Raw genomic sequence first — 143,595 nt, 5'->3', positions numbered from 1 at the left:
AGGTGGTAGAGGTCGCAGGTTTGGGAGGTGCTGCCGAAGAAGCCTTGGCGAGTTGCTGCAGTGCATCTTGTAGATGGTACACACTGCAGCCACGGTACGCCGGTGGTGGAGGGAGTGAATGTTTAAGGTGGTGGATGGGGTGCCAATCAAGCGGGCTGCTTTGTCCTGGATGGTGTCGAGCTTCTTGAGTGTTGTTGGAGCTGCACTCATCCAGACAAGTGGAGAGTATTCCATCACACTCCTGGCTTGTGCCATGGAGTTGGTCAGCTATTCCAGCGTAAGGCGTCACAGCCGACCCCTAGCTGTGGCTGATGTTTTGTTACTTGCCCCTCCCTCGCTCAGGTAACTTGTGCCCCTGACACCACCCAGTTGAAATGAACTAACTCGGCACAGACCAGGAATTAAACCTGGGACCGCCATCTTTTACTAATGTTCTCTCTGGACATTTAATAACTATGACCGTCTGTTGCAGGCTGCCTTTACTTTGTACTACTTCCTGCATTTGATTTGCAGAAGTTTACAGCACAGGAGACCATTCGGCCCATCGTGTCCGAGTTGCCTCTTTGCGAGAATGATCCAAAACTAACCCCACTTCTCTCTCTTTCTCCATAGCCCTATATCGTTCTCTGCTTCAAATATTCATCCAATACTTCCCTTAAAATATGCAATGGCCTCTGCCACAGCCACTCCTTGTGGCAAAACATTCCATTCTCCAACCAGTGTAACGAAACTCACTAAACTGCTTGCTAAAACATCAGCTGGTATGAGTTTGATTTCCAACCCGTTGTTCTCCCGCCTCTCATAAAGGAGACTCTGAACCTGACCTAGCAGATAGGGTGGTCCTGGCTGGGCGGGCAGTGGGCAGCTTACCAATTCTGCGCTGGTAAGTGGTGTGTTTTTACTTGGTTAAACTGGGGCAGAGATCGCATCATATAGAAGGTAACAATAACAAAACTGTATTTATATAGCGTCTTTAACATAGTAAACCATCCCACGGCGCTTCACAGGAGAGCCACATAAAGAGATTAGGGCAGGTGACCAAAAGCTTAGTCAGAGGCAGGTTTTAAGGAGCGTCTTAAAGGAGGGAGAGGTTTAGGGAGGTAATTCTACAGCTTGGGGCCTAGGCAGCTGAACACACGGCCGCCAATGGTGGAGTGATTAAAATCGGGGATGCGCAAGAAGCCAGAATTGGAGGAGCGCAGAGATCTGACTGTTGATTAGCCTGCAGTTACTTCTATCACAATTCAGTCCCGTTTTTATATTCCTGCAGACGCAGCTCCGGTCATAGCAGCACCATCCATGTGGACCCGGCCACAAATCAAAGACTTCAAGGAGAAGATCCGGCAGGACTCGGACTCGGTCATCACGGTGGGCCGGGGGGAGGTAGTGACTGTGCGGGTGCCCACTCACGAGGAGGGCTCTTACCTCTTCTGGGAATTTGCTACAGACAATTATGACATAGGCTTTGGCGTGTGCTTTGAATGGACGGATTCTCCGAACACCACCGTGAGCGTACACGTCAGCGAGTCCAGTGAGGATGAGGACGAAGATGAAGGTACTGTGACTGCTACCTCTGCTCGGGGGTGGGAAAGCAAGGGAATGTTTAACTAGATCTTTCTGTGCTCTCATCAAGCGGGGAGGGAAGTGTTGGTGTTGAGAAGTGGAATACGTTCCCCATTTCAGGCACTCCACGTCAGCATCTTCTCCTAAAGGCAGTGCCTCGGGCTGGAGCACAGATTCCATAGACACCGGTGGCCCTCTGCTGTCTCACCACCCCCCCCCCCCCCCCCCCCCCCCAAAGAGAGCCTACGCAGTGAGGCTTGTCGAGATGCTCGACTGGGACACGACTGGACAACCGGGGTCATTGAATAGCAGTCAGGAGCGGGAAGCCTCGCTGTTTTCTGTTGCCTTTCTGCCCGCCTACGCTCCTTCCCAGCCCAGCAACACCGAGGCTGATTGTAGCGCCCCGCGTGCCAAACCAACGGAGACAAGCTAACTCCATTCTGGGAGCTTTCTGCGTCACACGGGATGTGTATGGTTTAATATCACATCAGGTGGTGCATTTACCTACTAGGGTTTTGAGAGGTGGGGAGGGAGGTTGGGAGAGAGTGGGTAATCTATTTAGCATCACTAGCTCGTCTGGTCCAGCCTGACGACTGGTGCGATGGGCCATAGCGCAAAGTGCCTGCGCACGTGGGTCAAGCTGCACTTGGGCAAAGAGCAGGTTGCCCTCAGCTGGTTTGCAGGGTCCAGAGCGATGGCCAGGTGGCATCGCGGTATGCTCTATATGGCCACACAGGCCAACCAAATGACTGAACCAAGCTGTTAGTGACACCGAGTGCAGTGAGACAGCATTCTGTAGTGGCCACCATCCTCCAGCTCACCAATAACTAATGAGAACCTACATTAGGAAACTTGTGTCTTAGGGACGGAGAGGCTGATTTGCATTTATAGGTAGCACCATAATCATGCCTTGCTGGAAATGTCCCAAAGTAGACAGTGAATTCACTGGAAATTCGGTGATTATTACATGGCCAAATGGCTCACGGCAAGGTCCCACAAAGGCGTTGGTCGTTTTTTTGTTGGATGAAGGAAGAACGTTAGCCAGGACAACTCCCTGCTCCTGTTCCAATAGTGCCGTGGGATCTTTTATGTTTGCCTGTACAGGCAGCCAGGGCCTCAGTTTAACGTCTCATCTGCGAGATGGTACCTCCGACAGTACAGCACTCCCCCAGTACTGCGCTGGAGTGTCGGCGGCGATTATGTGGCCCCCAAACCAACAACTGTCTGACCCAGAGGCAAAAGTGGTTACCACCATTGTTTTAATCGCAGTTCAGACTTTGCGCTCAATGCCTGAGCCTACGTCTGAGGGGGGTGGAACATCATCATTTGAAATGAGTTTAGGCCACACGGGCAAATGGCAGGCGAGGGCCGGTTCAGACAAGACCTGTCCCTGATTGCAGCCCCCACCCCCCCAACACCATGTTTCGCACTCACTTTAGGAGTAATACTGGAGGGGATCTTGTCCCAGCACCAGTCAGTATGTTTAGGTGGGAACGCTGAAGCGAAATGCTGTGTTATGTTGAAGCTGGGGTGCGCCCTCACTGACTAAGTGCAGCGTTTGAGGGAGATTTCCTCGATGGCTGCATTCATGCGCATTCTTCCTAGTGGCTGGAAGTTTTTTGGTTCCTAGTTGGATGTCAGCCGTGGCTCAGTGGCTAACACTTGCGCCTGAGTCCGAAGGTTGTGGGTTCACGTCCCACTCCAGAAACATGAGCACATGATCTAGCCTGGCACTCCAGTGCAGTACTGAGGGAATGCTGCACTGTCAGAGGTGCTGCCTTTCAGGCGCGACCCCGTCTGCCCCCTCGGGTGGATGTAAAAGATCCCATGGCATGATTTCAAAGAAGAGAAGGGGAGTTCTCCCCAGTGTCCTGGGCCAATATTTATCCCTTTACCAACACCTAAAAACAGGTTACCTGGTCATTGCCACATTGCTGTTTGTGGGAGCTTGCTGTGTGCAAACTGGCTGCCCAGTTTCCTGCATTACAACAGTGACTACACTTCAAAAGTACTTCATTGGCTGTGAAGCACTTTGGGACGTCCTGAGGTCGTGGAAGGTGCTGTAGGAATGCAAGTTCTTTAATTTCTTTGGAGACAGAGCTTTTGATAAATGACGAGACTGTCATCTCAGCTCTTGGCAGCGATGGCAGTTGGGAGTGGGTGGGGCAGGGGAAGAGACAATAAAATGGATTGCATATCTCCTCTTCCACCCACGCCCCGCTCCCCGATGATTTGGGGGGTCAAATGCACCATTTAGTGTGGACAAAGGAGCTGGCTGGAGAAATGTTTTCTCACTGTAAGCCACATGTGGAAATATGGGTCTACATTGGATTAACAAACCAATCCCCCTGCCCCCAGTCAGGAGCCAGTCCTACCGGCTTGCACTATGTGTCTCCATATTGCACAGTAAAGCTCAGCACGTCTGTGAAGCCTGACACCCCACAGAAAGGTAAAAAGGGGGAGGGGGGATGCTTAGCCTCTCTTCTCCCGCTGCCCCCCCCCCCCCCCCCCCAAAAAAAGCAAGATTAAAGCTGCTGGTAGAGATCAGGCAGCTCCCAGCTTCGAATGCCGGTCTGAGTGAGGAGTTGGCCGAGCTCTGCTAGCGCAGGGAATTGTCGACGGAGCAGCAAGATCCCGCCGGGCCCCCATTTAGCGGAAGGTTCTCGGTGGCACAAAGCATTAAAAAGCGGTCTGTTTGTACAAAACGTTTGTAAGCCTTGACGGTTCCTTGTGTGTTTTCTGCAGACAACCCCAGCGAAGGAGAAAAAGTCAAGAAGGGGGCCAGCAAAATCCAGGTAGACGAGGTGGTACCGGTCTACAGACGAGATTGCCACGAGGAAGTCTATGCCGGATCTCATCAGTACCCAGGCAGAGGGGTCTACCTCCTGAAATTCGACAATTCCTACTCACTGTGGAGGTCAAAAGCCGTTTATTACAGAGTATATTATACCAGATAAAACCAAGCATGCCCACGCTTGGCACCTGCTTTTTTTTTGGTTTTCTTTTGTAAACTTTAATTTGAACATTGTGCATTGAAATAATTATCTAAATCATTCTATATAATAAATTGGGTGAAGGATCTGCTACTGCAGTAATGAGAATCACTGCCAGGAATTGGTTTCATTAGACTTCTTCAGTGTCATTATTATACTGAGTTATTGCTGTTACTGATGACTGTTTGTGTTGCGTTGCCAGGGGTTGTAGGCTGTAGAGTCTGGGGGTGTTGACTTAAAACTGGGGGGGGGTGGTGGTGGTATTGGGGGCTGTTGGTTAAGAAAGAAATACTTGGAGATATACATAGAATCACTTTATTGACCTGTCGCCGCACCTGAATGAATATTTTTTGCGGCGCAGTTAGCTCCGAATGTCGGATCCTCCAGGCTTAAAAGCTTTGTCCGTTTTGCCGAGCTCGCCAGTGTTCAAAAATCTCAGTTGGTTTCGCTTCTTAAAACGAATTGCTGACGTTTCCACAAGATGTGGTTAAACTGCAAATCGCAAGGGCTGGAAATCTGAGATTAAAGGTGGGAGCGGGGGCACCTGGAAGAGAAAAGATGGGTTAGCGTTTTGGGCGTGACCGTCCTTGCGCCCAAAGCATCTCGCCGGTGGCCTTGTGTCTCGGATGCTGTTGGGCCCACTGTTCACTCTGTTTGAAGTGGAGGCGGGACTATCAATGGGAAGGCCACGGTTCCAGTCATTCAGTGAGCGGCACCCCTTTTCCTGGTTTTAAATTAAAAAGAAAAACTGGGATGTATTCGGAATTTGAAATCCCCTTGGTTTTAAGGAATTGTCCCGCCTGCCCCCTTGGTCTATCCATCTGCCTGCTTCAGTCCACGCAACGCATGCAACCCCTGGCAAGAGGGATGCCTGGGGCCTGCACAGTCTGGTTTCCACAGCAACCTTTCCTCAGTGTTAACGAGCTGGTGTCCTTGTTGAAGTAAGACGGCCCTCGGAAGACTCGTCCTGCATTGAAAGTGCCTCTTGAAAGACTGGCGCCACTTGCCTGAGCTCTTCGTCTAACGCCTCGTTCTAGAGGACAGGAGATGCCAATGAAGGCACTGGATGCAGGGGCAAGCAAAGTGGTGGAATACTGTAGCAGTACGTTACCCGGTTTTGCTGATTTTTGAAGATTGACTTTAAGGTTGCAGATAGATCCTGTTATCATCCACCCTGCCTCCACCCCTGGTCCCTAAAAACCATTCCCCATCGCATAGCTTGATGTGCAAGTGTACCAACCAGTGATACTGAGCTGCATTGACCGGGAGGATCCCAGCTTCGACCTCTTCTGCTGAGTTGTTTGATCTTGGCTGCAGCAGTGATTGGGAGACTAAGATTCCCCTCAGCATCCCTGGGCTAAACTCAGACAGCATTTGTGCTCCGGATCACTCTCCAGCGATCCCGGCTGCTGATCATCTGGTGAAGGCAGGGTCGGGCTTACCTGCGATGCCCTCCACAGTCGAGCATCCTGCTGCCACTCTGTCTGAGTTCACAGGTAAAGAATTTCTTCAAAAAATTCTCGAAAACCTAGAGGTAAAGCTGTGGGTTAAGACTCTGGGTCACATCAGTCCGTCCTCATTGACTTTAGTGAGAACTTGGAGCCTAAGCCCAGCTCTGGAAAATGGGTCATTTCACCGCTGGCTGGCAATTGAATGGGAATTTGAGCATTTTGAACTGGCTTCCACAGATCCTTTAATTTCCCATCCTATGTCAGCTGTTGCCAAAACCCTTCCTGGCGCAGTATATACCGTCCAAAGTTCCACCACTTTCACCAGTTACCATTGTGTTTGTTCTAAGTGATAGAACTGTGCTGAAGTTAGGTCTTCCTTCCTGGCTAATGCAGGGATCTTTTGAAGTTCTAACTCTGCATCATCCCAATCCTGGCTCGCCTTTCAGTAAGATGACAGCGTTGGCAAACCAGAGAACATCTGGGATGGTGGGGGGGACTATATTTAGGAAAATGCCAGGGAAGAGATTGGAGGAACTGGCGGGACCAGTGATCTCGATATAATCATGGGAATATGGTGGACTGGACGTCGCCCTAGAACTGCACCCTCCCTGCGAACAGCATTAAAGATGCACTCTGGTAGATCCAGCAGTCATGCCCGGTCCTTAGTTCAAGGCTCGCCTTTAGTCATCTTTCCGATGGATTGCCATTTTGATAGTGCATTGGTCTGATTTGCGCAAGCAGAATGTGGAGGCAGGAACTGACCTGTCTCTACGCCCCCCCCCCCCAAAAATGCTGAACCACACAGGGATGGTCCCCATTTGATCCCTTGGACTGTGCTGAGTTAGCTGACCTTCGCCAGGGCAAGCAGTAGCAGGGCTGCTATAATTGGCTCGCTATTCCTGTCACAGTGCAGTGATCCACTGCAAGTCGAGCACGTGCGTCAGTCAGTGAAGGACAGGGCAGAATTCTGCTGTGGTGCCCTCCTGTTGAGGCTTGCGTGTGCAGAGTGGGCACATGGACAGGGTACTGGAAAGTGGGAAGCGCCCATGCAACCGCAGGCCAGCAATGAGTCAGCGCCTTCAGGAGAAGAGGGGCGAACTCCAGGAGGACTGAGCAGCCTGCTTACCCTCCCTCTGTGCTGATGGACTACTCCCCTGGCAGTAACCGAGTAGCATGGAGTCGCCGTCCATTCCTTGTGATACAGGAAAGCTCCTTTTCTGTACGCATCTTAAAAGTGCACGCTAGAGCCTTTCTTTACCCATCACCGTTTTTTATTTTTAACAGCTATATATTTTTTTTGATTGCACAGGCCTAATAGCGGTAGCTCGCTATAAAAAAAAAAATGTGCTTCTAAACTGTAGGGATCTCCTGTGCCGTTGCTCACTTGCTGGTCCGGAGCGCAGTTGTGACGTTTAGCAGCTACCCGAGCCCGTCCCTTTAAAGATTGCTCGATTTCTCCCTGTGGGGACCCAGGGGGAATGGTAGCTGCTTCTAAAATCCCACGGTCAGCAAATTGCTTGTATGTTTTGGCCTCCAGGTCAGGAGAACCCAGCCTGGTGCAATTTTTTTTTTAATCGTTTTGCATTGGTAACGAAAGTGTGACGAGACTCATGCTAGATTGCAGCCTTTATATATAATTTAACGCTTGCATCCCGTACTGGCATCCCTGGTTCTTGAAGCCTACCAGGTGTGGTGGCTTGTTCTGGAGGTTTTTGTGTTACATCTTCACGTTAAGAGTAATTTAGGATCATTTGAAAAGGAAATCTTTTCATTTCCTGGAGCGAGATTCTGGTGTGTCCCCATCAGTGTAGCTGTGACCTGTCCAGTTCCGAGATGGCAGATGTTTCTATGGGCAGTGCTTTTGTGTTTTTCTCTCTGTCCTTTATAAATAATTGTTTCTTTAACACTTGTTTTGTACATAATGCTTTTCCCCGCCCCTTTTTCTTTTTGTGCTTTGTATTTACAGCTGTATTCCTAATAACAGACGCCACCAGCTGTTTTATATGGTTTGCGTTATTCTAATTTTCAGAGAAACGGAAATTTAATGGGCTCTTACTTGGCAGAGATGTGGTGCTGGAAATGTGGCCTGATGTTCTGACCTGTTACTCTTGCAGAGAATTTTCCCAGAATATTAAACTTGGAAAGATTTTATTGCCATGCGCATTTTTTTTATGACCAGTGCAATTTCAGAAACCGTTTCTTTCAATAATATATTTAATCTCAATTAAAATACGTTTATCTGCACTCTTATTTTCCCTCCCTTTTCTTTTGTGGGGTTTGTAGGTGGCTTGAGATGTGAAGTAGTGATTCAGTGGGCGTGTTAATAAAGCTGCCTTTCTACTCCGTTCTGGGGGAGCGGCAGGCTCAGTGCTACGAAGCGTGATGGTGAGCGGGTGAAATTTCGCACACAAGCTGGATCCAATTATAGATTATTCTGCACCTGGCACATTCATTTTCATTCTCGCTTTCCTGTATCGCAAGGAATGGCCAGCATTTATTGCCCATTCCACCTTGCCCTCGGATGGTGGTTGGGCGCTGCCTTGAACTGCCGCAGTCCGTGTGGTGAGTGTGATTCCGCAATGCTGTAGCAGTTTAATGCGACCTAGTGGTTTGCTTAGGTCCCTTTTAGAGGACAGACAGGAGTCAACCACGTTGGTGAGGGACTGGAGTCACATATAGGCCAAATCAGGTAAGGACAGCAGGTTTCCTTCCCTAAAGGACATTACATAAAATATACAGCGCAGACACAGACCATTTGGCCCAACTACATTAATTGGTTGCTGTATGAGTATAGCATAGCTTGATCAGTTCTTTGCATCTCTTTTTAATGGTCGTTTTCGGGATGTTGGCGTCACTGGCAAGGCCAGCATTTATTCCCCAGCCCTAGTTGCCCTCCAGAAGGTGGTGGTGGGCTACTTTCTTGAACCGATTCTTCTTATTCCTTGTAGCAGTTTGATAAAATGGAATAAGGATGGTTAAGAGTCATCCCCGCTGGCTTCTTGTCGCTAAAAGTTTGGGACAAAGCCTCCAGCCTATTTGCAGAAGTGAGTTTGATTGGTCGGATATTAGAGTATCGGGCAGTATCTAGCCTTGCTGGCTTCTCTGATTTTTTTCAGGCTTCATGGGAGACTTACGGTGTCTGTAGCAGCCAGCGAACCAGCAGAAGATATAGTGCGGGCTGTCCTTTGCAGGAAAAGCTTACAGAAAGAAAGCGGATGCGTTGGATCTTAAAGTAACCTCAGTGACTCTTAACCTGCTGTCCAGTGGTTTCCCTGCAGAGCCTCTTCCCTATCAGTAAGGTTGGACCAGGCTTCAGTTCTGGTCCAACCTTTCTCCAGTGGTGATCACTGAAAAAAACTACTGCAGCCACCCCACAGTTGATGGTGGTAACAAACGTGTCCCTGACGGGGTGAAATGTCCACCTGCAGAGGATTTGAGCTCGGAGCAAGGGGGCAATAGCGGGAGACATCAAGGGCAGGGAGGCTGACTCTTAAACACCTTCTGACCGTAGCATAGTTTGTGTGGTCGAGCATAGTTTGTGTGGTCGAGCAACGCTCCAGTGGACCTCTACTTCAGCAATTATAGGAGGAAAGGATAAATTGTTCCCGCTCCGTTGTCACGATCCCCGTAGCATGGGATTACTCGCGCTCATCATTTACCCAAGGTAGGCAACGCAGCGGCAGACACTGACTCCTTGTCCAAATGCAACCAGTGCATCTCCCAACAGCGAATTCTCTTCCTACACTGCACATGCCCTTCTGGATTCCCCCAAGTGTCCATCCCAATTGGTACCCTCCTTTTCCTCACAGCTCACCAGTTCATGTAGTTTGCCATTAGCTCCTGTGTTTTTGCAGGAGGTACAAACACACATCATACTGGCAACATCTTATCTACCACTCAACAAGGATCTCGCACATCATTAGCAATGAGCAGAGGCAGGAGGCAACTTGGCTCCACACCCCCACCTTTCTCAATCTCCCTCTCTTTGAAACGACTTGAACTCCTCTCCCAGCTCCTTGCCTGAAATTCCCTGTTTGAATCTCGCGGTCTGGCTTCCCCCTCCTTCACACAGCATTGAACGGCCATAGCCAAAATAATGAATGACCTCATCTCTGACAGTGGCCATGATGTATTATTGCTCCTTCTCGGCCTCTACAGTGTTGGGTACAGTTGACCATGCCGTTCTCCTCTGCTGTATTGTCTGCCTCTGTGGGACAGCCCTTGCAAAGTTCAACTCTTGTCCAAATGTAGCTAATGCATCTCCAACAATGGCTTCTCTTCACCTTTAAACCAGGCTATTGGTCGCGCTTCCTAATCTCTTCCTCCATGGCTCTGTGTCCATTCCCTACTTTTTTTTCCCTCCCCCCCCCCCCCCCCCCCCAAAAAAACTCTAAAGCAACTTGTTGAATGTACTGTAGAAATGTAAGGTGTTTTAGGGAGTGTTCAAGTGTGGGGCCCAGCCTACCATTCATGCACCCCCAGAAGAGACCAATGGAGTGCCAGAAGGGCACCTCTGTTGCTGGCACTCTCATTAACCTCCAGCGAGAACTGTGTCTCCCTACAGATCACCTCTGGGTCTATCCACCCTCTCCAGTATATCCCAGTGAGGAGTCCCCAGGAGGACTCGCCTCAGCTGGATACAGAGCCTGGCACGAGAAAGGGATCGCCAGATGGCTAGCTCAGGAGGTACAAGTTGTCAGTTAGGCCCATCTTAATTCATCCATCAAGAAAACCCCTCCATTTCATCCCATTCCAGGGTTTCTTCCTCCACTACTCTGGGAGTTTATTCCAAGTATTGGACAGTCGCTGCATGAAGAGGAACTGCCTGATGCTAACGCTAAAGTAACTGTTTACTAGTTTGAACCTCTGTCCCTTCTCCTGCTCCTACAGTCAGTGTCTTTAAAGAGTTATGACAGATTATGGTAATTGGCAAAAGAACCAGGGGGGCGTTGAGAATTTATTTTTTCATGCAGCGAGTTATAATCTGGAATACACTGCCTGAAAGGGTGCTGGAAGCGGATTCAATAACTTGCAAAAAGGGAATTGGATAAACACTTGCAGGAGAAATGTTTGCAGGGCTATGGGGAAGGGTGGGGGAGTGGGTCTAGTTGGTTAGCTCTTTCAAAGAGCCGGCACAGGCCGAATAGCCTCCTTCAGTGCTGTATCATTCAATGATTCTAGGTTAATGTCTCCGATCCATGCTCTTCCTTGGAACAGCAGTAGGCCATTCAGCCCCTCAAGCCTGTTCCGCCATTCAGCCCCTCAAGCCTGTTCTGCCATTCAATGAGATCATGGCAGATCTGCGAGCTAACTCTATATACACGCCTTTGGCCCATATCCCTTAATACCTTTGGTTAACAAAAAGCTATCAATCTCAGCTTTAAATTTAACAATTAATCGAACAGCAATTGCTGATTGCGGAAGAGTTTTCCAAACTTCTACCACCCTGTCACAGAAATCACAGAAACCCCACAGTGCAGATAGAGGCCATTTCGGCCCATCGAGCCTGCACCGACACATATCCCACCCGATCCCCGTAACCCCACGTATTTAATCCCCCTAACACTAAGGGTCAATTTATCATAGCCAATCAACCTAACCCGCACATCTTTGGACTGTGGGAGGAAACCGGAGCACCCGGAGGAAACCCACGCAAACACGGGGAGAATGTGCAAACTCCACACAGACAGTCGCCCGAGGCCGGATTCGAACCCGGGTCTCTGGTGCTGTGAGGCAACAGTGCTAACCACTATGCCACCGTGTAGAAGTATTTCCTAATTTCACTCCTGCAAGGTCTGGCTCTTAATTTTTAGGCTATGCCCCCCTAGTCCTAGAATCCCCAACCAGCGGAAATAGTTTCTCTCTATCTACCCTATCTGTTCCCCTTAATATCCTGAAAACTTCAATCAGATCACCCCTTCACCTTCACCAGACTGAAGCGTGCACACTTGAAATGTCATATCCTGCCTTTTCAGATGCTGACTGACCTGCCCTCTATTCCCAGCATTTTCTGGTTTTAGTCCAGAACAGATGAACCCTTTATTTGATCTTCACTAAATGTAAATTGGTGCATTTACCTTAACAGCGAGAGCGCTTCAGTGTCATTTGCTGCATAGGAAGCACTTTTTGAGCTGTTTGAGAGATACATAAACTCAAGTTCTTTCATATTTGCCTCCGGCTTCACAGCAAACCAGGCGGCTCCCAGACAAATCTTGTGGCTTTATTTAATGCAAAAGAGGCACTCCTTGTTTTATTTACATTGCAGCATCTGAGGTAGTGTGAGGATACTGGGACCCCTTCCAATTTCACTCAAATATCCCCCAACCTCCTCCCTTACTATTCCCCAGAGGGTGCTGATTCATGTTGAGGGTACATCAGGTCTCCTTTGCATCACCCTACTGGCTCTCCTCCAATCCCACACCCCCACATGGGCACTTTCTAGCAGGATAGTATCCTGGATGATAGTTTCATAATAAAAAGAAAGAACTTGCATTTTTATAGCACCTTTCACGGCCTTGGGATGTTCCAAAGCGCCTTACAGCCAGATTAAGCACTTTTTGAAGTGTAGGCACTGTAGGAAACATGGCAGACAATTTGCACACAGCAATGAGATAATAACCAGAGAATCTGTTTAAGTGATGTTGGTTAAGGGATAAATATTGGCCGGACACCAGGGAGAACTCCTCTGTTCCTTCAAATAATACCATAGGATCTTTTACATTTAATGTCTCACCCAGAAGATGTGACCTGCCGATACGGTTTAGTGCTCACTCAGCACTGCACAGGAGTGTTGGCCTATATTCTGTGCTCAAGTCTCGAGTGGGACTTGAGCCCACAAACTTCTGACTCAGAGGCAAGAGTGCTGCCCACTGAGCCACAGCTGACACATGATTCAGTGCATCTGTCATAATGTATTTGGGGCTTTAGAGACACAATGCTGGTTTAAAAATAGCATTTTTATTCTCTTCCCTGCTGTTCATATTAAAAGTTTTTTTTTGCTGTTTCAGTAAATGAAACACTAAATGGTAACAGTTTTAAAGGCGGTGCAAGAACAGAGAAACCTGGGGATGCTTGTGCACAAATCTTTGAAGGTGGCAGGACAGGTTAACAAAACAGTTAATAAAGCATAGGCTTTAGAAATCGAGGCATCGAGTACAAAACATAACCTAACAGGAAGCTATGCTAAACCTAAATAAAACACTGGTTCGGCCCGTGCTGGAGTACTGAGTCCAATTCTGGCATCACACTTTAGGAAGGACGTAGAGATTTACTAGAATGGTTCTAGGGATGAGGGACTTCAGTTACGTAGACAGACTGGAGAAGCTTGAATTGTTCTCCTTGGGGCAGAGAAGGCTAAGAGGAGATTTGATATATGTTTAAAATAATGAAGAGTTTAGATAAATAAAGATGAAACTTTCCAATGGCTGCAGGGTCAATAACCAGAGGGTACAGATTTAAGGTGATTGCAAAAAGAGCCAGAGGTGACATGAGGAAAACATTTTAGGACTACGATCAATCGATTTTTGTTAGAGAAGGGTATCATGGGATATGGTGCAAAGGCAGGTAAATGGATTTACTATACAGATCAGCCATGGGCTAATTGAATGGCCTACTCCTGTTCCTATTTCTTGGAGGCCAATAGTGTGTGATAGCAGTCTTGGTGCTCCCTCTAATGGCAGCAGCCTGATAGAGCTGCTTTTCCTTAAGGATATTGGCTGCAGTAAGAGTGCACTAAGGTGTAGCCCAACACCAACACGGTTTTATTTTTATGTTGTCATAATACTGTTGTTACATTTACTAGTTTCCAACACCTGTGACTCATCCAGGCACTGCAGTGTATTATGTAAATCTACATTTTACAATGTATACAAGCTGTCGGCTGTGGCTCAGTGGGTAGCACTCTAACCTCGGAGTCAGAAGGTCGTGGGTTTAAGTCTCATTCCAGAGACTTCCACACATAATCCAGTGCAGTGCTGAGGGGGTGCTGCACTGTCAGAGGTGCCGTCTTTAAACCGAGGCCCCGTCTGCCCCCTCGGCTGGATGTAAAAGATCCCATGGCACAGTTTGAAGAGGTTTTGAAGAGCAGGGGAGTTATCCCCGGTGTCCTGGCCAATATTTATGCCTCAACCACCATTATTAAATCAGATTATCTGGTCATTAGCACGTTGCTGTTTGTGGGATCTCACTGTGCGCTAATTGGCTGCCGCGTTTCCTACAACAGTGACTACACTTCAAAAAGCGCTTTGGGAGGTCGTGAAAGGTGCGATAGGAATGCAAGTGCTTTCTCCTTTACATTTGAACCTTGGGATCGAGCCCCTTCGATGATACCCCCGGAGACGCCCCGTGCTGTGTGACAGAAACAAGAAACAGTGGAAGCATCGCAGAAGGTTTTAACAAAGAGCGCCCGACAGCATCGGGCAGCCACTCAGTGGGGGAGTCCAGAATCAGGGGTCACAGTCTAAAGAGGTAAGCCATTTAGGACAGAAATGAGGAGGAATTTCTTCACCCAGCAAATAGTGAACCTGTGGAATTCTCTACCACAGAAGGCAGTTGAGGCCAATTCATTAAATATATTCAAGAAGGAGTTGGATATATTTCTTAAGGCTAAAGGGATCAAGGGGTATGGGGAGAAAGCAGGGACCGGGTACTGCATTTGGATTATCAGCCATGATCTCATTGAATGGCGGAGCAGGCTCGAGGGGCCGAATGGCCTACTCCTGCTCCTATCTTCTGAGAGTCTTGGCTTCTGTAATTATACCCTCTAGCCAATTGGTGGCGCTGTAGGCATTAAAAGATTTTTAAATTGCAGTCCCCACCCCTCGAAATGGCCAGTCGCCTGTATCGGCCAAAAATAGCGATAACCATTTGCATTAACGTCAATTTCAGGTGCCCTGTTTAGAACAGGCAGAAACAGCTACGCTTACTCGCTCCTTCACGCCTCACAGTCGTGATCTACAACATTCTTGTGAATTACACAAATTTTCAGGGTCACGGATTGTTGTCTTGGCCCCCTGCAGCCAAAGGAATCGACAATGGGCTCGTGAAACAAGTGAGCAGCTTCCAATGATGTTATCTCATCACTTTCGCGAGGTGGGCGCTGCGGGGCTCGGGGTCTGACGGTCCAGGGAGCTGCGGTTGCTGATGAGTGATAATGTTCTTGTTATGTCGTGTTACCTACTGGCCATCGCGTATCGTGGGCAAACTGTGCTGGCACGAACACGCCCGTTATAAGTAGTGGGGACTGTATATAATAAATTTATTTTTAAAAAAACACACCCAACACCAGTATGTTTCAAATACTTTAATAGGAAAACCTTACTGGAAACAGCACAAGAGGACACGCAAATATTTAAAAACAGTTACTAAATACACCAAAAACATCTCTTATAAAAAGTAAAGCAAACAATGGGATCTACTTTATGAAAAATATTAAATTTTATATTTCAGATCCGATAAGAAATTTAAGTTCGTACTATATAAAAAAAACTCTCCCAAATGCTGGCGTTGTTCAGAAATCAAAAATTGTTTTAAAATATTTTCAAAGCTGCATTGTTGGAAAACGAAAAAGAAAAAAAATCAAATACATAAATCTGCCTGCTCTTTAATTTCACACTCCCTCCTGCATTGAAGATTCACACACGCGTAACCGAGAATAGCCAGCGCATGCTCAGAGATCATTCCGCCACCCGCTCCCCAGCACCCCGCCACGTTCAAGAGTTAGAATCTCAGCACCCCATCGATTAACATATCCCACACTCTTCTCCCCTTCCCTGCACGTCCCCGTTTCCTCCCCTTCCCTGCACGTCCCCCCAACATATCCCACTCCTCCCTCCCCCCCACTCCTCCCTCCCCCCCCTCCACCCGCCTCCCTCCCCCCCACTCTCCTCCCTCCCCCCCCACTCTCCTCCCAACCCCCCTCCACCTGCCTCCCACCCCCCTCCACTCCTCCCTCCCCCCCACCTCCTCCCTCCCCCCTCCACTCCTCCCTTTCCCCCCTCCTCTCCTCCCTCCCTCCACTCTCCTCCCTCCCTCCACTCTCCTCCCTCCCCCCTCCACTCTCCCCCCCCCCCTCCACTCTCCCCCCCTCCACCCTCCCCCCCCTCCACCCTCCACTCTCCCCCCCCCCCCTCCACACTCCTCCCTCCCCCTCCCCCCCACTCTCCTCCCTCCCCCCCTCCACTCTCCTCCCTCCCCCCCTCCACTCTCCTCCCGCCCCCCCTCCACTCTCCTCCCTCCCCCCCTCCACTCTCCTCCCTCCCCCTCCCCCCCCACTCTCCTCCCTCCCCCTCCCCCCCACTCTCCTCCCTCCCCCTCCCCCCCTCCACTCTCCTCCCTCCCCCTCCCCCCCACTCTCCTCCCTCCCCCTCCCCCCTCCCCCCTCCACCCGCCTCCCTCCCCCCCACTCTCCTCCCTCCCCCCTCCACTCCTCCCTTTCCCCCCTCCTCTCCTCCCTCCCTCCACTCTCCTCCTCCCTCCACTCTCCTCCCTCCCCCCTCCACTCTCCCCCCCCCTCCACTCTCCCCCCCTCCACCCTCCCACCCCTCCACCCCACTCTCCCCCCCCCCCTCCACTCTCCTCCCTCCACTCTCCTCCCTCCCCCCTCCACTCCTCCCCTCCCACTCTCCTCCCTCCCCCTCCACTCCTCCCCTCCCCTCCACTCTCCTCCCTCCCCCTCCACTCTCCTCCCTCCCCCTCCCCCCCACTCTCCTCCCTCCCCCTCCCCCCCCACTCTCCTCCCTCCCCCTCCCCCCCCCCTCCTCCCTCCCCCTCCCCCCCACTCTCCTCCCTCCCCCCCTCCACTCTCCTCCCTCCCCCCCTCCACTCTCCTCCCTCCCCCCCTCCACTCTCCTCCCTCCCCCTCCCCCCCCACTCTCCTCCCTCCCCCTCCCCCCCACTCTCCTCCCTCCCCCTCCCCCCCACTCTCCTCCCTCCCCCTCCCCCCTCCCCCTCCCCCCACTCCTCCCTCCCCCTCCCCCCCACTCTCCTCCCTCCCCCCCTCCACTCTCCTCCCTCCCCCCCTCCACTCTCCTCCCTCCCCCCCTCCACTCTCCTCCCTCCCCTCCTCCCGCCCCGCCCTCCACTCTCCCCCCTCCACTCTCCTCCCTCCCCCCCTCCACTCTCCTCCCTCCCCCCCTCCACTCTCCTCCCTCCCCCCCTCCACTCTCCTCCCTCCCCCCCTCCACTCTCCTCCCTCGCCCCCCTCCACTCTCCTCCCTCCCCCCCTCCACTCTCCTCCCTCCCCCCCTCCACTCTCCTCCCTCCCCCCCTCCACTCTCCCTCCCTCCCCCCCTCTCCTCCCTCCCCCCTCCACTCTCCTCCCTCCCCCCCTCCACTCTCCTCCCTCCCCCCTCCACTCTCCTCCCTCCCCCCTCCACTCTCCTCCCTCCCCCCCTCCACTCTCCTCCCTCCCCCCCTCCACTCTCCTCCCTCCCCCCCCTCCACTCTCCTCCCTCCCCCCCCTCCACTCTCCTCCCTCCCCCCCCTCCACTCTCCTCCCTCCCCCCCCTCCACTCTCCTCCCTCCCCCCCTCCACTCTCCTCCCTCCCCCCCCCTCCACTCTCCTCCCTAACCCCCCTCCACTCTCCTCCCTAACCCCCCTCCACTCCTCCCTCCCTCCACTCTCCTCCCTTCCCCCCCAAGGAAATAAAATGATAAACAGCCACTGACTACTACCAGATAGGAAGAATAGACTGATTTTAAATTATTCTTACACTTTGGTTGGGGGAGGGGGGGTGGAAAGGAGGCTAGGAGTTGAAAGTTGGGCTTGTGGGGGAAGACTTCAATGCTAACTCCCCCGCCCCCGCCCCAAGGTGATGCAATGTTTAAGCGCGCTCCCCGCGGATGCGACGAGCTAGCTGTATGTCTTTTGGCATGATGGTCACACGCTTGGCGTGGATAGCACACAGGTTGGTGTCTTCAAACAGTCCCACCAGGTAGGCCTCACTTGCTTCCTAAAGGGGGAGGGGGGGAAAAAAAGTTAAATAGTATTGATGTATAATACAAAGATCCTCCGTCCAAACCAACTTACTCTCCTGAAATACATGGAATCTACAACACGGAAGCAGGCCATTCGGCCCACCCAACCCGTGTTTACCCTCCACACCACCAAATAGTCCTAATCACATTTACCTGCCCTGTTCCCATAGCCCTTCAACCCCTTTTCCATCATCCCTCTATCCAATCTAATCTTGAACGTTGACAATAATTTCTGCCTCAGCCACTAACCCTGGAAGTAAATTCCACAGCCTCACAACTCTCAGTGTAAAGACATTTCTCCCGCTCTTTGTTCCAAATCTCTTGCATTTAAGCTCGTACCTCTGGCCCCCTCGTCCACTGCAAACAGTCTGCTTCTCCCTACCCTGCCCCAGCCTATCATGATTTTCAACCCCTCTATCAGATCACCCTGCAATCTACTTTGTTCTAAAGGAAAAAAGTCTCAATTTTCCCCCCAAGTCCTTCTTCATATTTGTATTCCTTCATTACTGGGCAGCATCCTAGTGAATCTACATTAAACTGTCTCTTAAAGCCTCAATATTCTTCCCATAGTACGAAGCCCAATACTCAATGTGTTCAAGTTACACACATGCCAGGTGCATTCCAGGCCAGATAGGTGAGTGTTGACGGGCTTTTACCCACGTCCCTTTGTTTTGCAGTCTCGTGTCAATTGAAACAAACCTTATCAAATGCCTTCTGAAAATCCAAATATACTACATCCACTGGTTCCCCTGTATCTACCCTGCTAGCTACACCCTCAAAACTCTTAATAGTTTTACCAAACACGATTTCCCTTTCATAAAACCATGTTGACTCTGATGAATCATAGTGTGATTTTCCAAGTGCCTTGTTACGTCCCTAATAACAGATTGCTGCATTTTCCCTACTACTGCTTTCAGGCTAACTGGCCTATAGTTCCCCATTTTCTCTCCCCCTCCTTTCTTGAACAGCAGATTACATGTGCTACCTTCCAATCCACGGGGACTGTTCTAGAATCTGGGGAATTTTGGAAGATGACAACCAATGCATCCACTATCTCTGTAGCCACATCTTTTAAAACCCTAGGGTGTAGGCCATCAGGTCCAGGAGATTTGTCGGTTTTTAGTCCCATTCATTTCTCCAGTACTTTTACTTTAATATTAATTACTTTAAATTCCTCACTCTCATTAGACCCTTGGTTCCCCACAATTTCCAGTATGTTCTTTGTGTCCTCTACTGTGAAGACAGGCTAATCATCTCTGCCATTTCCTATTCCCCATTATAATTTCTCCTGTCTCTGCCTCTAAGGGACCCACATTTACTTTTGTTAATTTCTTCCTTTTTACATACTTGTAAAAGCTCTTACAATCAGTTTTTATATTTCTTGCTAGTTTACTCTCCTATTTTCTCCCTCTTTATCAGAAGGGTAAGTGGAGAGGGGAAGCAGAAATAAACAAGGCGTTTCCCAAGAACTCAAATTAAGCCCGACGAGAGAGGGGTGAAGTCACTATCTCGGCACCATAAAAACCAAGAGGTTTGACCTCTGACAAGTTAGCTGACCTCTTAGTCCCAACTATAAAAGTGGTCCCACCCCTGCTGGAGAGTGCGAATGTGTAGGCATTGAAGCAGGAGGAGGCCATTCAGCCCCTCGAGCCTGTTCCGCCATTTAATTAGATCATGGCTGATCTGTACCTTAACTCCATCTACCCGCTTTGGTTCCGTAACACTTAATACCCTTGCCTAACAAAAATCTATCAATTACAGTTGTGAAATTTTCAGTTGACTCCCAGCCTCAACAGCTCTTTGGGGGAAGAGTTTTCCAAATTTCCACTACCCTTTGTGTGAAGAAGTGCTTCCTGATACCACCCCTGAACGGCCTGGCTCTAATTTTAAGGTTATGCTCCCTTGTTCTGGACGCCATGAATAAATATTGACCGGGACACCAGGGAAAACTCTTCTGATCATCTTTGAAATAGTGCCGTGGGATCTTTTACATCCACAAGGGGGCAGATGGGGCCTCGGTTTAACGTCTCATCCAAAAGACGGCACCTCCGACAGTGCAGCACTCCCTGCACTGGAGTGCCAGCCTAGGTATCGTACTAAAGTCTCTGGAGTGGGACGTGAATCCACCACCTTCCGATTCAGTGGCGGGAGTGCGACCCACTGAGCCACGACTGTTTCTCACAATGAACAGCGGATGAGGACAGTATTAGGCCCGGATACAACGCCCTCTGATTAAATACTGATCGTCAAGGCTCACATGCGATGAACAGCATTGGGGGGGGGGGGGGGGGTGGAGGATACAGATTGCTACCATTCTCCACCCGCCCACCCCATCCATCCAACCAACCTCTCGGGCAAGGAGTTACTGCCATCAAGAAGGGAAAAATAAATCACCTGCAAAGCGCCAATGGCGGCACTCTGGAAGCGCAGGTCCGTCTTGAAGTCCTGAGCAATTTCACGAACAAGGCGCTGGAATGGAAGCTTGCGGATCAGGAGCTCAGTGGACTTCTGGTAGCGTCTGATTTCTCGAAGGGCCACGGTACCCGGGCTGGGAAAGAAGGTAAGGCACAGTCATCGGTGGGTTCCAGCTGCGACCATATTTCAGAATAACTCGGGCACATTTTTATGATTTAAACAAACAAAAAAAAATTTTGATTTAGTTTTGACAAAAATAAATTGAGGGGGTTGGATTCGGAGCTGTTTGAGACACCTTGTTCACACACATAAAAATGGCCCTTCACTAACAGATGCCCATTTCCAAAGTCTGATCTTCATTCATCGTGACGGACATTCTTTTACACAGTGAGTTGTGATGGGGAATGCACTGTCTCAAGAGGGAATTGGATAAATACTTGAAGGGGAAACATTTGCAGAGCTCTGGGGGGAGAGAGAATGGGGCGGGGGGAGTGGAACTAATTGGAGAGCTCTTCCAATGGCTTGCTTCTGTGCTGTAAGGTTCTATGATCCTTGGTATATAATCCCGTAAAAAGAGGGGGAGAGAAAAAACCCAGATACTTACAAAAATACAGTGAAAGAAAACAAATATATTTACTCTTGAAACTCAACCATCCTCTCCCTCCCCCCCCCTGCCCACCCACCCAAAATAGCAGCACCTAGTCATAAATGTGGGGATTGTTATGAATCTTATGATCCATGAAGACTCATGAAATAACACTGGACGGCCAGCTGGTGGCGCCGTCCAAGGAGTATAAATACTCGGGCGTGGGCCCAGCTTGCCCAGGGACATTTTGTAAGACAAGGAACTAGTGAAGTACAACTAGACCTCCATGTTCTGAAACAAGTTGATTAAAGCCTTGCTTTATACTCAAACTAAGTGCGTAGTGAGTTTTATTACGTCAGGAATCATTTCTGGTCATAGAAACTTTCCCTTTAAAGACTGTGGTCATCAGAATTTTTCACAACACTTTGGGGGCAGTTCATTTCCATAGACTATAATCCATTTAGGAAAATTGCAACAGGATCTCCCCCTCTCCCCCACCCGAGGGCTCCGAGATGATTCAGTGAGTCAGTCTGGATGGCATCAAGGAGCAATGGAATTAACGTCAATGTCCCTTGGGTCAGGCAAGAGAACACTGGCTAGGGTTTCCCCGTGCTGGCCAGATTCAGCGGGCACTGCTGGTTAAGTGCCTGTGTGTGGGCCATGGGAGAGATTGGGATTGACTGCGAGGTCAGGTGATGCCTCTGTTGAATACCTCGCCGACGCTGTACCCCAGCCGGGCGGGGGTGGGTGAGTGAGTGGGGGAATGAATTGGCAAGAACCAACTCGGTAATAAAGCCGAGATCGGCTCAAGCCCAGGTCTAAACTTCAAACCCCCAATTAACACGTCAACCGCTGACCGGTAACGATGTGGCTTCTTCACGCCGCCGGTGGAGGGCGCACTTTTACGGGCGGCTTTAGTCGCCAACTGCTTCCGTGGTGCTTTGCCACCAGTAGATTTGCGGGCAGTTTGCTTGGTACGAGCCATCTTCCTTCCTTCCGAGTTGTGCTAGGACCTGAAATATAAACAGGACAAGAGGTAATTGCAGCACATCACGTGCCATACACTGTAATCCGCTGTATCTTCTGCAGGGCAGCGCCAAGGGACCCAATAGGATTGCCTCAAATGCAATGGGAATTTAACTTTCAAAGTTGTCATTATGCTTCAGTGTACCGAGATTTTTTTTTAATTAATTCCCGAGATGTGGACGTCACTGGCAAGGCTGACATTTATTACCCATCCCTAGTTGCCCCGAGGTGGTGGTGGATCCGAGTGGCTCGCTAGGCCACTCTACAGTCAACCATGTTGGAGTCACACGTAGGCCAGACTGAGTAATGACACAGATTTCCTTCCCTAAAGGACATGGGTTTTCAACAACAATCTGACCTTTTTTCCTTTTGTAAAACAAAAGAAATCAAATTCTCAAACTGCCCATGGTGGGATTTGAACCCACATTCTGCATTATTAGGCCAGACCTCTGGATTACTAATCCAGTAACATAACCACTACACTACAGTACCCTCATGATGGCCTGTCCTCACATTTCCACCAATGGCTCGCATGACCCACAGCTAGAACGGCCAAGTTGCCAGCCAGCTTGGAATGCACATCGCCCTCCAATACCCCACCCAGGGCCTATTCGTTAACGTGTGAACCCCAACAGTGAGCATCAGCCCGTGCACACTACGCAGCGTTGGTCGCTGGACAGCACTGGTCGATGGAGTCTCTCCTCCGTAACTCGGGGGGGCGCCCAGGCCCCAACCCAGATCAGCCAGTTCGGCAGAGACCAGGAAACAAACCCTGGACCCGCCTCGTCTCCGTGGTGCAGGAGCTCCCTGGATCAACTCGCTGAGCCAAGCGGGGAGCGCCAAAAGGTATCCAAGCAGCCAACTTGCTTTTTGGTGCTCAACCTTACTGGCACCTCCGAAAAGGAAAACTTCTACAGCACATGTTGCAGCTTCTTACAAGAGATAATTCACATGGTCGGCAAGTTATCGCTAAGTAAGTTAAAAGGTATTAAGCCCCATCTTGGAGTTTGAATGACAAACATAAGCTAAATGAACCTTAACCTCAACAGTTTTATGATCAGTCATCTCAATCCCACTCAACAACATCGCTGCCCTGTAATTCATCGCAGCGATGACACCAGATTATCCCCAGGCAACACAGCAGGTGGTCAAATCGTCCTTCAGCAACACCCTTTACATCCATCACGGGCTCATTCAGCTCAACATGTTGCAGACGATAGATACTTTGGGATAAATACTTGGAAGGGGAATAAATTGCAGGGTTATGGGGACAGAGAAGGGGGCTAGCTCTACCAAAGAGCCGGCACAGTCACAATGGGCCGAAGGGCCTCCCCTCCTGTGCCGGAGACCCGGTAAAGGCACCACATTGGCTCCGCACTCCTGCTGCAGGGTGGAAGGCACTCATTCCATTTCAATAGAGGTGGTTTACCCCGACTAGCTTTTAGGTAATCGGTCGGGTGAAGCTACTCTTATTTGTATATGTTAACAGGTAGTTTCTGACTCTCACTGGGAAATATGGACAACCTCTACCTCCATTATGAGATGGATTATCTCAACTGGAAAGGGGCAACCAGCTTAAAAAAAGAGAACAGTGAAAAGTAACGGAAACATAAATCATCTGCAGTTTGTAACTCTCTGGCGGGGGGTGGGGGGGGGGGGCGGGCAGAAGAAGCATTATTGAAATCTGGAGTCACACAGCTTGGGACAGTCATCAACATGGACACACTCCCATTCCAGTCAGGCAACATAATCACCGGCAGCTTCAGAACCGCACCACGGCCAATTCTACGGCCAGTGCAGACTGCCAATGGATCCAAACAACAATCATGGCTAAAATCCGAGCACCAATTTAAAAAAAAACTGCTCTGCACACAGAAAGCAAGAGTATTCGCAAAGAAGGAAAAGACTGACTTACATTCCATCCTGACCTGGAGGCTGAAATTTACAAGAATCTTCTAATCAACAACAACTTGTATTTATATAGCACCTTTAACATAGTAAAACAGCCCAGGAGCGATTATCAAACAAAATTTGACACCGAGCCACATAAGGAGGTATTAGGACAGGCGACCAAAATCTTAATCAAAGAGGTAGGTTTTAAGGAGCATCTTAAAAGGAGGAGAGGCGGAGAGCTTTATTGAGGGAATTCCAGAGCTTAGGGCCTAGGCAGCTGAAGGCACGGCCACCAATGGTGGACCGATGAAAATTGAGGATGTGCAAGAGGCCAGGGCTAGACAGACTGGATGCAGAGAGGATGTTTCCCCTGGCTGGGGGGTCTAGAACGAGGGGTCACGGTCTCAGGATACGGGGTAGGACATTTAGGACGGAGAGGAGGAGAAATGTCTTCACTCAGAGGGTGGTGAACCTGTGGAATTCTCTACCACAGAAGGCTGCGGAGGCCAAGTCACTGAATATATTTGAGATAGATAGATAGATTTCCAGACACAAAAGGCATCAAGGGGTTTGGGGAGAGAGCGGGAATATGGTATTGAGATAGAGGATCAGCCATTTTCATATTGAATGGCGGAGCAGGCTCGAAGGGCCGAATGGCCTACTCCTGCTCCTATTTTTCTATGTTTCTAGAACTGGAAGAGCGCAGAGATCTCGAAGGGCTGGAGGGGGTTACAGAGATAGGGAGGAGCGAGTCCATGGAGGGATTTGATAAGGATGAGAATTTTAAAATTGAGGCGTTGCTGGACCAGGAGCTAATGTGGGCCAGCGAGCACAATTATACTCCAACCTCACCCTGTGGATACTGAACTATTTGACTTTGTGGCCTGAGCGGCAGAATAATTGAGCATTACTTGGTCTAAATTCCTCTCCTTATAAAAAGGATAAGAGGAGCTCACTGATGTCTTTGTCACTTTTGGACCCATCTCTCAACTCCAAAAAGGTCCAAAGTCAACTGATCCTCCCCAGAATGCTCCGATTACCACATGTCTGTCCTCTCCTTAGTCACCATCCCAAAATGCATCAACTCACAGTTCTCTGTATTAAATTTAATTTGACCCCTCTACCGGTCTGCTAACCTGGCTATGTTCTTCTAAGTCGCTAACAGTGTAACAGGATCTTATAACATTCACCTGAACCACTGGAGCAGGTAGGCGTGGCCTTGGTTTAACATCTCACCTAAAGGACAGGCAGCTCTGACAGTTCAGTACTCTTAACAATGCTACACTGGAGCATCAGACCGATCCCTGGATCGTAGCAAAGACAAAGTCCTAAACTGATCCTTAAACAACTTAAGACCTATGGAGCAATCATTATGTGGAACGTTTCACTTTACTAGAGGTTGGCACTGAGCAGGAAGGGCCTTTTTTTTGAGAGAGAGAGAGGTAGAGCAAGTGTAGTGGGGAACATTAGCAATTCAGACATTCAAAGGAACAGAGGGTGTGGGTTGGATACGTGTCGGGAGAAGATTTCCTAGATAAGTTGCAGTGAGGCCAGGAAGACGACAAATGGTATGTTGGCCTTCATAGCGAGAGGATTCGAGTACAGGAGCAAGGATGTCTTGCTGCAGCTGTACAGGGCCTTGGTGAGACCACACCTTGAGTATTGTGTGCAGTTTTGGTCGCCTTATCTGAGGAAGGATGTTCTTGCCATAGAAGGAGTGCAGCGAAGATTCACCAGGCTGATACCTGGGATGGCAGGAATGACGTATGAGGAGAGATTGGGTCGATTGGGCTTATACTCGCTGGAGTTTAGAAGAATGAGAGGGGATCTCATTGAAACTTATAAAATTCTAACAGGACTGGACAGACTAGATACAGGAAGGACGTTCCCGATGGTCGGGGAGTCCAGAACCAGGGGTCACAGTCTAAGGATAAGGGGTAAGCCATTTAGGACAGAGATGAGGAGGAATTTCTTCACCCAGAGAGTGGTGAACCTGTGGAATTCTCTACCACAGAAGGCAGTAGAGGCCAATTCATTAAATATATTCAAGAAGGAGTTAGATATATTTCTTGAGGCTAAAGGGATCAAGGGATATGGGGAGAAAGCAGGGACAGGGTACTGAATTTGGATGATCAGCCATGATCTCATTAAATGACGGAGCAGGCTCGAGGGGCCGACTGGCCTACTCCTGCTCCTATCTTCTATGTTTCTAAGAGATTTAAAGACTAGGACAGAGATCTTGAAATTAATTTACTGCAATCACATCAAGAGAGCAGTGGTACAATAACCTGCCCCAAGTGTTGAGGTAAAGAGTTTGTGCTCACGATCCCCAATCCACATTCAAGTTCCTGATCTCAGGTCTGTCACAGCTGGGCAGGTCACCTGCTGGCAGCTGGCCCAGAGGAGTGGAAACCGGCAGAAATATGGAGCCAATTAGAAGTGCCAACTCAGACATGCGTTGTGGACGAAGGGGCAGGGAAGAGAAGCGGAGAGAAAATAATTTGATGGGGAAAATGTGCTCCCTTCATGGCTCGATGGATAAATGTATGATGTGGTGTAGCACAAACCAAAGCAGGCAAGGGAGGTCCCAGGTCAGATCCATAACATGTGCAGAGTTAGCTGCAGAATGGTGCTAGAGTTGGCCAGTCCAGGATCCCTCTTGACATGGTTGTCCAGTGCCTCCTACTGGGTGCGTGGACTTCAGGTTGCGCCCAAATAAAAATACAATCAGGCCCCAAGTGTGATGCTTTCCGTAGTCAAATGGCCTACCACCAGTGCCCATGCTAGCATATGAATAATTACCACCCAGTCAGCGATCGAAAGAGTCATCGATAGTGCCATCAAGTGACACTGACCCACCAATAACCCGCTCGCCGATGCTCAGTTCGGGCTCCGCCAGAACCACTCGGCTCCAGTCCTCGTCACAACCTTAATCCAGACATGGACGCAAGAGCTGAATGCCAGAGTAGAGGCGAGAGTGTAGCTACCTTCGACATCGAGGTAGCATTCAGCTGAGGGTGGCATCAAGGAGTCCTAAACTGAGGTCAATGGCGATCAAAGGGAAAACACCCAGTGGCTGGAGTCGTAACTTGTCACAAAAGGCCAATCATCATAGCCCTAGGAGTTCCTCAGGGCAACATCCTCAGCCCAACCATCTTTAGCTACTTCAATGACCTTTTCTCTGTCATGAAGGTCAGAAGTGGGGCTGTTTGCTGTCCAGTGTTCAGCTCCATTCACAACTCCTCCAATGAAGCAGCTCATGCGAGCCCACATTAACATCTTAATTTGGATGGACATTCAAATCCCCAATCCCCCTCCCCATCGCACTGAATAGTTAAAACAAAATAAGGAAATTTAAAGCATATTGTAAAAAATTGGGCAGTGGGGAAAGAAACCATCAACATTACCAGGAATGGAAGACAGACAGACAACAACAACTTGTATTTATATAGCGCCTTTAACGTAGTAAAATGTCCCAAGGTGCTTCACAGGAGCGTAAATCAGACAAAATCTGACACCGAGCCAAAGAAGGAGACATCAAGTCAGTTGACGAAAAGCTTGGTCGGTTTTAAGGAACATCTTAAAAAGGAGGAAAGGTTTGGGGTGGAAATTCCAACGCTTAGGGCCCAGGCAGCTGAAGCGTGTCATTAAAAAAAAAACTGATTATATCTTATTGAAACAAGGGCAAAAGCAATTTTTTTTTTTGGTCAGGCGGTTGTTCACTTCCTATTGTTTGTAAAATAGGAGGTGCCACTTATGCCGATGACTAATAGGAAGCCCAGATTACCTGTACACACACCGTAAAATGGACTCCATTTGAAGTGTAAACATCACTTAGGAATTGAAAAGAAAATCTGGACTAAACCCACTCAAAAAAGATATATAAATACAAACTTCTCACCCTGGTGTAGATTAAGCGCCTGAGGAACCAAACCAGGAAGCGAGCATCCTGCTCAAGCCTGCCTAACCAGCCCAGTCTCAATAAAACAGCAACTCAGGCTGGTGAGTCAGATAGAATTGGCATTATCTACACCTCTGGGATTTCCTGCCAGGATTTTTTTTTTTTAAATCAAAAACAAATCCAATTTTAACCCTTTCCCCCTTTCTAAAAGATAACTCAAAAAGTCAAGCTGGCTGAGTGAGGGGAGCTCCAGATTCAAAGCGAATCTATTTTTAAAATGGGCGATACGACAAGGGAGAAAGAGACAGAGCAAAGATGGTGAAGCTTTGCAACAGCTGCAGGCGAAGAAACTAAAGGGGGAAAAAATAAATGAGTAGCACGTCCGGGTCCCCCTCTCTCTTTTAAAAAAAAGAAAACTTTTGGGAAGAAATAATTTGCAACAAACGCTAATGCAAAAAAAAACCCAAACAAGAAACACTTTTAAACCCATTTTCGGAAGTAAAAAAAGTCCCAATTCTTGTACAGAGCTCATTCGACGGAATAAAACAGTTTGCACGGTCAGAATTGTTATGCATTGCAACACAATAATAAAAGGGGCAGAGAAAGCAAAGTACAAAAACACACGGGAGTGAGAGAGGCGAGCGAGGCAGAAATGGAACACTGACCCGGGAACTCGCGCGAATTTACTACAGTGTTTCGGGCACAAAATGGACACCTTAAAGTTTGTTGCAGCAGCTCTGTACACCCCCTTCACAAAGAGCTGGCTACAAAGTCAATGCAAACAGGGGAGAGAGGGGGACACTTTGTAGAAGAAGTTGCCACCTAATGCTTTAATGCAACATGCTGCCACTTACCTTCTCTTTTTCTCCCTGCCTTGTTTCCCCCCGCGCGAGCCTCTTTTGAAAATATTTTTTTTTAAATATAATTCCCCCCTTTCGCTGCAAAACACAATTGAAGAAGATGGCTGACTGGGGCCTTCCCAGAAGCTCCTGCGGCCAGGCCTCTCTCTCTCTCTCTCTCTCTCTACACATACACACCCACTAGAATGGAAGCAATGCACAGCTTACAAGCTGATTGTAAGAGGATGATGAAGTGGTGTAGAATGGGGGAGGAATATTAACCCTTTTCCCCCCATCCCCCGGACAACACACCCAATCTCAAAGTGATAGGGTTTCCCCCTTCCTCCATTGTGTGGCACATGAGGACAAATAAGCAGACAAGAATTAAAAGATTTATCTTGTCATTTGTTTGACAGTCACACTTTTAAAGAAAGAAGGAAATGCTTGCATTTCTACAGCACCTTTCACGACCACTGGACGTCCCAAAGCACTTTACAGCCAATGAAGTGTTTTTTGAAGTGTAGTCACTGTTGTAATGTATGACGCATTTAAGTAGTGTATAAAACTTGATTTCACCCCCCCCCCACCCCCACCCTCACCCTCACCCCCAGTTTTCTCTCCTCCTCAGAAGGTGGTGACTCATGCTGGCCTATGTTTTATTGGGCACCAGCACTTCTTTGGGTGTCCCACCCCGTACCATCCCGCCCCGTCCCGCCCTGCCCCCCCAACCCACCGTTACCCCCCCCCCCCCAGCCCCATCCCATCCCGTCCAGTAAATTAGAGTTGTTAACCATCCAGGATGGCCCTGGAATCTCCAGGAATTCGAGATTGATCATCAGGGCACTGCTGCCAGCAAACCCGGGAGAAAAATCATAGGCGCGTCAAAAAATTGTGTTTTTATTTTAAATTTTCAACGAACGCTTTTGTTTATTAGTTATAAAAAAATATCGGACGTGGAGAATAAAGGCTGACCGACAGTCAACAATCACCCAGTCGGGTAATGAAGAGTCTAGTCGCTGTGCGATTGGCGTGGGAAGGCAGGCGTGTCGGCCGACCAATGGCGGTTGGAGGCGGGAGGTCATGCGATGACATCTCCAGGAATATGGACAACCAGAGTTGGCAACCCTAGTCTAGTTGCTCCAAGCAGCCGCTCTTCCTGTGGATAATTTTAATGCTCTCTACGCGCCACAAGAGAGCGGAGCTGGTCTTATATTCCTACCGGCACCCACCTGCACCCCTCGCTGCCTGAGCCAGAAACTATGTCAACATCCATTTTAGATTGGACAGGCAGGTGAACGAAAAGGAGTGCCATAGGAACAGGGAGGAGTCCATTCAATTAGATCATGGCAGATCTGTACCGCAACACTTACACACCTTTGACCCATATCCCTTGATACCCTTACCGGACAAAATTCTAACTATTTCAGTCTTGAAAACATCAATTGACCCCCAGCATCCACAGCTTTTTGGGGGAGAGAGTTCCAGATTTCAAGTGATGCGAGTTGAAGGAATGTTGGAAAAGGGCGGGGAGATGTGATTTGGACTATTTGCTCGAGTGGAGGGTGAACGCCGACACAAGCTGATTGGGCCGAATGGCCTGTATCCGTGTTGTACCTTCGATGTATTTCTGTGTATAACTAACGTTTATGTAATGCCTTATCACATCTCAGAACTATCTTGAAGTGCACACCATGTGGTGAATTTACTAAGTGAGCCAGGAAAATACCTCTGCAAAAATATCACATAATTTTAAACAGTGTTGGGGTTGGGCTTGCTCTGTGCGATATTGGTAACAGATGTGTTTAAGATAAATGTGATAACAACTTAGTTAAAGTAGGAATTTCACGCATCTGTCACTCGTATCGCACAGCGCGAATTTTCAGCCATATCCTGTCTTGAAATATAGGGGAATACGTCTCAAAGATTCGCCAGATGCAATATTTCACTAATGGGGTGGGCTTGACCACAAAGCAAAGGAGCGACAAAGTCACAAAGTTGTTTCTCATCTTCTGGCTCCCCGTTGGATAATTGGAACCCGTGGATCTCTGGGAACTGTTCACATAAACAGGAACAAAACCAAATGATAAGTTTAAACGAGTTAAAAAATATAGTGAAAAATTAGTAGACGTACATACAACTGGTTGCATTTATACTGTATCTTCATAGAATCCTAGAATGTTACAGCACGGAAGAAGGCCATTTGGCCCATGGTGCCTGTGCCAACACTTTGAAAGAGCTGCTCAATTAGGCCCACTCCCCCGCCCTTTCCCCATAGTCCTGCAAATTTTTCCCCTTCAAGTATTTATCCAATTCCCTTTTGAAAGTTACTATTGAATCTGCTTCCACCACCCTTTCCGGCAGTGCATTCCAGATCATAACAACTCGCTGCGTAATTTTTTTTCCTGATGTCGCCTCTGGTTCATTTGTCAATGTAGTAAATGCCCCAAGGTGCATCACAGAGGAGATACGGGCTTTGAGTGGTGGGGGAAGAGTTAGGAGAGATGCCCAAATGTATGGTCACAGAGGTTTTGAGGAGGCTATTGAAGGCAGGGAGAGAGGTAGCAAGGGGGAAAGAGTTCAAGAGAGTAGGACCACGACAACAGAATGATGGAGTGAGAGAGGTTGAATGCACAGGAGGTCACCAGTGGACAGAGGGCACTGGTTGGGATGCAAAGATGGCAAGGTTGGAATAGATAAGGTGGGATGATACCATGGAGGGACTTGTAAAAAGGGGCAAAGATTTTGAACTCAATGTGCTGGGAAACAAGAAACCAGATACTTTCTAGGTGGTGGTTAGGGAGATCTTTTATTTACATAATAATGCCTTCTTATGTCTCAAACATATCTCAAAGCTCTTCACATATAAAGAATTGGTTTGCAAAACATGATTATTGTTTTGTAGGTGAATATAGCAACCATTTTGCACACAGCAAGATCCCACCAACAGCAATGAGACAAATGATGAGTTAATCTCTGTTTGGTTATGTTGCTTGAGGGAGGAATGTGGGCCAGATTGTTAGGAGAACTTCCTGTTCTTCTTCAAATAGCACAGGAGGTCCTGTAGCTTCCAGTGGTCCATTAGATCGTCCTTCAAACCAGGAACATTTCAGCTTTCTTCCACAGTCTCTGCTGATTTAGTTTGACTTTGGCCAGGCTGACATTGGGGCTACAATTGGACTCAACACCAGTGGGCTGCAGAGGGTAGAAAAGCCATGGTTCATGCTCGCTGTCATTGTCCACCTCCACTGAATAGCTCATGTGGGTTGACATCAGGTGAGGAAATGGAGCAGCCTTGGCTGTGATAGCCCTATGGTCAAATAGCCTGACTGGACTGAACACGATAAGAGGCGCCAGAGGACTGTCAGCTAGAACGAGGAAAAAAAGAGACTTGCATTTCTATAGTGCCTTCCACGACCTCAGGACGTCACAAAGCCAGATCTGGCTGGACCACATAAAGCATTATCGGGTCCTACTCTTGTCTGCCAAAACTGCTCACTATTCCAGGATCATTCTGGAATGCAAAGATAACCCCCAGCTACTATTCTCTACTGCTAACCATCTTCTTAAACCCCTCTCCCCTGTCTCCTCCACTCTCACCTTCAACAAGTGTGAGGAGCTCATGGACTTCTTTGTCTCTAAGATTGAGACCATCTGTTCAGCTGCCTCTTCCACTTCCCTTCCTTCCTCTAGCCCACCGGGCCAAACTTCCTCTAAGGTTCCCCCTGCCCTAGCCCCAAACTCACATCTTCCTCCAGTTTTTCTCTGATCTCCCCTCTTGACCTCTCCATGCTCACCTTGTCCATGAGATCCACTTCCTGCTCCCTCGACCCTATTCCCACTAAAATGCTGACCACCCAACTTCATTTTCTGGCTCCCATGTTAGCTGACATTGTTAACAGTTCTCTCTCATCAGGTACTGTTCCCCTCTCCCTCAAATCTGCCGTCATCACCTCTCCTCAAAAAAACAACACTTGACCCGTCTGTCCTTGCAAACTGCCGCCCCATCTCCAACCTTCCTTTTCTCTCCAAAGTCCTTGATCATGTTGTCACCTCCAAAATCCGTGCCCATCTTTCACAGAACTCCATGTTTGAATCCCTCCGATCCTGTTTCCGCCCTTGCCACAGTACCGAAACGGCTCTCATCAAAGTCACAAATGACATCCTATGTGACTGTGACAAAGGTAAACTATCCCTCCTTGTCCTTCTTGACCTGTCTGCAGCCTTTGACACGGTTGACCACTCCATCCTCCTCCAACGCCTCTCCACCATTGTCCAGCTGGGTGAGACTGCACTCGCCTGGTTCCATTCTTATCTATCTAATCGTAGCCAGAAAATCACCTGCAACGGCTTCTCTTGCCACTCCCGCATTGTTACCTCTGGTGTCCCCCAAGGATCTATCCTTGGCCCTCTCCTATTTCTCATCTATATGCTGCCCCTTGGCGACATCATCCGAAAACACAGCGTCAGTTTCCACATGTCTGCTGATGACACCCAGCTCTACCTCACCACCACTTCTCTCAATCCCTCCACGGTCTCTAAATTGTCAGACTGCTTGTCCGACATCCAGTTCTGGATGAGCAGAAATTTTCTCCAATTAAATATTGGGAAGACTGAAGCCATTGTCTTTGGTCCCTGCCACAAACTCTGTTCCCTAGCCACCGACTCCATCCCTCTCCCTAACATCTGTCTGAGGCTGAACCAAACTGTTCGCAACCTTGGTGTCATATTTGACCCTGAAATGAGCTTCCGACCACATATCCGCGGCATAACTAAGACCGCCTATTTCCACCTCCGTAACTTCGCCCATCTCCGCCCTTGCCTCAGCTCATCCTCTGCTGAACCCCTCATCCATGCCTTTGTTACCTCTAGACTTGACTATTCCAATGCACTCCTGGCTGGCCTCCCACATTCTACCCTACGTAAACTTGAGATCATCCAAAACTCGGCTGCCCGTGTCCTAACTCGCACCAAGTCCTGTTCACCCATCACCCCTGTGCTCACCGACCTACATTGGCTCCCGGTTAAGCAACGCCTCGATTTCAAAATTCTCATCCTTGTTTACAGATCTCTCCATGGCCTCACCCCTCCCTATCTCTGTAATCTCCTTCAGCCCCACAACCCCCCCCGAGACATCTGCGCTCCTCAAATTCTGCCCTCTTCAGCATCCCTGCTTATAATCGTTCCACCATTGGTGGCCGTGCCTTCTGTTGCCGAGGTCCTAAGCTCTGGAACTCCCTCCCTAAACCTCTCAGCCTCTCTCCCTCTCGTTCCTTCTTTAAGACGCTCCTTAAAACCTACCTCTTTGACCAAGCTTTTGGTCCTCAGCCCTAATTTCTTATTTTGTGGCTCGGTGTCAAATTTTTGTCTTATAATACTCCTGTGAAGCACCTTGGGATGTTTTACTACGTTAAATGCGCTATATAAATACAAGTTGTTGTTTACAGCTAATTAAGTACTTTGGAAGTGTAGTCACTGTTGTAATTTGGAAATCGCATCCCAGTGTGTTTAAGTGAGCAGTGGAGAATATTGGGAATAAAAAAATAAAGGCAGATGTAATTGACATGGATCTAAATGTGGATTAAATTGCCATGAGCAGAATTGCGGATGTGAATCCCGGTACCAACACTGGGCCATTAATATACCCTCCCGGCCCACACTGTTGCTTTCGGACGATGGTACATTTACATGCGGCTAATTTCAAGATCACAGAACAGAGATAGGAGGAAGGCCAACCTGCTGCTCTTGGCCCATCTATCCACAAAGGCCGACAGTCCTCCCAACACGGTATCCACTGCCTATTAAATGACTCTACTCTCCAGCCTGGAAATCCATTCCACGTGTTATTCTGGCTTTACCTATTGCACTCCTTTAATAGGCTATATCGCTCTATAAGCTCTCCCGTCAGCTTTCACATCCTTATTACCTGCCACCATTCTTTCTCAAAAGAAAGACTTGCATTTATACAGCGTCTTTCACAACCTCAGGGTGCCCCAATGTGCTTTACAGTCAATTAAGTACATTTGAGGTGTAGTCACCAATGCTCTTTTTAAGCTCTGCGGCTGTGCAGCGCGCCGGGGGTCCCGCGCAATCGGTGAGAAAAAAACACGCACGCACGGACTTTTGAATGAGCCCCGTAGCCTGTTAGAGAGGCCGCATGGCCCAAAAAATAAATTATGGGGAACATTGGTAGTCACTGGGAAACGCGGCAGCCAATTTTGCGCACAGCAAGGTCCCACAAACAGCGATGTGATAATAACCAGATACTGTAATCTGTTTTAGTGATGTGATAATAACCAGATACTGTAATCTGTTTCAGTGATGTGATAATAACCAGATACTGCAATCTGTTTCAGTGATGTGATAATAACCAGATATTGTAATCTGTTTTAGTGATGTGAGAATAACCAAATACTGTAATCTGTTTCAGTGATGTGATAATAACCAGATACTGTAATCTGTTTCAGTGATGTGATAATAACCAGATACTGTAATCTGTTTCAGTGATGTGATAATAACCAGATACTGTAATCTGTTTTAGTGATGTGATAATAACCAGATACTGTAATCTGTTTCAGTGATGTGATAATAACCAGATACTGTAATCTGTTTCAGTGATGTGATAATAACCAGATATTGTAATCTGTTTTAGTGATGTGAGAATAACCAAATACTGTAATCTGTTTCAGTGATGTGATAATAACCAGATACTGTAATCTGTTTCAGTGATGTGATAATAACCAGATACTGTAATCTGTTTCAGTGATGTGATAATAACCAGATACTGTAATCTGTTTTAGTGATGTGATAATAACCAGATACTGTAATCTGTTTCAGTGATGTGATAATAACCAGATACTGTAATCTGTTTCAGTGATGTGATAATAACCAGATACTGTAATCTGTTTTAGTGATGTGATAATAACCAGATACTGTAATCTGTTTTAGTGATGTGATAATAACCAGATACTGTAATCTGTTTTAGTGATGTGATAATAACCAGATACTGTAATCTGTTTTAGTGATGTGATAATAACCAGATACTGTAATCTGTTTCAGTGATGTGATAATAACCAGATACTGTAATCTGTTTCAGTGATGTGATAATAACCAGATACTGTAATCTGTTTCAGTGATGTGATAATAACCAGATACTGTAATCTGTTTTAGTGATGTGATAATAACCAGATACTGTAATCTGTTTTAGTGATGTGATAATAACCAGATACTGTAATCTGTTTCAGTGATGTGATAATAACCAGATACTGTAATCTGTTTCAGTGATGTGATAATAACCAGATACTGTAATCTGTTTCAGTGATGTGATAATAACCAGATACTGTAATCTGTTTCAGTGATGTGATAATAACCAGATACTGTAATCTGTTTCAGTGATGTGATAATAACCAGATACTGTAATCTGTTTTAGTGATGTGATAATAACCAGATACTGTAATCTGTTTCAGTGATGTGATAATAACCAGATACTGTAATCTGTTTCAGTGATGTGATAATAACCAGATACTGTAATCTGTTTCAGTGATGTGAGAATAACCAGATACTGTAATCTGTTTCAGTGATGTGAGAATAACCAGATACTGTAATCTGTTTCAGTGATGTGATAATAACCAGATACTGTAATCTGTTTAGTGATGTGATAATAACCAGATACTGTAATCTGTTTCAGTGATGTGATAATAACCAGATACTGTAATCTGTTTTAGTGATGTGATAATAACCAGATACTGTAATCTGTTTTAGTGATGTGATAATAACCAGATACTGTAATCTGTTTTAGTGATGTGATAATAACCAGATACTGTAATCTGTTTCAGTGATGTGATAATAACCAGATACTGTAATCTGTTTTAGTGATGTGATAATAACCAGATACTGTAATCTGTTTCAGTGATGTGATAATAACCAGATACTGTAATCTGTTTTAGTGATGTGATAATAACCAGATACTGTAATCTGTTTAGTGATGTGATAATAACCAGATACTGTAATCTGTTTTAGTGATGTGATAATAACCAGATACTGTAATCTGTTTTAGTGATGTGATAATAACCAGATACTGTAATCTGTTTCAGTGATGTGATAATAACCAGATACTGTAATCTGTTTCAGTGATGTGATAATAACCAGATACTGTAATCTGTTTCAGTGATGTGATAACCAGATACTGTAATCTGTTCAGTGATGTGATAATAACCAGATACTGTAATCTGTTTAGTGATGTGATAATAACCAGATACTGTAATCTGTTTCAGTGATGTGATAATAACCAGATACTGTAATCTGTTTCAGTGATGGATAATAACCAGATACTGTAATCTGTTTCAGTGATGTGTGATAATAACCAGATACTGTAATCTGTTTCAGTGATGTGATAATAACCAGATACTGTAATCTGTTTCAGTGATGTGATAATAACCAGATACTGTAATCTGTTTCAGTGATGTGATAATAACCAGATACTGTAATCTGTTTCAGTGATGTGATAATAACCAGATACTGTAATCTGTTTCAGTGATGTGATAATAACCAGATACTGTAATCTGTTCAGTGATGTGATAATAACCAGATACTGTAATCTGTTTTCAGTGATGTGATAATAACCAATACTGTAATCTGTTTCAGTGATGTGATAATAACAGATACTGTAATCTGTTTCAGTGATGTGATAATAACCAGATACTGTAATCTGTTTCAGTGATGTGATAATAACCAGATACTGTAATCTGTTTCAGTGATGTGATAATAACCAGATACTGTAATCTGTTTCAGTGATGTGATAATAACCAGATACTGTAATCTGTTTCAGTGATGTGATAATAACCAGATACTGTAATCTGTTTCAGTGATGTGATAATAACCAGATACTGTAATCTGTTTCAGTGATGTGATAATAACCAGATACTGTAATCTGTTTCATTGATGTGATAATAACCAGATACTGTAATCTGTTTTAGTGATGTGATAATAACCAGATACTGTAATCTGTTTCATTGATGTGATAATAACCAGATACTGTAATCTGTTTTAGTGATGTGATAATAACCAGATACTGTAATCTGTTTTAGTGATGTGATAATAACCAGATACTGTAATCTGTTTTAGTGATGTGATAATAACCAGATACTGTAATCTGTTTTAGTGATGTGATAATAACCAGATACTGTAATCTGTTTTAGTGAGTGATAATAACCAGATACTGTAATCTGTTTCAGTGATGTGATAATAACCAGATACTGTAATCTGTTTTAGTGATGTGATAATAACCAGATACTGTAATCTGTTTAGTGATGTGATAATAACCAGATACTGTAATCTGTTTTAGTGATGTGATAATAACCAGATACTGTAATCTGTTTTAGTGATGTGATAATAACCAGATACTGTAATCTGTTTCAGTGATGTGATAATAACCAGATACTGTAATCTGTTTTAGTGATGTGATAATAACCAGATACTGTAATCTGTTTCAGTGATGTGAAATAACCAGATACTGTAATCTGTTTCAGTGATGTGATAATAACCAGATACTGTAATCTGTTTAGTGATGTGATAATAACCAGATACTGTAATCTGTTTCATGATGTGATAATAACCAGATACTGTAATCTGTTTCAGTGATGTGATAATAACCAGATACTGTAATCTGTTTCAGTGATGTGATAATAACCAGATACTGTAATCTGTTTTAGTGATGTGATAATAACCAGATACTGTAATCTGTTTCAGTGATGTGATAATAACCAGATACTGTAATCTGTTTCAGTGATGTGATAATAACCAGATACTGTAATCTGTTTCAGTGATGTGATAATAACCAGATACTGTAATCTGTTTCAGTGATGTGATAATAACCAGATACTGTAATCTGTTCAGTGATGTGATAATAACCAGATACTGTAATCTGTTTCAGTGATGTGAGAATAAACCAGATACTGTAATCTGTTTCAGTGATGTGATAATAACCAGATACTGTAATCTGTTTCAGTGATGTGATAATAACCAGATACTGTAATCTGTTTCAGTGATGTGATAATAACCAGATACTGTAATCTGTTTCAGTGATGTGATAATAACCAGATACTGTAATCTGTTTCAGTGATGTGATAATAACCAGATACTGTAATCTGTTTTAGTGATGTGATAATAACCAGATACTGTAATCTGTTTTAGTGATGTGATAATAACCAGATACTGTAATCTGTTTCAGTGATGTGATAATAACCAGATACTGTAATCTGTTTCAGTGATGTGATAATAACCGATACTGTAATCTGTTTCAGTGATGTGATAATAACCAGATACTGTAATCTGTTTTAGTGATGTGATAATAACCAGATACTGTAATCTGTTTAGTGATGTGATAATAACCAGATACTGTAATCTGTTTCAGTGATGTGATAATAACCAGATACTGTAATCTGTTTTAGTGATGTGATAATAACCAGATACTGTAATCTGTTTTAGTGATGTGATAATAACCAGATACTGTAATCTGTTTAAGTGATGTGATAATAACCAGATACTGTAATCTGTTTTCAGTGATGTGATAATAACCAGATACTGTAATCTGTTTTCAGTGATGTGATAATACAGATACTGTAATCTGTTTCAGTGATGTGATAATAACAGATACTGTAATCTGTTTAGTGATGTGATAATAACCAGATACTGTAATCTGTTTCAGTGATGTGATAATAACCAGATACTGTAATCTGTTTCAGTGATGTGATAATAACCAGATACTGTAATCTGTTTTAGTGATGTGATAATAACCAGATACTGTAATCTGTTTCAGTGATGTGATAATAACCAGATACTGTAATCTGTTCAGTGATGTGATAATAACCAGATACTGTAATCTGTTTCAGTGATGTGATAATAACCAATACTGTAATCTGTTTCAGTGATGTGATAATAACCAGATACTGTAATCTGTTTAGTGATGTGATAATAACCAGATACTGTAATCTGTTTAGTGATGTGATAATACCAGATACTGTAATCTGTTTCAGTGATATGAAATAAACAGATACTGTAATCTGTTTTAGTGATGTGATAATACCAGATACTGTCCAGATACTGTAATCTGTTTTAGTGATGTGATAATAACCAGATACTGTAATCTGTTTTAGTGATGTGATAATAACCAGATACTGTAATCTGTTTCAGTGATGTGATAATAACCAGATACTGTAATCTATTTTAGTGATGTGATAATAACCAGATACTGTAATCTGTTTCAGTGATGTGATAATAACCAGATACTGTAATCTGTTTTAGTGATGTGATAATAACCAGATACTGTAATCTGTTTTACTGATGCCGGTTGAGGGGTAAGTATTGGCCAGGACCCTCCTACTCTTTTTTGAAATAGTGCCAAATTTTTCTTTTATTTCCTTCTTCTTCTGCTGAGGTACAGAGGGATCTGGGGGTTCTTGTACATGAATCACAAAAAGTTAGCATGCAGGGACAGCAAGTAATTAGGAAGGCAAATGGAGTGTTGGCCTTTATTGCAAAGGGAATGGAGTATAAAAGTAGGGAAGTCCTGTTACAACTGTACAGGGCGTTGGTGAGACCACACCTGGAGTACTGCGTACAGTTTTGGTCTCCTTATTTAAGGAAGGATATACTTGCATTGGGGGCAGTTCAGAGAAGGTTCATGAGGTTGATTCCGGAGATGAAGGGGTTGTCTTATGTGTTGTGTCGGTACCTTTCTACCTGGACACAATTTAGGACTCAGAACTCAGAGATTCAAACATGAAGTGCTTTATTGGAAGGAAAGGAAGTTCTGGAAAGTTCTGAACAAAGAGAGCTAAACTTAACCGAGAACACCCAACCATTTATCTCCTGTGACAGCGCCACCACAGGTGGGAGGAGAACACACAATACATAACATTTCCTCCCCTCTTAAATGGAAGGTCCACATTATTCCTCAACAGGTAAGTTACTTTCAATGCACTCAACTAACCTAGGGTAGAGGTAGACTGCCTCAACCCCTGACCTTACCCTGGGGTTTATTCTGCCCCAGTCTTGTGGGTAAGTCGCTAAGCCTACAGATCCAAGCATCTTGGAGGCCGCCGCTCTCTGACAGGATACCGGTGGTCATTGCTGGTTTCCACAGCAGTAGGCATTGACACAGGCCTAGATGGAGAAGGTGCCTGTGTCAGTTGAAAGTCAGGAGTTTGCACAGGTGGAACAGTCTCTTTGACTTCCTGTGTTGGAGAAGAGCACTGTGGCAAGGGATGCTGGTTTGCGGTATCATCCGGAAACAGTTCAGGCCAACCAGCCGTTGGAGCCTCTGTGGCTGTCTCTGCTCCTAGCAACAGTTGATCTGTGTGTCTTCTCCAGATGACGTCCTCAGCAGTCTCAACCATGTAAGACACAGGGCCCGTCTGCGCGATCACCGTAGCAGGAACCCATTTTGGTCCAGTGTTGTAGTTTCGAGCTAGGACATGCTCTCCCGGATGAAACCGTCTCTCCTTGGCTCTTTTCTCTCTCTTTTCAACTTGAGCTTGTTGTTGACGTTGGACAACCTGCTCTGCCCTTGGAGGTTTGAGTAAGTCAAAACTTGTCCGCAACTGCCTCTTCATCATGAGCGAAGCGGGGGAAGTTTTGGTTGTGGCATGCGGCTCGTTCCTGTAGGACAACAGGAAGCTGTTCAGACGTTGGTGGATTGAGTCCTGACCTTGCGATGCCTTCAAGGCGTGCTTCAAAGTTTGCACGAACCTTTCTGCCTGGCCATTAGTAGAGGGATGATAGGGCGCAGACCTGATGTGTTGGACACCATTCACATGCAGGAAGGTTGCAAACTCCTGTGATACAAATTGTGGACTGTTGTCACTTACGGGTTGTTCCGGTGAGCCATAACGGCTGAACATCTCACCAAGTTTCTCAATTGTTTTCTCTGCCGTGGTAGACCTCATCACAGCGACCTCCGGCCACTTGCTATGAGCATCTACAACCACCATAAACATCTTCTCTTCGAAAGGACCGGCGAAGTCCACATGTACTCGCTGCCACACTTCTGCAGGCCAATCCCAGGGGTGTAGGGTTGCCAGCTGTGGAACATTCCGGACCCTTTGATATGGGGAACATGTTTTGGCTTTCTCCTCAATATTCCCATTGAGACCTGGCCACCAGAAGTAGCTTCTTGCCATTTCCTTCATCCGAACCATCCCACTGTGGCCTGTATGAAGTTGTTGCAGTATAGGTTCCCTCAGAGGTGGCGGAATGATGACACGGCATCCCCAAAGAAGACAACCTGCCTGGACGGAGAGCTCATTTCTTTTTGAAACGTAAGGTTTCAAACTAGGAGAATCTCCTATAGCTCTCCCTCGAATGACATCGTCCATTACCTCAGACAGGACTGGATCGTTGCGGGTGTACCTTCGCACCTGAACTGCAGTGACAGGTGCTCCCTCCACTTGTCTAAAGTAGAAGATGTCTATCTGACGAGGCTCTGGGGGAGTAACAGGCAAGGGTAGCCTCGAGAGACCGTCTGCGTTGCCGTGCAAGTCTGATTTGCGATATTTCATGTCGTATGTGTGTCCTGACAACAGTAAAGCCCACCTTTGCATCCTGCTTGCAGCGAGAGACGGAATTCCGGTGTGGGGCTCGAAGATTGAAGTCAATGGACGGTGGTCCATCAGGAGTGTGAACCTTCTCCCAAACAGGTACTGATGAAATTTTCGAATTCCAAAAACGATTCCCAAGGCCTCGCGCTCAATCTGCGCATAGTTACTCTCGGCCTTGTTCAAGGTGCATGATGCGAAGGCGATAGGTTTCTCTTCACCCGAAGGCATGATGTGGGATATGACTGCTCCCACACCATATGGTGATGCATCACATGCTAGCTGCACGGGTAGCTTTGGGTCGAAGTGTGTCAGGACCTCTGATTTCAGCAATGCTTTCTTTGCTTGGGCGAAAGCTTCGCTGCACAGTTCAGTCCATTTCCATGTTTTGCCTTGACATAGCAACTGATGTAATGGCTTCAGCAATGTTGCTAAGTCTGGAATAAACTTCCCATAGTAGTTAAGTAGCCCCAGAAATGAACATAACTGGCTCACATTCTGGGGTGCTGGGGTCTCCACGATCGCCTTGACCTTTGACGGCGCCTTATGCAGGCCAGTAGCGTCAATCACATGCCCCAGGTACTCAACTGAAGACTGAAAGAATTCACATTTGTCTTTACGAACTCTGAGTCCATACTCTTTCAGTCGTTGTAGTGTCGCATCCAAGTTCAGAAGATGATCCTCCTCATTTGTCCCAGTGACAAGGATGTCGTCCAGGTAGCACTGGACTCCTGGCAGTCCACTCAAAATCTGATCCATTGCCCTTTGGAATAGAGCAGGGGCCGACATAATTCCAAATGGAAGGCGGCAGTACCTGTATAGCCCCTTGTGTGTCACAATTGTCAGCAACTCCTTTGATTTGTCATCGACATGCATTTGTAGATAAGCCTGGCATAAGTCTATTTTGCTGAACTTTTGCCCTTCGGCCAGGCCCGTAAAAAGATCCTCAATGAGGGGAAGAGGGTACTGTTCCGCAGACAGCACCGGGTTAATAGTCACTTTAAAATCCCCGCAGATTCGAACAGATCCATCCTTTTTCAGGACAGGAACAATGGGTGTGGCCCATTTGCTCACGCTCACAGGCTCCAGGACTCCATTCTCGACTAAGGCCTCCAAGTTAGCCTCAACTTTTGGCCTAATTGCATAGGGTACAGGTCAGGCTTTGTGAAACTTCGGCTTGCTGTCAGGTTTAATGCCCAGTCTCACGCTGATCTTTTTCATGCTCCCAAGTTCCCCATTGAAGAGTTCTGCATGTTTGTTTAACACTGCAGTCAGACCTGACTCCCCTTTTGACACCATGCGGACTGCAGGCCAGTCCAGCGTGATTTTCTCTAGCCACGCACGTCCCAGTAGCGATGGGTAATTTCCCTTTACCACATATAGTGGCAGTTTTGCAGTCTGTCCATTCAATTTAACTGTCACCTCAATGACGCCTCTCATGGCCACAGGTTCATCGGTATACGTCTTTAGCACAATGTTTGTTGGCTGAAGGGTAAGATGCTTTAGCATTTTGTTGTAGACAGTGTCTGAAACAAGGGACACAGCCGCGCCTGTGTCCACCTCCATCCGCACTGATTGTCCCTCCACCAGTGGTGACACCCAGTAGCCATTTAAATCACCTGCAACCGTCAGTATGTGCACCTCTTCCTCCTCAGAGGTGTCGTTCCCCTCTGTTTTGCTTGTTCCATCATACTGCACTGAATGAACACTCTTTTTCCTCTCTTGTCCAAATACAGACATTTTGCTTCCATGCTTCCCAGCTCTGTCTGTTCTTTTTTTACCTCTACAGGCACGTTCAATGTGACCCTTTTTGCCACAATTTCGGCATTCCAGCTCCGTACACCAGCAGTCATTAGCGTGAAGGCCCGTTTTCCCACAACGGTAACATGTGCTGTTCCGCGCACCTTTAGGCTCAGGCGACACCTTGTGAACTCTCCCTGTTGAACTCAACTGGTGAGCCTCCTTGATGTGCCTTCAATAACCACAAAACTAGAAGTTATAGACTTTAACAAGTTGGCTTTTAATCACTAAGATCAGAGCTAACATCTCAACACACTGACTGGCTCACAGGAATGAGTCATACAGATCCTGGGATCTTTAAGTAAGAGAGGTCAGGGGCGGAGCCAAGAGCCAAGACCTGGAACCTTCCAGGTTAGTCAGGGAAGAGGAAGTGAAACTATACACCGTGTGGGGGAGGGTAATATACATGAGTGCAAAACGAATACAGGCACGACAAACAGATTTCATTACATTCACCCCTTCTTTAGATTTAGTCCATCGGGGTGATGTTTCTTAAAAGTTGGTATAAGTGAGTCTGTCAGGAGGTTTTGCGGTTCTCAGTGATCGGCGCAAAGCCGGTTGGGGTGCTAGGGGAGTGGATTCTGGTTCCTCCGCTGTCCGGGCCTCCGCAGTGTCTTCCAGGTTATCTGCAGTGTCCTCCAGGTTAAAGTTGGGTATTGATACCTCTGGGCGTCCTGTCTCTTTTTGGTGTAGGTCTTCCTCGGGTGGTCTCTCATCGTTCTCTCCGCTCCCCGAGGGAGCGAGGTCTTTTATGGAAACAGTGTCCTCTCGCCCGTCAGAGTATTCGATATAGGCGTACTGAGGGTTTACATGGAGGAGCTGTACCTTTTCCACAAGGGGGTCCATTTTATGGCCTCTCACGTGCTTCCGCAATAGTACTGTCCCCGGAGACGTCAGCCACGCGGGTAGAGATATGCCCGAGGTGGATTTCCGGGGGAAAACAAACATCTTTTCATGAGGGGTAGCGTTAGTGGCTGTACATAACAGAGACCTTATGGAGTGGAGCACGTCTGGGAGGACTTCCTGCCAGCGGGAGGTCGGAAGGCCTTTTGACTTTAAGGCTAACGTGACAGCCTTCCAAACAGTAGCATTCTCCCTTTCCACTTGCCCATTACCCCGGGGGTTGTAGCTAGTGGTTCTGCTAGTGGCTATCCCCTTCGAGAGCAAGAACTGGCGCAGTTCGTCACTCATAAATGACGTCCCCCTATCGCTGTGTATGTAGTTCGGCATGCCAAACATGCAGAATAGATTACAGAGACACTTGATGACCGTGGCACTGGTAATGTCTGGGCAGGGAATGGCGAAGGGGAAGCGGGAATATTCATCGATGATATTGAGGAAGTATACGTTACGGTCGGCAGAGGGAAGGGGTCCCTTGAAGTCCTGACTTAGGCGCTCGAATGGCCGTGTGGCTTTGATAAGGTGTGCACGGTCAGGCCTGTAGAAACGAGGCTTGCATTCCGCACAGGTGCGGCAGGCTCTGGTCATTGCCCTGACCTCCTCGATGGAGTGGGGCAGATTGCGGGACTTTATAAAATGGTATAGTCGGGTGACCCCTGGGTGACAGAGGTCGTTGTGGAGACCCTGTAATTTGTCCGTATGAATGCTGGCACACATTCCCCGCGATAGGGCGTCTGGGGGTTCATTAAGGGCTCCCGGCCTGTACATAATATCATAGTTGAACGTGGATAGTTCGATCCTCCACCTGAGTATTTTGTCATTCTTGATTTTCCCCCTTTGTTTGTTATTAAACATGAAAGCCACCGACCGCTGGTCGGTGAGCAGGGTGAAACGTTTGCCGGCTAGGTAGTGTCTCCAGTGCCGCAGTGCCTCCACTATAGCCTGTGCCTCCTTCTCGACAGAAGAGTGCCTGATTTCAGGTCCCTGAAGGGTTCGGGAGAAGAAGGCCACAGGTCTCCCAGCCTGATTGAGGGTCGCAGCTAAGGCAAAGTCTGACGCATCGCTTTCGACTTGAAAGGGAATGCTTTCGTCCACTGCACACAGTGCAGCCCTTTCAATGTCCTGTTTGATACTGGTGAAAGCCTCCCGAGCTTCAGCTGATAGTGGGAAGGACGCCGATTTAATGAGGGGTCGGGCCTTATCAGAGTAATTGGGCACCCATTGGGCATAATACGAAAAAAATCCCAGGCACCTTTTTAAAGCTTTGGGATTGTGTGGCAGGGGCAGTTCCTTTAGGGGGCGTAATCGGTCAGGGTCCGGTCCAATTACCCCATCTTCCACCACACAGCCGAGGATACAGAGACGGGTTGTGTTGAAGACACATTTGTCTTTGTTGTAGGTTAGATTCAGCTTTAGGGCAGTTTTTAAAAATCTCGCAAGATTTAGATCGTGGTCTTGCTGGTTGTGCCCGCAGATAGTGACATTGTCCAGATAGGGGTAGGTAGCTTGTAGTTTATTCTCATCAACCATGCGGTCCATCTCACGTTGGAAGACCGAGACCCCATTTGTTACCCCGAAGGGCACTCTGAGAAAATGGTAGAGGCGTCCGTTCGCCTCAAAGGCGGTGTATGGGCGGTCCTCTGTTCTAATGGGGAGCTGGTGATACGCGGATTTGAGGTCGATAGTCGAGAAGACTCGGTATTGCGCAATCTGGTTGACCATTTCTGATATGCGGGGTAAAAGGTAGGCGTCCAGCTGGGTATAAATATTAACAGTCTGGCTGTAGTCAATTACCATCCGTTTCTTTTCGCTATTTTTAACTATGACTACTTGGGCACGCCACGGACTGGTACTGCATTCAATAATGCCTTCCCGCAGGAGTCTGTCCACTTCCGCCTTGATAAAATGTCTGTCTTCCAGACTGTACCGTCTACTTTTGGTCGCTATGGGCCTACAGTTCGGAGCGAGATTAGCGAATAAAGAGGGCGGGCTGATTTTTAAGGATGATAGGCCACAGACTGTTAGTGGCGGATGGGACCCGCCATATGCTAGCGTGACACTTTCGTGGTGGCACTGGAAGTCCAGGCCCAAGATTACATTAACACAGAGTTCTGGCATCACGAGGAGTTTAAAATCCTTGTAGTCCGTGCCTTTTACAGTCAGTGTTACCACACAGTAGCCCAAAATGTCCGAAGTGTGGGGCTTAGCAGCCATAGCAATTCTGCTCCGTGTAGGGGTTACCGTTAATGAGTGCCGCCGTACCAGGCTAGGGTGGATAAAACTCTCGGTACTCCCACAGTCAATTAAACATTTCGTTAAATTCCCGTTTACCTGTATGTCCATCATAGATTTTGTCAACGGGTGTGGCCTGGATTGATCCACCGTGATCGAAGCTACTGTTGGGCCCTGGGCGGCCGTTGAGTCGGGAAAAGATGGCGGATCCCAAGATGGCGGCCCGCACGGCACGGTGACGGAGTTGGAAATCGGATTCCCCCTGCAGACTTTGCTAAAATGCCCCTTTTTCTTACATTTGAAGCATGTAGCGTCCTTCGCTGGGCATCGTTGTCTGGGGTGCTTGGCCTGGCCGCAGAAGTAGCATTTCGGGCCTCGAGACATTGCCGCTGTAGTAGGACTCCTGGGTGAACTTCTGTGTGGGGACACCGCCGGTGTAGAGCTGGTCTGAGACCTGGATGGGGAAGATGGCTGATTCCAAGATGGCGGCCCGCTCGGCCCGCACGAGGCGGTGAGGGCCGCATGGCCGGAAGAATAAGAGTCAGAGTTTTTCTGGGCCACGTCCAGCGATTGCGCAGTGGCCACTGCCTTTTTTTAAGTCCAGGACCTCCTTCTCCAGCAGTCTCTGCCGGATATAATTCGATTTGAGGCCCGTGATGAAGGAATCGTGGACCAATTCGTCAGAGTACACGTTGGCCGTCACGGCCTTGCAGTTACAGTCCCGGACCAGGTCCTTTAGGCCCTGTAAGAAATCGTCCATTGATTCCTCAGGTCACTGCCTGCGTGTAGCCAGCAGATGTCTGGCGTACACTTCGTTTACTGGCCTCTGGTATTGGGCCTTCAGGATAGTGATGGCCTCCGTGTAAGAGGTGGCGTCCCGGATGAACGAATAAATCCGATGATTAATGCGAGTAGTCAGTAGACTCAGTTTATCTACCTCGCTAGCGGATGAGGCCCTCGCAAAGAGTTCGAAGCATTTGAGCCAGTGTCCAAATTGATTTGATGCTTCAGCAGAATGTGGATCCAAGTCCGGATGCTCTGGTTTTAGGAGTCGATCCATCCTAGTATTCTTTAGTGATTAAAATTGATGTGCCTTCAATAACCACAAAACTAGAAGTTATAGACTTTAACAAGTTGGCTTTTAATCACTAAGATCAGAGCTAACATCTCAACACACTGACTGGCTCACAGGAATGAGTCATACAGATCCTGGGATCTTTAAGTAAGAGAGGTCAGGGGCAGAGCCAAGAGCCAAGACCTGGAACCTTCCAGGTTAGTCAGGGAAGAGGAAGTGAAACTATACACCGTGTGGGGGAGGGTAATATACATGAGTGCAAAACGAATACAGGCAAGACAAACAGATTTCATTACACTCCTTTTCCGCCATCTCCATGGAGACACTAACTTCAATGGCCTTTTCAAGAGTAAGGTTGTCCTCAGTAAGAAGGCGCTTCTGTGTGGCTGCATTTTGCAGACCACACACGAGTCTGTCTCTAATGGTGTCCTTCAGCACCTCCTTGAACTCGCATTGTTCTGATAACCTTTTTAAAGCAGCAATAAACATCGTCACTGATTCCTCCTCCTCTTGATTCCGTTTGTGAAATCTAAATCTCTCAGCAATAACCAGAGGTTTTGGTGAAAAATGTGCTCCAAGAATTTCCACTAGTTGCTTATATGTTTTAGTTCCTGGCTTATCTGGTTGCACGAGGCTGCGAAGTAAATTGAATGTCTTCGGCCCGATTACACTCAAAAAGGTAGGCACGACCTTTTCATTTGCCACCGCATTCGCCAATACAAAATAGTCAAAACGTTCCGTATATGCGCTCCATTGCTCCACATTTTCATCAAAATCACCGATGTTTCCTAATATAGTAGCCATTTCAAGTTTCAAATTAAAATTTCTGTTTACTCACTCCACCCGTAACGTACGCAGATTCATCCGCTCCTTGTCGCCACTTGTTGTGTCGGTACCTTTCTACCTAGACACAATTTAGGACTCAGAACTCAGAGATTCAAACATGAAGTGCCTTATTGGAAGGAAAGGAAGTTCTGGAAAGTTCCGAACAAAGAGAGCTAAACTTAACCGAGAACACCCAACCATTTATCTCCTGTGACAGCGCCACCGCAGGTGGGAGGAGAACACACAATAGAACACACAATACATAACATTATGAAGAAAGATTGAGCAGGTTGGGCCTATACTCAATGGAGTTTAGAAGAATAAGAGGTGATCTTATTGAAACATAAGACTCTGAAGGCGGTTGACACGGTAGATGCAGAGTGAATGTTTCTCCTCGTGGGGGAATCTAGAACTAGGGGGCATAATTTCAGAATAAGAGGGTACCCATTTAATCTGAAATGAGGAGGAATTTCTTCTCTCAGAGGGTCGTGAATCTTTGGAATTCTCTTCCCCAGAGAGCTGTGGAGGCTGGGTCATTGAATATATTTAAGGTGGAGATAGACAGATTTTTGAAAGGTAAGGGAGTGAAGGGTTATGGGGAGCGGGCAGGGAAGTGGAGTTAAGGCCAAGATCAGATCAGCCATGATCTTATTGAATGGCGGAGCAGGCTCGAGGGGCCAAATGACATACTCCTGCTCCTACGTCTTATGTTCTTCTTAATATTGATTAAGTACAATCAATTATCAGTGTAAATGAAGCTCAACGGAATCTCGAGGAACAACACCTCATCTTTCCATTAGGCACGTTACAGCTTTCCGGACTCAACATCGAGTTCAACAATTTCAGATCATACCCACTGCTCCCATTTCTTTGGGCAGCAGGTTCTGACTCTTTTTCATGCAGCAATTGCCAATTAAAAGTTAACCATGTGCCCCCTTTTTAAAGGAGCACAAACAATAAAGACTGTAACTTAAAACAAAAAAGGAACCTTAACAAATCAAATTAAAATTCTGTTTCCAGTGGAGATGATGCACTCCAGTCCCTCCGGCGCAATGATTCTGCTGTTGCTGTTTACACCTCCTCTATACCCATTTTTTGTTTCTTTACTTGTCCCAGTTTTGCCTTGCACCATCATCTCTTTTGTCTTTTAATCTCTCCCGCCTTCCACCCTAGCACAGACCTTCCCTTTTGTTCATTCCTCCCCTCCCCGCTTTCCCAGCCTTTGTACTTGCTTAAAACCTGTTACATAGAAACATAGAAGATAGGAGCAGGAGTAGACCATTCGGCCTCTCAAGCCTGCTCCACCATTCAATGCGATCATGGCTGATCATCCAAATTCAGTACCCTGTCCCTGCTTTCTCCCCATATCCCTTGATCCCTTTAGCCTTAAGAAATATATCCAACTCCTTCTTCAATATATTTAATGAACTGGCCTCCACTGCCTTCTGTGGTAGAGAATTCCACAGGTTCACCACTCTCTGGGTGAAGAAATTCCTCCTCATCTCAGTCCTAAATGGCTTGCCCCTTATCCTTAGACTGTGACCCCTGGTTCTGGACTCCCCGACCATCGGGAACATCCTTCCTGCATCTAGTCTGTCCAGTCCTGTTAGAATTTTATACGTTTCAATGAGATCCCCTCTCATTCTTCTAAACTCCAGCGAGTATAAGCCCAATCGACCCAATCTCTCCTCATACGTCATTCCTGCCATCCCAGGTATCAGTCTGGTGAATTTTCGCTGCACTCCCTCCATGGCAAGAACATCCTTCCTCAGATAAGGCGACCAAAACTGCACAGAATACTCAAGATGTGGTCTCACCAAGGCCCTGTACAACTGCAGCAAGACATCCTTGTTCCTGTACTCAAACCCTCTCACTACGAAGGCCAACATACCATTTGCCTTCTTAACTGCCTGCTGCACCTGCATGCTTACCTTCAGCGACTGGTGCACAAGGACACCCAGGTCTCGTTGCACTTCCCCTTCTCCCAATCTATTGTCATTCAGATAATAATCTGCCTTCCTGTTTTTGACACCAAAGTGGATAACCTCGCATTTATCCACGTTATATTGCATCTGCCATGCTTCTACCCAATCACCCAACCTGTCCAAATCATACTGGAGTTTCTTGGCATCCTCCTCACAGCACACACGCCCACCCAGCTTTGTGTCGTCTGCAAACTTGGAGATATTACATCTAGTTCCCTCGTCTAGATCATTAATATATATTGTGAATAGCTGGGGTCCAAGGATCGATCCCTGCAGTACCCCACTAGTCACTGCCTGCCACTCGGAAAAAGACCCATTTATTCCAACTCTTTGCTTCCTGTCTGCCAACCAGTTCTCTATCCAAGTCAGTACCTTGCCCCCAATCCCATGTGCTTTAACTTTACACGCTAACATCTCTAACTTTTTCCAGTTCTGACGAAGGGTCATCGACCTGAAACGTTAACTCTGTTTCTCTCTCCACAGATGCTGCCTGACCTGCTGAATATTTCCAGCATTTTCTGTTTAGATTTCAGATTTCCAGCATCCGTAGTATTTTCCTTTTGTATCAATGTAAATGTTATTGTGGGGTGACGAGGGCCAATGAAACATTGTGCAAAATAATGAACAAATTCCTGATATAAAAACAGAAAATGCTGGAAATACTCAGCAGGTCAAGCAGCATCATCGGAACTGGAAAAAGTTAGAGATGTAACAGGTTTTAAGCAGGTACAGGGGCAGGGAAAGGTGGGCGGGGAGGAAAGAACAAAAGGGAAGGTCTGTGATAGGCAGGAGAGATTAAAAGAGAAAAGGGATGATAGTCAAAGCAAAAGGAGATGGTAATGGAACAAGCAAAGAAACAAAAGATGAGTCTGGAAGAGGTGTAAGTGGGGATGGCAGCATGATCGACTGCTGCCACATGAAAAAATAGGGGCAAAGGTTTCGGTCTGAAATTGTTGAACTCGATGTTAAGTCCAGAAGGTTGTAAAGTGCCTATGGCTGTTTTTCAGACTGGAGGATGGTAGACAGTGGTGTTCTCCAAGGGTCAGTGTTGGGGCCACTGCTTTTTTTGATATATATAAATGACCTGGATATTGGAACACAGTGTAGAATTTCTGAATTTGCCGGGGGCCACTGCTTTTTTTGATATATATAAATGACCTGGATATTGGAACACAGTGTAGAATTTCTGAATTTGCCGATGACACCAAACTTGGGGGTGTGGCAAACAGTGAGGATGGTACCAATCGACTACAACAGGACATAGAAAGGCCAGCAGAATGGGCAGATGGAATTTAATACAGAGAAGTGTGAGGCGATGCATTTTAGCAGAAGGAACAGGAAGAGGCAATATACACTTAATGGCACAGTTTTAAAGAGTGTGCCGGGACAGAGGGACCTGGGAGTTAATGTGCAGAGGTCCCTGAAGGTGGTAGGACATATTGAGAGAGTGGTTAGCAAAGCAAATGGGATCTTGGGATTCATAAATGGAGGTATTGAGTACAAAAGTAGAGACATTATGCTGAACCTTTATAAAGCACTGGTTAGGCCACAACTGGAGTATTGCGTCCAGTTCTGGTCACCACAATTTAGGAAGGATGTGAAGGCCCTTGAGAGGGTGCAGAGGAGATTTACCAGAATGGTTCCGGGGATGGGGGATTTTAGCTACAAGGACAGGTTGGAGAAGCTGGATTTGTTTTCATTAGAGGAGGTTGAGGGATGATTTGATAGAGGTGTACAAGATTATGACGGGTTTGGATAGGCTAGACGGGGAAAGGCTGTTCCCACTAGTTGATGGTACAATGACTAGAGGACACAGAGTTAAGGTTTTGGGCAAGAGATACAGGGAGGATATGAGGAAAAACTTTTTTACGCAGCGAGTGGTGAGGACCTGGAACTCGCTGCCGACGGAAGTGGTGGCAGCGGAGACACACAATGTTTTCAAGGGGAGACTGGATAGGCACTTGAGGGAAATAAACTTGCAGGGCTACAGGGATAGAGCGGGGGAGTGAGACTGACTGGATTGCTCCACAGAGAGCCGGCACGGACTCAATGGTCCGAATGGCCCCTTTCTGTTATGACTCTATGAGGTGCTGCTGCTCGAGCTTATGTTGAGCTTCGTTGGAACAATGTACCAGGCCGAGGTCAGTGTGGGACTGGAAGGGAGAATTAAAGTGGCAGGCGACCAGCAGCTCAGGGTCAAATTCGGGGTTTGCTGGATAAACTCTCAGAGAGGGAGTGGGGTGGGTCTGGACCAGCCAGGAAGCAGCAACTCAGGCCAAGTGCTGCTGACCCCCTCACGTGACTATGTCTTCGGCTTCACCGGCCCCGCTCGGTCACGTGGCGGGGGGGGGGTGTACAGGGTTTTCCCGCGCTACGTCACCCGCCTCCCTGCGTCAGAACCGGGGACGGGTGTGCGCAGGCGCAGTGTGTCTGGGCCGCCGCCATGGAGATCTGGCTACGCCGCTCGGGCGCTGGGTTCTCGGCCGTCGCGCTTCCGGCCCGTTCCTCCGGCCTCGAGCTCAGGCAGCGTTGCTGCCAGCGGGAGGTGAGTCTGTAGTCAATCCGCGCAGGCCTCGGGCTTCAGCCGGTCCACCCTCACCCAGGGAGACAGTGTGACCCAGACACAGACTGTCCCGGTGAGACAGTGTGACCCAGACACAGACTGTCCCGGTGAGACAGTGTGACCCAGACATAGACTGTCCCGGGGAGACAGTGTGACCCAGACACAGACTGTCCCGGGGAGAGACAGTGTAACCAGACACAGACTGTCCCAGACACAGACTGTCCCGGGGAGACAGTGTGACCCAGACACAGACTGTCCCGGGGAGACGGTGTGACCCAGACATAGACTGTCCCGGGGAGACAGTGTGACCCAGACACAGACTGTCCCGGTGAGACAGTGTGACCCAGACATAGACTGTCCCGGGGAGACAGTGTGACCCAGACACAGACTGTCCCGGGGAGAGACAGTGTAACCAGACACAGACTGTCCCAGACACAGACTGTCCCGGGGAGACAGTGTGACCCAGACACAGACTGTCCCGGGGAGACGGTGTGACCCAGACACAGACTGTCCCGGGGAGACGGTGTGACCCAGACACAGACTGTCCCGGGGAGACGGTGTGACCCAGACACAGACTGTCCCGGGGAGACGGTGTGACCCAGACACAGACTGTCGTGGGGAGACGGTGTGACCCAGACACAGACTGTCCCGGGGAGACAGTGTGACCCAGACACAGACTGTCCCGGGGAGACAGTGAGACTCAGACACAGACTGTCCCGGGGAGACAGTGAGACCCAGACACAGACTGTCCCGGGGAGACAGTGAGACCCAGACACAGACTGTCCCGGGGAGACAGTGAGACCCAGACACAGACTGTCCCGGGGAGACAGTGAGACCCAGACACAGACTGTCCCGGGGAGACAGTGAGACCCAGACACAGACTGTCCCGGGGAGACAGTGAGACCCAGACACAGACTGTCCCGGGGAGACAGTGAGACCCAGACACAGACTGTCCCGGGGAGAGACAGTGTAACCGGACACAGACTGTCCCAGACACAGACTGTCCCGGGGAGACGGTGTGACCCAGACACAGACTGTCCCGGGGAGACGGTGTGACCCAGACACAGACTGTCCCGGGGAGACGGTGTGACCCAGACACAGACTGTCCCGGGGAGACAGTGAGACCCAGACACAGACTGTCCCGGGGAGACAGTGAGACCCAGACACAGACTGTCCCGGGGAGACAGTGAGACCCAGACACAGACTGTCCCGGGGAGAGACAGTGTAACCGGACACAGACTGTCCCAGACACAGACTGTCCCGGGGAGACAGTGTGACCCAGACACAGACTGTCCCGGGGAGACGGTGTGACCCAGACACAGACTGTCCCGGGGAGACGGTGTGACCCAGACACAGACTGTCCCGGGGAGACGGTGTGACCCAGACACAGACTGTCGTGGGGAGACGGTGTGACCCAGACACAGACTGTCCCGGGGAGACAGTGAGACTCAGACACAGACTGTCCCGGGGAGACAGTGAGACCCAGACACAGACTGTCCCGGGGAGACAGTGAGACCCAGACACAGACTGTCCCGGGGAGACAGTGAGACCCAGACACAGACTGTCCCGGGGAGACAGTGAGACCCAGACACAGACTGTCCCGGGGAGACAGTGAGACCCAGACACAGACTGTCCCGGGGAGACAGTGAGACCCAGACACAGACTGTCCCGGGGAGAGACAGTGTAACCGGACACAGACTGTCCCAGACACAGACTGTCGTGGGGAGACGGTGTGACCCAGACACAGACTGTCGTGGGGAGACGGTGTGACCCAGACACAGACTGTCGTGGGGAGACGGTGTGACCCAGACACAGACTGTCCTGGGGAGACGGTGTGACCCAGACACAGACTGTCCCGGGGAGAGACAGTGTGACCCAGACACAGACTGTCCCGGGGAGAGACAGTGTGACCCAGACACAGACTGTCCCGGGGAGACAGTGTGACCCGGACACAGACTGTCCTGGGGAGACAGTATGACTCAGACACAGACTGTCCCGGGGAGACGGTGTGACCCAGACACAGACTGTCCCGGGGAGACAGTATGAACCAGACACAGACTGTCCCGGGGAGACAGTGTGACCCGGACACAGACTGTCACAGGGAGATGGTTGTTTTCCATTAAAACAGTTTTCAGTAGCGGCAGTTTTCATTGTTGGACACCATATTTGCCTGACCTGAAATATACCCAGCCCACCTAAATAACTCTCCTACCAATGTGTCCGTTTCTGACTTTCCCTGTCATCCTCCTGCACTCATGCGCTCTCCCTCACCCCATCTTTTTTTCCCTCTTCCTTGCTCCCTATCTCTTTGCTTTCCCACAGCTCTCTCTACATCTCCGCTGGTTTCTTGCCCCTGCCTGACTTGTGAGTGTGTGAGTCAAATAAATATATATAGAATGAAATAGATACATGAAATCAGTTTTATTTCTTTCATTTCAACTTAATTCTCTCAATGTAGGGCTTCCCCATAGCAGATGTTTACTTGAAATGTAATGGAAAACTGGTTGGTGAAGAGGAGGAGCTACATCATGGAGGAATTTACAGTCTGGAACCAAGACTGGTTGGAGGTAAAGGAGGTAAGGTTTAAACAGTGCCATCGCTTCATTTAGGGCTGTTAGGAACTGGGGTTCCATGAGCTGTCTGAGCGGCTGACTACTGCAGTTCTGTATCTGCTTGTACGATAACGTGAGCGGAAGGTGTAACAATAGCACACCATGGGCTGGGTATTCATCTGCTTGCGTGTGTACGTTTCTAATCTCCCTGAAGGCAGATTGGGCAAATGCTTGGTGAGACGAGGCCAGATAGGAATCATGAAGCTGCTTGTGACCGGAGTCACTCAATTTAATCCATCGAATTACTTTGTGTAACAACACAAAACAAAGAACACGCCACTGTAGCCTACGTCTACTCAGTTGACTAAAACAAGATGGCTTCTAAATATCCTCTGCCGATTCTCTCCAACAAACCCGTCTGGCCAGGCAGTCTTCCTGTTTCAGAAAGAAGGGATGGGATCCGCAGAGCTGAAGAATTATTAATGATTTGGATGATGCAGGTGGGGCAGCGGTTGTATAATGTTGGGTTTATATCATTGCACAGGGTTTGGGTCGATGCTTCGTGCTCTCGGAGCGCAAATCGAGAAAACTACAAACCGAGAGGCATGCCGGGATTTGAGCGGAAGAAGGCTGCGAGATGTAAACCACGAGAAGGCGTAAGAAATTCAATCTATTAACAGAAGAATGCTTTTAAAAGTGTACTCTTACTGGTAGACGTGTCAATTTTATGCCGCTTTATTTTTTCTTATAAATGTTCTGTCGGGCACTAATGACCCCCAGTATTAGACTGGGGACAATCTGCACTAATGACCCCCAGTATTAGACTGGGGACGATCTCCACTAATGACCCACAGTATTAGACTGGGGACGATCTCCACTAATGACACACAGTATTAGACTGGGGACGATCTCCACTAATGGCACACAGTATTAGACTGGGGACGATCTCCACTAATGGCACACAGTATTAGACTGGGGAGGATCCCCACTAATGACGCACAGTATTAGACTGGGGACGATCTCCACTAATGACACACAGTATTAGACTGGGGACGATCCCCACTAATGACCCACAGTATTAGACTGGGGACGATCTCCACTAATGACACACAGTATTAGACTGGGGACGATCTCCACTAATGACACACAGTATTAGACTGGGGACGATCTCCACTAATGACTCACAGTATTAGACTGGGGACGATCCCCACTAATGACCCACAGTATTAGACTGGGGACGATCTCCACTAATGACACACAGTATTAGACTGGGGACGATCTCCACTAATGACCCACAGTATTAGACTGGGGACGATCTCCACTAATGACACACAGTATTAGACTGGGGACGATCTCCACTAATGACACACAGTATTAGACTGGGGAAGATCTCCACTAATGACTCACAGTATTAGACTGGGGAAGATCTCCACTAATGACCCACAGTATTAGACTGGGGACGATCTCCACTAATGACACACAGTATTAGACTGGGGACGATCCCCACTAATGACCCACAGTATTAGACTGGGGACGATCTCCACTAATGACACACAGTATTAGACTGGGGACGATCTCCACTAATGACACACAGTATTAGACTGGGGACGATCTCCACTAATGACCCACAGTATTAGACTGGGGACGATCTCCACTAATGACACACAGTATTAGACTGGGGACGATCTCCACTAATGACTCACAGTATTAGACTGGGGACGATCCCCACTAATGACACACAGTATTAGACTGGGGACGATCCCCACTAATGACACACAGTATTAGACTGGGGACGATCCCCACTAATGACTCACAGTATTAGACTGGGGACGATCTCCACTAATGACTCACAGTATTAGACTGGGGACGATCTCCACTAATGACACACAGTATTAGACTGGGGACGATCTCCACTAATGACTCACAGTATTAGACTGGGGACGATCCCCACTAATGACACACAGTATTAGACTGGGGACGATCCCCACTAATGACACACAGTATTAGACTGGGGACGATCCCCACTAATGACACACAGTATTAGACTGGGGACGATCTCCACTAATGACACACAGTATTAGACTGGGGACGATCCCCACTAATGACTCACAGTATTAGACTGGGGACGATCCCCACTAATGACACACAGTATTAGACTGGGGACGATCTCCACTAATGACACACAGTATTAGACTGGGGAAGATCTCCACTAATGACGCACAGTATTAGACTGGGGACGATCTCCACTAATGACACACAGTATTAGACTGGGGAAGATCTCCACTAATGACGCACAGTATTAGACTGGGGACGATCTCCACTAATGACACACAGTATTAGACTGGGGACGATCTCCACTAATGACTCACGGTATTAGACTGGGGACGATCCCCACTAATGACACACAGTATTAGACTGGGGACGATCCCCACTAATGATACACAGTATTAGACTGGGGACGATCTCCACTAATGACACACAGTATTAGACTGGGGATGATCTCCACTAATGACACACAGTATTAGACTGGGGACGATCTCCACTAATGACACACAGTATTAGACTGGGGATGATCTCCACTAATGACCCACAGTATTAGACTGGGGACGATCTCCACTAATGACACACAGTATTAGACTGGGGACGATCCCCACTAATGACACACAGTATTAGACTGGGGACGATCTCCACTAATGACACACAGTATTAGACTGGGGATGATCTCCACTAATGACCCACAGTATTAGACTGGGGACGATCTCCACTAATGACTCACAGTATTAGACTGGGGATGATCTCCACTAATGACACACAGTATTAGACTGGGGATGATCTCCACTAATGACCCACAGTATTAGACTGGGGACGATCTCCACTAATGACACACAGTATTAGACTGGGGACGATCTCCACTAATGACACACAGTATTAGACTGGGGACGATCTCCACTAATGACACACAGTATTAGACTGGGGATGATCTCCACTAATGACCCACAGTATTAGACTGGGGACGATCTCCACTAATGACACACAGTATTAGACTGGGGATGATCTCCACTAATGACCCACAGTATTAGACTGGGGACGATCTCCACTAATGACACACAGTATTAGACTGGGGACGATCCCCACTAATGACACACAGTATTAGACTGGGGACGATCTCCACTAATGACACACAGTATTAGACTGGGGACGATCTCCACTAATGACACACAGTATTAGACTGGGGATGATCTCCACTAATGACCCACAGTATTAGACTGGGGACGATCTCCACTAATGACACACAGTATTAGACTGGGGACGATCCCCACTAATGACACACAGTATTAGACTGGGGACGATCTCCACTAATGACACACAGTATTAGACTGGGGACGATCTCCACTAATGACACACAGTATTAGACTGGGGACGATCTCCACTAATGACACACAGTATTAGACTGGGGACGATCTCCACTAATGACACACAGTATTAGACTGAGGACGATCTCCACTAATGACACACAGTATTAGACTGGGGACGATCTCCACTAATGACACACAGTATTAGACTGGGGACGATCTCCACTAATGACCCACAGTATTAGACTGGGGATGATCTCCACTAATGACACACAGTATTAGACTGGGGACGATCTCCACTAATGACACACAGTATTAGACTGGGGACGATCCCCACTAATGACACACAGTATTAGACTGGGGACGATCTCCACTAATGACACACAGTATTAGACTGGGGACGATCTTCACTAATGACTCACGGTATTAGACTGGGGACGATCTCCACTAATGACACACAGTATTAGACTGGGGATGATCTCCACTAATGACACACAGTATTAGACTGGGGACGATCTCCACTAATGACACACAGTATTAGACTGGGGACGATCCCCACTAATGACTCACAGTATTAGACTGGGGATGATCTCCACTAATGACACACAGTATTAGACTGGGGACGATCCCCACTAATGACACACAGTATTAGACTGGGGACGATCCCCACTAATGACACACAGTATTAGACTGGGGACGATCTCCACTAATGACACACAGTATTAGACTGGGGACGATCTTCACTAATGACTCACGGTATTAGACTGGGGACGATCTCCACTAATGACACACAGTATTAGACTGGGGATGATCTCCACTAATGACACACAGTATTAGACTGGGGACGATCTCCACTAATGGCACACAGTATTAGACTGGGGACGATCTCCACTAATGACACACAGTATTAGACTGGGGATGATCTCCACTAATGACACACAGTATTAGACTGGGGATGATCTCCACTAATGACACACAGTATTAGACTGGGGACGATCTCCACTAATGGCACACAGTATTAGACTGGGGACGATCTCCACTAATGACACACAGTATTAGACTGGGGACGATCCCCACTAATGACACACAGTATTAGACTGGGGACGATCTCCACTAATGACACACAGTATTAGACTGGGGACGATCTCCACTAATGACACACAGTATTAGACTGGGGACGATCTTCACTAATGACTCACGGTATTAGACTGGGCACGATCTCCACTAATGACACACAGTATTAGACTGGGGATGATCTCCACTAATGACACACAGTATTAGACTGGGGACGATCCCCACTAATGACACACAGTATTAGACTGGGGACGATCCCCACTAATGACACACAGTATTAGACTGGGGACGATCTCCACTAATGACACACAGTATTAGACTGGGGACGATCTCCACTAATGACACACAGTATTAGACTGGGGACGATCTCCACTAATGACTCACAGTATTAGACTGGGGACGATCCCCACTAATGACACACAGTATTAGACTGGGGACGATCCCCACTAATGACACACAGTATTAGACTGGGGACGATCCCCACTAATGACTCACAGTATTAGACTGGGGACGATCTCCACTAATGACACACAGTATTAGACTGGGGACGATCTCCACTAATGACACACAGTATTAGACTGGGGACGATCTCCACTAATGACACACAGTATTAGACTGGGGACGATCTCCACTAATGACACACAGTATTAGACTGGGGACGATCCCCACTAATGACACACAGTATTAGACTGGGGACGATCCCCACTAATGACACACAGTATTAGACTGGGGACGATCCCCACTAATGACACACAGTATTAGACTGGGGACGATCTCCACTAATGACGCACAGTATTAGACTGGGGACGATCTCCACTAATGACCCACAGTATTAGACTGGGGACGATCTCCACTAATGACACACAGTATTAGACTGGGGACGATCGCCACTAATGACACACAGTATTAGACTGGGGACGATCTCCACTAATGACACACAGTATTAGACTGGGGACGATCTCCACTAATGACCCCCAGTATTAGACTGGGGACGATCTCCACTAATGACACACAGTATTAGACTGGGGACGATCCCCACTAATGACACACAGTATTAGACTGGGGACGATCCCCACTAATGACACACAGTATTAGACTGGGGACGATCTCCACTAATGACACACGGTATTAGACTGGGGACGATCTCCACTAATGACACACAGTATTAGACTGGGGACGATCTCCACTAATGACACACGGTATTAGACTGGGGACGATCCCCACTAATGACACACAGTATTAGACTGGGGACGATCCCCACTAATGACACACAGTATTAGACTGGGGACGATCTCCACTAATGACACACGGTATTAGACTGGGGACGATCTCCACTAATGACACACAGTATTAGACTGGGGACGATCTCCACTAATGACACACGGTATTAGACTGGGGACGATCCCCACTAATGACACACAGTATTAGACTGGGGACGATCTCCACTAATGACCCACAGTATTAGACTGGGGACGATCTTCACTAATGACACACAGTATTAGACTGGGGACGATCTCCACTAATGGCACACAGTATTAGACTGGGGACGATCTCCACTAATGACACACAGTATTAGACTGGGGACGATCTTCACTAATGACACACAGTATTAGACTGGGGACGATCTCCACTAATGACACACAGTATTAGACTGGGGAAGATCTCCACTAATGACCCACAGTATTAGACTGGGGACGATCTCCACTAATGACACACAGTATTAGACTGGGGACGATCTCCACTAATGACGCACAGTATTAGACTGGGGACGATCTTCACTAATGACCCACAGTATTAGACTGGGGACGATCTCCACTAATGACACACAGTATTAGACTGGGGACGATCTCCACTAATGACGCACAGTATTAGACTGGGGACGATCTTCACTAATGACACACAGTATTAGACTGGGGACGATCTCCACTAATGACACACAGTATTAGACTGGGGACGATCTCCACTAATGACACACAGTATTAGACTGGGGACGATCTCCACTAATGACACACAGTATTAGACTGGGGATGATCTCCACTAATGACACACAGTATTAGACTGGGGACGATCTCCACTAATGACACACAGTATTAGACTGGGGACGATCCCCACTAATGACACACAGTATTAGACTGGGGACGATCTCCACTAATGACACACAGTATTAGACTGGGGACGATCTCCACTAATGACACACAGTATTAGACTGGGGACGATCTCCACTAATGACACACAGTATTAGACTGGGGACGATCTCCACTAATGACACACAGTATTAGACTGGGGACGATCCCCACTAATGACACACAGTATTAGACTGGGGACGATCTCCACTAATGACACACAGTATTAGACTGGGGATGATCTCCACTAATGACACACAGTATTAGACTGGGGACGATCTCCACTAATGACACACAGTATTAGACTGGGGACGATCTCCACTAATGACACACAGTATTAGACTGGGGACGATCTCCACTAATGACACACAGTATTAGACTGGGGACGATCTCCACTAATGACACACAGTGTTAGACTGGGGACGATCTCCACTAATGACACACAGTATTAGACTGGGGACGATCTCCACTAATGACACACAGTATTAGACTGGGGACGATCTCCACTAATGACACACAGTATTAGACTGGGGACGATCTCCACTAATGACACACAGTATTAGACTGGGGTCGATCTCCACTAATGACACACAGTATTAGACTGGGGACGATCCCCACTAATGACACACAGTATTAGACTGGGGACGATCTCCACTAATGACACACAGTATTAGACTGGGGACGATCTTCACTAATGACGCACAGTATTAGACTGGGGACGATCTCCACTAATGACACACAGTATTAGACTGGGGACGATCTCCACTAATGACACACAGTATTAGACTGGGGACGATCCCCACTAATGACACACAGTATTAGACTGGGGACGATCTCCACTAATGACCCACAGTATTAGACTGGGGACGATCTCCACTAATGACACACAGTATTAGACTGGGGACGATCTTCACTAATGACGCACAGTATTAGACTGGGGTCGATCTCCACTAATGACACACAGTATTAGACTGGGGACGATCTCCACTAATGACACACAGTATTAGACTGGGGACGATCTCCACTAATGATACACAGTATTAGACTGGGGACGATCTCCACTAATGACACACAGTATTAGACTGGGGACGATCTCCACTAATGACACACAGTATTAGACTGGGGACGATCTCCACTAATGACACAGTATTAGACTGGGGACGATCTCCACTAATGACACACAGTATTAGACTGGGGACGATCTCCACTAATGACACACAGTATTAGACTGGGGACGATCTCCACTAATGACACACAGTATTAGACTGGGGACGATCTCCACTAATGACACACAGTATTAGACTGGGGACGATCTCCACTAATGACGCACAGTATTAGACTGGGGACGATCCCCACTAATGATACACAATATTAGACTGGGGACGATCTCCACTAATGACTCACAGTATTAGACTGGGGACGATCTCCACTAATGACACACAGTATTAGACTGGGGACGATCTCCACTAATGACTCACAGTATTAGACTGGGGACGATCTCCACTAATGACCCACAGTATTAGACTGGGGATGATCCCCACTAATGATACACAGTATTAGACTGGGGACGATCTCCACTAATGAAACACAGTATTAGACTGGGGACAATCTCCACTAATGATGTAAAATATTCGACTGGGACCGATTTACTTGCCAAGTTTCATTCCTTCCCCTCTGATGATGGGCGAGCCGTTTAACTGGCACTTTGCTGATAGAAAGATAGTTTGCCCCACAATCTCTTGCTGCATTGTCAGAAACCCTGGAGTCGGTGAGCTTCTGATGGTTCTTGGGTGGAGCTGATGAAGGGAAGAAAGGAATTGAGCTTGTTTTGCTGTTTACGTGACATTAGTGTCAGTGTGACTAGAGCAACTGTTTGAAAGATTTGGGCTGCAGATCAAAAGCCTACATCACGTTTCTCCAGTGAATCGGTGGGCAAGTTTTCTGCTTGGTGTGAAACTAGCCCATCGAGACCAGGGAATCCCAAGTTTGAGCCACAGTTTGTGCTGAGATGCTGATCTCAGTTGGGCTGCTACTTGAGGCTCCAACACTCCTGGCTAACGAGGGAATCAGCCCGAGTCTCTGCTCCTGTGGCGACTGGGTGAGGACAGATTGGGTTTTGGCTGTGGAGCTGCCCGTGGGTTGAAGAGTTTGCTAACAGATGCAGTCTGTCTCAGCCATGGCTCAGTCAGTAGCACACTCGCCTCTCAGTAAGAAGGTCGTGGATTCAAGCCCCACTCCAGAGACTTGCGCACAGAATCTCGGCTGACACTCCAGTGAAGCACTGAGGGCGTGCTGCACTGCCGGAGGTTCTGTCTTTTGGCTGAGACATTAAACCGAGGCCTCATCTGCCCTCTTATAAGAGACATAAGATCCCATGGCGCTATTTTGAAGAAGAGCAGGGGAGTTATCCCCAGTGTCCTGGCCAAAATTTATCCCTCAATCAACATCACTAATTATCTGGTCATTATCACATTGTTGTTTGTGGGAGCTTGCTGTGTATAAATTGGCTGCTGCGTTTTCTACATTACAACAGTGACTACACTTCAATAAATACTTCATTGGCTGTAAAGCGCTTTGTAATGTCCTGAGGTCCTGAAAAGTGGTACAGGAAACTTTTTTTTATCCGGGACCGGCGTGGTGCCGGTTTATCAAAAAGTCCGGATTACAGAGAGGTATAGTTAAAGATACGAGAGCTCCGTACACAGCAACAAATCCAGGCTTCCCTGTTGCTTAGCAACAGGTACAGGAACCCCGGCCACAAGATCCAAGCGTCCCTGTTGCTTAGCAACAGGTGCAGGAACCCAGGCCACAGATCCAGGAACGGCCACTAATATAAAGTAAAACTGACCTGAACCTACTCCTGAATTTTGCTGGTTAAGAGATTTCTGGTTATTTAGGTGCCGGTAAATCGAGAGTTTCCTGTATATATAAATACAAGTCTTTCTTTCAAGAATGGACCGCTTGTTGATGTATCAGAGAGCTACATTGCTCATGTAACTGCAAAAGCAAAAGACAACGGCACAGGAGAGGTGGAAGGGAGACCTAACTTGCCCCTGTGACCGTGATGGTGGATAAGTTGAAGCCTTCAATAATTGCTTCATTGTTTTCTTTGTACAGTATGGCCGAATGGATAAAGAAGCAGGCAGAGCGGGAAACCGAAAAGGAGCAGAGGCGAGTGGACCGATTGCAGCGCAAACTCGCCGAGCCGAAGCACTATTTCACTGACCCACAGTACGAGCAGCAGCTGGATGAGATGTCCGAGCACCTGGAGGACTCCGTGCTTAAAGGTACAGCTGTGTTCAGAAGGCTTGCCCTGCTGGTGCCCAACAATGCCACGGTTGTGTAACCGAACGGACTGTCATACAGAGCGTTTGGCCAATGGTACTAACTCTCGTGCAAGTCCAGTGCTGGATCTTGGCCGTGGGGTGCAGTGCATAATAGTGGAGGTTAGGCATGTGGTCAGAATCAGCTTCAACCGTTCGTGGAGCCTGCGAAGTGTCAAGTTGAGGGGCATCGGCAGAGATCTGGGGATGGGTGGTCTATCGAGTCCCTCCTGACTGGGTGCAGTTGTGCAATACCAGGAGGGCAATGAATTTAAATAGAGTAAAGAATTTAACCTGCAGGGTGGAGCAGCATTGGGTTTCTTTAATTTCAGTGGTGAATTTTTGGAAACTGAATTTATTGTGTACCTACAAAGCGACGGAGGGCATCATTTATTTATTTTGAAAAAGTGAATGGTTAAGATGGAGAAGGTCCACAGAGCAGTATTCTTTGATTGTAATTAAAGAGTAAATGTGTACTCGTAGGCAGGGGACGATTGCAAATCTGATCCTGCCGGGCCATTTGAACACTCGTACTGCGAAGTTTAAGAGGCAGGTTCTTTCAAAGAGTCTTCCTCTGTGTGGGCAATGCATAACGTCAAAGTGTGTTGGCTGTGCACCCTTTTTAATTCTGTATTTCTGCTCAGGTTTACAAGCATCGTCGAGTGATGTGGTGTCGGTGGAAGGTGGAGCAGTTCGAAAACGCGCACACCCTACCGAAAATACAGAGGCAAAGGAGGGAAAGAAAAAATGTCTCTGGTAAATGACAGGAAACTTCCTCTAGATGTGGCTTTCCTTAGCTCTGTACTGACCCTGCTGATTGCTGCTATTACTTCGCAGTTTCCCGCTCCTGTCCCCGTGCAGGTGGATTGTTCTATGCGTACCCGCAGTCTTTGAGTTTCAGGGCATGGGGGAAGGCGAGCGGCATGGCTGAGCCTGATCCTGCCCTCATTTTGTGTTAACCTGTGCAGACCAAGAATTGAACCGGGGACCTTCCTCCTTTGTGCGGCTCAGTACCACACCGAATGGTGCGCTGAGCCAACGGGACCCTGCCGTGATATTATCATAGAATTTTACAGCAGAGGAGGAGGCCATTTGGCCCATCGTGCCTGTACTAGCTCTTCAAAAAAGAGCTGTCCTATTTAATCCCACATCCCAGCTTTTTCTCCATAACCCTGCAAATTAGTCCTCTCCAAGTACATGTTCAATTGTCTTTTAAAAGTTCCTATGGAATCTGATTCCACCACCCTTTCAGGTAGTGCATTCCAGATCTTAACAACCTTCTCTGTCAAGAAATGTCTCCTCATTTCACTTCTAGTTCTTTTGCCAATTATTTTAAATCTCTGACCTCTGGTTAGCCACCCATTTACCAGGGGAAACAGTTTCTCCCTACTTGCTCCATCAAGACCCCTCATAATTTTGAAAACCTCTATTGGATCTCCCCAGAATCATCTTTGCTCTAAGGAGAACAATCCCAGCTTCTCCAATCTCTTCACATAACGGAACTCCTTCATCCCTGGTAGTATCGTGGTAAACCTTGTCTCTGTCCCCTCCAGGGCCTTGACATCCTTCCTAAAGTGTGGTGCCCAGAATTGTACATACAGGAAACACTTTTTTTTATCCGGGACCGGTGTGGTGCCGGTTGATCAAAAAGTCCGGATTACAGAGAGGTATACTTACAGGAAACTTTGTGCTATCCGGCACCCATGGGACCGAGCTGCTGCCGTTGCCTGAAAACTGTCGTACTCTCCAGAGTTAATGTTGAGCGATACGGAGATTCTTATCTCCGTATTTGACAACAAACACTGTTGCTTAGCAACAGCTTCTAAACACTCGGGTGTGGCCCTAAAGCTCTGTAGCTGAAGCTGTTGCTATAGCTACAGACCTTGCACAGCTTGACTGTTCAAACAAAGCAAAAAAAACAAACAAAAAGAATAAAAAACGGCTGCTGATTTTTGCCGGTGGCTCCAGATTGCCGGATAGCTCACCTCCGGATAGCACAAAGTTTCCTGTACTAAGGTGCGAGAGCCCCGTAAACGGCCACAGATCCAGGTGTCCCTGTTGCATGGCAACAGGTGCAGGAACCCCGGTTACAGGGCCATGGATCCAGGCATCCCTGTTGCATGGCAACAGGTGCAGGAACCCCGGTTACACGGCCAAGGATCCAGGAACCCTGGTTACACGGCCACTAATATGAAATAAAACTTAACCGGCAAAATTCAGGCGTAGGTTCAGGTAAGAGAGATTTCCGGTTATTTAGGTGCCGGTAAAAAAAGAGTTTCCTGTAATTAAGTGGTTAGTTTTCAGTTGGATCAAATTTGCAGAGGGTAGTTGCAAGTGTATATTTGAGAGATTCTTTTCTGGAGCTAGGTTCGAACCTCCAGGATCAGCTGATCTCCGCTGGATAGCAATAGGAATGCGGTAATTGGCAGAAGAAACATTCTCGCTCCCTCATCCATGGAATGTGTCCATGGAATTTGGGTGAGAGTAGGTTCAGGCTGCGCCTCGATGCCCCAGGGTCGAATAGTTTGCTGGCTCTTGCTGCGTTGGGCTCACACATGAAGAGAGCTGCCGGCACCCACAGGACCATGCCCAGTAAGAGTTTCGACCAGGGAATGGAAAGGGGGAATAGCGGGAGGTCCGAAATGAACAAAATTTATATTGAAAACATACACACTGCTTGACAGTTCCCTATAGGGAGCGACCTGTACACCTATAGTATGCTCCACCTCACCTGTGCGATATTTTCCATTTCTCACACTAAGTCAGTAAGATTGCCAGTTTAGGGTGAGTGTTCCCCGCATCGGATCACTGGTGGAAGTGGACATCATGTGAGGATGGGATTGGGGTTGGCTGTGGGGCGCCACACCCCTCCCCCTTGTCCACAGTGGAATAATCTGCCACTGTTCACTGTTGGGCTGACATACCTTTGGAACATAAACACCAGCATGGACCTGTTGGACCGAATGGCCTGTCTCTCTGCTGTAAATACTGTGTAATAATTGGCAAAGTACCGGAGGGTGACCAACACTCATGGACCCATACCCGAGAATCAAGAATAACGGCTGGGAAGGACGGGGGGTGGAGAACGTGAGCAGAATCCTTACTCGGGCACCATCCTGTACCATTCTCTGCCAAGACTTTTTAATGTACCACCCCATTACCCTGACCTGCTGAATGTAACGTAGAAGAGTTGCCCTAAATTAAATACTGTCCACCTTCTATATTCTATTGAAGCCGTTTCGTTATTTAGTTGTACTTTGCTATGTTAATACTATCCATTCACTAGTGTGGCCTGTTCCTCTTCCTTATTAACAGAATTTTTTTGACAGACTGTTTTGTTGACAAGTTGCCAGCCGTGAAATTCTGAAACTTACCAACAGAAAATTGATATTTTTCCCCATGTTGCTACCTGACATCAGCAAAAAAGCCACACTCGACAGATTTTGTTGTAATACATAGAAATTACAGCACAAAAACAGCCCATTCGGCCCAACTGGTCTGTGCCAATGTTTATGCTCCACACAAGCCTCCTCCCACCTTACTTCATCTCACCCCATCAACATATCCTTCCATCCCTTTCACCCTCATGGACTTGCCTAGCTTCCCCTTAAATGCATCTTATGCTATTTGCCCCAACCACTCCCTGTGGTAGCAAGTTCCACATTCTCACCACTCACTGGGTAAAGACGTTTCTCCTGAATTCCTTATAGGGTGACTATCTTATATTTATGACCCCTAGTATTGGTCTCCCCCGTAAGTGGAAAAGTCTTGCAAAAGTTGACCTTTTGTGTGCTAAAGAATAAATTTCCTGAATGGGTTTTGTTTCTTACAGGATGGGAGTGGAGGGTTTAGAAGAATCTGGGAGCTCTGACGAGGAGAGCACAGCAGGCAGCAGCTCCTCCGATGAGTCTCCGCCTCACTCTGAGAGTTCTGTGGGGCGAACGAGTGTGGAGAACGGTAGAGTTGACCAGGCGAAGGACTCCGCTCCCGGTCCCAGTGCTGGCTCGTGTGCGCCTGAGCCGGCTTCAGTGCAGCAGGAAGATCGAAACCGAGCAGAACCAGGACCCAGCAGCAAAGTGGAGCCGAAGGCTTCGTGTCGGGACACCGACCGGCTTGAAACACAAGAGGGCGCCAGAGAAAGCCCTGAAGAAATGGAGAAAGACAAGACCGCAGATACACAAGATGATGTGAATGCACCAAAGACTACAGTAAGTACTGGTGTCTTTTATGGCTTCCTAATTTTTGTAATGGAGATTATTTCAAGATAACTGTTAGTTAATGTGATTGTGGATGTTAGAAGCTACTTTTTGTTTTAACAAGTTCTATAAACCACTCCTACACAATTGTATTTGCTCAGTACAGGAAACTTTTTTTTATCCGGCACCGACGGGACTGGCGTGGTGCCGGTTTATCAAAAAGTCCAGATTACAGAGAGGTATAGTGAAAGGTACGAGAGCTCCGTACACAGCAACAAATCCAGGCGTCCCTGTTGCATAGCAACATGTGCAGGAACCCCGGCCACAGATCCAGGCGTCCCTGTTGCATAGCAACAGGTGCAGGAACCCCGGCCACAGATCCAGGCGTCCCTGTTGCATAGCAACAGGTGCAGGAACCCCGGTTACATGGCCACAGATCCAGGAACTGCCACTAATATGAAGTAAAACTTACCTGAACCTACTCCTGAATTTTGCCGGTTAACAGCTTTCCGGTTATTTAGGTGCCGGTAAATTGAGAGTTTCCTGTAATTGGAAAAGAAAGACTTGCATTTATGTGGCCCTTTCTGACGCCTCTCCGAACCATCTCTTAAGTGTTTCACATGCAGTTGATAACTTTGAGCCAGTTTGCACACAGCAGGATCCCACAAATGGCGACAAGATGAGTGACATTTGGTGTGGGTTGAAAGAGGAATGTTGGAATAGTGCCATCGGATCTTTAACATCCACCTGAGCATCAAGCCCGACCGGGGCCTGCAGTTCAACACTCCAGCTGAAGCCAGGTACCTGCGACAATGCAGCAGCCCCTCGGCACTGCCCTGGAGTGTCGGCCTAAATTAATTCCTGGCACAGAGTTTGAATTTTGGATGACTGAATTGACACCGATGATATTCATATTTAATTGACTGACCCGGGAACTCACGAGCAGAGTGAGTCAGTCAGTGCTCTGAATTGGGGGGGGGGGGGTGGAATCTTATCCCACAGCTATTCATTGGGTGTAAAAAGAAAGTTTGCAAATTGTGACAATTTGGAGGGCGGACAGAAAATGATGGATACCGACTGGCGTACTCTGCATTCCAAATTTTTTTTTCTTGTTTTTATCTTCATTGGGTGTTCTGTTTCTGCCCCATCTTGGACTAGAGGGCAAGATGGAATTGTATCAGTTTTAGACGGGACATGCATCCATTTTAAATCAGACTTGCATTACCTGGCACACGCACGGGCCGAATGGCCTCCTCCTGTGCTGTATCATTCTATGATTCTACCCTGGTGTATTGTGAATGTATTCCAATGGCGTCGTTGTGTGACTTTCTCTCCAGTACACCTGAAAAAAATTAGGCAAATAGTTTGAAGCCTTTTTGCTGTGAGGTAAAGGCTTTGTCTCTGGTTCAAACCCTGATTTGTGACACGAAGATATGGCGGTGGGGTGGGGAGGATGGCAATATTTGCCAGGGTTCTTGCTCCTGGCCCCTTACTAGAAATGCTGTGAGTGAATTCAGTTTGAGGACATTTTTGAATTATTAAATTTGCAGAAAGTGTTTCTAAACAGTGCGTCCCTAGATTCATAGAAATGGATGATTCTCAGAAAACATTGGAGGTGCTGTTATATCATTGCAACGTTGTCCGTGGGCATTCTGATTAGAAACTCTATAATCTTCATGAATTACTTCATGGGGAGGGAAGCACTTGTCCACAGTACTAGCTATGTCTTCATAGCTGAATATGGAAAACGTTTGTATTTAATGTAGAAAAACATTCCAAGGTGCTTTGGAGGTGTTGGGGAGGTAGGAGGTAATCACTCCAAGTACAGAAACAACTATGGATTTGTGATCTTGGTACACCATTAATTAATAAAATATCAGTCCGTGCCCTTTGTCAGTTTAGCAACATAGAGTGTGTAGCTGGTCTCCGTGAACGCAAGCTGCCAACTTTAACTCCTGTGATCTGCGCATGCGCGGTTGGCCGGTGTGGAATCGCAAAGCGCTGGTGGCCTGACGTCTGAAACGTCCAGGGGTGAGCGCACCAACGTCAGAACGAGGTAGGGCGCATGGAGCCCTGCTTTTATTGCAGGCCCGAACAGAGAGCAGACAGGAAGACAAAGGCAAAATACTGCGGGTGCTGGAAATCTGAAATATAAACAGAAAATGCTGAAAACACTCAGCAGGTCAGGCAGCACCTGTGTGGAGAGAGAGACAGAGTTAACGTTTCAGATCATAAGAACATAACAAGACGTAGGAGCAGGAGTAGACCATTTGGCCCCACGAGCCTGCTCCGCCATTCAATAAGATCATGGCTGATCTGATCTTGGCCTCAACTCCGCTTCCCTGCCCGCTCCTCATAACCCTCGACTCCCTTACCTTTCAAACATCTGTTATTTATATCTATCCATCCATTCCTCCCTCCCTCGGCAGTCCCTCGGAACCGAGGATGACTTGCTTCCACATTAAAAATGAATATATATTCATTTAATATCCATATATTTAAAAATTAGTCTGCTGGCTGTAGAAAATGCAATAAATGTATTCTGGGGCTGGCATAGGCCTCGTGAGGCTCGCAGGTGGGGTGCTGGGTAGTTCTCGGGTAAACAGAAGCTGGTGAATGGATTAGCTGTTGAGCTGCTTTGCTGGGCTGTGTTGTCAGACTCTATGTGCAAACCAACCGCTGTTTATCGTGAGCTCCGGTTGATGGACCAATGTCTGCTTTCTACAGATGTGGATTGCACTAAACTGCTACTTAGCACAGAGATGACATGACGCGATGCCAGACAGGATTTGCAGGGTCATGTTGAGCAAATATTCCTGGGGTCATTTAAAAAAAAAAAGATATTCCTTAGTAAAAATGTAGGGTTTGCTCCTTGCATGTCGTGTAAGTGCGGGTATACTAGTATAGTGATTATGGTATTGGGTGACCAATGGTTGCAAGTTTAAATCCCACCATGGCAAGTTGTCAAATTGAATTCAATAAATCTAGTGATTTGTGGACTGGCACCAGTAACAGAAATGACCATGAAAGCAGCTGGATCATTGTAAAATCCCATAGTTGGCCTAGCCAGACACTAAGTTGTATAACCATTTGCAAAGTGAGTCACTAAAGTCGTGTTTTTAAAAAAAAATCCTTCTGCAGACTTTGCCTGTCTCCTGCTGGGTTGGGGTATAATATCCAGGCTGGCCACTTGGCTATTCAATTGTGTCATTCTGCAGCTTTTTCGGCCAGAAGCCATTCTGCGATGTCCTAAAGCTGCTGGTGCTGTGAATTTGCTCCATTTGTATTATGGGGCAAATCTTGAGCCTGACTACGCTGGACTCGCGCAGTGCCACCTGTTTATTTAAATGGGGGAAATTGGGGAGTATCTGCCCCCTCCACTTGAAGTCTTTTTTCCCCTCTCCCTTTGCCCTCCCCCCCCCCCCCCCCCCTCCCATATTAAAATATTGCATAGGTCCACAAACCGTGCTTCCTGTTTTCACCCATTTCTGTCAACACTTAATTGCAAATTGTTATGTCAATGTTTCCCTATTCAGTTTTGCAATGTCAACTGTCATGATGTAGTTGCAGGTTCTGACCATCAGGTAGTGCCAGAGTAAGTTTTAGAAGCCTCCCTCCCAACTCCCGTCACTGTTCTGTATGTAAGAAATCTTCAAGAACGGACTCGGACGGCGCCACAGGGAATTTTACTAGTGTAATACAAATCTTCACATGTCCCGCCTACCCCACCCCCCCATTACCCAGCAGGGAAAAATGACTCAAAGCTGACTAATAACTAAATTTAATATTATTGACCCCAATGTTTCACGTGAAAAGGAATAAACAGAAATAGCAAAAATATACATTTTCAAATTACAATATTTACATAAAGTGCTTCTGAATTGTGCATCTCTGTATTGATGAGAGTTTTAAGAGAAATGCATTCTCTGAGGAAATCTCGTCCACCCAGAGGTCGCTGCTATATCACCGAGACGTTGTCCATGCTGCAGCCGCACTTCTCGATAATCATGTTGGGGAACTCTGCCACCTCGATCTCGGTGTAGTCCCCCTTCTTCACCAGGTACATCACGGGCAGCGAGTTGCTCTCCACCACCGCACAGCTCCTCTCGCTGTAGTCGAAGGGCCACTGCGGCTGCTTGCAGCCCCCCAGACAGTGGAAGGCCTGGTATCCGGGGGGCTCGATGATCCAGTACTGGGTCCACGTCAGCTCCCTGAAGTTGATGAAGTATTCCTGCCTGCAGCATGCCCCGCTTCTCTTGCCACCACAGTCCCCAGTGCTCCTAGACATTAAAAAAAAGCAACAAAAATATATTAGTTACTTGAAAAATAGCTTGTAAGACAAAGCAGGAGTAAATTGCATAGAATCGGCTTCAATGAATTGTTTTGATAGCTTTGTGTTAAATACTAAATGAAAAGCACCATTTGTTAGTGACCACCTAGAAACTAATTTGCAGTTGTTTGATTTGAAGAGATGGCCTTTTAATACCAAGAAACACCCAATACACAGATTAAATATGGGTTAATGGCTGCTTTGAATGACCCAAGAGGCTGTAATCCAATCAGAAAATGCAGATTACATCCCAAACTGCAGGAGGAAAGATTGAGTAGCTCAGACCGCTTAATTAGATTGTAGCCTTGAAATAACAGCTAGCTAGCTGGCTGTCTGCTTCTTTGTAAGTGTGCGGTTTACATGTTCTGGGAAGGAAGCTTACGGTTCTATTTTTGAGTCAGTAGCTGTTGATTGGAAATAACAACAGAAAATGCTGGAAAAACTGTTGATTGGAGTTGGTCACTAAAGGTTTAAGAGCTGTGTTGGTATCACGGTTCGCTGAAGTTAATTAGAGATGAAATGTGTTGACCAATATGAATGTTCCTGGTACCTCAAATGCTGCTGGACTACGGGGACCAGCTGCTATTCCAGTCTCACTGTTTAGATTATTCCACAGAGCGCAACAGACAGTCCGGAAGAACCACTTAAAAGTGTGTCTGCTTCATCATAACATTGGCGCCTGTCAATTAGGGGCTGACCAAAGACTGTATTACCTGTGTTATTTGGGAACTGACCAGAGACTAAATTCCATGTATTTTTGCAGGAAGGATGAGGTTTTGTATTCCGGTCTCGCAAGCTGAGATGAAGGGGAGGGGGCAGGGGGGGGGGGGGGGGGGGAAGAACTGGTTTCTAAGCCCTAATCTTTGACGCTGTGCTCATGGAGTCAATGTGTCCCATGGGTTTCCCTTGGCCGACTTCTGATGTGCACAGTGGAGTAAATTGGAAGAATACAACGGAGTGATCTTAAATTTTTTTTAAAACTAACTAATCGAGTGGGAGGTGATGGGATAGAAAGGAGAATGTGCGATGAACATGCGGATGTAATAGTTCAGATGAGCAGTGCGGGGGACAAGATTGGCACTTACGCCAGAAAGATGGCTTTAATGAGGACGTACCCGTATTCTTCAAGGTTGAGAGTGTAGAGGACTAACTCTGGTTTGCCCAGGACTTGGTCAGCGGGGCTCTGAGTGGTAAAGTGCACCAGCTTGGCCAGTTCGGCCGCGTAGCTGCTCAGTCGCTCCGCCTCGATCCAGATCTCCAGGTACATGGGCAGGTCTGCGTTCTTCATCCAGTAGTGCACGGCCTGAGTGACGTCCAAACTTTTCCACCCAGAGTCGAGGATCGGAACCAACCTGCCAATTGCAGCAAAAGCCAAAGCTGTTTAGTTGATTATTGCCCTGCCCTCTCGCCTTTGCACAGACAGCGATTTATAAAGAAACAACCAACCAGCAATCAAGTGGTGCACCAAATTGCTGAACCAGTGAGAAGATCCTGTTAATTGAGAAGGATGTAAGGGAACAAGTCAGGATCCCATGGCATTATCTAAAGTTGAGTAGCCATATTAAGAACATGGGAAAAATGAGAGCAAGGGAAGACCACTTGGCTCGCTGAACCTCATCTCTTTGGTATTCTAATTTTCATCTCAACCTTTCATAGAATGATACAGCACAGAAGGAGGCCATTCGGCCCATTGTGCTTGTGCCGGCTCTTTGAAAGAACTGTCCAATTAGTCACACTCCCCTGCTCTTTCCCCATAGCCTTGCAAATTTTCCCCTTCAAGTATTTCTCCAATTCCCTTTTGAAAGCTATTATTGAATCTGCTTCCGCCACCCTTTCAGGCAGTGCATTCCAGATCATCATAACTTGCTGCATAAATAAAATTTTCCTTAGCTCTTGTCTCCTTCTTTTGCTTAAAGTGTGAAATTATCCTCTTGTAGGAAGAATAGAAAAGCAGAATATTTTTTAACTGGTGAGAGACTAGTAAATGTTGGTATTGAGAGGGATTTGAGTGTCCTTGTACACAAAAGCTAATATGCAGGTACAGCAAGCAATTAGGAAAGCAAATGTTATGTTAGCCTTTATTGCAAGGGGTTGGTGTGCAAGAGTAAGGATGTCTTGCTGGAGTACTGCGTACAGTTTTGGTCTCCTTACCTAAGGAAGGATATACTTGCCTTAGAGGGGAGTGCAACGAAGGTTCACTGGATTGATTCCTGGGATGAGAGGGTTGTCCTATGAGGGGAGATTGAGTAGAATGGGCCTACACTCTTGAGTTTAGAAGAATGAGTGATGATGTCATTGAAACGTATAAAATTCTTAGGCTTGACAGGCTAGATACTGAGAGACTGTTTCCCCTGGCTGGAGAGTCTAGAACTAGGGCTCATAGTCTCAGGGTAAGGGGTCGGCCATTTAGGACTGAGATGAGAAATGTCTTCACTCAGGGTTGGAATTCTCTACCCAGAGGCCTATGGATGCTCAGTCACTGAGTATATTCAAGACCTGGGATCAATAGATTTTTGGGCTCTAAGGGAATCAAGGAATATGGGGATCGGGCGGGAAAGTGGAGATGAGCTAGAAGATCAGCCATGATCTTATTGAATGGCAGAGCAGGCTCGAGTGGCCGTATGGCCTACTCCTGCTCTTAGTTCTTATGTTCTAGTGGCCCCTGTTGGCAGTGACCATTTCCATGGTCAGATAGTCTAATGGCAGTGTTCTGGTTTATATGTGAAGGGACAGCAGCTGGCACTGTACGCCAGTCACAGCCGCCTCAATTAGGAGCAAAGGGGATTAAAGAGGAAAAAATGAGAAGCAGCAGCCGCCACTGATTGACTGCTGACTCTGCGGAGTCCCTTTTGAAGCTGAATGACTGGAGTAAAAGTACTGGCAGCAAAACACAATTCACAAAACAGCAATTCTCTACAATAAAACACTTGGGAGTCTCAGTGGTTATATTAATGGACTCGTACTCCAGCGAAAGAGACTTCAAATCCCACCCTGGCCGTTTTGGAATTTGAATTCAGTTTTTTAAAGCTGGAAATAAAAAGCTGGTTTCAGTATAATTGACATTGTAGCTCACAGATTGTCGTAAGAACCCAGCTAGTTCACCCGTCCTTTAGGGAAGGAAACCCGGTGAGTCCAGTCCTGCCCTGATGTGGTTGGCTCATCAACTGCTCTCTGAGGTACCCTAGCAAACCACCCTACACAAGCCGCTCGTCACCACTAGCAGTTCAAGAAGGCGGCCCACCACCACCACCTCGGCATCTCGCAATGGCCCCTTTAAGGCTGTGCAGCTCTCTGAAGGGCCCGTGCAGCTGGTGAGCCCGTTAAAGGGGCCGTGCTGGCCCCAAAAAATTAGAGGGAACATTGGCATCTAGGAATGGGCAATAAATGCTGGCCTTGCCAGCAATGCCCACTATCCTGAGAGTGAATTTATATTTAAAAAAGGACTTTTCAAACATTGTTAATTACAGAATGAATCACAAATGGTTTGTTTAAAATAATCTCTGGCAAATATAAGGGAAAGATCAGCTTTAACATCGAAGCACAGTTTTTTTTTTTAATTGTCCTTTTGTTAAAGATCTGTCACACACCAGGTTATATTCCCACATTAATCTTGTTCTTACCTGGAGTCTATGAGCGAGGTCCTGTTGCTGCCGTCGGCCAGAATCTTGACCCAGTACACGCTGACCCTGGCGTTGTTGACCGGCCGGCTGTGTCTCCTGGGAGGCAGCTCTCCCTTGTGGACGCCTTTCTTGAAGAGCTTGAGCTCCGCCATGGTCACCTCGCTGTTTTCGGGGATCAGCCCCTTCATGTCGAAAACCAGCCTCTGCCTGGTGGGGTCCGAATAGAGCACGTCTCCGGTCGTATCTGGGGAAACGGGACAGAGTACAGACAAGGCGGTTTATAATCTTGTTTCCACCCGATTATTTGAGAATATTAAGTTTCTTGTCTTTGAAAGATTTCTGAGAGTTAACTGTGTATTCCAGACAGTGTGAAATCGGCTGCAGCCTTTGTCATTCACGTGCCTGTGAATCACACGTCAAGTTGCAGCTCTAATTGTAAAGCCCTTCCACCCTCCCCAGACAAGGCTCAGGAGTTCTTGAATAGGTCATTTGTTATCGTCAACAAACAATCCTTACAGGTTTTTTTTTAAAAAGAAACTTAAAGTACACCCTCATTTTTAAACACTAAATAACTATTGTTGGTAATTACTCTGTTAGCAGATCTCTGCCGGAGCAAAAGTCAGCCAGAGTTCCCACTCGTGATCATTATTCAGGAACTCTTGCTGCAGTGGACATCTGATGAGGACAGGATCAGTTGTGGTGCTTCCCACAGCTGAATATCCTGCCACCTGGGTGAGGTGACCTAAAAATGTTTTTTTTACATTGTCTGATTCATACAGTTTCTGTCTAGGGATCCCCTCCCCACCTTTTTTACTTCACGGGTCATACTAGGTATCACCGTGCAGTGCGGGAACCCAAGTGGGAACCAGGGTACGAGCTATCCGTGCTTACTAAAACTGGCTCCCTTAACCTGACGACGCGAATCGTGGGTGTATGTTGGAGCCCATTACTTGTGTTTTATACAGTGGAGTAAAGGTGACAGCGGGAAGAACTGCACATCCCCCTTCATTAACTGCACTCCTATAGTGTAAGAGCCATTTCCTAATGTAATGGCAGTGCCTGCGGGAAAGGTGGCCGGGAAGATCTCCTTACGTCCCCAGATTCAGAAATAAACCAGTGATTTAAAACCGATTTACCTGCGTTGCCCGTAACTCCTCGTAAGATGCCGGCCAGGCTGGGCAGGGCTCTTCGCTTCCTCTCCTTCTCCTTGTGGAGCTGCAGCATGGAGATGTACTTGTTCCTGACGTGAGCCGGGACCACCGTGTTCTCCAGGTCCCTCTTTTCGATCTGCGGCACTTCACGCAGCCCCAGTTTGCGCAGCATGGCGTGCTTAATGTCATCGTGGGAGATTCCACTCACTGACTTTGCCCAAAGCACGAACAAGACAAAGCCAAGCAGCACGATGGTCGAGCTGTTGGTTCTGGCCATGTTCTTGAAGGGGTCCAATATGACTGAGGGTTTTTCCCCCGTATAGCTGGAAAAAGTGCTTGTTGCCTTCTCTCTCAAACTGATGGTCGCCCTTGAGCTTTTAAAGGAGCTGCTGTACTCCAGACAAAACAGATCATATAAAGAGACCAGACATCAAAGGCCATGGACTCAAAGTCACACCCATTAAGTTTGATTGACACTTTCCAACTTCTGTGGAAATCGCAAACTAACCAGGGGAACGGGCTAATTGAAAAACACATTAAATGTTTACAAAGGACTGAGCTAGCCTGTGTGAAATTTATAACAAACACAAAAGTCTGTGCGAGTGTGCGTGTATATTCCTTGTTTTATTCCCCCTTCTCGCTTGCTTTGCCCTGCCTCTCCCTAAAGGTGGTGACTAGTACTGAGGTAGTGTCACAGGACCTGCCAGCCCTCTAGTACAATACAATACAATACAAATCGCTTTATTGGCATGATAAGGTACATCTTATGTTGCCAAAGCATCAAAATACATTTATGGTTGAACACATAAACGCGGTTCCATTCATACAGTGTATAAACAGGTATATCCCTGAGTTTATAAATATATTTTCGCCTTGTTTATATATACTCTTGTCTTAGTTTACTGGTTGTCCCTCTGTACCTCCAAGATCAATGTGTGACCCCAGTTGGTGAGTGCTCACCAGCGGTTTGGCTACGAGGGGAGGGGGCATTAGCGTCAAACCTGCCCCGTCTGTAATCGATGTCGACACACCTGCGGTTTTTGGCGAGGTTTCTGGATTGTGATCAGAAGCAGGAACTTGAGCTGTTTTTTTTTATCCCCCCTCACTAGCTGAGGAGCACCGAGACCAATTCTTTTGTCATAGCTGAGATCGGGTAAACGTGAGAACTTGAGTCTGCGTGATTCAGTTGCATGTTAAGCGCTAGACACAAAGCACAAAGAAGACCGTGGACACTCCGAATTATGCAACTTTCATAATGCGGGGTTAGGCAGTAGACTACGGCACTTGAGTGAGAGTTCGTGCCTTCCCTACACACTGAGTTTGTGATGATGTCGAGCTGTCTAAAGGTGGCTGGGGAAAAACTGTGGCACGCACTACGTTCTGCATACAATTAAATCACACCAAAGATGAATTTTATTGTGTGCACATTTGTGTCTTCTGCCCAAGTATCTGATCTGATAGGGACTGGGGAAGGTGATGGAAGGCAAGAGCAGCTCTGCTGTGATGACGCGAATATCCTTGCAATCAGTAGTGGTGAAGAACATTTCTTGTGCTGCCTGGACAGTGAGGGGGGCTGAGAATGACATAGAATCACATTGCGACGACAACACCGAAACGGGCCATTCGGCCCAACGACTTTCTGCCGGTGTTTGTGCTCCACACGAGCCTCCTCCTACCCTACTTCATAAACTCCTTTCTTCCTCATGTGCTTATCTAGCTTCCCCTTAAATGCATCTATGCGATTCGCCTCAGCTACTCCTTGTGGTAGAGAATTCAACTGTGGGGGAAGCCAAGTGCTGATTGCGTGGTGTCTGACCCAGGAAAGGAGTGGAATATACAGCCACATATTCAGCCCATTTATCAGCTGAATGTGGTGCTAATGTTGTCAGACTCTTAATTCTTCATTAAAATAATTAAATATAGGGTAATACATGGCTGGCAATGAGGTAGGAAGTAGCAAATCAATGTACTACAATTAAAATTACTGCTTTAAACTGACTACCAACTCTTCAAATATACATTGTATGTCATAAAGGGAATGTCTTCTTTTGTCAGTCAGACACAAATGATCAACAGTGCTATTAATGAAAGGGTAATAACGATCTATTTTAACACTTCACCAGTGAGTTTATCCAACGAGTGGCTGAACACAGGAAGATCTGAGATTTGATCCCCAAACCGGCTTGTGCTGAATTAACTGATCTCAGCATTTGGAGTGCTGCGCTTGACCACCACACACCACTGTGCTAGGCAGAGGGGTGAGAAATAAATCGGCCCGGGTTCCCACATCTGTCCAGTGACCGCTTCCCCCCCACCCCCACCTTGCTAGAAGTGCAGATGTATGGAAGTCAAGAAGAGAATAGAATCCAGGTCAGACATGCTAAGCACCTTTGTGACAGGGTGTGCTCGCTGACCTACATTGGCTCCCGGTCCGGCAACGTCTCGACTTAAACATTTTCATCCTTATTTTCAAATCCAGCCCCGGCCTCGCCCCTCCTTCTCTCTCTAATCTCCTCCAGCCCTACGACCCTCTGAGATCTCTGCGCTGCTCCAATTCTGGCCTCTTGGATCCCCCGATTTTCATCGTTCCCCCATTGGCGGCTGTGCCGTCAGCTGCCAAGGCCCGAAGCTCTGGAGTTCCATCTCTAAACCTCTCCGCCTCTCCTCCTTTTAAGATTCTCCTTAAAGCCCGACCTCTTTGACCAAACTTTTGGTCATCTGTCCTAATACCTCCTTATGTGGCTCGTGTAAAATGTTGTTTTATAACGCTCCTGTAAAGCGCCTTGGGACGTTTTACTACATTAAGGTGCTATATAATCAAATCAACTTTATTGTCATTGTTAGTGCACAAGTGCAGTACAACGAAATGTAGGCTTGCGGCTCCCGAGAGTGTACATTTAGATTAAGACATTTAAACATTCAACATTCATTTGGCTTGTAATACATTAACATAACCATAATAAAGTGCATTGGCAGATGTGCAGGCTTTAGAGTTTATTTGTGGAGTTCAGTAGGATGACAGCCCTGGGAAAGAAGCTGTTCCTAAATCTGGTCGTACGGGTGCGAATGCATCTGTAGCGTCTCCCAGATGGCAGGAGGGCGAACAGACTGTGGCTGGGGTGGGTAGGGTCTTTGATGATGGACCGTGACCTCCGTAAACAGCGTTTACGGTATATGTGCTCTATGGTCGGTAGCCGGGTGCCGGTAATGCGTTGGGCAGTTTTGACTACCCGCTGCAGGGCTTTCCGGTCATAGTAGCTACAGCTGCCATACCATACTGTGATACAGTTCGTCAGGATGCTCTCTATTGTGCAGCGGTAAAAGTTAGAGAGGATCAGGGGTGACAGGTTACATTCCTTCAGCCTCCTTAGGAAATAAAGGCGCTGCTGGGCCTCCTTCACCAGAGAGGAGGTATTGAGGGACCAGGAGAGGTCTTCCGTGATGTGGACTCCGAGGAACTTAAAGCTGTCCACCCTTTCCACCACAGCCCCATGGATGTGGATGGGGGTGTGACTTCCGCCTTTAGACTTCCTGAAGTCCACAATGACTTCTTTGGTTTTCTTGATGTTATGGGCCAGGTTGTTATCGGCGCACCACTTCATGAGATGCTGGACCTCCTCCCTGTAGGCTGACTCATCGTTGTTGTTGTTAATTGGTCCTGAAGTGCTTTGGGACACCCTGAGGTTGTGAAAGGCGCTACAGAAATGCAAGTCTTTCTTTCTAATTCAGCACTGACTGTATGACTCTGACATTGGCTGACCCGTCAAGGGAGCAAAGGATTTTCTCTTCTCTCCATTTCAATTTTTAAAAAATTAACTTACAACAGTAGCATAGAAAATATCAACTCAAGTCACAATCTCACCCCCTGGCCTGAGCCTGGGAGGAAAAGCTGGCAATTCCATGCCAGATCTTGACTGGGATTATTACAGTCTATAAAAAGTCTGTACACACACTGGTTTTCTAAGTTGTCTAACAAATGGAGCCAGAATACAAGCAGCATTACATGGCTGCACACACACACACGCACAGTAGTAACTACACGATTATAAATTCTTGACTCTGCCTTTTGCATTACAAAGGGCTACTCACAAATCCTGCAATCAAAAAGGATAATCACTAGCCTGTGAAAGCCGGCAATCCACATTCCTGCTGCTGGGAATTATCCCCGTCTAACTCCGGAGCTCCCGGAATACACATCTCCGAGGTGCACTTGTGTTTGATGAGAGGCTGTGAGACATCAGCACCCGGTCTGATGTTTTGACGCTAACTGCTCCGACTTGACTTTGGGATGCCGGGTGAAAACCAACATTGGGTGCAAACAAGTGCCGTGGAAAAAAACCAAGCACACACACACACCATCTGACGAGCAGTTTCCACCAGAAACTCCTTCCAACAAACGTGACGGGTAGGGTAGATGAAGAGAACCTATTTTCTCTGGTGGGGAAGTCCAGAACAAGGGGACGTAATCTTAAGATTAGAGCCAGGCCATTCAGGGGTGATATCAGGAAGCATTTCTTCGCTCAAAGGGTAGTGGAAAGAAAGAAAGACTTGCATTTATATAGTGCATTTCACGACAACCGGACATCCCAAAGCATTTTTACAAGTATTCTCGAAGTGGAGTCACTGTTGTAATGTAGGAAACGCGGCAGCCAATTTGCGCACAGCAAGCTCCCACAAACAGCATTGTGATAATGACCAGATAATCTGTTTTATTGATGTTGATTGAGGGATAAATATTGGCTAGGACACCGGGGAGAACTCCCCTGCTCTTCTTCAAAATAGTGTCATAGGATCTTTTACGTCCACCTGAGAGAGCAGACGGGGCCTCTGTTTAACATCCCATCCGAAAAACAGCACCTCCGACAGTGCAGCACTCCCTCAGTACTGCACTGGAGTGTCAGCCTAGATTTTGTGCTCAAGTGTCTGGAGTGGGACTTGAACCCACAACCTTCTGACTCAGAGAGGAGTGTGCTGCCAACTGAGCCATGACTGACACAATAGTGGAAATCTGGAATACTCCCCCCCAAAAAGCTGTTGATGCTGGTGGTCATTTGAACATTTCTCAACGCAGATTGATAGATTTTTTTTGTTAAGCAAAGATATCAAGAGATATGGAAGCAAGGCAGGTAAATGAGGTTAAGACACAGATCAGCCATGATCTAATAGAATGACGGAACAGGCTCGAAGGGCTGAATGGCCCACTCCTGTTCTGTTGACGGCACAGCTTTAAGAGAATCGCACTTTACTGAAGTGAAATATTGTGGTTCGCAGTACGTCGCGTCTGCTGGTACTCCGGTTCTACCCCGTTTACGCTACAGGGTAGAATTCAGCGTATCACTGAGGCATCTCGCAGTTTCAAAAGTTGTAATGAGGACTTTAATTCTGCCCGAATGTACTTTTAAAATTCATTCTTGAGATGTGGGTGTCATGGCAAGGCCAGCATTTATTGGCCATCCCTAGTTGCCTTTGAGAAGCTGGTAGTGAGCCACCGCCTTGAACCGCTGCAGTCCATGTGGTGAAGGTATTCCCACGCTGCTGTTCGGTGGGGAGTTCCAGGATTTTGACCCAGTGACGTTGAAAGAACGGCGATATATTTTCAAGTCGGGATGCCATGTGTCTTGGAGGGAACTTGGAGATGGTGATTTTTCATGCACCTGCTGCCCTTGTCCTTCTAGGTGGTGGAGTTTGCGGCGAGTGCCTGGCTTGTAGACCTTTCCCGTTGCCGGGGCAGTGCCAGCATTACAAAGCAGAGCCAGCGTCTCCGCCAGCACAGCAACACACACACTCCCTCCAGCATTAGCCAGCGCCGGATCCTGAGTGTTGTTCTGACTGCAGGCAGGCTGAGCCATTGGCCCATTGTCATACAGGGCAGCGATGAGAATAACCAGCCCCAGTGCTCAGCTGGCATGCTCCCAGGACCCCAACTTCCCAAAGATCGTGTCCGCTAACCGAAAGAGAAAAAGCTGGCGTCATTGCAGAAAGTAAATGTGAATACCATCGTAAACAGAGTGTCCAATTTGAAACCCTTTGCCCAGTTACCTTTCCACAAGACACTCAATTTAGAGGAGCAAGCTCCATCTATATTTTGACTTTTTTGTGTATTTGCTGCTGGTCCAAGGTGCACATTGTACATTTGTGCTGTCTGTCTCATATAATACGTTAATGACCCACATGTCCATGAACCACAGCCTTAAACTATGTCCAAGTAGCCTGTCCCGCAAAGGTGCAAACACCACAAGGTGTATCGTGTGCCAACTAGTGGGGGGAGGGTGGGTCTGCCAGGTATACACCTGCTTTTTTGGGTTTTTTGAAAAAAAAAAAATTTCTCTCTTTCCTGAAAATCTCAGTGCTGATAGGATGAGCTTCAAACACAACCACTCGCATTTATAAAGGACTCCTTGTGTGTCTTGTGTGTTTAACGAGGAGGTTTAGGGAGCGAATTCCACTGGGCAGGGTGCAGGTCAGCCTGTGAAGGGAGTAGAAGTCGGGAACAAACGGTAGTTGGGAGTTTGAGGGCAGAGAGTGCCGCAGGGATATTGTAGCCAGCTAGTAGAAGATATGCCTGAGTGTTTGGAGCTTGACTTGCCCACTTGTAACCTTGCCTACTTGTAACCTATCTATATTACAGGCCCCTCTCCAAGAAAGACTTGCATTTATTTCGCGCCTTTCGCGATTCCCGGAAGTCCCAAAGCGCTTTACAGCCAATGAGGTACATTTTGAAGTGTAGTCACTGTTGTAATGTGGGAAATGCAGCAGCCGCCAGTTTGTGCACAGCAAGCTCCCACAAACAGCAATGTGATAATGACCAGATAATCTGTTTTTTTTCTACTGATGTTGATTGAGGGATAAATATTGGCCAGGACACTGGGGAGATCTCCCCTGCTCCTCTTCGAAATAGTGCCATAAGATCTTTTACGTCCACCTGAGAGCGCAGACGGGGCCTCGGTTTAATGTCTCATCCAAAAGGCTGTACCTCCGACAGTGCAGCACTCCCTCAGCACCGCACTGGAGTGTCAGCCTAGATTTAGGTGCTCAAGTCTCTGGAGTGGGACTTGAACCCACAACCTTCTGGCTCAGAGATGAGAGTGCGACCCAGAGCCCCAGCTGACACTTTCTCAGCAGCAGGAACTGTAATAAAAACAACTTGCAGCTTGTGTAGTGCTTTTAATGTCATGAAATGTCCCACAGTGCTTCATTTTAAGAGAGGGCAGGCCAATAGATTGAATAACGGTGGCTGAAAACATGGGCTGTGCGGAGTAAAGATGGGGAAGAACGTGGCAAGGTGAAGAGGTTTGTGGGGGGAGGGAAATTCTAGAGTGTTTGACCGAGATATCTGAAGGCTCTTTTTCCCCCCACTCCATCGGAGATGTTGCCTCCTTTCTGGGGCATGATTCTGTGAGCACTAGTACCACACCTACCTGATCATTCTTTATGTGAGTCCATGGCCAATCATATTGACAGGCTATTCAACTACATGGGCCATCACAGCTCTGAGTGTAACCCTATCCTCATCCAGTCTCCATGCACACACTTACAGGCGCTCAAGAATAGGAAGACTGGCTGACTTTTTCTCTTCCCCCCCCCCCCACCCCCCCATTCCCTAACCCAGGTATGATGAGACACATTATAACATCCTTACTATTGCCTCAGCTGATTCGACTCACAGCAGGGTGGGCTGGGCTGGGTGTACGAGGTGCTACAGCAGTATGTCTTTACACTGCTGATCTGTACCGATCTTCCTCTGACATTGGAGAAGATGCGCAGCTAGAAATTGGGTTGCATACGTATCATTTGAACAACTAACACATGGATTGCTATCGTAACACATGGATGGGTTGCTTCAGTGCTGTGGCTCTAAGTCGACCCCACAATTAAAAAAAAAAAAAAAAAAAACGGTTTGAATTCAGAATAACAGCAGCCTTTCCACATTGTGGCAATGCTTCTAGGATCTGCACTATAATGGTGCCTGTGGGGTCAGAGCTGCTTTCAGCTAAACACTCCCGTGTGACCGATGAACTTAACACTACAATATCTGACAATGCTGCCAGTCATGTTGGCATTTGCATTTGTTTGGAGTCAATGATGCTTGTAGGAAATGCACTGAGACACGAGGTTAATGTGAAAGGAAGCTGCTGATAACCATTCTCGTCAGATGTTCCATCTTGGAGCTATTTGTGATTTGCCAGTCACTGGTTATCTTTCCACAGTTGTGTTGGGTGCGAGGTGTTATGCTTTATAAAGCCATGTTTTTATTCGTTCTTGGCCTTTGTATGCCTGTGTGTTTTTTTAAAGTTTCTGTGTATTGACCACTGATTTCATAAACTTGCTGAACCTTTTTGTCCTGTCTGCTGCCTCATTAAACCCCATTAAGGACAAACCCTCGCAGTCTAAGGCCATAGTCTCGGATTGTGTCTTTAATAGCCTGTGCCTCAAAGGTTGAAACAATGCACGATGTATACTGCACCGACTAGTGTATTCATCAGTCAGATGTCTGAAAATGGTTTCTCTTTGTGTTTTGTGGGTTTTTAAAAAATAATATTTATATTCAAAATCCTGAAAGTTGCAAGCAAACTGGAGTAGGCCCTTTGAGCCTGCTCCACCATTCATTAAGATCATGGCTGATCTTCTACCTCATCTCCAGTTTCCCGCCCTATCCCCATATCGCTTGATTCCCTTCTTCTTCTTCTTAGGCAGTCCCTCGGAACCGAGGATGACTTGCTTCCACATTAAAAATGAGTTCTCAGGTGACTGATGAGTCCAATGCGGGACCGACAGTCTCTTGTCACAGGTGGGGCAGACAGTGGTTGAAGGGGCGGGTGGGTGGGGTGCTTGGGTTGACGTGCGCTGCTTGCGCTTGGCTTCCGCTTGCTCCCGGCGAAGAGACTCGAGGTGTTCAGCACTTTCTCGGATGCTTCTCCTCCACTTTGTGCGGTCTTGGGCCAGGGATTTCCCAGGTGTCAGTGGGGATGTTGCACTTTTTCAAGGAGGCTTTGAAGCGTTTCCTCTGCCCACCTGGGGCTCTCTTGCCGTGCCGGAGTTCCGAGTAGAGCGCTTGTTTTGGGATTCTCATATCGGTCATGCGGACAATGTGACCCGTCCATTGGAGCTGATTGAGCGTGGTCAAAGCTTCGATGCTGGGGATGTTGGCCTGAGCGAGAACACTGACGGTGCGCCTATCCTGCCAATGGATTCCCTTAATATCCAAAAATCTATCGATCTCTGTCTTAATATACTCAACGACTGAGCCTCCACAGCCCTCTGGGGTAGAGAATTCCAAAGATTCACCACCCTCTGAGTGAAGTAATTTCTCCTCATCTCAGTCCTAAATGGCCGACCCCCTTATTCTGAGACTGACCCCTGTATCTGACTCCCCAGCCAGGGGAAACATCCTCCCTGCATCTACCCTGTCAAGCCCTGTAAGAATTATATATGTTTCAATGGGATCACCTCTCATTCTTCTAAATTCTAGGGAATATAGGTCTTAATCTTCTAAATCTCTCATTTACACTTGTATAATCTCATAATTACCTCTGTTATATTCTTCTGATTAAAACCTATATCTCCATTAGGAACAGGAGTAGGCTGTTCAGCCCCCTCAAGCCTGCTCTGCCATTCAGTTAGATTGTGGCTGATCTTTATTTTAACTCCATCCACCAGCCTTGGTTCGGCAACCTTTAATACCTTTGCCTATGAAAATAAACGATCTCGGTTTTGAAATTTTCAATTGACTAAATGTAATTTGCCTTTTAATGGCCTTATCATCCTGAGGTGTTGCCTTTAATGTCCTGTGAACCTAACCCCCCCCCCCCCCCCCAAAAAAAAAAAATCCCTCTGCTCTTCCACAGCACCAAGCCTACAGCCACTCAGAGTATGATTGTAATCATTTTTTTAACCAAAATGTGCATCGGTCGGCAGACTGGCTCCCCCACCCCCCCCCCCCCCAAAATGGTGTGGGATTCTCACAGATAAAGAGGGGTTTGCCAATAGTATAACACTTGTGGAACCGTTCACTGGGGTACTCGGGGAAATCTCCCAATTTCCCAGATGACCAGTCCCGCCCCTGACTATTTCCTGCTTTGATATACTCTGCAACCTTCAGCACCACTCCCGCCAGGCCTATATCCAAGTTGCTGATATATACACCGTATATAAGCCTCCACCAGTACTGCTCAGTAGAAACTGAGGAGGTGCATGAGCATGTCCAGTGGTGGCACTCTCCCTTATCTCCTCCCTGGGGTGAAGTGCTTGCTTTCTGCCTAGTTCCTTCCCGTGAACACCTGGTTGAGTTCAGGAACTTGCCTGAAAGGGGAACAGTGAGCATGTCCACAGGTGCTCACTCTGTGAGGCAGTACGATTGAGGTCCACCACACTTCAGCCCCTTCCCCAACCCACCTGGGCAAAGATAGATTAATTAATTAAGGAAAGTCAGCACAGAGGCACGGATTTGTTAAAGGCAAATCGTGTTTAACTAACTTGATTGAGTTTTTTGGTAGGAAGAACGAGGAGAGGCAATATAAACTAAAGGTACAATCCTAAAGGGGGTGCAGGAACAGAGAGACCTGGGGGTATATGTGCACAAATCGTTGACTGTAAAAGCTTTTATAGATATGTGAAGAGAAAAAGATTGGTGAAGTCAAGCGTAGGTCCCTTGCAGTCAGAATCGGGAATTTATAATGGGGAACAAAGAAATGGCAGACCAACTAAATACATACTTTCGTTCTGTCTTCACAAAGGAGGACACAAATACCCTCCCAGAGATGTTGGGGAACATAGGGTCTAATGAAAGGGAGGAACTGACAGAAATCAGTATTTGTAGGGAAATGGCAGATTATTATCTGAATGGCAATAGATTGGGAGAAGGGGAAGTGCAACGAGACCTGGGTGTCCTTGTGCACCAGTCGCTGAAGGTAAGCATGCAGGTGCAGCAGGCGGTTAAGAAGGCAAATGATATGTTGGCCTTTTGTAGCGAGGGGGTTTGAGTACAGGAACAAGGATGTCTTGCTGCAGTTGTACAGGGCCTTGGTGAGACCACATCTTGAGTATTGTGCGCAGTTTTGGTCACCTTATCTGAGGAAGGATGTTATTGCCATGGAAGGAGTGCAGTGAAGATTCACCAGGCTGATACCTGGGATGGCAGGAATGACGTATGAGGAGAGATTGGGTCGATTGGGCTTATACTCGCTGGAGTTTAGAAGAATGAGAGGGGATCTCATTGAAACTTATAAAATTCTAACAGGACTTGACAGACTAGATGCAGGAAGGATGTTCCCGATGGTCGGGGAGTCCAGAACCAGGGGTCACATTCTAAGGATAAGGGGTAAGCCATTTAGGACAGAGATGAGGAGGAATTTCTTCACCCAGAGAGTGGTGAACCTGTGGAATTCTCTTCCACAGAAGGCAGTAGAGGCCAATTCATTAAATATATTCAAGAAGGAGTTAGATATATTTCTTAAGGCTAAAGGGATCAAGGGATATGGGGAGAAAGCAGGGACAGGGTACTGAATTTGGATGATCAGCCATGATCGCATTGAATGGCGGAGCAGGCTCGAGGGGCCGAATGGCCTACTCCTGCTCCTATCTTCTATGTTTCTATGTTGAAGGTGGCAGGGCAGGTTGAGAAAGCAGTTAAAAAAGCATACGGGATCTTGGGCTTTATAAATAGTGGCATAGAGTACATAAGCAAGGAACTTATGATGAACCATTATAAAACACTGGTTTGGCCTCAACTGGAGTATTGTGTCCAATTCTGGGCACTGCACTTTAGGAAGGATGTGAAGGCCTTAGAGAGGGTGCAGAAAAGATTTACAAGAATGGTTCCAGGGATGAGGGACTTCAGTTACATGGATAGACTGGAGAAGCTGGGGTTGTTCTCCTTCGAGCAGAGAAGGTTGAGAGGAGATTTGATAGAGGTGTTCAAAATCATGAGGGGTCTGGACAGAGTAGATAGAGAGAAACTGTTCCCATTGGCGGAAGGGTCGAGAACCAGAGGACACAGATTTAAGGTGATTGGCAGAAGAACCAAAGGTGACAGGAGGAGAAACTTTTTTACGCAGCGAGTGGTTAGGATCTGGAATGCACTGCCTGAAAGGGCGGTGGAGGCAGATTCAGTCGTGGCTTTCAAATGGGAATTGGATAAGTACCTGAAGGAAAATAAATTTGCAGGGCTACAGGGAAAGGGCGGGGGAGTGGGACTAGCTGAAGTGCTCTTGCAGAGAGCTAGCAAGGGCTCGACGGGCCGAATGGGCTCCTTCTGTGCTGTAACCATTTTATGATTCTAGAGTGACAAAACGTAGTGACCCCACTCTATATGGTCCTGTACTGTGGAGTGGGAGTGCATAGCGCTGTGTGGAGGTTTGTAGTCTGAGCTAGGTGTTTTCTCTAGAGCATATCAGATGACTGAAAAACTTTCTGCTGGGAGACTGTGGAGTGGCAGAGGACTGTGATTAGGTTATAAGTACGTGTTTTGTATCCGTTTTCTGTTCTGAAGATGTTATCTCCTCCTGTGCTGCAGTCCCACACATGTACCTCGTTTTAAGTGCTCATTCTTAATATGTAAATCTAGACAGTGAGTGTTGGCAGATTATTCAACTGTGGAGGGCATCACAGGATCGTGCCTACCACTCCACAAAGCAGTGTTGTCATATCAACCAGGCAGCCTTCGGTGCTTCTTGCTGTGTTAGGACGCTTGTACAGTTTTCTTTCTAAACAGGTCTGCATCAAGCAATGTTAGCAACTGGTCAGAATCGTATGTCTTGGATTGGAATATAACAACAACTAGCCTTTCTAAAAGCACCCTGATGTGCTAGGAGATATCTTTACAGTTGGAAGGACAGCAGCGGACTCCAGCAGGGTGTGGCAAGCGAGAAATGAGATTGATGGGGGACCAAAGGGAATGGTTTTGAAAATGTGAAGATGTCGAGACAAAACAACCAGGCAAGAGCGTAGTGACTGAGCATGCAAATGTTAATAGTGGACTGGAGACGAGTAGAAGAGGAGCGGAGGGGTGTGGGGGGAGGGTGTGCCCGGTGTAGAGGAGCGGGGGGTGTGCGTGGGGTGGCCAGTGTAGAGGAGCTGGGGGGGGGGGCGGGTGGTGACAGTGTAGAGGAGGGGGGGTGCCCAGTGTAGAGGAGCGGGGGGTGTGCGTGGGGTGGCCAGTGTAGAGCAGCTGGGGGGGGGGGGGGCCAGTGTAGAGGAGTGGGGGGGGGGGTGGTGACAGTGTAGAGGAGGGGGGGGGGTGGCCCGGAGTGGGGGGGGGGGGCCAGTGTAGAGGAGAGTGGGGGGGGGGGCCCCAGTGTAGAGGAGTAGGGGGGGTGCCCAGTGTAGAGGAGTGGGGGGGGGCCCGGAGTTGGGGGGGGGCCCAGTGTAGAGGAGTGGGGGGGGGGGGCCCAGTGTAGAGGAGTTGGGGGGGGGGCCCAGTGTAGAGGAGTGGGGGGGGGGGCCCAGTGTAGAGGAGTGGGGGGGGGCAGTGTAGAGGAGGGGGGGCGCCAGTGTAGAGGAGGGGGGGGCAGTGTAGAGGAGGTGGGGGGCAGTGTAGAGGAGGTGGGGGGCCAGTGTAGAGGAGGGGGGGGCCAGTGTAGAGGAGGAGGGGGGGGCCAGTGTAGAGGAGGGGGGGGGGCAGTGTAGAGGAGGGGGGGGGCAGTGTAGAGGAGGGGGGGCCAGTGTAGAGGAGGGGGGGGCCAGTGTAGAGGAGGGGGGGGCCAGTGTAGAGGAGGGGGGGGCCAGTGTAGAGGAGGGGGGGGCCAGTGTAGAGGAGGGGGGGCCAGTGTAGAGGAGGGGGGGCCAGTGTAGAGGAGGGGGGGCCAGTGTAGAGGAGGGGGGGCCAGTGTAGAGGAGGGGGGGGCCAGTGTAGAGGAGGGGGGGCCAGTGTAGAGGAGGGGGGGGCCAGTGTAGAGGAGGGGGGGCCAGTGTAGAGGAGGGGGGGCCAGTGTAGAGGAGGGGGGGCCAGTGTAGAGGAGGGGGGGGCCAGTGTAGAGGAGGGGGGGGCCAGTGTAGAGGAGGGGGGGGCCAGTGTAGAGGAGGGGGGGCCAGTGTAGAGGAGGGGGGGGCCAGTGTAGAGGAGGGGGGGCCAGTGTAGAGGGGGGGGGGGCCAGTGTAGAGGAGGGGGGGCCAGTGTAGAGGAGGGGGGGGGCCAGTGTAGAGGAGGGGGGGGCCAGTGTAGAGGAGGGGGGGGCCAGTGTAGAGGAGGGGGGGGGCCAGTGTAGAGGAGGGGGGGGCCAGTGTAGAGGAGGGGGGGGCCAGTGTAGAGGAGGGGGGGGCCAGTGTAGAGGAGGGGGGGCCAGTGTAGAGGAGGGGGGGCCAGTGTAGAGGAGGGGGGGGCCAGTGTAGAGGAGGGGGGGGCCAGTGTAGAGGAGGGGGGGCCCAGTGTAGAGGAGGGGGGGCCAGTGTAGAGGAGGGGGGGGCCAGTGTAGAGGAGGGGGGGCCAGTGTAGAGGAGGGGGGGGCCAGTGTAGAGGAGGGGGGGGCCAGTGTAGAGGAGGGGGGGGCCAGTGTAGAGGAGGGGGGGGCCAGTGTAGAGGAGGGGGGGGCCAGTGTAGAGGAGGGGGGGGCCAGTGTAGAGGAGGGGGGGGCCAGTGTAGAGGAGGGGGGGGCCAGTGTAGAGGAGGGGGGGGCCAGTGTAGAGGAGGGGGGGGCCAGTGTAGAGGAGGGGGGGGGCCAGTGTAGAGGAGGGGGGGGCCAGTGTAGAGGAGGGGGGGGGCCAGTGTAGAGGAGGGGGGGGCCAGTGTAGAGGAGGGGGGGGCCAGTGTAGAGGAGGGGGGGGCCAGTGTAGAGGAGGGGGGGGGCCAGTGTAGAGGAGGGGGGGGCCAGTGTAGAGGAGGGGGGGGCCAGTGTAGAGGAGGGGGGGGCCAGTGTAGAGGAGGGGGGGGCCAGTGTAGAGGAGGGGGGGGCCAGTGTAGAGGAGGGGGGGGCCAGTGTAGAGGAGGGGGGGGCCAGTGTAGAGGAGGGGGGGGGCCAGTGTAGAGGAGGGGGGGGCCAGTGTAGAGGAGGGGGGGGCCAGTGTAGAGGAGGGGGGGGCCAGTGTAGAGGAGGGGGGGGGCCAGTGTAGAGGAGGGGGGGGCCAGTGTAGAGGAGGGGGGGGCCAGTGTAGAGGAGGGGGGGGGCCAGTGTAGAGGAGGGGGGGGCCAGTGTAGAGGAGGGGGGGGCCAGTGTAGAGGAGGGGGGGGCCAGTGTAGAGGAGGGGGGGGCCAGTGTAGAGGAGGGGGGGGCCAGTGTAGAGGAGGGGGGGGCCAGTGTAGAGGAGGGGGGGGACAGTGTAGAGGAGCGGGGGGGGCAGTGTAGCGGAGCGGGGGGGGGTGCCCAGTGTAGAGGGGGGGGGCAGTGCGGGGGGGGAGCCAGTGTGGAGGAGTGTTGGGGGGGGGGAGCCAGTGTAGAGGAGTGTGGGGGGGGGGAGCCAGTGTAGAGGAGTGTGGGGGGGGGAGCCAGTGTAGAGGAGTGTGGGGGGGGGGGCCCGGTGTAGAGGAGCGGGGGGGGGGGGGCGGCCAGTGTAGAGGAGCGGGGGGAGGGAGGGGGTTGGGGGGGGGGCCAGTGTAGAGGAGTGGGGGGGGGGGCAGTGTAGAGGAGGGGGGGGACAGTGTAGAGGAGTGGGGGGGGGGCCAGTGTAGAGGAGTGGGGGGGGGCCAGTGTAGAGGAGTGGGGGGGGGGGACCCAGTGTAGAGGAGTGGGGGGGGGGACCCAGTGTAGAGGAGTGGGGGGGGGGGGAAACAGTGTAGAGGAGCGGTGGGGGGGGGGCAGTGTAGCGGAGCGGGGGGAGGGGGTGTGGGGGTGTGCCCAGTGTAGAGGGGGGGGGCAGTGTGGAGGAGTGTCGGGGGGGGGGGGGAGCCAGTGTAGAGGAGTGTGGGGGGGGGGGAGCCAGTGTAGAGGAGTGTGGGGGGGGGGGAGCCAGTGTAGAGGAGTGTGGGGGGGGGGGAGCCAGTGTAGAGGAGTGTGGGGGGGGGAGCCAGTGTAGAGGAGTGTGGGGGGGGGGGGCCCGTTGTAGAGGAGGGGGGGGTGGCGGCCAGTGTAGAGGAGCGGGGGGAGGGAGGGGGTGGGGGAGCCCAGTATTAGAGGAGTGAAGATTAAAACGGATGGTGAGAGTCTAGGGAGAGATTTGAAAGCAAGGTTGAGAATTTGTACAGCAATATTGTAAATGGTTCCCTCTCCTTGGTTACTGCCACCCTCTCTATCCAAATTGCCATCATCAACACCCCCCTTGGCCCCTCTCTCCTTGTAAACCACCATCTTATCTGCCACCTGCCTTTGCTCTTCCAAGTCCATGAACAAGTTGTCACATCTCAAATCCGTGCCCCTCTCCTGCAGCTCGATTTGAATCTCGTCAATCAGGACTGCACTCCTGCCACAGCACCGAATTGACCTGAACCAAAGTCACGAATGTCATTCACTGCCCATGGTGCATTATCCCATCTCAATCTCTCTGCAGCTTTTGACACAGTTGGCCACACCATCCTCTCCACCATTGTCCAGCTCAATGTGACTGTTCTCGCTTGGTTCCACTCTTACCTGTCCAATTGTAGCCAGAGCATCTCCAGAAATGGCTTCTCTTCACACCCCCACACCTTTGCCTCCAAAGATTTATCCTTAGCTCCCTCCATTTTTTCAGGAAACTTAGAGGAAAGATTGAGCAGGCTGCAGCTCTCTTCTCTAGAAAAGAAAAGGTCTTTAATGAACGGGTTTGATGGGGTGGAGGTGGAGAAATCATTTCCACTTGAGTGAATCCAGAACAAGACGGTGCAAATATAAGGGAGTCACTAACAGATCAATAGCGTGTAAAGTTAAGGCACATGGGATTGGGGGCAAGGTATTGACTTGGATAGAGAACAGACAGAAAGCAAAGAGTTGGAATAAACGGGTCTTTTTCCGAGTGGTAGGCAGTGACTAGTGGGGTACCGCAGGGATCGGTCCTAGGACCCCAGCTATTCACAATATATATTAATGATCTAGATGAGGGAACTAGATGTAATATCTCCAAGTTTGCAGACGACACAAAGCTGGGTGGGCGTGTGTGCTGTGAGGAGGATGCCGAGAAACTCCAGTATGATTTGGACAGGTTGGGTGATTGGGCAGATGCAATATAACGTGGATAAATGCGAGGTTATCCACTTTGGTGTCAAAAACAGGAAGGCAGATTATTATCTGAATGGCAATAGATTGGGAGAAGGGGAAGTGCAACGAGACCTGGGTGTCCTTGTGCACCAGTCGCTGAAGGTAAGCATGCAGGTGCAGCAGGTGGTTAAGAAGGCAAGTGGTATGTTGGCCTTCGTAGCGAGAGGGTTTGAGTACAAGAACGAGGATGTCTTGCTGCAGTTGTACAGGGCCTTGGTGAGACCACATCTTGAGTATTGTGTGCAGTTTTGGTCGCCTTACCTGAGGATGGATGTTCTTGCCATGGAGGGAGTGCAGCGAAGATTCACCAGGCTGATACCTGGGATGGCAGGAATGACGTATGAGGAGAGATTGTGTCGATTGGGCTTATACTCACTGGAGTTCAGAAGAATGAGAGGGGACCTCATTGAAACTTATAAAATTCTGACAGGACTGGACAGACTAGATGCAGGAAGGATGTTCCCGATGACCAGGGAGTCCAGAACCAGGGGTCACAGTCTAAGGATAAGTGGTAAGCCATTTAGGACAGAGATGAGGAGGAATTTCTTCACCCAGGCAGACCCGGCTACCAAGAGAGGACAGGATATGCTCTCACTGCAGTCAGGGAGTGGTGGAGACAGAGATGCACTTCCTCACAGGTTGTAGAAAATATCAGGGCATAAGGGAGAATTTCTACCCAAAATTCACAAAAATATGCCCGGAATTCAGAAATTTGAATGATGACCAAAAACTCCCATACCTACTAGGGGAAGAGAGAAATTGTGTAACCTTAGCGGCACACTATGTTACAGCTTGCCATAAACAGAGGGACAACCACTAAATATAAGAAAAGAGTATATACAAATTATATGAATGTATATTTATACACTCAGGGATATATCTGTTTATACACTGTATGGATAGATCTGTATTTTTGTGTACAACCATGAATGTTTTTCGATGCTTTGGCAACATAAGATGTACCTTGTCATGCCAATAAAGCGATTTGAATTGAATTGAATTGAGTGGTGAACCTGTGGAATTCTCTACCACCGAAGGCAGTTGAGGCCAATTCATTAAATATATTCAAGAAGGAGTTAGATATATTTCTTAAGGCTAAAGGGATCAAGGGATATGGAGAGAAGGCAGGGACAGGGCACTGAATTTGGATGATCAGCCATGATCTCATTGAATGGCAGAGCAGGCTCGAGGGGCCGAATGGCCTACTCCTGCTCCTATCTTCTATGTTTCTATAAAGAATTTCTTCACAGAGAGAGTGGTGAGAATCTGGAATTCACTGCCACGTGGAGTATTAATGCATTTAAGGGGAGGTTTGATGCATACATGAGGGAGAAGGGAATAGAGGGATACGGGAGCATCGTAGGAAGAGGTCATTAGACTGGGAGAGGCTCGTGGAGTACAAACCAGGTATAGACCAGTTGGGCCGAATGGCCTTTTGCTGTGTTGTAGATTCTATGTACATAAAGGTGCATGCTGCCTCTTGACATCGTCCTCAGACATGGGGTTAGCTTCCACATGTATGCTGATGACACCCAACTCTACCTCTCCACCACCTCCCTCGACCCCTTCACTGCCCCTGTGCTCTCAGACTGGATGTCCAATATCCAAGCTTGGATGGAACAATTTCATCTTGCTAAACACTGGGAACGCTGAAACCATCGTCTTCAAGCCCTGCTACAAACTCCATCCCCTCGCCACCGATTCCATCCTCCTCCCCGGCCACTGTCCCTCGCTGAACCAGTGTGTTCGCAACCTTGGCATACTATTTAACTGCACAGCCCCTCCATCACAAAGAGCACCTACACCCACCACTGTAACATTGCCCACTTCTGCCCTTACCTCCGCTCACGCGCCCTTGCCTCCGCTCACGCGCCCTTGCCTCCGCTCACACGCCCTTGCCTCCGCTCACACGCCCTTGCCTCCGCTCACACGCCCTTGCCTCCGCTCACACGCCCTTGCCTCCGCTCGCACGCCCTTGCCTCCGCTCGCACGCCCTTGCCTCCGCTCACGCGCCCTTGCCTCCGCTCGCGCGCCCTTGCCTCCGCTCGCGCGCCCTTGCCTCCGCTCACGCGCCCTTGCCTCCGCTCGCACGCCCTTGCCTCCGCTCGCGCGCCCTTGCCCCCGCTCGCGCGCCCTTGCCCCCGCTCGCGCGCCCTTGCCCCCGCTCGCGCGCCCTTGCCTCATCCATGCCTTTGTCACCTCTAGAGTTGACTCTTCCAGTGCTCTCCTGGTTGGTCTTCCATCCTCTACCCTTCATAAACTTCAGCTCAATCAAAATTCTGCTACCTGTATCCTATCCCACGCCGAGTCCCACTTGCCCAGCACCCCTGTCGTCACTGACCTACGTTGGCTCCCGGTTCCCCAATGGCTCAAATTTAAAATTCTTATCCTCGTATTTATATCCCTTCATGACCTCCCCTCCTTATCTCTGTAACCGTCTCTATCCCTACAACCCCCACCCGAACCCCCAGTTCCACTGACTCTGGCCTATCATTGGAGGCCATGCCATCAGCTGACTAGACCCTACACTTTGATGTTCCCTCCCTAAACCTTTCCACCTCCCACTCCGCCATAAGACACTCCTTACAACCCACCTCTTCAGCCAAACTTTTGATCACCCCCTCCTAATATCTCCTTTGTTAGCCGGACATCCATTTTTCTGCAGTATTTTCTTTTTGTATCCATTTTTCTGATTACGCCTCTGCGAAGCGCCTTGGGATGTAGTGTTCTATGTTAAAGGTTTTTACATCGGGTATACAACACAGAAACAGGCCATTCGGCCCAACCAGTCCGTGCCGGCGTTTATTCTCCACTCGAGCCTCCTCCCGTCTTTCCCCATCTAACTCTATCAGCATGACCCTCTATTCCCTTCTCCCTCATATGCTTATCTAGCCTCCTCTTAAATGCATCTATACTACTCGCCTCAACCACTCCCTGTGGTAGCGAGTTCCACATTCTCACCACTCTCTGGGTAAAGAAGCTTCTCCTGAATTCCCTATTTGATTCTTGGTGACTATCTTATATTGATGGCCTCGAGTTATGCTCTTCCCCACAAGTGGAAACACTCTCTCTGTATCCACTCTATCAAAACCTTTCAGAATTTTGAAGACCTCTATTCGGTCACCCCTCAGCCTTTTCAAGAGAAAAGAGACCCAGCCTGTTCACCCTTTCCTGACTGATATAACCTCTCAGTTCTGGTATCTTCCTTTTAAATCTTTTTTGCCCCTTCTCCAGTGCCTCTATATCCTGTTGTATAAATGCAAGTTGTTGTGTTGGTGGGACATGGGCAACCAGTAGTGCTTGGAGAGTTTATTCTCAGATTCCCCACAAGGTGGTGGTCCACACTTCAAGGTTAGTGGAAAGCTCTCGCCTGGTTTCTGCTGTGTAGAATTCAGCAGTAACATTTTGATGCCTGCAGAAACTGCTCCAAAAAGTAGCTGGACCAGAAATTTTCCCCTGTCGTGGGGGCCAGCTAGTTGGGAGCTTACAGTCATGCTTTTTTTGTCGCCCAGTTTCTCCTCTGGCGTCCCTGCCTGTTGACTCCTTGCTGGTATATGGTTCTGCGAGCACAAGGCAGCAGCACTCAAGTAGCAATTACTGACGTGTGTGAACCTTCACAACAACTGCAGGGGCTGCGAGCTAATGATGGGGAGCAGGATTCCCCTGATTTTTTCCAATATCTGACCCCTGGGGCAAATTGTAGTTCGCCCCCGCCCCCGCCAGCTGAAGTCGGCTAACTCACCCCAGACGCTGCGCGCTCACCCATTCCCTGAGTAAATTCACTGATCCACCAGGGGAGCTGCTGTGTGTTATTCTAACGTTCTTCCACCTGTATGGAGAGATGCACGGCACCTGGTGCCAACTGGACTCTGCTCCAGTGACTGTAGCAGAAACCTGTCTGGAAACATTGCAGGCAGCTGGATTGATGGCTCAGTGCCGATGAGTTACAGCTCTTTCCGCTTGTGATAGTATTAACCCCCATCATGTCAGCCGTGGCTCAGTGTGGTAGCACTCTCTCCTCTTGGGTCAGAAGGTCGTGGGTTCAAGCCCCACTCCAGAAACTTGAGCAAAAAAATCCAGGCTCACTCTCCAGTGCTGCGCTGTCAGAGGTGCCGTCTTTCGGATGAGACGTTCAATCAAGATCCCATCTGTCCGCTCAGGTCTGAACACGGTGCTGTAAGAATAGCTGACGTGTCCCAACGGGGAGTAAGCATTCCATTGTACTTGTACTAGTACTAGTTACATATGGCAAATAAAATTGAATTGAATTGAATTGAGGTGGACATAAAAGATCCCACAGCACTATTTTGAAGAAGAGCAGGGGAGTTCTCCCCGGTGTCCCGGCCAATATTCATCTCTCAACCAACATCACTAAAACAGATTATCTGGCCGTTGAAGTCAGCTGACTCGGTGCAGACGCGGGATTGAACTTGGGACCTTCCTGGTCTACGTGGCGGAATAGTTCCTTGAATACACCGTCTTCAGGGGAGCTGTTGTTACTCCACAATTCCTAATGGTGCTGGCTCAGTGTGGATGAGTTGCTGTTGTTTGCACTTGTGATGACATTAACCCCAGTACAAAATAAGGAGTGTTGCCTGTCCTTTCCGCTCCTGATAATATAGACTCTGCTATCATTCGGAGTTCTTTCAGGCATGGCGAGTGATCTCTCTTCCCTCGACCCTCTCCGTAGGTTTTAGTGACTGACTGAATGGTGCTTTATTTTTTTCCCCAGGAGCCTTCACTGAAGAATTGGATGGCGCTCAACTCTGTGGAGGAGCTTGAAAGTTTAGGACTGGCCAGACTCAAGAGTGAACTGATGGCGCTCGGGTTAAAATGCGGGGGCACCTTACAGGAGCGTGCAGCGAGGCTTTTCTCTGTGAAAGGACTGTCCAAGGAACAAATTGACCCGGTGCTGTTTGCCAAACCAGCCAAAGGGAAGAAGAAATGAGAGAGAGAGACAAGAGACAAATCGATTTTTTTTTAAAAAGATTTTTTATCTTCCTGTTGAGGTGCTCTGATTAAATGATTAAAGAAAGAAGAATCAGATTTATTTTCTCACCAAAGTCCTTTTAGATAAGTAAATGTCCAGGCACTCAGAATCTCCTGGGCTTCTTAACTACTCTCAATCATGAGAACTGTGATTTCATGGATGACCGTGTTGACAACAGCTTCACCAGCTCAGTGTGTTGGACAGTCAGTAAGTGGTTGTTCGAAGCCCTCGTCAATGCATCGCCCATCCTTTTGAGCCGATCCACACAACTTTAGGCTCTCTGAAATCTGTACCTTGATGTTGACTGTGAGCAGTGTTTGGAGCTGGAGTCGGGTGAAAGCCGTGGATTAAGACTGTATGGGTTGTCTTTTAATTTGTTTTATAAGTGCTGGAAAAATAGAAGCAGAGAGTTTATTTTTCTTAATTTTCTTCCCTCCCCATCTCTGCCGCTCCATTGACTCCAAGGTGGGTTATGGTTCTGTGGGTGCCAGTCACCATTCATTCCTTGGTGGGTTGCAGTCCCACAGACTTTGGCTGCTCCATTGATTGTTTAATGGTCTCACAAGAGCCAGCTACTCTCCAGTGTACCTTACTTCCCCACCGCCCCCACTCTGTATGACCAGCCAGGTGCTCTGTACTCCAGGACTGGTTCATTGGTGGGTCCCCACACAAGAATCGTAACTGGAGGCTGGGATTCATCCCACTCGGCTCCAGACAGCCCTGCAGGCCACTGACCTAATTGGTAGGATGGTCCTATCTGACCCGTTCCAGATAGCCCTGCTAACTGGTAGGATGTTCTATCTGACCTGTTCCAGATAGCCCTGCTAACTGGTAGGATGTTCTATCTGACCTGTTCCAGATAGCCCTGCTAATTGGTAGGGTGTCCTATCTGACCCAATCCAGATAGCCCTGCTAACTGGTAGGATGTCCTATCTGACTCAATCCAGGTATCCCTGCTAACTGGTAGGATGGTCCTATCTGGCCCGGTTCCAGGTATCCCTGCTAACTGGTAGGATGGTCCTATCTGGCCCGGTTCCAGGTATCCCTGCTAACTGGTAGGATGGTCCTATCTGGCCCGGTTCCAGGTATCCCTGCTAACTGGTAGGATGGTCCTATCTGGCCCGGTTCTAGATAGCCCTGCTAACTGGTAGAATGGTTCTATCTGGCCCAGCATTGAGAAGCTCCCCTGTGTACTATCAGCTACTTGAGTGTGGTGACGGACCAATCATCTGGCTGCACCCCCCCCCCCCCCCCCCCCAAACACAGAAAAATAATGGAGTAAATGGACATGGAACTCAGGAAAATTTGTAACGTCTCTTTTTGTACATTAAATGAGGTGGAAGATGAACATTTGCAGCAGTGGGGAGGGAGTGGCCTATAATAAAGCTGCCCTGTAGAAAGTTAATCTCATTACAGTGTGATTATTGTGCTAAATGAATCATAGAATTACAAAGTTGGTTAACTCGCTACACTTAAACTACTGCAGGGAGACCATATTTGGGAGCTGCGTTAGAGAGGCTCAAATGTGATTAAGGATCGTGTTGATTGGCACTTCGCACCTCTTTGGGAAGCACTTTGATCATAAAGGTATCGGTGCTTCAGAAACCAGTCTCGCTGCAGGTATTCACGGGCTGTGCCTTAGCAAACTGTCCTGTGTTTATCCCACCAACTGAGGCACTTTTACCCTGCTGTTTTACTGGGGGCTCCAGGAGACAGAGGGAATGCTTCCCCAGGTGGTTACGGAACGAAAGCGGGTTTTATAGTGGAGTCACGGGCGGTTGCTGATGCACCAGTTCCTGAGACACGTGTCTCATTTATACAGAGCGGGGCCATTTATACCTAGGATTGCCCTGCACCAGGGAGAGCTGCGCATCTGTAATGCGAAAGTGTCTTCGATGAAGTTGTTGGGATGATTGGTGTGTTACTGTTTGTGGTTCCTCGCTCTCCGCAAATTGGCTGCTGGGCTTCCCCACATTGCAGCAGTGACTGCACTTCAGGGGAGATGTAAATGCAAGTGTTTACTAGAAAATATCATTGCCAGAAATTCAGTGGTGTGAAGGAAAGTTTCAGCATCCAGACATCCATTTATTACAAACTCCTGATACTCTAGTACCTGCGTCAGATTTTTAGAGCTTTATCCCTTAGGTCCCCCACCCAGCTCTCTTAGAGTCATCAAAATTAGAATTCTAGAAATTCTGGTACAGTGGGAGGCTGTTTGATCCATCGTGCCAGTGCTAGCTCCACACTGGAGCTATCTCATTTCCCAGTGCTAGCTTCACCCTGGAGCTATCTACTCTGTTCCCAGTGCTAGCTCCACACTGGAGCTATCTACTCTGTTCCCAGTGCTAGTTCCACACTGGAGCTATCTATTCCCAGTGCTAGCTCCACCCTGGAGCTATCTACTCTGTTCCCAGTGCTCGCTCCACACTGGAGCTATCTATTCCCAGTGCTAGCTCCACACTCTCATTTCCCAGTGCTAGCTCCACACTGGTGCTATCTACTCTATTCCCAGTGCTAGCTCCACACTGGAGCTATCTCATTTCCCAGTGCTAGCTCCACACTGGAGCTATCTCATTCCTAGTGCTAGCTCCACTGGAGCTATCTCATTCCCAGTGCTAGGTCCACACTGGAGCTATCTACTCTATTCCCAGTGCTAGCTCCACACTCTATTCCCAGTGCTAGCTCCACTGGAGCTATCTCATTCCCAGTGCTAGGTCCACACTGGAGCTATCTACTCTATTCCCAGTGCTAGCTCCACACTGGAGCTATCTCATTTCCCAGTGCTAGCTCCACACTGGCGCTATCTACTCTATTCCCAGTGCTAGCTTCACACTGGAGCTATCTCATTTCCCAGTGCTAGCTCCACACTGGAGCTATCTCATTCCCAGTGCTAGCTCCACACTCTATTCCCAGTGCTAGCTCCACACTGGAACTATCTCATTCCCAGTGCTAGCTCCACACTCTCGTTTCCCTGCCCCTTTAATATTTTTCTTTGAATCTTTATCTAATTCTCTCTTAAATGTCCTACCACTTGTCTTCAACAACCCCTTGCAGTAATCCTAATAGCCCTTTATGTAAACACATTTCTTTTAAACCTGCTACTTCATGCTTCCAGGTGTCAGTGATAGCACTTTCTTTTGCCTCTGAGTCAGAAGGTCGTGGGTTCAAGATTCGAGCGCATAATCTAAGCTAACACTTCAGTGGAGTGCTGCACTGTCGGAGGTGCCATCTTTCAGATGAGACGTCAAACCGAGGCCCCGTCTGCCCTCTCAGGTGGATGTAAAAGATCCTGTGGCACTATTTCGAAGAAGAGCAGGGGAGTAATCCCCAGTATCCTGGTAAACATTTATTTCACAACCAACATCATTAAAAGATAATCTGTTTGTGTGGGACCTTGCTGTGCACAAATTGGCCTCCGAATCTGCCTGCATTATAATAGACTACAATTAGGAAGTGCTTCATTGGCTGTGAAGTGTTTTGAGACACCGAGATTGTGAAAGATGCTATATAAATGCAAGTTCCATTTAGTACTAATTCTAAATGTATACCCCCTTGTTACTGATTCATCGACCAGAGGAAATAATCTTTCACTATTTACTCTGAAACCCTTTCAGAATTTTGAACACTTCCTTTTTTGATCTACCCTTTCAACTCCTTTAAACATCTTGAACACCTCAATTAGATCACCCCTTAATCTTCTATACTCAAGGGAATGCAAGCCTCGTCTATGCCACTGTAAAAACTCACTAAAGCATTATGTGAGGCCGTCACTCTGGGTTAAAATAGTGATATATATGAATCGATTTTGTAACGCGCAGCCATCGTTTGCACAGCAGTTTGCACTGTTGCCTTGTTTGTGTTTCAGACACCATCTCTATCCCAGCATCTCAAGACACACGGGGCGCTGAATAGCCAGTTTTGAGCAGTGGGAGGCTCCTGAAATTAAACCAAGTCCCTATGCTTTCCGGATCCAGTTGTCTGCCACTAAAATGGATTAGGATCAGTCCTTGTCACAGCGGCTTAATGTACAATTAGAGCCCAGTCTGAGATTATAGCTGGGTGCAGACATCAGCTGGGCCAGACAGCCCTCCTCCCCTCAGCTAGGTTTACAAATGGTGGTCGGTTGCGTGACACTAAAAGCCAGAGAAAGGTCATCCTTGCAATGTGCAGGTTAAACTTAACAAAATGCAACTTAGACTGGCCCATTGACACACTGGGCCATGGAATGAATAGGATCTCATCCAACACCCATGACCCACACATCCCTTCATCTCCTTACAGGAGAGTGAGAGAAGCCTTTAAAGAACAGGGTTGTCCAACTGCATTAACCATGAGCCACATGTGGCTAATTGGAAATCCAGATGTGGCTAATTGCACTTCTGATTAATGAATAAAAAATGAGCAATAGACACCATCAGTGTTCATGTGATCTCAATACTCACATTCGCACAACCTTTTTGTGCATTTGTTGGTAAAATGTTAAGACAAAAAGCAGATTCTGCAAGTTTTGATTGTTGAATGCTTTAAAAAGAAAGACTTAGAGTCCGAGGGTCATAACGGCACAGAAGGAGGACATTCGGCCCATCGAGTCCGTGCCGGCTCTCTGTAGAGCAATCCAGTCAGTCCCATTCCCCGCTCTATCCCCGTAGCCCTGCAAATTTATTTCCCTCAAGTGCCTATCCAGTCTCCCCTTGAAAACATTGTGTGTCTCCGCTTCCACCACTTCAGGCGGCAGCAAGTTCAAGGTCATCACCACTCGCTGCGTAAAGTAGTTTTTCCTCACATCCCCCCTGTATCTCTTGCCCAAAACGTTAAATCTGTGTCCCTTAGTCCTTGTACCATCAACTAGTGGGAACAGCCTTTCCCCGTCTAGCCTATCCAAACCTGCCATAATCTTGTACACCTCTATCAAATCACCCCTCAACCTCCTTTGCTCTAATGAAAACAGATCCAGCTTCTCCAACCTGTCCTTGTAGCTAAGATCCCCCATCCCCGGAACCATTCTGGTAAATCTCCTCTGCATGGCAATAGATTGGGAGAAGGGGATGTGCAACGAGACCTGGGTGTCCTTGTGCACCAGTCGCTGAAGGTAAGCATGCAGGTGCAGCAGGTGGTGAAGAAGGCAAATGGTATGTTGGCCTTCATAGCGAAAGGGTTTGAGTACAGGAGCAAGGATGTCCTGCTGCAGTTGTACAGGGCCTTGGTGAGACCACACCTTGAGTATTGTGTGCAGTTTTGGTCGCCTTATCTGAGGAAGGATGTTCTTGCCATGGAAGGAGTTCAGCGAAGATTCACAAGGCTGATCCCTGGGATGGTAGGAATGACGTATGAGGAGAGATTGGGTCGATTGGGCTTATACTCGCTGGAGTTTAGAAGAATGAGAGGGGATCTCATCGAAACTTATAAAATTCTGACAGGTCTGGACAAACTAGATGCAGGAAGGGTGTTCCCGATGGTCGGAGAGTCCAGAACCGGGGTCATAGTCTAAGGATAAGGGGTAAGCCATTTAGGACAGAGATGAAGAATTTCTTCACCCAGAGAGTGGTGAACCTGTGTAATTCTCTACCACAGAAGGCAGTTGAGGCCAAGTCTTTAAATATATTCAAGAAGGAGTTAGATATATTTCTTAGCGCTAAAGGTATCAAGGGATATGGGGAGAAGGCAGGTACGGGGTACTGAGTTTGGATGATCAGCCATGATCTCATCGAATGGCGGAGCAGGCTCGAGGGGCCGAATGGCCTACTCCTGCTGCTATCTTCTATGTTTCTATGCACCCACTCAAGGGCCTTCACATCCTTCCTAAAGTGTGGTGACCAGAATTGGACGCAATACTCCAGTTGTGGCCTAACCAACTTGTATTTCTTGTTTTATAAACTTGTATTTCTATAGCGCCTTTCATGACCTCAGGACGTACCAAAGCGCTTTACAGCCAATTAAGTTCATCTGAAGTGTAGCCACTATTGTAACGTAGGAAACACGACAGCCAATTGCGCACAGCAGGATCCCACAAACAACAAAGTGAAAATGACCAGATAATCTGTTTGAGATGTTGGTTGAAGGATAAATATTGGCCAGGAGACCGGGGATAGCCCCACTGCCCTTCTTCGAAATAGTTGTTTATTAGAAAGAACTAATTTACTCAGTGAAATATCTGTGGCTTGAATCCGTTACCTTATGAAGCTGATGTAGGTGCCTATTACTGAGCCAAGGCTGACATCTGTATATTGGAACTACTGTACGCAGTGAAATATTTGATGCGGTAGCAGAAAAGCATTCAAAATGGAGTTGGATACTGCGATGGGAGAATTAGTAACAAAAGATTGAAAGGCTTGCATTGCTTCACTGCTTTTCACAACCTCAGGATGTCCTAAAGCACTTTACAGCCAATTAAATACTTTTGAAGTGTAGTCACTGTTGTAATGTAGGAAACACGGCAGCCAATTTGTGCACAGCAAGCTCCCACAAACAGCAATGTGATGATGACCAGATAATCTGTTTAGTGATGTTGGTTGAGGGATAAATATTGGCCACGTCCCTGCTCTTCTTCGAAATATTGCCATGGGATCTTTTACGTCAACATGAGAGAGCAGACGGGGCCTCGGTTTAACGTCTCATCTGAAAGGCGCTGCCTCCGACAGTGCAGCGCTCCCTCCGACAGTGCAGCGCTCCCTCAGCACTGCACTGGAGTGTCACGCTAGATTTTTCAGCTCAGAAGTGGGACTTGACCCCACGACCTCCAGCGGGAAAGGTTTCGATGGGCTGAATGGCTTATCCATGCCCCAGTGCAGATTTGTCCAATAGGAATCACCGACTAGTCGTAGACATAGCTACAACAAGACAATTTTGGCACATGCACTAATTTTAGTAGAAAACACCTTGCACACAATACCGATACTTCACCTGGACATTTACTGAACAAACCTCTTCCTCCATTCAGTACAAAACTTTGCAGTCGTTCTCTTTCACCAAAGTCTGGAACTCTGGGTGAATTCATCAGACAGCATATCTCAGTACAGCTTCCAGCTATTCATCCAACAGTTACAGGCGGTGCTTGGACTTCTTCAGAGTGAGTGCTGAGAATGTTAACTCACGAGACCTACCATCCCCTCCCCCGCTCTCCATCCATCCCCTCCCCCGCTCTCCATCCCACCCTCCCCCGCTCTCCATCCCCACCCTCCCCCGCTCTCCATCCCCACCCTCCCCCGCTCGCCATCCATCCCCTCCCCCGCTCTCCATCCATCCCCTCCCCCGCTCTCCATCCCACCCTCCCCCGCTCTCCATCCCCACCCTCCCCCGCATTCCATCCCCACCCTCCCCCGCTCGCCATCCATCCCCTCCCCCGCTCTCCATCCATCCCCTCCCCCGCTCTCCATCCCCTCCCCCGCTCTCCATCCATCCCCCGCTCTCCATCCATCCCCTCCCCCGCTCTCCATCCCCACCCTCCCCCGCTCTCCATCCCTCCCCTCCCCCGCTCTCCATCCCCTCCCCCGCTCTCCATCCCCTCCCCCGCTCTCCATCCCCACCCTCCCCCGCTCTCCAGCCCCCCCTCCCCCGCTCTCCATCCATCCCCTCCCCCGCTCTCCATCCCCACCCTCCCCCGCTCTCCATCCATCCCCTCCCCAGCTCTCCATCCCCACCCTCCCCCGCTCTCCATCCCCACCCTCCCCCGCTCTCCATCCCCACCCTCCCCCGCTCACCATCCCCACCCCCGCTCTCCATCCCCTCCCCTGCTCTCCATCCATCCCCTCCCCCGCTCTCCATCCATCCCCTCCCCCCACTCTCCATCCATCCCCTCCCCCGCTCTCCATCCATCCCCTCCCCCACTCTCCATCCCCTCCCCCGCTCTCCATCCCATCCCTCCCCCGCTCTCCATCCCCTCCCCTGCTCTCCGTCCCCTCCCCCGCTCTCCGTCCCCTCCCCCGCTCTCCGTCCCCTCCCCCGCTCTCCATCCCCTCCCCCGCTCTCCATCCCTTCCCTCCCCCGCTCTCCATCCATCCCCTCCCCCGCTCTCCATCCACTCCCTCCCCCGCTCTCCATCCCCTCCCCCGCTCTCCATCCCCTCCCCCGCTCTCCATCCATCCCCTCCCCCGCTCTCCATCCATCCCCTCCCCCGCTCTCCATCCATCCCCTCCCCCGCTCTCCATCCCCACCCTCCCCCGCTCTCCATCCCCTCCCCCGCTCTCCATCCCCCTCCCCCGCTCTCCATCCCCTCCCTCCCTCTCCATCCCCTCCCTCCCCCGCTCTCCATCCCCTCCCTCCCCCGCTCTCCATCCCCTCCCTCCCCCGCTCTCCATCCCCCCCTCCCCCGCTCTCCATCCCCTCCCTCCACCGCTCTCCATCCCCTCCCTCCACCGCTCTCCATCCCCCCCTCCCCCGCTCTCCATCCCCTCCCTCCCCCGCTCTCCATCCCCTCCCTCCCCCGCTCACCATTCCCACCCTCCCCCGCTCTCATCCCCTCCCCCGCTCTCCGTCCCCTCCCTCCCCCGCTCTCCATCCCCTCCCCCGCTCTCCATCCCCTCCCTCCCCCGCTCACCATCCCCTCCCTCCCCCGCTCTCCATCCCCTCCCCCGCTCTCCATCCCCTCCCTCCCCCGCTCTCCGTCCCCTCCCCCGCTCTCCATCCCCTCCCTCCCCCGCTCTCCATCCCCTCCCCCGCTCTCCATCCCCTCCCTCCCCCGCTCACCATTCCCTCCCTCCCCCGCTCTCCATCCCCTCCCTCCCCCGCTCTCCATCCCCTCCCTCCCCCGCTCTCCATCCCCTCCCCCGCTCTCCATCCCCTCCCTCCCCCGCTCTCCGTCCCCTCCCCCGCTCTCCGTCCCCTCCCCCGCTCTCCATCCCCACCCTCCCCCGCTCTCCATCCCCACCCTCCCCCGCTCTCCATCCCCACCCTCCCCCGCTCTCCATCCTCACCCTCCCCCGCTCTCCATCCCCACCCTCCCCCGCTCTCCATCCCCACCCTCCCCCGCTCTCCATCCCCACCCTCCCCCGCTCTCCATCCCCACCCTCCCCCGCTCTCCATCCCCACCCTCCCCCGCTCTCCATCCCCACCCTCCCCCGCTCTCCATCCCCTCCCTCCCCCGCTCTCCATCCCCTCCCCCGCTCTCCATCCCCACCCTCCCCCGCTCTCCATCTATCCCCTCCCCCCCGCTCTCCATCTATCCCCTCCCCCGCTCTCCATCCATCCCCTCCCCCACTCTCCATCCCCTCCCCCGCTCTCCATCCCATCCCTCCCCCGCTCTCCATCCATCCCCTCCCCCGCTCTCCATCCCCATCCTCCCCCGCTCTCCAGCCCCTCCCCCGCTCTCCGTCCTCTCCCCCGCTCTCCGTCCCCTCCCCCGCTCTCCGTCCCTTCCCTCCCCCGCTCTCCATCCATCCCCTCCCCCGCTCTCCATCCACTCCCTCCCCCGCTCTCCATCCCCTCCTCCGCTCTCCATCCCCTCCCCCGCTCTCCATCCATCCCCTCCCCCGCTCTCCATCCATCCCCTCCCCCGCTCTCCATCCCCCCCTCCCCCGCTCTCCATCCCCTCCCTCCCCCGCTCTCCATCCCCTCCCTCCCCCGCTCTCCATCCCCTCCCTCCCCCGCTCTCCATCCCCTCCCTCCCCCGCTCTCCATCCCCACCCTCCCCCGCTCTCCATCCCCACCCTCCCCCGCTCTCCCTCCGTCCCCTCCCCCGCTCTCCATCCGTCCCCTCCCCCGCTCTCCATCCCCACCCTCCCCCGCTCTCCATCCCCACCCTCCCCCGCTCTCCATCCCCCCCTGCCCTGCTCTCCAGCCATAGCCCAGTTGGATGCAGCTCACCCTTTACCGTGATGGGGCCTGTTGATTGGGCTTTCTGCTGGCCTGGAGAAGTTATTCTGATTGGTCGAATCTAACCACAACGACGGCCCCTGCTCTGCAATGTGTTTCTGGTGTTTCCTTGGTGCCGAAGTCCAGCCTTTTAACCCGTGTTACACGAACACTTTAGCAGAAACATAGAAACATAGAAGATAGAAGCAGGAGTAGGCCATTTGGCCCCTCGAGCCCGCTCCGCCATTCAGATCATGGCTGTACATCCAAACCCTAGCATCCGGTCCCTACACCGACAGCCATCCCACCCAAGCCCTATCCCCGTAACCCCACGTATATAATCCCCCCTAACACTAAGGGCCAATTTTTTATCATGGCCAATCAACCTAACCCGCACATCTTTGGACTGTGGGAGGAAACCGGAGCACCCGGAGGAAACCCACGCACTCGCATGTCATTTTATTTTTTTAGCATTTTACCGACAAACGCACAAAAAGGTTAAAGTTCACAAGCATACGCTGTGCGAATATGAGTTTTGAGATCACGTGTCCAACGACTGTGTGTGTTACTCATTTTTTATTTACTGATCAGGAATGCAATTGGCCACATCAGGATTCCCAATTAGCCACATGCGGCGGTTGGCCAAGACCGTCCTTGAGTTCTCCTGTGCATCACCAGCCTTGGTGGTCTGTATGGCCCAGTATTGCACTTGCCAACAGTCTTGTGACCAGCTTTTTTTCTGGAATCAGACTCCCATTAACACTCCCTTTCTCCCCCACCCCTCCCTCCACATTTATCTTTTTTTTTGCACCTTTTTCTCTTTTTAGCAGCTCAAGCCGCGCACTTCAAACCACAAAGATGAGAAGACGGGGTGTGTGTGTGTGTGTGTGTGCTAACCTGTCGCCCCAGCCCATCTCCTGCATGTGTGTTAATCCCAAAGTGGCGTGATTCAGTAATACTCTGCAAACAGCGCACTTCTATCAGGGGGCGAAGAATAACAGCTTTGATGTTACCTGCTGTTTGCCGTGATTTGTGAGCTTAAACACCCCCTCCCCCTGTGGAGAGTAAACATTAAAGGGGATGTACGTTCTTCTGAACCGCACCACAATCTCCAACACCAACAACAACCACTTGCAATTATATAGCACCTTTAACCGAGGTGAGCATTCCAAGGCGATATTAGGAGTGGGGGAGCCCAAGATGTTGATCACAGTGGTGAGTTTTAAAGAGGATCTCAAAGGAGGAGAGAAAGGCGGAGGTGTTTAAGGAAGGAATTCCAGAGATTGGGGCTCAGACAGCTGAAGACACGGCCACCAATGGTGGGGCAAAGGGGAGAGAGGGATAGGCCAGAGACCTTGTTAAGTATTGGAAAACTGAGCTTAAATTCGCTGAAATTTGACTTACCCAGATAAGGAAAGAAAGAAGGAACTTGCCATGGAGCCTTTCGTGACCTCAGGATGTCCCAAAGTGCTTTACAGCCAATGAAGTACTTTTGAAGTTTTTGAAGTGTTATCGCTGTTGTAATGTCGGAAATGCGGCAGCCAATTTGCGCACAGCAAGCTCCCACAAACAGCAATGTGATGATGACCCGATAATCTGTTTTAGTGATGTTGGTTGAGGGATAAATATTGGCCAGGACACCGGGGATAACTCACCTGCTCTTCTTCAAAATAGTGCCGTGGGATCTTTTACATCCGCCTGAGAGAGCAGACGGGGCCTCAGTTTAACGTCTCATCTGAAAGACGGCACCTCCGACAGTGCAGCACAGCACTGGGAGTGTCAGCCTAGATTTTTGTGCTCAAGTCTCTGGAGTGGGACTTGAACCCACAACCTTCTAGAGGTGAGGGTGCTACCCACTGAGACAACTCCAATAGTCACCCATTTAATCCATAAATAAAAGTAAGGACATGTATCTGTAGAAAGGACTAGTATCTGACTTATATTTTTTGTCCCTGAGATGTGGGGACTCTAGCAAGGCTGCATTTATTGCCCATCCCTAGTTGCTCTGAGAACATTAAGAGTCAAGCGCCTAGTGTTGGACTGTAGTCATGTGTAGGGCAGATCGAGTAGGGGTGGCAGGTTCCCTTCCCTGAAGGGAATTAGTGAACCAGTTCGATTGTTTCGACAGCTTCCATGGTCATTTTGTTTCTGATGCCAGCCAAACAAATGACCAGATTTATTGAAATAAGAACAGAAAATGCTGGCGATACTCTGCAGGTCAGACAGAGTTAACGTTTCAGGTCCGTGACCTTTCATTGATGACCAGTTCTGATGAAAGGTCATCAACTGAAACATTAACTCTGTTTCTCTCTCCACAGATGCTGCCTGACCTGCTGAGTATTTCCAGAATCCGCAGTATTTTGCTTTTGCACCAGATTTATTGAATTCAATTTCACATTTTCGACAGAGCAAACACTAATGAGTTAATTATTTAGATGGCTGTGATCTAGGGAAGCATTTTGGCCGGGATGCTTGAGGAGAACTGCTTGGTCCTCTTTGAATAACACCATGGAATAACACTTTTATATCCACTTAGTTTAATGTTCACCCCAGACAATGCAACACTGCCGTAGTACTGCACTGAATTGGGATTTGACTCCTTCTGACTCCGAGGTGGGAGTGCAATCATGGATCAATGCCCTGCATGCTCTTTTTTAATTCATTCTCTGGATCTGGGCGTCGCTGGCAAGGCGGCATTTATTATTCATCTCCGGTTGCCCCTGAGAAGGTGGTGGTGGGCCTTCTCCCTGAAGCACTGCAGTCTGTGTGGTTAGTATTTGTAACGGTTTGATACAGCTCAGGGCCTGAATTTGCGGTCGGAGGCTTCCCGGGGGGAAATGCCTCCGATCCACAAATAAAGTCTTCGCCTGCCTTCTGCCTCGGGATCCACGGAGACTCGCGCTCCTGGGCCTCTACGTGTAGACAGGCGTAAAGGCCCACCTATCCCAGGGGCGCAGGCGGTTCGCAAGCTCCCCTGGGAGCACGTGGGCCGGCCCAACCAATGAAAGAAGGGGATCCCCATTCATTCTTATGGGGATTCCATTTATGTATAGAAACCAGTGCAGCCTTTGGTCGCCTGAGGAAGAGAGTGTTTGAAGACCAGGACCTCAAACCCGGCACTAAGCTCATGGTCTACAGAGCAGCAGTGATACCTGCCCTGCTGTATGCCTCAGAGACATGGACCATGTACAGCAGGCATCTCAAAGCACTGGAGAGGTACCACCAACGCTGCCTCCGCAAGATCCTGCAAATCCATTGGCAGGATAGGCGCACCAACGTCAGTGTTCTCGCTCAGGCCAACATCCCCAGCATCGGCGCTTTGACCACGCTCGATCAGCTCCGATGAATGGGTCACATCGTCCACATGCCCGATACGAGACTCCCAAAACAAGCGCTCTACTCAGAGCTCCGACACGGCAAGAGAGCCCCAGGCGGGCAGAGGAAACGCTTCAAGGACACCCTCAAAGCCTCCTTGAAAAAGTGTAACATCCCCACCGACACCTGGGAATCCCTGGCCCAAGACCGCACAAAGTGGAGGAGAAGCATCCGGGAAGGCGCCGAACACCTCGAGTCTCTTCGCCGGGAGCAAGCGGAAGCCAAGCGCAGGCAGCGCAAAGAGCGCACGTCAACCCAAGCACCCCACCCACCCGCCCCTTCAACCACCGTCTGCCCCACCTGTGACAGAGACTGTCGGTCCCGCACTGGACTCATCAGTCACTTGAGAACTCATTTTTAGTGTGGAAGCAAGTCATCCTCGGTTCCGAGGGACTGCCTAAGAAGAAGATAGAAACACCATAAGCATGAATGGGGATCACATAAAAACACATTTACATAACAAATAAAAAAATTACATTTAAAATGAATATTAAAATACAATTGAATTAAATATATAAAACAATAATGTAACTTTTGAAAAATAAATTTAAACATTTCAAAGGGGCTAAAATAACATGAACTTATTTTGCAGGTTTTTTTATGTTAAAGATTTATTTTTTATGTTCATTTAAATTCTTATGCTGGTAAAAGCAGGCCTTACACCAGGTGTAAGAATTTCACGGGCATTCGCCGGGCATTCGCTGGGCAAGTAGCCCAACACTCTGCCCGCGGGTGCCCATTTCCCGGGGATGCGTTGAATCTGTCAAAAACCCGGAACTTGTCAGGAGCGTACTCATCCGTAAGCCCCGGAAAATCGGGCCTCTGTGTCTTGCTAAGCCACTTCAGAGGGAAGTTAATCTCTATCTCTAAGATTGAGACCATCCGTTCAGCTGCCTCTGCCACTTCCCTTCCTTCCCCTAGCCCACCGGGCCAAACTTCCTCTAACGTTCCTCCTGCCCTAGCCCTGAAATCGCATCTTTCTCCAGTTTCTCGCCAATCTCCCCTCATGACCTTTCCGTGCTCATCGTATCCATGAGACCCACTTCCTGCTCCCTCGACCCTATTCCCACCAAACTGCTAACCACCCAACTTCCTTTCCTGGCTCCCATGTTAGCTGACATTGTTAACGGTTCTCTCTCCTCAGCTACTGTCCCCCTCTCCCTCAAATCTGCCGTCATCACCCCCTCCTCAAAAAACCAACCCTTGACCCCGCTGTCCTTGCAAACTACCGTCCCATCTTCAACCTCACTTTCCTCTCCAAAGTCCTTGAACGTGTTGTCGCCTCCCAAATCCGTGCCCATCTTTCCCGCAATTCCATGTTTGAATCCCTCCAATCAAGTTTCCGCCCTTGCCACAGTACCGAAACAGCTCTCATCAAAGTCACAAATGACATCCTTTGTGACTGTGACAAAGGTAAACTATCCCTCCTCGTCCTTGTTGACTTGTCTGCAGCCTTTGACACGGTTGGCCACTCCATCCTGCTCCAACGCCTCTCCACCGTTGTCCAGCTGGGTGGGACTGCACTCGCCTGGTTCCATTCTTATCTATCTAATCGTAACCAGAGAATCACCTGCAGTGACTTCTCTTCCCGCTCCCACATCGTTACCTCTGGTGTCCCCCAAGGATCTATCCTTGGCCCCCTCCTATTTCTCATCTACATGTTGCCCCTTGGCGACATCATCCGAAACCATAGCGCCAGCTCTACCTCACCACCACTTCTCTCAACCCCTCCACAGTGTCTAAATTGTCAGACTGCTTGTCCGGCATCCAGTTCTGGATGAGCAGAAATTTTCTCCAATTAAATATTGGGAAGACTGAAGCCATTGTTTTCGGTCCCCGCCACAAACTCCGTTCCCGAGCCACTGACTCCATCCCTCTCCCTAACATCTGTCTGAGGCTGAACCACACTGTTCGCAATCTTAGTGTCATATTTGACCCTGAAATGAGCTTCCGACCACATATCCGCAGCATAACTAAGACCACCTATTCCCACCTCTGTAACATCGCCCGTCTCCGCCCTTGCCTCAGCTCATCCGCTGCTGAAACCCTCATCCATGCCTTTGTTACTATTATGTCCGTGTATAATTGAGACACGGACAGCAGGAGTTGATTATAACAAGTCTTTACTGAATGGAGACAATCGGGAAACTGAAACTACAGAAGGCTGCTAGTGCCTTTTATACAGGGGTGGTCACTGCCGGTACTGCAGTCTGAGACCAGTTATTCCCTTAAAGGTACATACACAACAATTCCTCGCCTTTTAGATAAACAGTACATAACATTCATTTAACAACTAAATAATAACTAATTACAATTACAATTACGGTTGCTAGATACATTGGTTGAGGTTAAGCAATTATAAGTTCAGTCTTTCAGGAGGCTTCCTGATTCTGTCTGGATAACGCCTCTTTGGGGTATCAGGTTCTTCTGGTGAGGTCGAGTCGGGATCAATGTCGTTGTTTGGTTCATCTGCTTCCAATATCACCGATTCTGCGGTAGATGCAATTGGTACTTCGGTTTCATCGCCAGGTGTATCAGATCGTGGTGTGGAGTTGACGTTTTCCAGTGACTCTGGAATCTGATCAGCATGGTGTCTTACAATACTCTCTCCAACGCCCACGGTATACATTAGAGGTCCTTGCTGTGTACAGATCGTTCCTGGCTGCCATTTCTCTGTGCGGTAGTCCCGGGCCAAAACTGGTTGACCTATCTTAAAACTCCTGGTCGGCCTTTCATTCATATTCTGAAACTGCCTGTTCTCCACATCTCTTCGGACGTTTGGCTTAACCAAATCCAAGCGGCATCGTAGTCTTCGATTGAAGAACATCATGGCTGGAGTTTGGTTGGTAACCGCATGTGTCGCATTCCGGTAGGCAAACAAGAAGTTATCCACCTTGTGTTGTTGGGGTATATCTTCATTACACATTGCCTTGATAGCCTTCTTGAATGTTTGAACAAACCTCTCGGCCAATCCATTAGTGGCTGGATGATATGGGGCGGATGTGTAATGCTTAACACCATTGTTCTTTAAGAACCTCCGGAACTCTTCAGACACAAACTGTGGTCCATTGTCAGAGCAAATCTGTTCAGGCAGCCCATTCCTGGCGAATATGGTTCGTAAGACTGTGATAGTTTTTTCTGTGGTGGTTGAGGACATTTTTATTACCTCTGGCCACTTTGAATGTGCATCCACCGCAATTAAAAACATCGAGTACATAAAGGGACCAGCAAAATCAATGTGCACCCTTTGCCATGGAGATGAGGGCCACTCCCATGGATGTAGAGGAGCTTGTGGTGGGACGTTTTGGACCTTCTGGCATCCTGTACAGCCCTTGGTCATCTCTTCGATTTCTCTATCGATTCCCGGCCACCACACAAACGCTCTGGCTAAGTTCTTCATTTTTACCCCACCCAGATGACCCTCATGAAGCTCATTGAGCACTCTATCCGTCAATTTGGGTGGAATTACAACTCTGGATCCACACATCAAGGTCCCTCTGCACACTGACAGCTGTTCTCTTCTCGGCGAGAATGCTGGCAGCAGTGGTTCGCCATGTGCTGGCCATCCCTTCACCGTTAAATCATAGACCCAGGAGAGTGTCGGGTCATTTCGTGTTTCCTTTTCTATGTTTGCATTCATCACAGGGAGACATTCGACTATAGTCGAGTGGAATAACTCCACTGGATCCACTGCCAGTTCTTCTTCCACCGTCGGTAACGGCAGGCGCGACAATCCATCAGCATTCCCATGCTGTTTAGTTCCCTTGTACTCGATGTCATATTGGTGTGCCCCTAGGAAAAGGGACCACCTCTGCAGCCGTTGTGCCGTCATTATCGGTACGCCCTTCTGAGGGTTGAAAATGGAGACGAGAAGTTGATGATCCGTTAGTAGAGTAAATTTCTGACCGTGCAGGTAGTGATTGAACTTCTTCACCCCCCACACCAGGCTGAGGGCCTCTCTGTCAATCTGAGCGTAGTTACGCTCAGCTGAAGTTAACGAGCGTGACGCAAAAGCTATCGGCCTCTCTGAACCATCAAGGAATTTATGTGACAGTACCGCTCCAATGCCGTAGGGAGACGCATCACACGCCAGTCTTATCGGTAGTGATGGGTTGTAGTGAGCCAATACTTTTCTTGAAGTGATTAGGTCCTTACTCTCCTGAAAGGCCCGCTTACATTCATCGCTCCATTTCCATGCTACTCCCGTTCGTAGTAGGGCGTTCAGTGGATGCAGAATTGTGGACAAATTCGGCAAAAGCTTATGGTAGTAATTCACCAATCCGAGGAATGACCTCAGTTGCGACACATTTTCAGGCGCCGGAGCCATAACTACCGCTTCAATTTTGTCAGGGGACTTATGCAACCCCTCTTCATCAATCACGTGGCCACAATACGATATCTGTTTCTTAAAAAACTCGCACTTGGGGCGATTGGCTCGTAGCCCATGTTCACGTAGTCTAGTGAGCACCTGCTCTAGGTTGGCAAGGTGTTCACTGTCATCTTCACCTGTCACTAGGATGTCGTCTAAGTAACACTGAGTCCCCGGAATCCCTTGCAGGACTTGTTCCATCGCTCTTTGCCATATCGCCGGAGCTGATGCTACTCCGAATACCAGTCGATTATACTGGTAAAGACCTTTGTGAGTGTTTATCGTGAGATACTTCCTAGAGGATTCTTCAACCTCCATCTGCAAATATGCTTGTGCTAGGTCAATTTTTGTAAAACGCTTCCCTCCAGATAGTGAGGCAAAGATATCTTCTATCCTTGGAAGAGGATATTGTACTGTGTGAAGGACTGGGTTCACCGTCACCTTGAAGTCCCCACAGATGCGAACCTTCCTTGGCTCCTCAGACTTATTGTTTAACGTTTTCTTCATGACAGGAACGATGGGTGTCGCCCACTCGCTCCAGTCTACCTTAGATAACACGCCTGCATTCTCCAGATTCTCCAGCTCTGCCTCGACGGCTGGGCGAAGTGCATATGATACCGGTCTTGCTTTGAAAAACTTGGGAATTGCATTCTCCTCTATTTTTATCGAGGCGGTTATGCCTTTAAGAGTGCCCAGTTCTTGTTGAAATACCTCTTTGGCGTCAGCTAAGATTGTTGACAATCGTCCAGGAGTGACGTCGTCATCCTTTTTACCCGCCACCGTCAGTGCCTGAATGGAGTGTCAGTCTAAACTTATCTTTCTGATCCATTCACGTCCCAATAACGGTGGTCCACCATCTTGCAGAATGTAGAGATACAATTTCCGTATTTTCTTGCCGTTGTATTCGACAGGCACCCTTATTTTTCCTCTGGGGTATACTTTTTGCCCCGTATATGTCCTCAAGACAATGGATGTCTCTCTCAAGGGTATGTGTGAGAATAGCTGCTCGTAGTCTCGTCGATTCATGACGGTTAGAGCTGATCCTGTATCCAATTCCATTTTGACTTGGGACCCTGCTATCGTGAGGGTGACCCAAATGGTTCGGTGATCCTCTTTTGTGATTACGTTGTGAAGTTTGAGACAGCTTAGTCTCTTGTTCCCGGATTCACTATCGCTCATCTGGTCTTTGGAACTACTGTCCGTCATCTTTTGTACTTTCCTGTACGGTTCCTTAGTAGCCTTTTTGTTGTCGTTGGTCTTCTTCCCAGACCTGCAAACTCGTGCAATGTGTCCCATCTTTCCGCATTGCCTGCATATTTTGTCCTTGGACCAGCAGTCCTTCTGGTCATGGTTAGTTCTGCCGCAGCGATAACATTTTGCAAATCCCCGTGTCATTTCGTGGGTGCCGTATTCCTATGGCTTTTGTTGTATTTCCGCAGCTCCCCTGGCTGCTGCTTCGTACGATACTGCCACGCTGAAAGCCTTATCTAGCGTCAGCTCTTTCTCTGAGAGTAACTTCTTCTGGGTTCCTTCACTCAGGAGTCCACAGACAAATTTGTCCCGTAGGGTATCTGCCAGTCCTGCTCTGAACTGGCAGTGCTTTGATAGCTTGCGTAGTTCCGTAAGGTACTCAGCATTGCTCTCATCTTTATGCTGAGTTCTCCTGTGGAATTTAAATCTTTCTGCTATCAGCAGCGGTGCAGGGTTTAGGTGTTCCTGTAGGATAGCAACAATTTCGTTAAAACTCTTCGCCTTCGGTTTGGCTGGAGTAATCAGGTCCCGCAATAGGCTGTACGTTCTTGCGCCCATTAAGTTTAGCAGTACCGATGCCTTTTTCTCATCGGCTATTTCGTTTGCCTCGCAATATACCTCGACTCTTTCCACATACGTGGTCCAGTCCTCTATTGCATTATCAAAGGCAGTGATACAGCCAGTCTTCGGCATCTTGGAAATCTAAAATGGCGCCTCCCGCGCTTTGCCTTCTTCCCCGATTTAACAAAATGGCGCCTCCCGCGCTTTGCCTTCTTCCCCACTGGATTAAGATGGCGCCTCCCGTGCTTTGCCTTCTTCCCCGCTGTTGCTAGCGCTGCTTTCCGCGGTTTCCGTGGCAACCTGCAGCTCCTCGCGGCTTTCTGCGCGTTTAATATTTTTTTTATTTTATTATTTTCCCGTCGTGGAACAACCCTGTGGGACTCTTGCCTCCCTCTTCTCGGGTCTGTACGCTGCCCGGCTTCGTAGCACTGGCCACGCCCTGTGTGCTCCACCCTCTCTCTCTCTCCTCTTCCCGACAACGCTGCTCGGCCCCGTTGCAAGCCACCCGCTCGAGTTCTAGACCGCCGCAGTCCAGGAAGGATCAGTGTACCACCTGCCACCAGCCCGATTAGCTGAAGCACCGTCGACAGGAACCAAGCCCCGCTCTCGACAGCCTCTCCTGCAATCTTCAACTCCGCTGACCCCAGGGCGGATGCCCACGGTCGACGCCCGTTTCTACTGCTTCTTTCTTCCTTCTGGCCTCGACCTCTGCTCACTACGCTTCAGGAATGGATCCCATGAGGTGGTGCAGACTGTAGGTAAGTTCGTATCTGCTCGTCGCCAATATTATGTCCGTGTATAATTGAGACACGGACAGCAGGAGTTGATCATAACAAGTCTTTACTGAATGGAGACAATCGGGAAACTGAAACTACAGAAGGCTGCTAGTGCCTTTTATACAGGGGTGGTCATTGCCGGTACTGCAGTCTGAGACCAGTTATTCCCTTAAAGGTACATACACAACAATTACCTCTAGACTCGACTATTCCAACTCACTCCTGGCTGGCCTCCCACGTTCTACCCTACGAAAACTTGAGCTCATCCAAAACTCGGCTGCCCGTGTCCTAACTCGCACCAAGTCTCGTTCACCCATCACCCCTGTGCTCGCTGACCTACATTGGCTCCCGGTTAAGCAACGCCTCAATTTCAAAATTCTCGTCCTTGTTTTCAAATCCCTCCATGGCCTCGCCCCTTCCTATCTCTGTAATCTCCTTCAGCCCCATAACCCCCCGAGATATCTGCGCTCCTCTAGTTCTGCCCTCTTGAGGATCCCTGATTATAATCGCTCAACCCTTGGTGGTCGTGCCTTCTGTTGCCGAGGTCCTAAGCTTGGGAATTCCCTGCCTAAACCTCTCCGCCTCGCTACCTCTCTTTCCTCCTTTAAGATGCTCCGTAAAACCTACCTCTTTGACCAAGCTTTTGGTCACCTGCCCGAATCTCTCTTTATGTGGCTCGGTGTCAAATTTTTTGTTTTATAATCGCTCCTGTGAAGCACCTTGGGATGTTTTACTACATAAAAGGCGCTATATAAATACAAGTTGTTGTTGTTAAGAGTCAAACACATTGGTGTGGGACTGCAGGCACAGAGAGGCCAGACTGGGGAAGGACATCAGTGAACCAGTTGGGTTTTTGCAACAATCCAACAGCTTCATGGTCACTTTTACCGATACCAGCTTTTTATTTCCAGATCTTTTTGAAACTGGATTCAATTTTTCAAACTGCCCCTGGTGGGAATTGAGAGGAACATAACCACTACACTAATGTGCCCTTTTATTATAGTATAGAGTTAGGGAGCTAGCAGCACAATGAAGTGGATTAAAAAAAATGAAGTGTGAAAACGAGAGCCTTCGATCAGTTCAGACTTGAGGCAAACTTGCTGAGCATGAAGTTATTTGGCACTCTGAGATGGTACAGATACAGCAGTCCCTCGGAACACGGTTTCAATGCCACAAAGGTACACTCTAAGTACTTTAATATCGCAACCGACAAATTCTCTTCAGCCCAGCAATCAGGAAGATTTCTTTTATTATCGGGGTGTTAGGTGTCAGCCATGACCCAGTGGGTAGCACTCTCGCCTCTGAGTCAGAAGGTCGTGGGTTCAAGTCCCACTCCAGGGACTTGAGCACCAAATCCAGGCTGACACTCCAGTGCAGTACTGAGGGAGCGCTGCACTGTCGGAGGGGCAGTACTGAGGGAATGCTGCACTGTCGGAGGGGCAGTACTGAGGGAGCGCTGCACTCTCGGAGGGGCAGTACTGAGGGAGCGCTGCACTGTCGGAGGGGCAGTACTGAGGGAATGCTGCACTGTCGGAGGGTCAGTACTGAGGGAATGCTGCACTGTCGGAGGGTCAGTACTGAGGGAATGCTGCACTGTCGGAGGGGCAGTACTGAGGGAGCGCTGCACTTGGAGGGGCAGTACTGAGGGAGCGCTGCACTCTCGGCGAGGCAGTACTGAGGGAGTACTGCACTCTCAGAGGGGCAGTACTGAGGGAGCGCTGCATTGTTGGAGGGACAGTACTGAGGGAGCACTGCATTGTTGGAGGGACAGTACTGAGGGAGCGCTGCACTGTCAGAGGGGCAGTACTGAGGGAGCGCTGCACTCTCGGAGGGGCAGTACTGAGGGAGCGCTGCACTCTCGGAGGGGCAGTACTGAGGGAGCGCTGCACTCTCGGAGGGGCAGTACTGAGGGAGCGCTGCACTCTCGGAGGGGCAGTACTGAGGGAGCGCTGCACTGTCGGAGGGACAGTACTGAGGGAGCGCTGCACTCTCGGAGGGGCAGTACTGAGGGAGCGCTGCATCGTTGGAGGGGCAGTACTGAGGGAGCGCTGCATCGTCGGAGGGGCAGTACTGAGGGAGCGCTGCACTCTCGGAGGGGCAGTACTGAGGGAGCGCTGCACTGTCGGAGGGACAGTACTGAGGGAGCGCTGCATCATTGGAGGGGCAGTACTGAGGGAGCGCTGCATCGTTGGAGGGGCAGTACTGAGGGAGCGCTGCATCGTCGGAGGGGCAGTACTGAGGGAGCGCTGCACTCTCGGAGGGGCAGTACTGAGGGAGCGCTGCACTCTCGGAGGGGCAGTACTGAGGGAGCGCTGCACTGTCGGAGGGACAGTACTGAGGGAGCGCTGCACTGTCGGAGGGACAGTACTGAGGGAGCGCTGCATCGTTGGAGGGGCAGTACTGAGGGAGCGCTGCACTGTCGGAGGGACAGTACTGAGGGAGCGCTGCACTGTCGGAGGGACAGTACTGAGGGAGCGCTGCACTGTCGGAGGGGCAGTACTGAGGGAGCGCTGCACTCTCGGAGGGGCAGTACTGAGGGAGCGCTGCACTCTCGGAGGGGCAGTACTGAGGGAGCGCTGCACTGTCGGAGGGACAGTACTGAGGGAGCGCTGCATCGTTGGAGGGGCAGTACTGAGGGAGCACTGCACTCTCGGAGCCTGCGGGTGAGCTGTTAAACCGAGGTGCAGACATAAAAGATCCCACGGCACTGTTTTGAAGAAGAGTAAGGGAGTTCTCCCCGGTGTCCTGGCCAATATTTATCCCTCAACTAACACCTGAAACAGATAATCTGGTCATTATCTCACAGCTGTTCGTGGGACCTTGCCATTGGTGCCGTGTTTCCGACGTTACAACAGCGACTACTTTTGAAAAGTATTTCTTTGGATGTAAAGAGAAAGGCGCTACAGAAATGAAAATTTTTCTTTTTTCTTTCTAAGGGCTGCTGCCACCTGGGATCTGGCAGCTGGTGGTATGACCACAGTACAAGAGACAGCGTCACTGCTTTCTCATGGGTGAGCACCATTGCCCTGCTCTGGATTTACCGGGTTGGCACAGCATGGCGGCAAACGTTAGCCATTTTCACACCGGTGTTTCTGGTGAGCAGTTCTGGTGCTGAGGTCAGGGAGCGGGATTTGGGAGTGTGAAGACAGGGAGTGGGATTTGGGAGTGTGAAGAGAGGGAGCAGGATTTGGGAGTGTGAAGACAGGGAGCGGGATTTGGGAGTGTGAAGACAGGGAGCAGGATTTGGGAGTGTGAAGACAGGGAGTGGGATTTGGGAGTGTGAAGACAGGGAGCAGGATTTGGGAGTGTGAAGACAGGGAGTGGGATTTGGGAGTGTGAAGACAGGGAGTGGGATTTGGGAGTGTGAAGACAGGGAGTGGGATTTGGGAGTGTGAAGACAGGGAGCGGGATTTGGGAGTGTGAAGACAGGGAGCGGGATTTGGGAGTGTGAAGACAGGGAGTGGGATTTGGGAGTGTGAAGACAGGGAGCGGGATTTGGGAGTGTGAAGACAGGGAGCGGGATTTGGGAGTGTGAAGAGAGGGAGCGGGATTTGGGAGTGTGAAGACAGGGAGTGGGATTTGGGAATGTGAAGAGAGGGAGCGGGATTTGGGAGTGTGAAGACAGGGAGTGGGATTTGGGAATGTGAAGACAGGGAGCGGGATTTGGGAGTGTGAAGACAGGGAGCGGGATTTGGGAGTGTGAAGACAGGGAGTGGGATTTGGGAGTGTGAAGACAGGGAGCGGGATTTGGGAGTGTGAAGACAGGGAGCGGGATTTGGGAGTGTGAAGAGAGGGAGCGGGATTTGGGAGTGTGAAGACAGGGAGCGGGATTTGGGAGTGTGAAGAGAGGGAGCAGGATTTGGGAGTGTGAAGACAGGGAGCGGGATTTGGGAGTGTGAAGACAGGGAGCAGGATTTGGGAGTGTGAAGACAGGGAGTGGGATTTGGGAGTGTGAAGACAGGGAGCAGGATTTGGGAGTGTGAAGACAGGGAGTGGGATTTGGGAGTGTGAAGACAGGGAGTGGGATTTGGGAGTGTGAAGACAGGGAGTGGGATTTGGGAGTGTGAAGACAGGGAGCGGGATTTGGGAGTGTGAAGACAGGGAGCGGGATTTGGGAGTGTGAAGACAGGGAGTGGGATTTGGGAGTGTGAAGACAGGGAGCGGGATTTGGGAGTGTGAAGACAGGGAGCGGGATTTGGGAGTGTGAAGAGAGGGAGCGGGATTTGGGAGTGTGAAGACAGGGAGTGGGATTTGGGAATGTGAAGAGAGGGAGCGGGATTTGGGAGTGTGAAGACAGGGAGTGGGATTTGGGAATGTGAAGACAGGGAGCGGGATTTGGGAGTGTGAAGACAGGGAGCGGGATTTGGGAGTGTGAAGACAGGGAGTGGGATTTGGGAGTGTGAAGACAGGGAGCGGGATTTGGGAGTGTGAAGACAGGGAGCGGGATTTGGGAGTGTGAAGAGAGGGAGCGGGATTTGGGAGTGTGAAGACAGGGAGCGGGATTTGGGAGTGTGAAGACAGGGAGTGGGATTTGGGAGTGTGAAGACAGGGAGCGGGATTTGGGAGTGTGAAGACAGGGAGTGGGATTTGGGAGTGTGAAGACAGAGAGCGGGATTTGGGAGTGTGAAGAGAGGGAGCGGGATTTGGGAGTGTGAAGACAGGGAGTGGGATTTGGGAGTGTGAAGACAGGGAGCGGGATTTGGGAGTGTGAAGACAGGGAGCGGGATTTGGGAGTGTGAAGACAGGGAGTGGGATTTGGGAGTGTGAAGACAGGGAGCGGGATTTGGGAGTGTGAAGACAGGGAGCGGGATTTGGGAGTGTGAAGAGAGGGAGCGGGATTTGGGAGTGTGAAGACAGGGAGCGGGATTTGGGAGTGTGAAGACAGGGAGTGGGATTTGGGAGTGTGAAGACAGGGAGCGGGATTTGGGAGTGTGAAGACAGGGAGTGGGATTTGGGAGTGTGAAGACAGGGAGCGGGATTTGGGAGTGTGAAGACAGGGAGCGGGATTTGGGAGTGTGAAGACAGGGAGTGGGATTTAGGAGTGTGAAGACAGGGAGCGGGATTTGGCAGTGTGAAGACAGGGAGTGGGATTTGGGAGTGTGAAGACAGGGAGCGGGATTTGGGAGTGTGAAGACAGGGAGCGGGATTTGGGAGTGTGAAGACAGGAGCGGGATTTGGGAGTGTGAAAACAGGGAGCGGGATTTGGGAGTGTGAAAACAGGGAGCGGGATTTGGGAGTGTGAAAACAGGGAGCGGGATTTGGGAGTGTGAAGACAGGGAGCGGGATATGGGAGTGTGAAGACAGGGAGCGGGATTTGGGAGTGTGAAGACAGGAGTGGGATTTGGGAGTGTGAAAACAGGGAGCGGGATTTGGGAGTGTGAAGACAGGAGCGGGATTTGGGAGTGTGAAGACAGGGAGCGGGATTTGGGAGTGTGAAGACAGGAGTGGGATTTGGGAGTGTGAAAACAGGGAGCGGCATTTGGGAGTGTGAAGACAGGAGCGGGATTTGGGAGTGTGAAGACAGGGAGCGGGATTTGGGAGTGTGAAGACAGGGAGCAGGATTTGGGAGTGTGAAGACAGGAGCGGGATTTGGGAGTGTGAAAACAGGGAGCGGGATTTGGGAGTGTGAAGACAGGAGCGGGATTTGGGAGTGTGAAGACAGGGAGCGGGATTTGGGAGTGTGAAGACAGGGAGCGGGATTTGGGAGTGTGAAGACAGGAGCGGGATTTGGGAGTGTGAAGACAGGAGCGGGATTTGGGAGTGTGAAGACAGGGAGCGGGATTTGGGAGTGTGAAGACAGGAGTGGGATTTGGGAGTGTGAAAACAGGGAGCGGGATTTGGGAGTGTGAAGACAGGAGCGGGATTTGGGAGTGTGAAGACAGGGAGCGGGATTTGGGAGTGTGAAGACAGGGAGCGGGATTTGGGAGTGTGAAGACAGGAGCGGGATTTGGGAGTGTGAAAACAGGGAGCGGGATTTGGGAGTGTGAAGACAGGAGCGGGATTTGGGAGTGTGAAGACAGGGAGCGGGATTTGGGAGTGTGAAGACAGGAGCGGGATTTGGGAGTGTGAAGACAGGAGCGGGATTTGGGAGTGTGAAGACAGGGAGCTGGATTTGGGAGTGTGAAAACAGGGAGCGGGATTTGGGAGTGAAGACAGGAGCGGGATTTGGGAGTGTGAAGACAGGAGCGGGATTTGGGAGTGTGAAGACAGGAACGGGATTTGGGAGTGTGAAGACAGGGAGCGGGATTTGGGAGTGTGAAGACAGGAGCGGGATTTGGGAGTGTGAAGACAGGAGCGGGATTTGGGAGTGTGAAGACAGGTAGCTGGATTTGGGAGTGAAGACAGGAGCGGGATTTGGGAGTGTGAAGACAGGAGCGGGATTTGGGAGTGTGAAGACAGGAGCGGGATTTGGGAGTGTGAAGACGGAGCGGGATTTGGGAGTGAAGACAGGAGCGGGATTTGCGAGTGTGAAGACAGGGAGCGGGATTTGGGAGTGAAGACAGGAGCGGCATTTGGGAGTGTGAAGACAGGGAGCGGGATTTGGGAGTGTGAAGACAGGGAGCGGGATTTGGGAGTGTGAAGGCAGGGAGCGAGATTTGGGAGTGTGAAGACGGAGCGGGATTTGGGAGTGTGAAGACAGGAGCGGGATTTAGGAGTGTGAAGACAGGGAGCGGGATTTGGGAGTGAAGACAGGAGCGGGATTTGGGAGTGTGAAGACAGGAGCGGGATTTGGGAGTGTGAAGACAGGGAGCGGGATTTGGGAGTGTGAAGACAGGGAGCGGGATTTGGGAGTGTGAAGACAGGGAGCGGGATTTGGGAGTGTGAAGACAGGGAGCGGGATTTGGGAGTGTGAAGACAGGAGCGGGATTTGGGAGTGTGAAGACAGGAGCGGGATTTAGGAGTGTGAAGGGAGGGAGCGGGATTTGGGAGGGAAGAGAGGGAGTGGGATTTGGGAGTGCAGACAGGGTGCTGGATTTGGGAGTGTGAAGACAGGGAGCGGGATTTAGGAGTGTGAAGACAGGGAGCGGGATTTGGGAGTGTGAAGACAGGGAGCGGGATTTGGGAGTGAAGACAGGGAGCGGGATTTGGGAGTGTGAAGACAGGAGCAGGATTTGGGAGTGTGAAGACAGGGAGCGGGATTTGGGAGTGTGAAGACAGGGAGCGGGATTTGGGAGTGAAGACAGGGAGCGGGATTTGGGAGTGTGAAGACAGGGAGTGGGATTTGGGAGTGAAGACAGGGAGCGGGATTTGGGAGTGTGAAGACAGGGAGCTGGATTTGGGAGTGTGAAGACAGGGAGCGGGATTTGGGAGTGTGAAGACAGGAGCGGGATTTGGGAGTGAAGACAGGGAGCGGGATTTGGGAGTGTGAAGAAAGGGAGCGGGATTTGGGAGTGTGAAGACAGTGAGCTGGATTTGGGAGTGTGAAGACAGGGAGCGAGATTTGGGAGTGAAGACAGGGAGCTGGATTTGGGAGTGTGAAGACAGGGAGCGGGATTTGGGAGTGAAGACAGGGAGCTGGATTTGGGAGTGTGAAGACAGGAGCGGGATTTGGGAGTGAAGACGGAGCGGGATTTGGGAGTGCGAAGACAGGGAGCGGGATTTGGGAGTGTGAAGACAGAGAGCAGGATTTGGGAGTGAAGACAGGGAGCGTGATTTGGGAGTGTGAAGACAGGAGCGGGATTTGGGAGTGTGAAGACAGGAGCGGGATTTAGGAGTGTGAAGGGAGGGAGCGGGATTTGGGAGGGAAGAGAGGGAGTGGGATTTGGGAGTGAAGACAGGGTGCTGGATTTGGGAGTGTGAAGACAGGGAGCGGGATTTAGGAGTGTGAAGACAGGGAGCGGGATTTGGGAGTGTGAAGACAGGGAGCGGGATTTGGGAGTGAAGACAGGGAGCGGGATTTGGGAGTGTGAAGACAGGAGCAGGATTTGGGAGTGTGAAGACAGGGAGCGGGATTTGGGAGTGTGAAGACAGGGAGCGGGATTTGGGAGTGAAGACAGGGAGCGGGATTTGGGAGTGTGAAGACAGGGAGTGGGATTTGGGAGTGAAGACAGGGAGCGGGATTTGGGAGTGTGAAGACAGGGAGCTGGATTTGGGAGTGTGAAGACAGGGAGCGGGATTTGGGAGTGTGAAGACAGGAGCGGGATTTGGGAGTGAAGACAGGGAGCGGGATTTGCGAGTGAAGACAGGGAGCTGGATTTGGGAGTGTGAGGACAGGGAGCGGGATTTGGGAGTGAAGACAGGGAGCGGGATTTGGGAGTGTGAAGACAGGGAGCGGGATTTGGGAGTGTGAAGACAGGGAGCGGGATTTGGGAGTGTGAAGACAGTGAGCTGGATTTGGGAGTGTGAAGACAGAGAGCGAGATTTGGGAGTGAAGACAGGGAGCTGGATTTGGGAGTGTGAAGACAGGGAGCGGGATTTGGGAGTGAAGACAGGGAGCTGGATTTGGGAATGTGAAGACGGAGCGGGATTTGGGAGTGAAGACAGGGAGCGGGATTTGGGAGTGAAGACAGGGAGCTGGATTTGGGAGTGTGAAGACAGGAGCGGGATTTGCGAGTGAAGACAGGGATCAGGATTTGGGAGTGTGAAGACGGAGCGGGACTTGGGAGTGAAGACAGGGAGCTGGATTTGGGAGTGTGAAGAGAGGAGCGGGATTTGGGAGTGTGAAGACAGGGAGTGGGATTTGGGAGTGACGACAGGGAGCTGGATTTGGGAGTGTGAAGACAGGGAGCGGGATTTGGGAGTGTGAAGACAGGAGCGGGATTTGTGAGTGAAGACAGGAGCGGGATTTGGGAGTGTGAAGACAGGGAGCTGGATTTGGGAGTGAAGACAGGAGCGGGATTTGCGAGTGTGAAGACAGGGAGCTGGATTTGGGAGTGTGAAGACAGGGAGCGGGATTTGGGAGTGTGAAGACAGGGAGCGGGATTTGGGAGTGCGAAGACAGGGAGCTGGATTTGGGAGTGAAGACAGGGAGCGGGATTTGTGAGTGTGAAGACAGGGAGCGGGATTTGGGAGTGTGAAGACAGAGAGCGGGATTTGGGAGTGTGAAGACAGGGAGCGGGATTTGGGAGTGAAGACAGGGAGCTGGATTTGGGAGTGAAGACAGGAGCAGGATTTGGGAGTGTGAAGACAGGGAGCGGGATTTGGGAGTGTGAAGACAGGGAGCGGATTTGGGAGTGTGAAGACAGGGAGCAGGATTTGGGAGTGAAGACAGGAGCGGATTTGGGAGTGTGAAGACAGGAGCAGGATTTGGGAGTGTGAAGACAGGGAGCGGGATTTGGGAGTGTGAAGACAGGGAGCGGATTTGGGAGTGTGAAGACAGGAGCAGGATTTGGGAGTGTGAAGACGGAGTGAGATTTGGGAGTGTGAAGACAGGGAGCGGGATTTGGGAGTGTGAAGTGAGGGAGCAGGATTTGGGAGTGTGAAGACAGGAGCGGGATTTGGGAGTGTGAAGACAGGGAGCGGGATTTGGGAGTGTGAAGACAGGGAGCGGGATTTGGGAGTGTGAAGACAGGAGCGGGATTTGGGAGTGTGAAGACAGGGAGCGGGATTTGGGAGTGTGAAGACAGGGAGCGGGATTTGGGAGTGTGAAGACAGGAGCGGGATTTGGGAGTGTGAAGACAGGGAGCGGGATTTGGGAGTGTGAAGACAGGGAGCGGGATTTGGGAGTGTGAAGACGGAGCGGGATTTGGGAGTGTGAAGAGAGGGAGCGGGATTTGGGAGTGTGAAGACAGGGAGCTGGATTTGGGAGTGTGAAGACAGGGAGCTGGATTTGGGAGTGAAGACAGCGAGCGGGATTTGGGAGTGTGAAGACAGGGAGCGGGATTTGGGAGTGTGAAGACAGGGAGCGGGATTTGGGAGTGTGAAGACAGGAGCGGGATTTGGGAGTGTGAAGACAGGGAGCGGGATTTGGGAGTGTGAAGACAGGGAGCGGGATTTGGGAGTGTGAAGACGGAGCGGGATTTGGGAGTGTGAAGACAGGGAGCGGGATTTGGGAGTGTGAAGACAGGAGCGGGATTTGGGAGTGTGAAGACAGGGAGCGGGATTTGGGAGTGTGAAGACAGGGAGCGGGATTTGGGAGTGTGAAGACAGGGAGCGGGATTTGGGAGTGTGAAGACGGAGCGGGATTTGGGAGTGTGAAGACAGGGAGCGGGATTTGGGAGTGTGAAGACAGGGAGCTGGATTTGGGAGTGTGAAGACAGGGAGCTGGATTTGGGAGTGAAGACAGCGAGCTGGATTTGGGAGTGTGAAGACAGGGAGCTGGATTTGGGAGTGAAGACAGCGAGCGGGATTTGGGAGTGTGAAGACAGGGAGCTGGATTTGGGAGTGTGAAGACAGGAGCGGGATTTGGGAATGTGAAGACAGGGAGAGGGATTTGGGAGTGTGAAGACAGGGAGCGGGATTTGGGAGTGTGAAGACAGGGAGCGGGATTTGGGAGTGTGAAGACAGGGAGCGGGATTTGGGAGTGAAGACAGGTAGCGGGATTTGGGATTGAAGACAGGGAGCTGGATTTGGGAGTGTGAAGACAGGAGCGGGATTTGGGAGTGAAGACGGAGCGGGATTTGGGAGTGTGAAGACAGGGAGCGGGATTTGGGAGTGAAGACAGGGAGCTGGATTTGGGAGTGTGAAGACAGGAGCGGGATTTGGGAGTGAAGACGGAGCGGGATTTGGGAGTGCGAAGACAGGGAGCGGGATTTGGGAGTGTGAAGACAGAGAGCAGGATTTGGGAGTGAAGACAGGGAGCGTGATTTGGGAGTGTGAAGACAGGGAGCGGGATTTGCGAGTGTGTAGACAGGGAGCGGGATTTGGGAGTGTGAAGACAGGGAGCGGGATTTGGGAGTTTGAAGACAGGGAACGGGATTTGGGAGCGTGAAGACAGGGAGCGGGATTTGGGAGTGTGAAGACAGGGAGCGTGATTTCGGAGTGTGAAGACAGTGAGCGGGATTTGGGAGTGTGAAGACAGGGAGCGTGATTTGGGAGTGTGAAGACAGGGAGCGGGATTTGGGAGTGTGAAGACAGGGAGCGGGATTTGGGAGTGTGAAGACAGGAGCGGGATTTGGGAGTGTGAAGACGGAGCGAGATTTATGGATGCTAGAACAGAAACTAAAAGAGGCAGCAGTGTAAAAGCAGCTGTGATGTGCCGAGCTCCCCCTGTGATGTGCCGAGCTCCCCCTGTGATGTGCCGAGCTCCCCTGTGATGTGCCAAGCTCCCCCTGTGATGTGCCGAGCTCCCCCTGTGATGTGCCGAGCTCCCCCTGTGATGTGCTGAGCTCCCCCGTGATGTGCCGAGCTCCCCCTGTGATGTGCCGAGCTCCCCCTGTGATGTGCCGAGCTCCCCCGTGATGTGCCGAGCTCCCCCTGTGATGTACCGATCTCCCCCTGTGATGTGCCGATCTCCCCCTGTGATGTGCCGAGCTCCCCCTGTGATGTGCCGAGCTCCCCCTGTGATGTGCCGAGCTCCCCCTGTGATGTGCCGAGCTCCCCCTGTGATGTGCCGAGCTCCCCCTGTGATTTGCCGAGCTCCCCCTGCGATGTGCCGAGCTCCCCCTGTGCCACTCTAGAATACTCATCTCCTGAGATTGCACTAACCTCCTTACACCTATTACCCACGGCCTTCTTTGTACATGGCCTTCTTTGATCTCACAAAGGCCTTCGACACTGTCAACCGTGAGGGATTATGGAGTGTCCTCCTCAAATTCGACTGCCCTCAAATGTTTGTCACTATCCTCCGCCTGCTTCACAACGACATGCAAGCCGTGATCCTGACCAACGGTTCCACCACAGATCCAATTCACGTACGAACCAGTGTCAAGCAAGGCTGTGTCATCGCACCAACGCTCTTCTCGATCTTCCTTGCTGCAATGCTCCATCTCACCCTCAGTAAGCTCCCCACTGGAGTGGAGCTAAACAGAACAAATGGGAAACTGTTCAACCTCTGTCGCCTCCAGCCCAGATCCAAGGTTGTCCCATCCTCTGTCGTCGAACTACAGTATGCAGACGATGCTTGCGTCTGCGCTCACTCGGAGGTCGAACTCCAAACCATCGTAAACACCTTCACCGAAGCATATGAGAGCATGGGCCTTACACTAAACATCCGTAAGACAAAGATCCTCTACCAACCTGCCCCCGCCACACAGTACTGCCCCCCGATTATCAAAATCCACGACAAGGCATTGGACAACGTGGACCACTTTCCATACCTCGGGAGCCTACTGTCAACAAGGGCAGACGTCGACGACGAAGTCCAACACCGCCTTCAGTGTGCCAGTGCAGCCTTCGGTCGCCTGAGGAAGAGAGTGTTTGAAGACCAGGACCTCAAACCCGGCACTAAGCTCATGGTCTACAGGGCAGCAGTGATACCTGCCCTGCTGTATGCCTCAGAGACATGGACCATGTACAGCAGGCACCTCAAAGCACTGGAGAGGTACCACCAATGCTGCCTCCGCAAGATCCTGCAAATCCATTGGCAGGATAGGCGCACCAACGTCAGTGTTCTTGCTCAGGCCAACATCCCCAGCATCGAAGCTCTGACCACGCTCGGATCAGCTCCGATGGACGGGTCACATTGTCCGCATGCCCGATACGAGACTCCCAAAACAAGTGCTCTACTCGGAGCTCCGGCACAGCAAGAGAGCCCCAGGTGGGCAGAGGAAATGCTTCAAGGACACCCTCAAAGCCTCCTTGAAAAAGTGTAAAATCCCCACCGACACCTGGGAATCCCTGGCCCAAGACCGCACAAAGTGGAGGAGAAGCATCCAGGAAGGCGCCGAACACCTCGTGACTCTTCGCCGGGAGCAAGCGGAAGCCAAGCGCAGGCAGCGCAAGGAGCGCACGTCAACCCAAGCACCCCACCCACCCACCCCTTCAACCACCGTCTGCCCCACCTGTGACAGAGACTGTCGGTCCCGCATTGGACTCCTCAGTCACCTGAGAACTCATTTTTAATGTGGAAGCAAGTCATCCTCGGTTCCGAGGGACTGCCTAAGAAGAAGAAGAAGAATTACCCAGGAATTGTCCCTAAAATCTACAGAGGCTCGAGGTTGACACCAGCTGGGAGTAGGGGAGTGAAATATTCCAACTTGTGCAGACAGCAGGCCAGTCCTTCGGAACATGTGAAGTCGACACACTGGATCACACGGGCTGGATAAGATGGGCCAGCGACTGATCTCAGACAATTGACACCAAGGTCACAACCTGCCTTGTCTCTCTCTGTTTTATCAACACCACTGTCACTGCTCCTTGAAACTTGCCTATCTTCTCCCTCCCGATCTGCAAATAGACTGAACTTCACCTCGACTCCGCTCTGCATCCTGACTGTGTCAAGAGCAAGAGACTTTGCATCGTCTCCTCTTTGACCAAGCTTTTGGTCACCTGTCCTGATATTTCCTTATGTGGCTCGGTGTCAGTTTTTGCCTGATAAACGTTCCTGTGAAGCGTCTTGGAATGTTTTACTACATCAATGATCTCCTGGCCGACCTATCAACTTGCACCCTCCCTAAACCTGAGCTCATCCAAAACTCAGCTGCCCGTGTCCTAACTCACACCAAGTCCTGTTCACCCATCACCCCTGTGCTCGCCGACCTACATTGGCTCCCGGTTAAGCAACGCCTCGATTTTAAAATTCTCATTCTTGTGTTCAAATCCCTCCATGGCCTCGCCCCTCCCTATCTCTGTAACCTCCTCCGGCCCCACAACCCTCCGAGGTATCTGTGCTCCTCCGATTCTGGCCTCTTGTGCATCCCTGATTATAATCACTCCACCAGTGCCTTCAGCTGCCTAGGCCCTAAGCTCTGGAATTCCCTGCCTAAACCTCTCCGACTCGCGACCTCTCTCTCCTCCTTTAAGATGCTCCTTAAAACCTATCTCTTTGACCAAGCTTTCTGTCACCTGTCCTAATAGTTCTTTATGTGGCTCGGTGTTAAATTTTGTTTGATAATCGCTCCTGTGAAGTGCCTTGGGATGTTTTACTACGTTAGAAGAAGAGAAGGAGGAGAAGGATATAAATGCAAGTTGTTGATTCACCGTGCCTTATTGACTGTAAATCACGTCCCGCGTAACATTTTTAAAAACACTCTCCCACTGCTATTCCCCTCTCCAAGAGGCATCGACTCCCTCACTGGGGTATTGTTCCATGGATAGTGACCGCCCTCAGCTACCTCCCCCAAATGGCCAATATTAAAATGAAATGTCCCCTGACCGTTCGGGTATATACTGCCTGGTATACGCCCACAAACCTTGACCTGTGCTGAGGGGGAGGTGGGATGGGAATGGGAGGGTAAATCAGCCAAAGGTTCCTGCTTCTGATTGCTATTCATACTGGAAACTAAATATCACGGTGTGACAGTCACTCCTGTGAAGCAGCTTGGGACATAGAAACATAGAAACATAGAAGATAGGAGCAGGAGTAGGCCATTCGGCCCTTCAAGTCTGCTCCGCCATTCAATGAGATCATGGCTGATCATCCAAATTCAGTACCCGGTCCCTGCTTTCTCCCCATATCCCTTGATCCCTTTAGCCTTAAGAAATATATCTAACTCCTTCTTGAATATATTTAATGAATTGGCCTCCACTGCCTTCTGTGGTAGAGAATTCCACAGGTTCACCACTCTCTGGGTGAAGAAATTCCTCCTCATCTCAGTCCTAAATGGCTTACCCCTTATCCACGTTTTACTGTGTTAAAGGTGCTATATAAATGCAAGTCCTTGTTGCCATTGAAAGGATAGGGCTCAGCTGCGACTCCCCTCTGGTCGAATAGCCCACCGACAATCACCATCCCCGGCTCGAACCTGAAGCTGGGTCGCCCGGGCAAGGCACTGGTGCCCGTGGGAGAGCAGGGGAGAGAAAACTGCATTTAAAAAAAAAATCGCTTTAAATAAAGAAGCTGAGATTTGCTGACGTTCAGTCTGCCCACCCCTCAGTCAGTCTGGCATCCCAGTGTGTAATGTGGCCTCAATACACACTGGCCCCAACAGCTGTCCTAATTCTTGACTTTCTCTGTTTGCACTATAAAGGGTTTGCTTGGCAAATCCTTGCAATCATAACGGATCAGCACCAGCCTGTGAAGCCGGCAATCCACATTCTTGCCGTCGGGAACCATCCCTGTCTGTTTGGGCAGCACTTTGGTCTCAGAAGCGACGGGCGGTGGGGGTGTTGTGGGGGGGTTTGGTCGTTGCTGGAATACACATCGAGGAGGTGGGCTGGTGTTTGATGAGGATTCTGAGAGACAGCAGGCATCAAGGCCGAGGTTTGGGTGCTAAGTAACGGGATCTTTCTCCCCCCCAACAGTGAAAGGCAAAGACTTGGTGCGAATGCGCGCAGTAACTGGAGTAACACTTGCACGATCGCTGGGCTCACTCAGCCCTAAAGGTGTCTTTTCATCTAATTCTCCCCCACCCCCGACGCCATGACCACCCTGAGTGTGTTTCTCTCGCTTCTCCACATCACTGGGGTACGGTTCCTCCAGACTCCTTCTGCTACCCGTGGACCCGCATTCAACCGCACTTCATTGGCAGCGAAGTGCTTTGGGACGTCTTGTCTGTCAGCCTTGTTTCAGTGGGTAGCGCTCTCGCCTCTGAGTCAAAGGGTCATAGGTTCAAGTCCCACTCCACCGACTTGAGCATACAATCTAAAGTGACACTCCCAGTGCAGTGCTGAGGGAGTGCTGCACTGTCAGAGGTGCCGTCTTTCGGATTAGACGTTAAATTGAGGTCCTGCCTGCCCTCTCAAGTGGACGTAAAAGGTCCTATGGCCACTATTTCAAAGTGCAGGGGTGTCCTGGGCCAATATTTATCTCTCAACCAACATCACTAAAACAGATTATCGGGTCATTATCACATCGCTGTTTGTGGGATCTTGCTGTGCGGAGATTGGCTGCCGCGTTTCCTACATTACAACAGTGACTACACCTCAAAAAGTACTTCATTGGCTGTGAAGCGTTTCGGGAAGTCCTGAGGTTGTGAAAGGTGCTGTAGGAATGAAAGTTCCTTCATTCATTCTTTAAAAGGGCCTGATGAGGGAAACTGGAGGGATGGACCCATTACTGGGACTACGGATTCTTCCCTATTGGTTGCAGACTCACCAGCGCTCTGTGCTAGTAAGCTGCATGGTGGCAGCTCCTCACTCTCCACCAGTGCCCCTGCACAATCTTGGGAGCCATTGGTTCCCACCAACCTGCACCTGAATTCTGGGACTTTAGTCAGGGGTCAGACTGGCTGCCCGAAAGGGCGTGGGAGTTAGGAGCAGGAGTAGGCCATTCTGCCCCTCGGGCCTTTCATGCCATTCATAAGAACATAAGAATTGGGAGCAGGAGTAGGCCATCCGGCCTACGGAGCCTGCTCCGCCATTCAATAAGATCATGGCCGATCTTCTACCTCATCTCCACCTTCCAGCACCATCCCCATATCCAGTATCCAAAAATCTATCGATCTCTGTCTTGAATATACTCAACGGCTCAACATCCACAGCCCTCTGTGGTAGAGAATTCCAAAGATTCACCACCCTCTGAGTGAAGAAATTTCTCCTCATCTCAGTCCTAAATGGCCAGATCATGGCTTCAACTCAAAGCATTTACTCCATATCCCGTGATACCCTAACAAAAATCTATCGTTCTTAGACTGGAAAATTTCAGTCGTCCCTCAGCATCCACAGCCTTCTGGGGGAGAGAGTTCCAGATTTCCACGCCCCTTTGTGTGAAGAAGTGCTTCCTGATTTCACTCCTGAATGGCCTGGCTGTAATTTTAAGGTGATGCCCCCTTGTTCTGGACTCCCCCGATAGAGGAAATAGTTTCTTTCTATCGACCCTATCAAATCCATTTATCATTTTTAACACCTCAATTAGATCATCCCTTAATCTTCTAAACTCAACGGACTACAAGCCTAGTCTATGCAACCTGTCCTCATAACTTAACCCTTTTAGCCCCGGTATCATTCTGGTGAATCCATAGGAACATAGAAACATAGAAGATAGGAGCAGGAGTAGGCCATTCGGCCCCTCGAGCCTGCTCCGCCATTCAATGCGATCACGGCTGATCATCCAAATTCAGTACCCAGTCCCTGCTTTCTCCCCATACCCTTGATCCCTTTAGCCTTAAGAAATATATCCAACTCCTTCTTGAATATATTTAATGAATTGGCTTCAACTGTCTTCTGTGGTAGAGAATTCCACAGGTTCACCACTCTCTGGGTGAAGAAATTCCTCCTCATTTCTGTCCTAAATGGCTTACCCCTTATCCTTAGACTGTGACCCCTGGTTCTGGACTCCCCCGACCATCAGGAACATCCTTCCTGCATCTAGTCTGTCTAGTCCTGTTAGAATTTTATAAGTTTCAATGAGATCCCCTCTCATTCTTCTAAACTCCAGCGAGTCCTTGCTGGTTCCGTGCGTACCAGGCAGCTAAGTGTCCTTTGCTGATTGTTGCGCTCAGCTCGTTAAGAAAAAAGCATTTCACTGACTGGATTTCACTTGTTGTATTTGGTTATGTGACAAATAAAATTGAAATTGAAATATAAGCCCAATCGACCCAATCTCTCCTCATAATCCGCACTCTACCTCCTCCAAAAGCCAATATATCTTTCCTGAGGCGCGGTGTCCAGAACTGAAGGAAGGATATACCTCAGGGGGGGGATCTGATAATACGATGTTATGGAACTATTCACAGGGACACTCGGGATATCTCCTGATTTCCCATATGGCCAGCCCAGCCCTGTCTTTAGGGAAGCGGAGGCAGGAGGGGGTTGGGAAGGGGGAGGTGGCGGGATCCCTGCAGGGAGAGAGCGTGCAATCCATATCAAGCGAGCGGGAACTCTTAGTATGCGATTTGCTCAGGAGCTGCGTTTGGGCGCTCGAGCACGATGCTCGGCTTCCTCGCGTCTCATTTCGCCGGCGAACTGAAGAGATAAAGGTGAGCTCTACACGTACGCTTTCAGCCAAGGCTGTCTGTTTTAAGGATGGTCACTCTGCATCTTAATAGTCACGAAGGAAGCTGGGAGTTTGACCTCACTGCTGGAAGGTCCCGGGCGGCAGATTTTGCTCCTTCCCCACCGAGAAGCAGCCAGCCTCCCCTCAACACCTCCCTCGGATCAAGAGAGCGCCACGCGGGGGGCCTTCAGAAGTACAAATATACTCTGGCAAGGGCCTCATGAATAAACACGAGATTGAGAGAGGAGCCGTGGCCTCACCTTAGTGGATCTTAGACCGAAGAAATCAAAGTGAGCTTATTTACATAAAGTTTAATTTACTTTTTCTGCACCCACCCCACACCCCCGCCCCCAGTTTCCTTCCCCTCATCTCCTGTCCTGAAGGTGCCCACTCTAGTTGAGATACAGCTCCTGCCCAAGTGACCAATCAGCAAATGCGTTCCTAGATGGTGAGGGTTGACAAGCCACTTCTACCTCTCACAGCCGAATCTGACCAGCTGGGCTCACCAGACATCGACTCCTGATTGCCGTCCGGTTAAATGACCCACCTGGCACTCAATAATCTGACTTACGCCAGACCAGTAACTACTTTGGCAAGGTGCTACAGGGCAGCAGACGTCTGTGGAACTGTACCCCAGCCATGAGGCAGCAGGACAGGGAGACTGCAGTTTTTAAACGTCTACATGCCTTTTATCTGGTTCCGGTGGGGAGGGGGTTCCAGTTCCACCACTTAGTCTTGGCTCAATGAGTAGCACTCTTCCCGGTAAGTAAGGTCATGGGTTCAAGTCCCACTCCAGAGACTTGAGCACAAAATCCAGGCTGACACGCCCAGTGCAGTACTGAGGGAGTGCTGCACTGTCGGAGGTGCCGTCCTTCAGATGAGACGTTAAACCAAGGCTGCGTCTGCCCTCTCAGGTGGACGTAAAAGATCCCGCAGTGCTATTTTGACGAAGAGCAGGGGAGTTCTAAAACAGCTGATCTGGTCAGCTAATGTTCACATTTATAATTGAAAATGTCTATGTAAACGTGTCATGCTGTAGTTACATCCTCTCACCAGTGGTGGCACTATTGCACATTAGTTGCGTGTACCCCCAACTACTCAACCAGTTCTGCAAACTCTTATCCTCCAACCAACTCTGCTCTCCAAACTTCTGTAAGTTTTGCTATTTAATGATATATAATTTCAAATTGAAGTATATTATGTAAAAATAAGGACAGAATGCATGAGTCCAAAGTAAGGATTGAATTGTACTTGTGTGTTGCTGGTTCAACAACAACAACTTTCATTTATATAGCACCTTTAACATAGTAAAAGGTCGTAAGGCGCTTCACAGGAGCGTTATAAAGCAAAATTTAACACCGAGCCACACAAGGAGATATTACGACAGGAAAGAGGTAGGTTTTAAGGAACATCTTAAAGGAGGAGAGAGAGGTGGAGAGGCTTAGGGAGGGAATTCCAGAGCTCTGGGCCTAGACAGCTGAAGGCACAGCCGCCAATGGTGGAGCGATTAAAATCAGAGCCACAAGAGGCCAGAATTTGGGGAACGCAGAGATCTCGGAGGGTTGTAGGGCTGCAGGAGGTTAGGGAGATAGGGAGGGGCGAGGCCATGGAGGGACGTGAACACAAGGATGATCATTTAGGTAGGTCAGCGAGCGCTGGGATGATGGGTGAACAATGGTGTTGTTAGCTCTGGCCACGAGGTGGCTCTGTGGAGTGAGTATCTGAAGCCTCTCTTCCAATCCTGTCACCATCTTGTGTCTATATATATCAAAATAAACCATATTCACCAATTGACTGTGGCCAATGTCGCAGACAGTTCACCAGTAGTCGAGTGTTTGGTATGTTGCTGGCCCTAACTAGTCATTACAGTCTGATGTTTACAAGCAGTGAGCTCAACAGTGACTATAATTACCTGGATTTACTTTACCGAGGAAAGATCAGATTAGTCGTGCTCCAGACCACAGGATAACAATGAGCTATGGCACTAGATCTGCTCATATCCGTTAACATAATCACCACCACAGTACAGTTTGTTGTAACATAATTCATTTCAAATTAAGCTAAAGTTTCTTTTCTCTTCCCCCTCACATCCTCTCTTGCAGCCGGGATGTGGTTCCATTTGCAGCAGTAAGGTCTAGGACCTTCCCAATTAACGATTCTTCATGTCGGCGCCTTGATAGTCAGTAGGCTATTCGACCATGGGGGCATCATAGTCAAGCCTGGTCTCGCCCTCACCTGATAATGCACCTTCTAATAGGGGGCAGGTGGATCGTGCTCGTGAGCAGGAATCTTCCCCACACCTCTGCCCAAACCAGGGGCACTGACGGTCATTGATGGCGATCATACCCTCCTACACACCCACCCACCCCCTCTGGCTCGCAACTGAGGTCAATTTGCTCAGCACAGATACCGACGCTTGTTTTTTTTGTTGTTGTTCGGATTCCGGGACTTCAGGCCTTGGCTGCCCCGTACCCTAACTCACACCGGGTCCCGTTCACCCATCACCAACGTTCCCTTTAAGTTGTGCGGCCGCGCGCCTGCAGCGGTGTGGAGCTCCTGCGCAGCCGGCTCACCGGTTTTTAAATGCAAAAACAGCACATGCGCGGATTTTTGAATGGGCCCAGCGGCCCGAAGAAAATTAGAGGGAACATTGACCCATCACCCTTGTGCTCGCTGGCCTACATTGGCTCCCGGTCCGGTCTGGCAACACCTCAATATTTAAATTTTCATCCTCGTGCTCAAATCCCTCCGTGGCCTCGCCCCTCCCTACCTCTGTAACCTCCTCCAGCCCCACAACCCCCCCAGAGAACTGCGCGCTCCTCTTGCTCTGAATCCCCCACTCCCTTCACTCCACCATCGCCGGCCGTGCCTTCAGCCTAGTCCACAAGCACAGGAGTAAATTCCCTAAACCTCTCCGCCTCGCGACCTCTCTCTCCTCCTTCAAGACTCTCCTTAAAACCGACCTCTTTGACCAAGCTTGTGGTCACCGGCCCTAATATCATGTGGCTCGCTGTCAGGTTTTTGTCTGATTTACACTCCAGTGAAGCGACCTTGGGTTAATGGCACTATATAAACACAAGTTGTTGTTGTTGTTGTGGCAAGCTAGCTCCCTGGGTATTCCCGGGTCCGTTATCCTAGTGGCGCAGTCTGGACAAACCCACACGGCTCCTGGTCAAGCCCCTCGCTGGATAAACCTGCACCAGCACCAGGTTCATCATAAACTGCACTCTAATCACAAGAACATAAGAAACAGGGGCAGGAGTCGGCCATTCGGCCCCTCGAGCCTGCTCCGCCATTCAATAAGATCATGGCTGATCTTCTACCTCATCTCCACTTTCCTGCACTATCCCCATATCCCTTGATTCCCTTAATATCCAAAAATCTATCGATCTCTGACTTGAATGTACTCAATGACTGAGCCTCCACAGCCCTCTGGGGTAGAGAATTCCAAAGATTCACCACCCTCTGAGTGAAGTAATTTCTCCTCATCTCAGTCCTAAATGGCCGACCCCTTATTCTGAGACTGACCCCTGGTTCTAGACTCCCCAGCCAGGGGAAACATCCTCCCTGCATCTACCCTGTCAAGCCCTGTAAGAATTATGTATGTTTCAATGAGATCACCGCCCATTCTTCTAAACTCTAGCGAATATAGGCCTAGTCTACTCAATCTCTCCTCATAGGGCAATCCCCCCATCCCAGTAACCAGTCTGGTGAACCTTCATTGCACTCCCTCTATGGCAAGTCTATCCTTTCTTAGGTAAGGAGACCAAAACTGTACACAATACTCCAGGTGTGGTCTCACCAGGGCCCTATATAAATGCAGTAAGACGTCTTTACTCTTATACTCAAATCCTCTTCTAATAAAGGCCAACATACCATTTGCTTTCCTAATTGCTGTACCTGCATGTGAACTTCCATTGATTTGTGTACAAGGACACCCAGGTCCCTCTGAACACCAACATTTCCCAATCTCTCACCATTTAAAAAACTCTGCTTTTCTATTTTTCCTTCCAAAGTGGATAACTTCACATTTCTCCACATTATATTCCATTTGCCATGTTCTTACCCACTCACTTAGCCTGTCTATATCCCCTTGAAGCCTCTTTGCATCCTCCTCACAACTCACATTCCCACCCAGCTTTG

General features: G+C 49.2%; 4 protein-coding genes across 6 annotated transcripts in view; 2 read left to right on the top strand and 2 right to left on the bottom strand.

Annotated features, from left to right (window-relative positions):
* The window catches only part of acbd3 (acyl-Coenzyme A binding domain containing 3), a 51,376-nt gene extending 43,214 nt beyond the window's left edge, over positions 1-8,162 (top strand). Inside the window, exons 7-8 of the mRNA XM_085997987.1 lie at positions 1,271-1,555; positions 4,309-8,162. Coding sequence (XP_085854113.1) covers positions 1,271-1,555; positions 4,309-4,520 — 497 coding nt within the window. The 3' untranslated portion in view covers positions 4,521-8,162. The remainder of the gene's footprint in view (positions 1-1,270; positions 1,556-4,308) is intronic.
* Positions 8,163-17,603: 9,441 nt separating this feature from the next.
* Positions 17,604-28,813, bottom strand: LOC147113109 (histone H3.3A). 2 transcript variants are annotated; one of them, XM_085997983.1, is made up of 4 exons: positions 27,805-27,826; positions 21,842-21,997; positions 20,378-20,531; positions 17,604-17,958 (listed from the first exon to the last, which is right to left on the bottom strand). In XM_085997983.1, the coding sequence occupies exons 2-4, from the start codon at positions 21,967-21,969 to the stop codon at positions 17,830-17,832; spliced, it is 411 nt and encodes a 136-aa protein (XP_085854109.1). In that variant the 5' UTR covers positions 21,970-21,997; positions 27,805-27,826; the 3' UTR covers positions 17,604-17,829. The 2 variants fall into 2 exon arrangements, with proteins under 2 accessions (XP_085854109.1, XP_085854108.1); XM_085997982.1 differs by lacking the exon at positions 27,805-27,826 and adding an exon at positions 28,659-28,813 and having other exon boundaries at positions 17,605-17,958.
* Positions 28,814-53,437: 24,624 nt separating this feature from the next.
* Positions 53,438-101,476, top strand: sde2 (SDE2 telomere maintenance homolog (S. pombe)). 2 transcript variants are annotated; one of them, XM_085997979.1, is made up of 7 exons: positions 53,438-53,594; positions 56,071-56,179; positions 56,709-56,820; positions 65,832-66,001; positions 66,682-66,793; positions 69,870-70,245; positions 101,163-101,476. In XM_085997979.1, the coding sequence occupies exons 1-7, from the start codon at positions 53,493-53,495 to the stop codon at positions 101,376-101,378; spliced, it is 1,197 nt and encodes a 398-aa protein (XP_085854105.1). In that variant the 5' UTR covers positions 53,438-53,492; the 3' UTR covers positions 101,379-101,476. The 2 variants fall into 2 exon arrangements, with proteins under 2 accessions (XP_085854105.1, XP_085854106.1); XM_085997980.1 differs by having other exon boundaries at positions 56,071-56,188.
* Positions 74,005-80,635, bottom strand: LOC147113108 (left-right determination factor 2-like). The gene is made up of 4 exons (XM_085997981.1): positions 79,320-80,635; positions 78,184-78,427; positions 75,679-75,915; positions 74,005-74,513 (listed from the first exon to the last, which is right to left on the bottom strand). Exons 1-4 carry the CDS (start codon positions 79,609-79,611, stop codon positions 74,192-74,194), a joined length of 1,095 nt encoding a protein of 364 aa, XP_085854107.1. The 5' UTR covers positions 79,612-80,635; the 3' UTR covers positions 74,005-74,191.
* Positions 101,477-143,595: the final 42,119 nt, after the last annotated feature.

Source organism: Somniosus microcephalus, chromosome 9 (assembly GCF_052327205.1).
Source record: "Somniosus microcephalus isolate GS21.2 chromosome 9, FLI_Smic_1.0, whole genome shotgun sequence".
NCBI lineage: Eukaryota > Metazoa > Chordata > Chondrichthyes > Squaliformes > Somniosidae > Somniosus > Somniosus microcephalus.
Note: the sequence above shows the minus strand (reverse complement) of the source record. Positions and strands in the feature narration are given on the sequence as shown.

What these genes read in the sequence shown, in the direction of transcription:
- sde2 (XM_085997980.1), top strand. Translation starts at nt 53,493, where the DNA reads ATGGAGATCTGGCTACGCCGCTCGGGCGCTGGGTTCTCGGCCGTCGCG. An exon ending in GGAGGACTCCGTGCTTAAAG is followed by an intron (nt 66,002 to 66,681) that starts GTACAGCTGTGT and finishes ATTTCTGCTCAG; the next exon opens with GTTTACAAGCATCGTCGAGT. An exon ending in TGAATGCACCAAAGACTACA is followed by an intron (nt 70,246 to 101,162) that starts GTAAGTACTGGT and finishes TTTTTTCCCCAG; the next exon opens with GAGCCTTCACTGAAGAATTG.
- LOC147113108 (XM_085997981.1), bottom strand. Translation starts at nt 79,611, where the DNA reads ATGGCCAGAACCAACAGCTCGACCATCGTGCTGCTTGGCTTTGTCTTG. An exon ending in ACCTCGCTCATAGACTCCAG is followed by an intron (nt 75,916 to 78,183) that starts GTAAGAACAAGA and finishes TGCAATTGGCAG; the next exon opens with GTTGGTTCCGATCCTCGACT. An exon ending in CTCAACCTTGAAGAATACGG is followed by an intron (nt 74,514 to 75,678) that starts GTACGTCCTCAT and finishes TTTAATGTCTAG; the next exon opens with GAGCACTGGGGACTGTGGTG.
- LOC147113109 (XM_085997982.1), bottom strand. Translation starts at nt 21,969, where the DNA reads ATGGCTCGTACCAAGCAAACTGCCCGCAAATCTACTGGTGGCAAAGCA. An exon ending in AAGAAGCCACATCGTTACCG is followed by an intron (nt 20,532 to 21,841) that starts GTCAGCGGTTGA and finishes CTTCTTTCCCAG; the next exon opens with CCCGGGTACCGTGGCCCTTC. An exon ending in CCGCCATTGGCGCTTTGCAG is followed by an intron (nt 17,959 to 20,377) that starts GTGATTTATTTT and finishes CTCCCCCTTTAG; the next exon opens with GAAGCAAGTGAGGCCTACCT.